The sequence below is a fragment of the Anomaloglossus baeobatrachus genome, chromosome 10 (assembly GCF_048569485.1).
Source record: "Anomaloglossus baeobatrachus isolate aAnoBae1 chromosome 10, aAnoBae1.hap1, whole genome shotgun sequence".
In the NCBI taxonomy this organism is placed as follows: Eukaryota; Metazoa; Chordata; class Amphibia; order Anura; family Aromobatidae; genus Anomaloglossus; species Anomaloglossus baeobatrachus.
In genome coordinates, this window is record NC_134362.1 from 45811927 (window position 1) to 45956105 (window position 144179).

Sequence of the window (144179 nt, forward strand, 5' to 3'; positions counted from 1 at the left end):
TTGTGGCTTCTTAGGAGTTGCAGGAACAATGCCGACCAAATTAAATACTGGGACGTCCACGAGACAAATGGGTACAAATACAGATACAGCTAACTGATCCGGAGTTTTCCAAGCTGTGGAAGTGGGTGACCTTAGCCCAGGAATCTAGTTGTAAAGAGTGAGTGGCCTTGTCTATTGGTGCCTAATCAACACTTGGACAATGGGAAGGACTCTGTATAAAGAATAGCCTGTTACACTGGTGGATACAGTTACACAAGAATTTTGGGATCACTTAGCAAGTGGTGATTCTGGAAGGGATAGGGCCCAGTCTGACAAATGAATCCCATAAGATGGGTGCCCAGTTTGTAACAGAGAGAACCTTTCAATGGCTACAATGGCTTGGATATTGGCCACAACAACGTCGAGTGGTCGAAGACATTTATTGAAAGTGCCCCTAATGTGAGCTGATGAAGCCTGCCAGAAAAGAGAGCACCAACGCAGGTGTTATGGACATCTGAGCCATTGGACATTTTGATTGGTTGAATATCTCATGATTGGCGCATCCAATAATGGTTGAGTACTGCCTAGTGATAATGGTTCATTTGACGAAGTTTGAAGTTGTAATTCCTACCAGGGATTAAATGGCCATGTCAGCGACCTGTGCTATCTGCCGTGACTTCATTTGAGTATACCGATGCCCAAAGACAATTCACTCTGTTGAAGGAGCAGGTTTTCAAGGGAAAGTCATGGAAGAACTTCACTAACTATATGGGATAGAGAAGTCTACAAAAACACCCTATCTCCCTCAGGGAAATTGGGACTGTGAACGTTTCAACACCACGAGGGTCTAATTGACTTTTCTTGCCTGAGATATGATGAGTTTAAAGAGAGGAGGAATGTAAGTAAGTAGAGAATCAGAAAATGCACAAGTAAAATCTGTGTGAGGAAACATCACCATCTGCTGGAAAGAGTATGGACAGAAACAAAGTTAAAGGGAAGTGATTCCCGGGGGAAGAAAGTCAAGAAAGGAGCCCAAGCTAGTGACTATCTGTGCCGTAGCTATAAAATACACAAAACAAAAAACCTGAGGCTTGAGCAGAAGGGGAGTTATCGTTCAGACTTGTACCAAGGTGAACATGCTGAGCAATCTGATCTGGTGGTCCCTGAGGGTGTGAAGTCCCTGAGGGAGGTTGAATGTGTGAGTTAAGAAGATAGTTACTGAAGAGGAGAACCTTGTGATGAGCTGAAGGACAAGTTACCAAAAAAGACAACTGTGTGAGCTGAAAGGAACGAGTGACCAAAGAGGGAGTTACCAATGAGGATGTCCTTATGAGCTCAAAAGACAGGAAAGCCTAGTTGAGGGAAAGTCTACGCTAGACAGCTAAAGGCCAGGAGGTCCCTGTGGTGCAGACTTAAGCTAAGCCCATGAGAGACAAAGGTAATTGGTGCGACTTACGGCTTAACGGGAAACAGCCGATTCCCGTTAGAGCCTGTTACGGTTACCATTGCAGATAATTCTAGGGAAGACAGCAAGGACTGTTAAGGTGACTAGACGGACGTTTATGGGCGACATACAGTGTGTTCATTTGAATATTGTGTTGGAAATTGTAAGGTTCATGATTTTCTTCAAAATTGCATTTTAATAGTTGGAGATTTAGTAACTATTTACATTTTCATCTTGTTCCACTGTGATCACTGGGTCTGCATTCTCTGTGTTGCTGCATCCCTTCACCTGTTTTACACGAGTGATGGAGAATCTTCATCATGTTTACTTTTTGAGAGTCCAGAGGCAAAGCGATCCATCCTCCGAGAACTGGAGCAACCTCGGCATTAATGAATTCCTCCACAGGGGCACAAGAGCAACAAGAGATGAAAGAGAAGAGGAGTATAGGAGAATTCATATTTCTGTCTGATATTTGGAATGATACATGCAAGAAGTATAACGTAAGACTTCCTGCAATGCTCAGATGGTGGCACCTGATATTTATGCTAATAGAGCCAGCCTATCCTTGTAAGTACACGTGTGAGCGGTAGCTCCTCTAAAGCCTCTTCTTAAAGAGGTTTTCTCGTGATTGTTCTTCAGAAATGCAATGCTTGAAACCTCGATGCCCGCTGATTTTTGGGGGACATTATGTTCCTAAAGATCAACAGTTTGGCCTGGAGACATAGTTGTCCGGCTAGTCTGAACTGTGCCCTTTCAGATGCTGCTGGCAAGGGAAGCTTTGCCTCTGCAGCATCGGAGGAGCGTAGGAACACTGAAGCTGGATCCATTGATCCTAGACAATTGTAGAAGGGGCAGCACTTGCATGGCATGCTGACTTGCAGGCGTGTGCTGCAGAAGTGGGCGGTAACCTTAGGCTACATTCTACTTCGTTACTTAGGTTGAAAAACGACCTGGGTCAATCTAGTTCAACCTTCCTCCACCAGTTCTACATTTGGTCACTAAGTCATTTATAACCAGCAATGTTGTGTGTACTGAGGAATTCATCCAGCCCTTTTTTGAAAGCTGTTATAGTATCTGCCATTACTACTGTGGCGCCCCTGAGGCTTCCGTCGCCACAGGTCATTGCACCCCATCCAGCGGTGTGATGCCCCATTCTGGGAGAGGAAGAGAGTGAACTCCGGTCCCCTGGTAAATCCACACTACACCCATTGTTAGGTACATACTGGGACCAGGGAAAGTGGCAGTTACCCCCCCATGCTGCATGCTGGGAGGGGCCGTAAGACCCATCCCTGCTCCTATAGGGTACAGCTTAGCAACTGGGGAGGTGGGAGGAGCCATCTGAGAGCAGACACAGAGAGGAAGGTCAAGTTTAGTTAGTCTACCTCAAGGAGGGAGAGAGTGAGCATGTAGTTGGAGAAGAAGAACGAGAGAAAGGAGGGAGGAGGAAGCCTGCTGGAGGCAGGCAAGGAGGAGAAAAGAAAGAAAGAAAGAAAGAAAGAAGGAAAGAAAGCTCCAAGTCAGACAGGAGCAGAGAAACAGAAGGAGACGCTTCCTGGTGAAGATCCTGGGACCCAGAGGTCCAGGTGACACCACGTAGGAGACAGAAGGAGTCGCAGGGCCACGGGTAGTCTGTATAGCTGTCGGGGCAGTTTAGAGCTATGGTGGCCTGTTCCACAATAACATCAGTGGAGAGATCAAGCTGTGACAGGGGACGGTCCCTAGAGAATGGAGGAGTGCAAAATCATCTCCAAACAGTAAAAACCGAGGCCCAGGGAAGGTTGTAGACTCCCAGGGCCAGAACCCATAGCAGACTTCCAGAAAAGGGGTAATCAGCCGACAGATGACCCCCCAGCCTGGAGGCCGTAGTGGAGGCCAAGCCAGGTCCATCCTAACAAAGGCAAGGCTAAGGAAGACAGCAGAAGAAAGAGACACTAAGGGAAGGGTACCGGCTTTTACTCTCTGAATCACCCAGAAACGGCGGAGGTCCCTGACAGTGGTCCCAGCAGTCCAAGGGTTCCTGCCGGCTTTGATAAGAACTGTGAGTAAAGAACTTGAACTGCACCCTTGGAGTGGTCTCTGTTATTACAGCTGCATAGACATTCACAAGCACCAACTGTGCCCCGGGCATTGCTCCACCTGTGGGGAGCAGTACCACCATTGCTGCTATATCATCACCCCGGAGGCCTCACACAGCAGCGGTGGCTTAATAGCTGCATACCACAGGTGGCGTCACGAACACAAACTTTATTCATCAAGTCACATATTCCACTGACACCCACCAGGGCCACGGAGCCGGGCCCAGCCACCACTGACTACCACCGGACTAGTCCGGCCCGGCACCGGGTGTCCCACAGCCCTGAGGTGGGCGAGTCACTACCTCTTGTGGTAGGGTATTCCACAGTCTGACTGCTCTAACTGTACAGAACCCTTTCCTATTTAGCTGCCGGAATCTCCTTTCTTCCTCTTGCAGGGAATGCCCCCTGGTCCTTAGTATTGTCTTTGGAAGGAATAAGTCATGTGCCAGTCCTTTATATTGACCACACATGTATTTATACATATAAATGAGATCTCCTCTGAGACGTCTTTTTTCTAAGCTAAACATATCTTACTTTTTCAACCTGTCATCATATGGGAGGCCTTCCATTCCTTGTAGTAGTCTATTTGCCTGCCTTTGAACTGACTCTAACTTCTGAATGTCCTTTTTAAAATGTGGAGCCCAAAACTGGATCCCATATTCCAGATGTGGCCTTACAAGTGATTTATAGAGGGGTAACAATACGTTGGGATCACGGGATCTAATCTCTCTTTTTATACACCCTAGAATCTTGTTTGCTTTTGCAGCTGCTGCCTGACATTGAGTGCTGCTGCTCAGCTTATTTGTAATGAGAATACCCAAGTCCTTCTCCTGTTCTGTAGTCCTGAGTTTACTTCCATTTAATGTATACGCAGCTATAGGATTACTCTTTCCTAGGTGCATTACTTTACATTTATCAACATTAAATCTCATTTGCCAAGTATCTGCCCATTCTGACATCTTATCCAGATCTTTTTGTAATATTGTACTATCAAGGTCAGTTTTTAATATCCTACATAGTTTGGTGTCATCAGCAAAGACTGACACCTTACTATCAATCCCATCCACAAGGTCATTAATAAAGAGATTAAAAAGAATTGGTTCTAGCACAGATCCCTGCGGTCCCCACTACTCCCAGTACAGATTCTTGCAGCACCCCACTGCTGACGATAGCCCATTTAGAGAACGTACCATTTATGACTACTCTTTGTTTCCTATCTTTTAGCCAATTCCTTACCCAGTTGCATATAGTTTCCCCCAGTCCTTGCTTCTGGAGCTTTAGTATAAGGCTATTATGTTGTACAGTATCAAATGCCTTTGCAAAGTCCAAATAAATCACATCAGCTGCATTACCAATATCCAGGTTTGCACTTACCCCCTCATAGAACCCCAACAGGTTGGTTATACACGACTTATCGTTCATGAATCCATGCTGTCAGTCAGTTATTATATTATTTTCTGCAATATATTTTTGCATGTCATCCCTTAAAATGCCCTCAAAAACTTTGCATACTACTGATGTCAGGCTTACTGGGCGGTAGTTGCCTGGATCTATCCTCTTACCTTTTTTAAATATCGGTACCACATCAGCAATCCTCCAATCCTGAGGCACCAACTCTGTTACAAGCGAGTCTAAAAAGATGAGATACAGTGGTCTGTCGATTACGGAGCTCAGTTCCCTCAATATTCGTGGATGAATGCCATCTGGTCCTGGGGATTTGTCAATGTTTAATTTACTCAGACGTAGGCGTACTTCATCTTGTGTTAAATTAATTATATTGGGTGGTGAACTTTGATTTTTGACTTGTTGAATGATCCCTGGTACAGTCAGTTCCTTTGTGAACACAGATGAGAAATGCCTATTTAATATCTCAGTCTTTTGTTTGTCCTCTATAACTAACATGTTATTATATTTTAAGAGGCCGATTCTATCCTTTGTTTTCCTTTTGGCATTAATGTATTTATAAAAGATTTTGGGATTTATTTTAATGTCCTTGGCGATTTTTGTTTCAGTAGCTAGTTTTGCTTATTTGATTTTTTTGCATTTCCTATTGATATCTTTATACTTCTGAAATGCTATTTCTGTATTCTCATCCTATAAGATTTTAAACGCCCTTTGTTTTTGTTTTATTATATTTTGTACAGTCTTATTTATCCATAGTAGTTTCTTTTTATTCCTGGATATTTTATTACCAGAGGGTATAAGTTTTTTACAGGACTCTAGCAATATATCCTTAAACTTACCCCATTTATGTTCGGTATCCCCAGTTACCATGACTTTGTCCCAATCTACACATTTAAGCTCTTTCCTTAATTTGTTGAAATCAGCTTTCCTAAAATTCCAGGTTTTATCATTTCGCCTTTGAAATGTTCTATTACGTTGAAGCTTACCATATTATGATCGCTGGTGCCCAAGTGCTCCCGGACCTGTAGATCTGAAATTGTATCCGGTCTATTTGACAGGACCAGATCTAGCAGATTATCTCCCCTTGTCAGTTCATCTACCATCTGAGAGAGGAAATAGTCTTGAATGGTAGATAAGAACTTACAGCTTTTAGCACAACCAGAAGATTGTATGTCTGGATAGTTGAAATCCCCCATAATAAGAACCCGATTATTATTATTATTATTATTAGCTGCCTTTTCAGTTTGTTCCAGCATTTCACCCTCTATTTGTTCAGGTATGTTAGGAGGCTTATAGGAAACTCCAATTAGAATTTTTCCATTATGCCCCTCCCCATGTACATTTACCCATACTGACTCTACATTGTTGCAGTTCCTCCCAATGTCATCATTCAACACTGGTTTTAGGTTAGATTTAATAAATAAACACACCCCATCACCTTTTTTGTCTTGCCTGTCCTTCCTAAATGTACTATAACCCTGTATGTTTGTCACCCAGTCATGGCTTTCTTCCAGCCAGGTTTCCGTAATGCCCACCACATCATAATCCATGGTTACTGATGAGCTTTTGGCGATTTTTTTTTATGTTGCAGAATTTCTGCACCTATTATGTAAATTAGATTACTTGCGTTTTTAATTGCATTTTTGTGTACTTTATTTTAGCATATGTTTTTATCATGTTTTTGATGCTGTGGTTTTTGAGTCTTTTTGCCATGCCAGAGCATACAGACGTTCAGTGTACAGCGCGACACAAGGGGAACAACAGAAATAATATAGAAGGAAGGCTCTGACGATAGGGAAAGGGGATTCCTTTTGCAACTCACCTGAGTTTGTACCTTATGCTCCCTAACATCCCTATTCGGGTTCTTCCCCTGTCACCATTATGTGCCAAGGCCCTCGCTTGCCCTGATCTCGCTCTGGCTAGTGAGAAGGCCGGCAAGAACACTAGTCTTACCAGTGCAATAAGGTTTTTTTGCAAAAAAAAATCTTGCCAAATCAGACAATGTGATTTTCTGGATTTGTTCTATCATTTTCTCTCTATGATGTCAACTACAGGCCTCTCTCATCTTCATAAGTGGGAGAACTTGCACAATTGGTGGCTGACTAAATACTTTTTTTTCCCCACTGTATTTCAAACTGAAAATGAACAGACACACACCAGGCTGTCTCTACAGAGAGTCTCGTTTATTATAACATAGCCCATATTTTATAGGGGGCCTGTCTACAGAAAAGTTACATAGCAATTTCATAATTATTGGCATATTCATTGGTAAAGACAATTATACTAATTTTTTTTTAAAAAATTTCTTAACTGTCACATAGCATATTACATGAATGTAAATTATGTCAAAGTAACACATCCGAATTGATGACATGATTCTTGTGATAAATGCTCTGTCAAAGTATTCTATAATAACAAATTAGTATATATTTAATCATGTTGTCCACGTAATCAGTATAAATGACACAGTAGAGATTTGGATATCCTGGAGACACCAATGGTTATTAAAGGCATTCAAAAAACATTTAAAACAACAATAACCTACAAAAAAAACTACAACCGACCACCATAAATAATACCCAATGATCCACATTTCCCTTCAAATTGTGTTCCCTCCTAAGTGCCATAGAAATCAGTTTGGTTACAAGAGTTTACCACTAGTGATGGGCGAATAGTAAAATATTCGGGTTCGGATTATTGGTACTGAATACTGAGTACTATTCCGGTATTCGTCACAGATAATGAACCTAATGGAAAATCTTCTAGAACAATGCTCGGGTTCACTACTGACTTGAATTAGGTTAGTTATTGGTGACGAATACGGAATAGTATATCCATATTGAGACCTGTGACAGGTTCAGTGCAAGAGTCACATTCTATTGGGAGACTCTTAATATTAAATATTTTATTTTCCTTTGGTGCCTAATGGAGTAATGTTGGTTTTGTTGCCAACAGCTTTTCCAGCAGTCCTTGTCAGGTGCAGCTGCTTAGTTACCACTCTCCTCACCTTTAAGTAGTGGCTTTACCCAGCAATAATTGCTGTTGATAAAACTCATTTTACTCTGGCCATCTTGGTGGAAGGAGCTGCTGGGGTACTGACCTGTGCCTATCCATCTGCTGCTTTGGAGTCTGTCTGCAGCCATGGATTTTGGTGTTAATATCCTTTTGTTGCTCCCTCTGTCTGTCTTTCCTTCCGTGTTTATTAGGGCAGTGGTGGGACTAGTGTCTCTTGCTGTCCTTCTCACTAGCTAGGATGTTTGCAAGGCTAGTGAGGGATTAGGTATACGGCTCAGCGACGGGTTAAAACACCTTATATAGTGATGCTAGGGAGCTCAGGTAACAGCTTGAGGTGAGTTGAGGAGGTGTCCCCTAACTCCTTTCCATAGCTGCAGGGCCCATCATTGTTGAACCAGAAAGAAATGTAATGGTTTCTTACACAATTCCCTTATTTTTATCATATTGTTTATGTGCCTAAGAGTCCCTTACCTGCTTCATCATAGTAGGTCGTCAAGAAAATCCTACTCCATAAATTATTAGGCTAAGCCTGAGTAAATTATGAGATGCGAGTCCTGCTGTGCATCCATTCAGACTTATCTGGTTGGTCAGATCCTCCATCCCTACCTTTCGTTATCTACCATTATCCTACCAGATATATTAAAAGAAAAGTGCTTTCAGGCTCCACATCTCGCCATCCACTACAGCTTTGAGCGTGAGACGACCTTCATTTTATAGACAATCTTCTTGGCTATCTCATACATAAATATGACTTGCAACTATTTAGCATATGATTAGTTATGCAGATTCTGGTCATGTCACTGCATTGTTACTGTTTTGCTCCTAAAAATGTAGATTTTTATTATTTTGTTAGTATTTTGTAAATCCACCTTTAGCTTTCATCTGCCTGAATCCTTCAGATTCAAGCATGTCTCAGATGAAATCTGATCCCAGGTCTCTTCTACATGTTCCCAGTGTTGGTGTATACTGGTCGGCTCACTTGGGGATATCTGCAGCTTTTTCTTCAACTCTTCCCACAAGTGATGGATTGGGTTGGGTCTGGGGTCTGTGGGGACAATCCAGCACCTCTTCTTCATTGTTATTGAGCCATTTCTTTCCCAATCTCGCCACATGCTTCGGGTCGTTGTCCTGCAGGAACACTATGTCGTCCTTTTCATACCCATAGTCCTCAAGTGTACCAAGTAACTCGTCTTGTAGGATCCTCACATATAGCTCCGCATAAAGACCATCATCAATCCTAAACAAGTATCCAATGCCTTTGACTATGAAACACTCCCATATCATCAGGCTTCCTCCACCGAACTTGACAGTTCCTTCAATTTCTTGATCCGTTAGCCCCTTTTTAGACCCATTTGCAGCCATCAGAGCCGTCTATTGACTTTCGTCTCATCACTCCAAATCATCCAATCTTCCACTTTCCATTTTTCTTACTTTTTTGTAAACTCGAGCCAACGCTTCTCATGACGATATTGAAGTTGAGGCTTCTTCACCTTTTTTCGGGCCACCATTGCAGACTTCTGTAACGTGCGTCGCTCAGTGCTTGCATGGACGTCAGTGATCTCACTATTATGGAGCCTCCACTGCCGGGTTTGTCGCTCCAGAACTGATAGACCTTGTGATGAGCCAACGTATTGACTCCGATATTTTGTCTGGACGTCACCTCTTGGCTTTTTAATGGATAGACTGACTTCATGTCATACTCTTCCAGCTGTCATGGCCTCACATGATACAGTTTGGCAATTTTCTTGGCCAAGAGACCCCTATCGATGAGCTGGATGATGTGGTTTTTATTTTCTTGGAAAATCTTCATGGCTGCTCCTCGATTCCAACCAGTGACCTGTCGCTTAGGAATCAACCTAATCACACACTGAGCTATTAGGAAATGTGAGAACAGGTTGTAATTTGTAGTATACAGGAAACCAAGGAGCAAAACAGTAACAATGCAGGGACATGACAAGAATCTGCATAACTAATCATATGCTTAGTAGCTGCAAGTCACATTTATGTATGAGATAACGAAGATGATTGTCTATAAAATAAAGGTAAACCTGTAGTGGATGGTGAGATATGGAGCCTGAAAGTCAAAAGTTCAAAACCATTTGCACGTCAATATATATAATGATTAATTCAATTTAGTAATGATAAAATATACTATTTGCTTCATATGAAGAATATAGTTAATATAGTTCTTATTAGTCCAAAGGTATAATTCTTAAATTCTTTAAACCAGTGGTTTTCCCCAGTAGGTTCAATCTGTCAGATCTGCTGACGTTTCTTTGTTGCTGCGTGAAGATTCATTTTGGGCATAAGTAATGGTCATCACTTGAGGTTTGTGGCATCACCAGGTTTTCATCCTCAATGGCTTCAGTTTTACCTGGAAAACATTTGCAATTAGCCCCAAGAATCTTCTTTATGAGCATAATGAAAAACTTTACCATAATTGCAATAACCATAATCCGAAAACTCCTTGGATAAGAAAGTGAATAATTCCTGCGATGCATCCACCCAATCCATTGCATAAATTCAAAGGATTCAACCATGAAAGCCATGATGGCAGTAGATTACTCACAAAAAGTTTAGCTTTTGCGTGAAATATCAAGATGATACTACAATGTCCTCTAACCTTTTCATGGGAACTTAACGAGACCTTCTCTAATCTTTCGGGTGCACAATGTCCAACTATTCAATGTTTCGGGACTTTTTGCACAACTTGTTCTCTAACAAGGAGCTTAATGGTAACAGCTGTTTGATCCATGAATCGCCCAATAAATTGATGGGTTCAATTAAGGCCGCGTTACACGCTACGATTTATCTGACGATCTCGATAGCGATGTGACACGCCCAGATCGTAGTTACGATTTGTTGACATCGCACATAGGTCGTTTATTAGCGGTCACATGTAACGATCTCACAAGTGACGCAAAATCGTTCAGCGATATATTGTTTGCCCAAGGCGGTCGTGTGGATGTTGTTCGTCGTTTGCAGGGTGTCAAACGTACCAATATGTCTGCTGCGTTCCAAACGACGAACAATATTTTGAAAATTAACGACATGTCAACGATCAACGATTTTCAACCAATTTGCGATCGTTCGGAGTCGCACATAGGTGTCACACGCAACGACGTCGCTAACGATGATGGAAGTGCGTCACAGAAACCGTAACCCCGACGACATATCGTCAGATAAATCGTAGCGTGTAACGCAGCCTTTAGAATTTGTATTGTACTATCCTCCTCATCATACTGTTTACATTTTGACATCATGAGACTGTGATGTAGCAACCGGCAATGTTGTGAATGGCCGGTATGTGTCGCAGAGGCGGAGGTCCTCTGCGATCTGAACCTAGAATGTTTTTCTGGGACTTGTAGTTCCAACAAGGATTGCAGTATATATTCAGGGCTGGGTTCATGGGATGGTCAGAAGTGATAGGCGAGACTGACCATCCACATACCTCCCATACATAGGTGTGTCTAATGGGATTTAATGGAGCTGTCGTTTGTCACATGATCGCTGTGAGTAGGTGGGAGCCATCTTGCTGAAAGCACATGGTCAGGAGATCATGTGCATGCTGAGACAGTAAAGGGCTCTGAGAGTCTAGGGAGCTGTAGAGTCTACTGGGGCTCTGGACTGACAGCAGGTGCCATCGAACGGAGCTGGTCCGATGACCTGGTTAGTGAGACCAGTGAGAGTCTCCCTGGAGGTCAAGCCTAGATGAAGGCAGACGTAGAAACCTACTAAGCAACTGACAGGTAACACCCTGAGAAAAGGGGATGTGGACTGGCTGATGCCAGAGAACGAACTGTATGGACAATCGGCGGTTGACACCAACAGTGAGACATTGTTGTCCTGCGGGAGAGCAGCTGTGGCCCGTTACACTGCGTGGTTTATGAGGATGTGAATAAATCACCTGGATTGTTTGAGTGACAAAGTGCTCGTGTGTGTCTTGATCCCGTTGCCAGATGTGTACCCCAATACATTGGGGGCCCAGGTCATTACAAGACCAAGACGACACCTAACAATTGATCAGCAGTACCGCACCATTGTGAGGCTAAGGCCGGCTTTGCACACTACGACATCGCAGGTGTGATGTCGGTGGGGTCAAATCGAAAGTGATGCACATCCGGCGTCACTTGCGATGTCGTAGTGTGTAAATCCTAGATGATACGATGAACGAGCGCAAAAGCGTCGTTATCGTATCATCGGTGTATTCTCCGACATTTCCATAATGCCGCTGCCGCGACAGGTACGATGTAGTTCCTCGTTCCTGCGGCAACACACATCGCTGTGTGTGAAGCCGCAGGAGCGAGGAACATCTATTTACCTGCCGCCGGCGGCTGTACAGAAGGAAGGAGGTGGGCGGGATGTTTACATCCTGCTCATTTCCGCCCCTCCGCCGCTATTGGCCGCCTGCCGTGTGACGTCGCTATGACGCCGCACGACCCGCCCCCCTTAGGAAGGAGGCGGGTCGCTGGCCAGAGCGACGGTCGCAGGGCAGGTGAGTGCATGTGAAGCTGGCGTAGCGATAATTTTCGCAACGCCAGCTATCACAAGATATCGTACCTGCGACAGGGGCGGGGACTATCGCGTGCGACATCGCAGCATCGGCTTGCGATGTCACAACGTGCAAAGCCCGCCTAAGTGTCACCAGCAGGTTGTACAGAGATACAGAGAGACTAGAAGAGCCACAGAAAGGCAGATAAGTGGCCACTGAGCTTATAGTGTTGCAAAGTGTCACCAGCAGGTTATACAGAGACACAGAGAGACTAGTAGAGCCACAGAAAGGCAGATAAGTGGCCACTGAGCTTAGAGTGTCACAGAGTGTCACCAGCAGGTTATACAGAGATACAGAGAGACTAGAAAAGCCACAGAAAGGCAGAGAAGTGGCCACTGAGCTTAGAGTGTCAAGAGTGTCACCAGCAGGTTATACAGAGAGACTGGAAGAGTCACAGAAAGGCAGAGAAGTGGCCACTGAGCTTAGCGTGTCACAGAGTGTCACCAGCAGGTTATACAGAGATACAGAGAGACTAGAAAAGCCACAGAAAGGCAGAGAAGTGGCCACTGAGCTTAGAGTGTCAAGAGTGTCACCAGCAGGTTATACAGAGAGACTGGAAGAGTCACAGAAAGGCAGAGAAGTGGCCACTGAGCTTAGAGTGTCACCAGCAGGTTGTACAGAGACTGGAAGAGTCACGGAAAGGCAGAAACGTGGACATGTATTTGGCCACATCCCACACTGATGACCCCTGCCTTGTGAACAATTGCCTTCTGACCTGGATGATGAATGCCACATTATTCCAAGCACATTTAAAAGGGAGGTGAGATGGGCATCCAAGTGTCACATCAGATCATTCAAAACAATTTACATCAAATGTAGTCTGCATGTTTGATGACTTGCAAGGGGACCTGACTGCACCACCAGGCACAAGCGTCATCTACGTACCTGACCGCAGAACCAGGCAGAGGCGCATCTACTCTGGATGAGGGACCAGTGGGCCTCAGTGCAGGCCACTTATGGAAGTCAATGCACGGTGTGCAGGAATGATGATTTGGGAGCACACATTTATCTGGATTTTATTTGAGGGGGATGGAGCCATCGCTTTTCCAGAGTCTTAGTTCTACCAGTAATGTGGGAAGTTGCTATCTTTCCAGCGACATATGACAGACCTGAGTGGGGGCTGGTTTTGTGCTGTTTGATAGATGCTCCACTGTACCAACTGTAGAGGAGCGTGGATGCCAGGCAAAACAAGGGAAAATATACACCCGCAGTGGACGGAAATGGAACGGTGTGCAGTATGAACTGACACAGGTATCCAGGAGCCCCAGCCGGTAGCTTCCCTGGTTACCTGGCATCCATGTTCCTCTACAGTTGCTACATACATTGTGGAGCATCTATCAACGCAGGCACTTTGGGGATTTAAACCAGCACGCACGCCGGAAATCCTCCAGCACGCGCGCCGGGGAATCCTCCAGCACGCGCGCCGGGGAATCCTCCAGCACGCGCGCCGGGGAATCCTCCAGCACGCGCGCCGGGGAATCCTCCAGCACGCGCGCCGGGGAATCCTCCAGCACGCACGCCGGGGAATCCTCCAGCACGCGCGTCGGGAATCCTCCAGCACGTGCGTCGGGAATCCTCCAGCACGTACGTCGGGAATCCTCCAGGACGCACGCTGGGAATCCTCCAACACGCACGCTGGGAATCCTTCAGCTACGTGATAAGCTCCAACGGTTTCTCAGGCAAGTATTATTAACCCTTTTCAACCCTTTCTAGTCTCCTTTAACAATTTGCACTGGTTTGCATTAACAACTGTCCCTGCTGTACAGGGAATACCTTTTCTGGTTTCAACAGTACACTTGCTAATTACCACGGAGCGCTGTAGCATATGTCCTTTGATTACTTTTACACCCCTTGATATAATTTCACGCAGATTATATCGTCTACATGCTGCTCCATTTGCTGTTTGTTTACTAGATTGTTGTTTTATTCAGACGTCAAAGGTCATTTATTTGGTTTCTTAAGCGCCGGTGTGCAATTTAGCTTTTTTCTATAGTTAGAAAGTTGCTTAATTTTGCATTTAGGAAGCAAAAACATGAAAAAAAAAACCTTTGTGAGAGGTGTAAAGCGGAAAGTATATTTTATCAAAGTTACCTTCTCCATCGCTGTTAGTGATCTCTCCCAGGCATTCGTGTGGCACATCCGGTATGCATCGTCGGTGGCAATTAAAGCGGCAGTCTGTACAGAACAGATTGGCAAATACATTACTTTTTTGGCTTATACAGTACAGTGCGCTCCTTGATGCAAATATGTAAGACAATTATTTATGACATGTTTTTATGCCTTAACTTCAAAAATTAAGATATTAGATGCGGATGGCAAATTTATAGCAACTACAATATTTGCATAATTTATCATTGCTTTTTATAATTCTTAAAATATCACTTGGCTACTAAACATCCCATAAAAACTTAATGATATCTATATTTTATGCCTTTTAATATTGCATATTTTGTTGATTTTGGTTGCTTTCTATGTATACAATATGTAAATGAACAAAAAAAAATGACTGATAGACCATTATGTTGTAAAAAAAAAAAAAAAAGAAAAAAAACCACAGCACTTCTGGATATGGGAGCTCGAGCAGGATTGTGTCCCGTAATTCAAGAAAACTAGACTGACCACTTCAATAATGTGGATTGGTGATTTTTTTTTTATTACAACAGTCCAGGATGTGAAAACGTTTCAGTCTAAATGTTGGACCTTTTTCAGTTCACAGATTGCTCTGGATAAGAAAGGAGAGCGCTGATGGAAGTCTGGTTATGTCACAAGTGACTGTGGGTGTCACGCAAGACACCCTGGGGATGACAGGATGGGAGACCCTGCACTGGCCCTCAGACTAAATGCACCATGAGCTTTCCCTCAACCCAGAGGTACACTAGATGGTAGTGAGATCTGAGCCACTAGCGTGTCCCTATCTCCTGTCCAGGCCCTGATTTAACTCCCTCCACAGCCATCGCCCACAGACCGGGCCAGGACAGTAGTCACATAAACCCATCGACAAATAACAGACAAGGGGGAAAACAAACTTCACGCACACCAGAAACAAACACCAAGGGGACTACAAAAAAAAATGCAGAGGAGGTAAATAAGGTAAGGAGAAATGAACTAAACAGTGGGGGAACTTCCACATCAAACGACAGCAGCAGCAGAAAACACCAGACCAAGTTCCAGAATGAATTATGAATAACCGACACCCTCTGCTGGGAGCAGAGGGTATATCTACAGGTTGGGAGTGGTTATCAACAGATACACCTAAGTAGAGGTAATGAGTTTGGTGCTGGCAAGGAAAACAGACAGTAACCCCATGTATGCCAAAAGTAAAAAACACATTTAATGTGTATAGTCTCAGATGGTACAAAAGATACTCTGAACCTGAGCCTGTCACTAACCCCCCAATAAGATGACCGTGACAATGGGGACAGCAGGAAACCGAGGCCCCTAAGCTGACTGTCAGACTAGAGGGCCCTGTGCTATCCCTATTCTCACAGATACCCCTAATGGTGGGGATGTCTGAATCTCCTTTCTGGCCCGGCTCCTGACAGGTAAACTCCACAACAACACCAAGCATCAGGCAACTCTATCTCCAGCAAATCTCAGACACCAAAGCACACAGACCAACATAGCAGAAGCTATAGCCAGCATGGGTGAAAGATCTCCTCAAACCTAAATATGAGAAAAGCAGATGATAGACTTCCTTACAACATGTGATTCCAGAAGCCTAAGAAGAAGGCTAGCAGAGATTAACTCTTGCTATCCGGACCATTAATGAGAACACAGCTGGTCGACACCTGAGTCTGTCGTTGTAGCTCAGAAACACCAGAGAAACCATCGGGCGGAGTGTCACAATCTGCAATGTGAACAGCGTCTGATGCCGCCGTAACAGTTGGTTAGTTTTGTGACAGGTTAATGGAAATGCACTAATCTTTGCTGTGGACACTGCAGATGTATATCAGCGCTATCCTTCCATATACAGCGCAATCTGTGAACTGATGAAGGTCCAATGTTTAGACTGAAACGTTTACACATCCTATATTGAAAAAATCTCCAATTCACATTACTGCAGAGCTCAGTCTAATACTCTCAATAGACCTTTTTGACTTGTCAAGATGTGTTATACGATAAAAGTGATGAATCTACAATTTAATGTAATCATTCAAAAATGGAATACAACACGTTTACCTCTACACTGCATGCCCTGTCTGAACAGCCCCTTAAGAAGACGTCGGCAGTGCTGACACATTGTGGGACGGGTGTATGTATGGACTTGGAAAGTGTGGGGAACCTTCACTCTTTTCTTTTCCTGCCAATCCTTCCAGATGGGGCGCCCCTTGAAGGAGGACACACGAGATTTCTTGGGGGCAACCTATAGAAACAATATAAGAGATGATTACATACAGAAAACAAAATAATTATTTTGAGTAAATTTATCATGAGAACAAAACTTGGATGTGCTTATAGAATGGTAGATTTATGTGGCACAATTTTTTGCCTCAATTTTTTCAAGGGAGTTTTGCCACAAAAACTACAGCATTTTCTAGTATCAGCAAAGTGAATGAGAATCCTGAAATCTCTCCTGACATCATTATAATGGTTATGTGTGGTGGTTATTTGATTTTGTACCTTTGACTGCTCATTTGTTTGCACTGGCTTAGTCCTCCCTTTGTGAGACTCCCATACTTTCACACAAACCATGTTTACTCTGTCTTTATATATACACACACACATTTACCTATTTACCCTATGCATCAGACTACCATCTAATATTTAAATGCTATTTATACAATCAATATGTTTAGTTCTCCCTTTGTGAGACTCCCATACTTTCCCACACACCCTGTTTACTTTATATATATATATATATATATATATATATATATATAACATATACATGCACACACGTTTTCCTATTGATACTATGCATCGCACTACCGTCTAATATTTAAATGTTATCTATACAACCAATATGTTTAGTTCTCCCTTTGTGAGACTCCCATACTTTCCCACACACCCTGTTTACTTTGTCTATATATATACAGTACTGACCAAAAGTTTGGACACACCTTCTCATCTCTAGAACAACTGTTAAGAGGAGACTTTGTGCAGCAGGCCTTCATGGTAAAATAGCTGCTAGGAAACCTCTGCTAAGGACGGGCAACAAGCAGAAGAGACTTGTTTGGGCTAAAGAACACAAGGAATGGACATTAGACCAGTGGAAATCTGTGCTTTGGTCTGATGAGTCCAAATTTGAGATCTTTGGATCCAACCACCGTGTCTTTGTAGAAAAGGTGAACGGATGGACTCTACATGGCTGGTTCCCACCGTGAAGCATGGAGGAGGAGGTGTGATGGTGTGGGGGGCTTTGCTGGTGATACTGTTGAGGATTTATTCAAAATTGAAGGCATACAGAACCAGCATGGCTACCACAGCATCTTGCAGCGGCATGCTATTACATCTGGTTTGCGTTTAGTTGGGCCATCATTTATTTTTCAACAGGACAATGACCCCAAACACACCTCCAGGCTGTGTAAGGCCTATTTGACTAAGAAGGAGAGTGATGGGGTGCTATGCCAAATGACCTGGCCTCCACAGTCACCAGACCTGAACCCAATCGAGATGGTTTGGGGTGAGCTGGATCGCAGAGTGAAGGCAAAAGGGCCAACAAGTGCTAAGCATCTCTGGGAACTCCTTCAAGACTGTTGGAAGACCATTTCCGGTGACTACCTCTTAAAGCTCATTAAGAGAATGCCAAGAGTGTGCAAAGCAGTAATTAAAGCATAAGGTGGCTACTTTGAAGAACCTACAATATAAGACATATTTTCAGTTATTTTACACTTTTTTAAGTATTTCATTCCACATGTTTTAATTCATAGCTTTGATGCCTTCAAATGTGAATCTACAATTTTTAGAGTCATGAAAATAAAGAAAACTTTTTGAATGAGGTGTGTCCAAACGTTTTGGTCTGTACTGTATGTATATAGATAATATAGATAATATATATATATATAGTCACACACACACACACACACCCTGTTTACTTTGTCTTTATATATACACATGTTTACCTATTGACCCTATGCTTCACACCACCATCTAATATTTAAATGATATTTATACAACCAATATGATGGTTTGATTCAGACAAGAAGGTTTTTATTTTGTACTCTGTTTTTTTTACAATCTACACATTCTCCTATTTTCTATTTTTAAATGGTTTTAATATGTATATAACCTTTGAATTGATGTGCCAATAAAGGATTTTTACAGTAATCATTCGAAAAGAGTCTCATTATTTCTGTTGGATCTATAGAGATAGATAGACAGAGAGGGAGCAAGAGACATATAATAAAATTGCACACTGTGAAGGTATTGGCCAGCTTTTTCTGATTCAATAAATAAAATTAAAAAATAATGGCGGGGCCCCCCTATTTTTGATAATCGGCAAGGGTAAAGGAGGCAGCTGCGGGCTGATATCATCAGGCTGGGAAGGACCATGATTATTGGGTCCTTCCCAGCCTAAAAATATCAGCCTGCAGCCATCTCAGAAATTACGCCAATTCTGGTGCTTCACCTCGGCTCTTCCTGATTGCCCAGGTTTAGGTAATGGTAGTTGGGGTTGATGTTAGCTGTGTAGTTCAAGCTAGCATCAACACCTGGGCTTAGTAATGGAGGGGTGTTTATCATACACCCACATTACTAACCCAGTAAGTGAAAAGAAAAAAACAAACAAAAAAAATACTTTATTTGAAAAAAAACAAGTATTAGAGTTAGATTCAGGGAGCAGACAGAGCCGTGGTCAGGTAACGGTCTGAGGTTTGAAGCCAGGAGGTAATGACAAGAACAGGGAGCAGGCAGAGACGTGGTCATTTAACTATCCGAGGTCAGAAGCCAGGAGATAACGACAAGACCAGGGAGCGGGCAAAGAGGGGTCAATAAACAGTCCGGGGACAAAACAGCCTAGATCAGAATAGAAGCACAAACAGAAGCCAAGAGCGCAACTGCAGAACCAGAGAGTACGACTGGTGAAGTTCTGGGATAACATGCTCTGTAACAAAACAGAGCAATTACCAAAAAGGTGGAACACCTGAGTAATCAGCACTTCCCAGAACCTGCATGGAATCCTGTGCTGTCAAAGAACCTAGCAGCTAGTGCTTAGAGAAACACAGCAGAGCATCTCCAAATGCAAAATGCTCTGCACAAAGGAAACATGTCACTGCCAGCTCTATAGTTCAGGAAGGCGTGGCAAAGCATCCCCTGTGTGCAAGATGCTCCGCATTCAGGGAGCAGACAGAGACGTGGTCAGGTAACGGTCCGAGGTCAGAAGCCAGGAGGTAACGACAATTACAGGGGGCAGGAAGAGAGGGGTCAAACAGTCTTGGGTCAAGAAGCTCAGATCAGAACACAAGTACAAACAAAAGCCAAGAGCACAACTGCAGAACCAGAGAGTACGACTGGCGAGATTCTGGGAGAGCATGCTCAGTAATGAAACAGAGCAATTACCAGGAACGTGGAACACCTGAGTAGACAAACAGAGATGTGGTCAGGTAACGGTCCGAGTTCAGAAGCCAGGAGGTAACTACAAGAACAGCATGTCAGTGTGTAAGATGCTCTACACAAAGGAATCGTGACATATAGCCTAAGAAAGTTTTCCTTGGTCTTCCAATATGGCTTCCTATATATCCTTACTACTATTTATTATGCATAGAACCATAAAGCAGCCATGACTATGACCCATTAATATGTTAAAATTGAAGCTTGTGGACAGCACATGAGCAATCAACGTATTGGTAATCAGACTAAAATGATCTTAAAGTGTAGGGAAATATAAGGAAACTAGTGATATATAAAGCTTTCCATTACCTGCGGCTCTGAGCTATGTTCTCCGAGGTCCTCCAGGCTGCCTCCAGGCCCGGTTCTTTGTTTGGTGATGGAACTTGCTCCTCTGAATGATCTAAAGGAAAGATGACTTCTCTTTACCCCCCGGCAATTGTTAGGGATCTGGAAAGCGCATCTCTTGTGATAATTTAAACCACAGCCTGAAAAATTAGAAAGGTAAAAAAACAAAAACACAGATAAACCGTCAATCGTAATAATGATATTTATTTTAATAAAACTAATAAAAAATAAATAAAATATAATAAATAATAAAACTATATCATAAAACTAAGAATTCTCATTTCTGTCCATTATCTTGGACAGTTTCACTTTCAGACCGCAAATTTCTGAGAAATCATGGCCCTAATATATTCTCTGACCTCATCTAATCATGATTGCACACACACATTTATATAAAAATAGGAATTAAACTTTGTTTCCTGCTGCAGACAAGAGTTCCTTAGGACCATAAGAGAAAAGAATTTCTATATTTCTATATATGATACATAGAACATGTTTATGTACTTTTAAAGACTAACTAATTTTATATACAGTACAGACCAAAAGTTTGGACACACCTTCTCATTCAAAGAGTTTTCTTTATTTTCATGACTCTAAAAATTGTAGATTCACATTGAAGGCATCGAAACTATGAATGAAAACATGTGGAATTAAATACTTAAAAAAGTGTGAAACAACTGAAAATATGTCTTATATTCTAGGTTCTTCAAAGTAGCCAGCTTTTGCTTTGATTACTGCTTTGCACACTCTTGGCATTCTCTTGATGAGCTTCAAGAGGTAGTCACCGGAAATGGTTTTCCAACAGTCTTGAAGGAGTTCCCAGAGATGCTTAGCACTTGTTGGCCCTTTTGCCTTCACTCTGCGGTCCAGCTCACCCCAAACCATCTCGATTGGGTTCAGGTCTGGTGACTGTGGAGGCCAGGTCATCTGGCGTAGCACCCCATCACTCTCCTTCTTAGTCAAATAGCCCTTACACAGCCTGGAGGTGTGTTTGGGGTCATTGTCCTGTTGAAAAATAAATGATGGCCCAACTAAACGCAAACCGGGTGGAATAGCAAGATGCTGTGGTAGCCATGCTGGTTCTGTATGCCTTCAATTTTGAATAAATGCCCAACAGTGTCACCAGCAAAGCACCCCCCCACACCATCACACCTCCTCCTCCATGCTTCACGGTGGGAACCAGCCATGTAGAGTCCATCCGTTCATCTTTTCTACAAAGACACAGTGGTTGGATCCAAATATCTCAAATTTGGACTCATCAGACCAAAGCACAGATTTCCACTGGTCTAATGTCCATTCCTTGTGTTCTTAAGCCCAAACAAGTCTCTTCTGCTTGTTGCCTGTCCTTAGCAGTGGTTTCCTAGCAGCTATTTTACCCTGAAGGCCTGCTGCACAAAGTCTCCTCTTAATAGTTGTTCTAGAGATGAGAAGGTGTGTCCAAATTTTTGGTCTGTACTGTAATATATTATATATATATTGCCAATGTATGTAAAGCGCTGTGGAATTAATAGCGCTATATAAATGAATAAAATTATTATTAATATATATATATATTTACACACACACCCACTGTATATATTGTATATATCTATCTATCTATCTATATATATATATATATATATATATATACAGTCAGGGCCAGAAATATTTGGACAGTGACACAAGTTTTGTTATTTTAGCTGTTTACAAAAACATGTTCAGAAATACAATTATATATATAATATGGGCTGAAAGTGCACACTCCCAGCTGCAATATGAGAGTTTTCACATCCAAATCGGAGAAAGGGTTTAGGAATCATAGCTCTGTAATGCATAGCCTCCTCTTTTTCAAGGGACCAAAAGTAATTGGACAAGGGACTCTAAGGGCTGCAATTAACTCTGAAGGCGTCTGCCTCGTTAACCTGTAATCAATGAAGTAGTTAAAAGGTCTGGGGTTGATTACAGGTGTGTGGTTTTGCATTTGGAAGCTGTTGCTGTGACCAGACAACATGCGGTCTAAGGAACTCTCAATTGAGGTGAAGCAGAACATCCTGAGGCTGAAAAAAAAGAAAAAATCCATCAGAGAGATAGCAGACATGCTTGGAGTAGCAAAATCAACAGTCGGGTACATTCTGAGAAAAAAGGAATTGACTGGTGAGCTTGGAAACGCAAAAAGGCCTGGGCGTCCACGGATGACAACAGTGGTGGATGATCGCCGCATACTTTCTTTGGTGAAGAAGAACCCGTTCACAACATCAACTGAAGTCCAGAACGCTCTCAGTGAAGTAGGTGTATCTGTCTCTAAGTCAACAGTAAAGAGAAGACTCCATGAAAGTAAATACAAAGGGTTCACATCTAGATGCAAACCATTCATCAATTCCAAAAATAGACAGTCCAGAGTTAAATTTGCTGAAAAACACCTCATGAAGCCAGCTCAGTTCTGGAAAAGTATTCTATGGACAGATGAGACAAAGATCAACCTGTACCAGAATGATGGGAAGAAAAAAGTTTGGAGAAGAAAGGGAACGGCACATGATCCAAGGCACACCAAATCCTCTGTAAAACATGGTGGAGGCAACGTGATGGCATGGGCATGCATGGCTTTCAATGGCACTGGGTCACTTGTGTTTATTGATGACATAACAGCAGACAAGAGTAGCCGGATGAATTCTGAAGTGTACCGGGATATACTTACAGCCCAGATTCAGCCAAATGCCGCAAAGTTGATCGGACGGCGCTTCATAGTACAGATGGACAATGACCCCAAGCATACAGCCAAAGCTACCCAGGAGTTCATGAGTGCAAAAAAGTGGAACATTCTGCAATGGCCAAGTCAATCACCAGATCTTAACCCAATTGAGCATGCATTTCACTTGCTCAAATCCAGACTTAAGACGGAAAGACCCACAAACAAGCAAGACCTGAAGGCTGCGGCTGTAAAGGCCTGGCAAAGCATTAAGAAGGAGGAAACCCAGCGTTTGGTGATGTCCATGGGTTCCAGACTTAAGGCAGTGATTGCCTCCAAAGGATTCACAACAAAATATTGAAAATAAAAATATTTTGTTTGGGTTTGGTTTATTTGTCCAATTACTTTTGACCTCCTAAAATGTGGAGTGTTTGTAAAGAAATGTGTACAATTCCTACAATTTCTATCAGATATTATTGTTCAAACCTTCAAATTAAACGTTACAATCTGCACTTGAATTCTGTTGTAGAGGTTTCATTTCAAATCCAATGTGGTGGCATGCAGAGCCCAACTCGCGAAAATTGTGTCACTGTCCAAATATTTCTGGACCTAACTGTATATATATATATATATATATATATATATATATATATATATATATATATATATATATATAAATATATATATATATTATAGAGGATACAGGCTGCTGGCTGCATATACATAATACTAGCTGTACTATACGGCTTCGTCCAGGTTAATAACTGCTGTTAACTAAATAGAATGTATTAACAAAAATGTATTCTGCACACAAAAAACACAAAACAAAATAGATATAAATGTAATTATTAAAAGGCAAAAACTAAGCTAATTTCACAACATATGTTTCAACACCACAGATATTCCACACAGATTTAACTAAATTGGCTAAGTAATGTGCTCCGTCTGTCTCTTTCCAGATCTGTCTCTTTCCCCGTCTGTCTCTGTCTGTCTCTTTCCAGGTCTGTCTCTTTCCAGGTCTGTCTCTTTCCAGGTCTGCCTTTCTCTGTCTCTTTCTTTGTCTGTCTCTATCTCTCTGTTTCTTTCCCCATCTGTCTCTTTCCCAGTCTGTCTCCACGTCTCTTTGTCTGTGTCTTTTCCTGTCTGTCTCTTTCCCTGTCTGCCTGTTTTTGTCTGTCTCTATTTCTCTGTCTTTTTCCCCGTCTGTCTCTATCAAGGTCTGTGTCTTTCCCCATCTATTTTTGTCTCTCTGGCTGTCTCCTCCTTCCTTGTCTGCCTGTCTCTGTCCCTGTCTGCATGTCTGTCTGTCTCTTTCCCCATCTGTCTCTTTCCAGGTCTGTCTCTTTCCAGGTCTGTCTTTTTCCAGGTCTGTCTCTTTCCAGGTCTGTCTCTTTCCAGGTCTGTCTCTTTCCCAGTCTGTCTCTTTCCCAGTCTGTCTCTTTCCCAGTCTGTCTCTGTCTGTTTCACCGTTTGTCTCTCTTTGCCTGTCTGTCTCTGTCTGTCTCTGTCTGTCTCTCCACCGACATCTTATTACCTCACATATAAGCTTCTTATACTATGAATGTTTTTTGTTCCTATAGCAACCAATCACAGCTCCTACTAATAACTTGTAGTTCCAGGCTCCATTTACTTTAATGGAGGCATGTTTTTTGGAGAGTAATTGTAAAGAGCGGGGTTACATTTTCCTGTCACAACATAGTCTACAACGTTCCCTGGGTCACATGAGGTTTCTGTGCAAAATTTTGTGATTGTAAATGCGACGGTGCGGATACACTTTTCGTTTCACTTTTTCCCCATTATGTAGATAGGGGCAAAATTGATTGGTAAATTGGAACGCGCGGGGTTAAAATTTCGCCTCACAACATAGCCTATGACGCTCTCGGGGTCCAGACGTGTGAGTGTGCAAAATTTTGTGGCTGTACCTGCGACGGTGCAGATGCCAATCCTGAACATACACACATACATACACACATTCAGCTTTATAAATTAGATAGAGGATACAGGCTATTGGCTACGTATACATAATATAGAGAATACAGGCTGTTGGCTGCATATATATATATATATATATATATATATATATATTATAGAGGATACAGTAGGCTGGTGGCTGTGTATATATAATATGGAGTATATCGCCAGCTCAATGCATTTGTATAATATAGAGAATACAGGCTGCTGGCTGTGTATATATTATACAGAGGCTGCTGGCTGCGTATATATAATATTGAGGATACAGGCTTCTGGCTGCGTATATATAATATAGAGCATACAGGGTGCTGGCTGTGTATATATCATATAGAGGATGCAGGCTGTGTATTTGTAATATAGAGGATACATTAGGTTGCAGGCTGCATATATATAATATAGAGTATACAGGTTGCTGGATGCGTATATATAATATATAGAGGATAGAGTCCACTGGATGCGTATATATAATATAGAGGAAACAGGCTGCTAACTGCGTATACATAATATAGAGGATACAGGCTGTTTGATGTGTATATATCATATAGAGGATACAGGCTGTGGATATGTAATATAGAGAATACATTAGGCTGCTGGCTGTGTATATATAATATGGAGGATACCACCAGCTGGATGCATATATATAATAATATAATAAAGAGGATACAGGCTGCTGGCTGTCTGCATATATATGATAATATATATATATATATATATGTGTATGTATGTATGTATGTATGTATATATATAGATTACCTTGGCATTTTAGGCCTTGTTTCACCATGCCAAACAACATTTCCCCACAACAGTCACAAAAGGCTGGAGATTTGTAGGTGTGAGCCAGTAAGATGTGAGGTTGGATCGAGGAATCGATGGCCACAGACTCTGTACAAAAAAAATAAATAAATAATAACAGTTTATAATTTGTTAAAATATTAGGTATTGGACAAAGATAAATTCTTAAACTTCAGCCCATGGTGATTTATTCAATCCTGATGAAGAGCATTGTACAATATACAAATCCTCAATGACCACATCGAACCACCATTACTGCCCCCGTATCAGTCACTTCTTTTTCTAGCAGAGCGCTCTACAACAACAATACAAGTCCTTCAGGGCTCCTGCTTAGTTCTCTGCTCTAGCTTCCCTTCATTCAGGGTTAGAGGTAGCAGCAGGGAAATATTATAAACAAAAGGATTGATCCAGCTAAGTGCTAACGGTGATTTATTTGTGCAAAATCAGACAGTGCATAGAAGACGTTAACGCGTTTCTGGCTTGACGCCCTTAATCATAAGGGTGAAACTTAGTGCAATTTTATTAACAAAACATGACCAATGAAATATATATATATATATATATATATATATATATAACTCATTGTGTCACTTTGTTCTCTAATAAAGGTCAATGATCAGATTTCAGAACTTTTTTTACTCTCCCACCGCAGCTACTGCTGTACAAGAGTAAAGACAGGGCATACTAAGATGTAAGTATGGTACCACTTACACATTCTGTTCTCAGGTTTATAAGGGTGCTCTACTTAATGGTACCTTTTACTGCCTATGTATCATGGCTGGCTGACAATCCTGTGGCAGAGATTGGCAGCATGTGTTGTTATCTGACAGTTCCCTGTTTGTGCAGCAGCAGACTCTAGGACCCTGGGAAACTGTCAGTTTTGTCTCTCAGTTGCCAGCCTCTGACTTCCTTTATAAACCTCACCCTGGGGGTATTTGGGTGCAGTTTATAGTTTGTTCGTAACTGAGCTACGGAGACGTCGTCTTCTGTTGCTCCAGACTCCTGTGGTTGCTGCAGCTCAGATAAGTGTTGTCTTTGCTGTCTACCAGGGATCTGGTGATTGCAGTTGTGTTTCCCCTGTTTTGTTACCTTGTGTCCTCCTTTAGTGATAGTGGTGTTGACAAAGAGCTCATACCCTCCATTCTTACTTAGGGTCCACTTGACAGGGTAAAATAGGGCCCTAGGTATTCCAGCTCAGCAACAGGGAACCTGTATAGGGTCTATGAGGGCAGTGAGGGTGAGATGCAGATTGTAGTCAGGGATCACCACTTCCCACTTTCCCTAGCCATAGGGCATTCCTTTCATCTTCCCTTTGTGTTGTCCTATACAGCCGGTATAGCCTCTCACCCCTGCCGTGACACTATATTGCCAGTTCTGTTTTTTCAGCTGTGTACCATGTGAATACCATTCTTCAGCTTGTGACCCACTTTCAACTGATTTCACTTGACTGTGTGACTCCTTTTCTGACTGCTCCTTTTGGTGCTGCTTACCTCGTCTTCTGACCAATAACTCTGATCTTGGCTTACTTTGCAAAATTTTGAGCTACACTACCGAAATGAAGATCCTTGATCCAATAACAAAAACGTTTCCACTCTGAACCAAGTCTTTTTTAAGTGTAAAGACCATCTTTACAGTCCATATAGAGGCAATAGGAATATAAATAGCCTAAAATCGGCACCAAAAAAATCTGAATAAACACCCACAGAGGTGTTTTTACTTTTTTGATATATCTCCTACGGTACTTATACTTATTAGTCACGACCGTTTTCCCTGTCTCTGATCCTTCCATTCCCTCCCACATTTTAAAATCCTCTGTAGGTGGAGAGGTCCTTCAGTTATTTTTGGCCCCTACTGTAGTCTATTTAAACCCCTATTGCCCCAATGTGCATTGTACAGTAGTTGGTTTTTACACTTGAATAAGACACCAGTCCGGCCTGGAAATGCATTGTGGAATAACCCACCCCCACCTCTTTATTATTGGATCAAGGATCATCATTTCGGTAGCCCAAATCTGTGAATTGTCTTTTCCTCGAGCATCCTCCTGGAGTTCATCCCTCAGCCACGGAGGAGCAGCCACCGTGATTGAGCTCTCTCAGAAGTTGTGCCTACACAACTCGCTAAGATGAGCATATTTCCTGGATCTAATATATCTGTTTATAAAGGTATCCTATGGTCTGGTGCGCTGTGTATCCCGACAATTTTTACCTTTTCTGATTAGCACATTGGACTTTAACCATTAGCCACATTTATTGATTCCAGCTCTCCTGACTAAAACAAACTTTTTTGAAAACCAGTATTTATGGTTCTTAACTGGTGGACAGGAACTGCACAGGTCTGCGATTAAAGATCAACTGAAGAAGTAAACTATCCTAAGACAAGCCGCAATGGCGAAACGTGGGGTGTTGTGGTAGTTGTGGGCAAGGAATTGCTCCCGGATGCCCGACACTCAACTAATGGACAAGAACTGCACAGGGCTTCGATAATAGATCACCTAAAGAAGAAAACTATCCCAGGACCAGGCGCACTAGTGAAACGTGGGGTGTGGTGGTAGTTGTGGGCAAGGAATTGCTCCCGGATGCCTTGGCACTCAACTGGTGGACAGGAACTTAACAAGTTTGCGATCATAGATCAACTGAAGAAGCAAACTATCCCACGGCCAGGCACAGTAGTAAAACGTGGCTCAGGGCTGTAGTCATGGGTCATGGGTCAGGAAATGCTTTCTGGATGCCCCGGTCCTGGCTAGATGTGTGTGTCTTGGTCATAGTAGCCATACACCCCTGTAGGCAGCATGCTGCTCATGGTGGTGGCAGGCCAAGACCGACCTACTATTAATGTGTTCCGACAAGGAGACCACAACAGACTTTTTAACAACAATGTTTTACTGATCGGATCTTCCTTATCAACTTTATACATCGGAAAGCGTACAGACATCTCCTCAAACAGTTTGGTAACAGAGAACCTCTAGATACACCTTCTTCTCTTCCATCTGGATTGTCCCTGATCGCACTGTCAATGCTCGTTTCAACAAGACCCAGTTGAGATCCACAATGCAGTGTGGGACTGTCAATCTAATGTCCTGTAGAGGTCATTTGCCTGATTCTTCTAGCAGAAGGAAGAAACCGCCACTACAGCCAGAACCAAACTCTATGCCCTCAGACGATCAGGGAATTACCCACTGGGAAACTCACTAGTTCTCTCAGCCCGCTAGCCAAAGGAGCTATAAGCTTGTTGGAGGCCAACTGATTGTCTTCCTGGACCCTGTTAGATACAGTCACTCTCGTTTGGAGCATGGTCCTTGGACCTGTTGCAGTCTATTACTCTCGGTGTTATTCACTTCTTCAAAGGGGAAGCTATTTTCCTTGCGGAGAATGACACACCATTCCAGCATGCCAATGGTGGAGAGACTTTAATAGGTGGCACTAGAGTTTATCTATTTCCTCATTTCTCCGAGTCCAGTCTCCTTTCTCCTTCCGGCACAGGCACCCACTGTATGTGGCCTTGATGCCCTTGTCAGACCATAGGACTCTTCTAGTTACACACAGGGCTCTATCTGAAGTATCACAGGAAACAGTCACTTTCCCTATATGCTAACCCCTCCCACTATGGCCTAGTTCCAACAACTGACTATGTCTTACCCTACAGTCTGGCAACCACACATAACATTACTTTACATTATACATTATATTACAGTTTACAAGACATATTGCTTTCACATTGACACAAGACATAGGTCACATTTAAATAACGTGATTGATGTCTTTGAGGGAAAACATGTCAGGGTGTCTATTTATTATTATTATTATATTTATTATTATTTTTATTATGTTTATTTGTTTTATTAATTTTAGAGGCTATTATGGGGTCTCAACACTTTCAAGGGTCTGTTCTCGGGTCTAAAAAATGTTTAGAGGTCTGGGATCTAATTTACTTTATTATATTAATAGGTCATTTTGACAAAAAGAAGTCTCTATGAGACAACCTTCTTAAGGAATTGTTTTGCCCACAACATCACTGGATTTTTAATGCCCTCTTTAATAGCCAAAACCAAGAAGTAGAAGACCTTCCTTTATATTTCCCGTTGCTTTGGCTCAAAATATTTAATTGGAAAATTACACTTTCTAAAAAATGTTGTGCGCACCCCGATGTTATGGTCACAAAATATTATGATACTCACCCGGAAGAATAACTTCAATCAAGTCTCCTTCTCCAATAGATTTGCTGGGTATAAGGCGCTCAAGGCCGCTTTCTGAGTTCACGTTATGGCGGAAGAGTTGTATCTTATCAGAAACGCCCAATAATTCATATTCAGGATACTGAAAACATACAAAACAAAGTATTAATGATGCAGAAGATGTTCTAAATGTATAGAAACGTCAACGCAACACAACGTTGATCCATTGATATCTACATGAAATTACATATAAAGTCTTTGTATAACGAGAACATATCTGGACAATTACTAGAAGAATCTTATCTTAGAAGATTTGCGCTTCCTAGATTCTTTGTCGATTGGTGTTGAAACCCAAGAACCTTTCTATGGTTGTACTCAAATGCATGAGTAAAGTCGATGGATAGAGATGAAGATGAAAATAAGTCAAAAATTTAGGAGATTGTGTGCCATCCGTCATTTTTTTTATTAGTTCTCGTAATTTCTTTTTCCCATGTAATGTGACTACTGAACTAGGGTTTAAAAATATACAGAATAACTTTTGAATACATTCTTCTCGATAACTATTTGTTCTTTTTAGTGTGCAGGGATGTGGAAGAACTGGTGGAACGCGTCAAGACCACTGTGCTCTGCTGCACCCGGACAGGAAGGGGTGTATAAAAATGTGGACAAGCGGTCGCATTCCTCCCTGCAGACACCAATCATGGTGTTTTAATGTGGTGTATTGTGAATGTCTTGCGTAATTATGGAAGCAATGTGTCAGGTAGACTGTCATGTAATGTAGAATATGCAGTCATGTTATATGTGGTTTCCAGACCACAGGGCAAGAGATGATTAATAGTTGGGACTAGCCCATAGTGGGAGGGGTTAGCATGTAGAGAAAGAGACAGTTTGCTATAGAACATCAGATAGGGCCCAGCGTGTGACTAGAGGAGACCTATGGTCTGAAAGGTCAACAAGGTCGCATGTAGTGGATGACCTGTGGCAAACAGGAGAAAGGAGACCAAAGCTGAGATAGCATGATCCAAGATAAGTTATCGATATACAAAGTAATAGCCAGCAGACGTACTATGGTATAGCCAGGAGATCTAATATGGTATAGCCAGGAGATGTAATATGGTATAGCCAGGAGACATATATGACAGTATAGCCAACAGATGTACTACGGGATAGCCAGCAGACATACAACAGAATAGCCAGCAGACAGACAATATCATAGCCAGCAGATGTACTACGGGATAGCCAGCAGTCGTACTACAGTACAACCAGGAAACGTGCTACGGTATAGCCAGCAGACGCACTACGGGATAGCCAGGAGACGTACTATGGGATAGCCAGGAGATGTATTACAGTATATCCAGGAGACATACTTTGGTATAGCCAGGAGACCTACTATGGTATAACGGGCAGACACTACGGGATAGCCAGCAGACATACTATGGGATAGCCAGCAGATGTACTATGGGATAGCTAGCAGACGTACTACGGGATAGCCAGCAGATGTCCTATGGGATAGCTAGCAGACGTATTATGGGATAGCTAGCAGACATCCTATGGGATAGCCAGCAGATGTACTATGGGATAGCTAGCAGACATCCTATGGGATAGCCAGCAGATGTACTATGGGATAGCTAGCAGACATCCTATGGGATAGCCAGCAGATGTACTATGGGATAGCTAGCAGACATACTATGGGATAGCCAGCAGATGTCCTATGGGATAGCTAGCAGACGTATTATGGGATAGCTAGCAGACATCCTATGGGATAGCCAGCAGACGTACTACGGGATAGCCAGCAGATGTACTACGGTATAGCCAGGACACGTACTATGGGATAGCCAGTAGACATACTACGGTATAGCCAGGGGGTGTATTATGGTAAAGCCAGGAGACGTACTATGGTTTAGTCAGCAAACATATTACGGCATAGCCAGCAGATGTACCACAGTATAGCCAGGAGACGTGCTACGGTATAGTCAGGAGAAGTACTACGGTATATATGGGGTACGTCTCCTTTTCAGGACATTCTCTAAATTTTATGGGGTGATAACTAGAGACCACATATATTTGTTGAGGCTAAATATCATCAAAGCTTTAACAATTAAAAAAAAAGGCCCCTACCTTCTTTTCGACAAGCTCCATGGCGAGCCTCTTCACTGTCCCATAATTGGCCTCACTTGTATTTAGATGATAAGCCTCCCGACATAGACCCATCTGGAGCCTGATTCTGGTTTCTTCTTGGGAAATGTCATCCATGGTCATTGTGAAAAGCTACTCAGAATACCGAACCGGCACCAACTCCTACTGATTTATGAGACGTCCTCTGGATATTTCTTTCCTTTTACTCAATTGTTTCACTCTTCTTTCTGTATAATAAAGAAAACGAGCTGGATATTATCAGCAGAATCATGAAAGAATCAGTAATGTGCCATCTTGTAAAGTGGAGAAAATAATATTCCATTCCTGATCAGTGACCGGACTTTAGCCTTGCCAATTCTGTAATAGCCGTAAATATTTTTGGAAAAACTGATAATATAACATTAGCCATAGTATCTATTTGATTCCATACTTTAAGCTAGTTTCTAACATACTCGTATTAAAAATTCCCTACTATTCCCTAACTACACTGTCTAACACCTATACTAATTTTTTTCTATTTCTCATCTGATGACGCTTTGATGACAAAGTGTCATCAGGAGCAGAGGCTGTGGTGGTGATCGCAGCCTCTGTCCCCTCCCTGAAAAGAAACGTCATCATGACGCTGGGGCAGCTCCCTATGCTGTGCACTGCCCGATCTGTCATTGTAGGGAGGTAAATGGGCTGTTGCGTTTCCCCCTGAAGACAACATGCTACCCTCCCTGCTCACCAGTTTGGCCGTGTATAAAAAGAACACTGTTTGGTTTGGTTTCCTTATTGAAAAGGTGAAAATGGTACAGTACCGCACAATGTGCACCAAAATGGACAGTGGAGATATCCGACTCCGAGGTACCGTCACACCCCCCCCCCTTAATTTACTGTAGTGTGCCCAGGTATGGAAGACAAGTCTCTTGCCCATAACTACCGTCTCGGGACACGTTACATTAAATTTGAACTTATGTGTGTGACGGTACCTTGGAGTTGGATATCGCCACTGTCCATTTTGGTGCACATTGTATGGTCCCATTTCGTTTAGACCTGTAAATAAGGAAACCGAATCAACTTTCTTAGACAGTGTCCTTTTTATACACGGCCAAACTGGTGAGCAGGGGGAAGCATGTTATACGTTCTCCATTACATCTAGTACAATACACCGGCTCCTCTCTGAGGGTTACAAATAGCGTTTTGTTCGTGTTAACATAGACAACATGTGATCGGTAACAGAGACAATATGTGATCGGTAACAGAGACAATATGTGATCGGTAACAGAGACAATATGTGATCGGTAACAGAGACAATATGTGATCGGTAACAGAGACAATATGTTATCGGTAACAGAGACAATATGTTATCGGTAACAGAGACAACATGTTATCGGTAACAGAGACAATATGTTATCAGTAACAGAGACAATATGTTATCGGTAACAGAGACAATATGTTATCAGTAACAGAGACAATATATTATCGGTAACAGAGACAATATGTTATCGGTAACAGAGACAATATGTATATGTTATCGGTAACAGAGACAACATGTTATCGGTAACAGAGACAACATGTTATCGGTAACAGAGACGTGTTATCGGTAACAGAGACAATATGTATATGTTATCGGTAACAGAGACAACATGTTATCGGTAACAGAGACAACATGTTATCGGTAACAGAGACAACATGTTATCGGTAACAGAGACAACATGTTATCGGTAACAGAGACAATATGTTATCAGTAACATAGACAATATATTATCGGTAACAGAGACAACATGTTATCGGTAACAGAGACAATATATTATCGGTAACAGAGACAATATATTATCGGTAACAGAGACAATATGTTATCAGTAACAGAGACAATATGTTATCGGTAACAGAGACAATATGTTATCAGTAACAGAGACAATATATTATCGGTAACAGAGACAATATGTTATCGGTAACAGAGACAACATGTGATCGGTAACAGAGACAATATGTGATCGGTAACAGAGACAATATGTGATCGGTAACAGAGACAATATGTGATCGGTAACAGAGACAATATGTTATCGGTAACAGAGACAATATGTTATCGGTAACAGAGACAACATGTTATCGGTAACAGAGACAATATGTTATCAGTAACAGAGACAATATGTTATCGGTAACAGAGACAATATGTTATCAGTAACAGAGACAATATATTATCGGTAACAGAGACAATATGTTATCGGTAACAGAGACAATATGTATATGTTATCGGTAACAGAGACAACATGTTATCGGTAACAGAGACAACATGTTATCGGTAACAGAGACGTGTTATCGGTAACAGAGACAATATGTATATGTTATCGGTAACAGAGACAACATGTTATCGGTAACAGAGACAACATGTTATCGGTAACAGAGACAACATGTTATCGGTATCGGTAACAGAGACAACATGTTATCGGTAACAGAGACAATATGTTATCAGTAACATAGACAATATATTATCGGTAACAGAGACAACATGTTATCGGTAACAGAGACAATATATTATCGGTAACAGAGACAATATATTATCGGTAACAGAGACAATATGTTATCAGTAACAGAGACAATATGTTATCGGTAACAGAGACAATATGTTATCAGTAACAGAGACAATATATTATCGGTAACAGAGACAATATGTTATCGGTAACAGAGACAACATGTGATCGGTAACAGAGACAATATGTGATCGGTAACAGAGACAATATGTTATCGGTAACAGAGACAACAGGTTATCGGTAACAGAGACAATATGTTATCGGTAACAGAGACAACATGTTATCGGTAACAGAGACAATATGTATATGTTATCGGTAACAGAGACAACATGTTATCGGTAACAGAGACAATATGTTACCGGTAACAGAGACAACATGTTATCGGTAACAGAGACAACATGTTATCGGTAACAGAGACAATATGTTATCGGTAACAGAGACGTGTTATCGGTAACAGAGACAATATATTATCGGTAACAGAGACAACATGTTATCGGTAACAGAGACAATATATTATCGGTAACAGAGACAATATGTTATCGGTAACAGAGACAATATATTATCGGTAACAGAGACAACATGTTATCGGTAACAGAGACAATATGTTATCGGTAACAGAGACAATATGTTATCAGTAACAGAGACAATATATTATCGGTAACAGAGACAATATGTTATCGGTAACAGAGACAATATGTATATGTTATCGGTAACAGAGACAACATGTTATCGGTAACAGAGACAACATGTTATCGGTAACAGAGACAACATGTTATCGGTAACAGAGACAATATGTTATCGGTAACAGAGACGTGTCATCGGTAACAGAGACAATATGTATATGTTATCGGTAACAGAGACAACATGTTATCGGTAACAGAGACAATATGTTATCGGTAACAGAGACGTGTCATCGGTAACAGAGACAATATGTATATGTTATCGGTAACAGAGACAATATATTATCGGTAACAGAGACAATATGTTATCGGTAACAGAGACAACATGTGATCGGTAACAGAGACAATATGTGATCGGTAACAGAGACAATATGTTATCGGTAACAGAGACAACATGTTATCGGTAACAGAGACAATATGTTATCGGTAACAGAGACAACATGTTATCGGTAACAGAGACAATATGTTATCGGTAACAGAGACAACATGTTATCGGTAACAGAGACAATATGTTATCGGTAACAGAGACAATATGTTATCGGTAACAGAGACAACATGTTATCGGTAACAGAGACAACATGTTATCGGTAACAGAGACAACATGTTATCGGTAACAGAGACAACATGTTATCGGTAACAGAGACAATATGTTATCAGTAACATAGACAATATATTATCGGTAACAGAGACAACATGTTATCGGTAACAGAGACAATATGTTATCGGTAACAGAGACGTGTCATCGGTAACAGAGACAATATGTATATGTTATCGGTAACAGAGACAACATGTTATCGGTAACAGAGACAATATATTATCGGTAACAGAGACAATATGTTATCGGTAACAGAGACAACATGTGATCGGTAACAGAGACAATATGTGATCGGTAACAGAGACAATATGTTATCGGTAACAGAGACAACAGGTTATCGGTAACAGAGACAATATGTTATCGGTAACAGAGACAACATGTTATCGGTAACAGAGACAATATGTATATGTTATCGGTAACAGAGACAACATGTTATCAGTAAGAGAGACAATATATTATCGGTAACAGAGACAACATGTTATCGGTAACAGAGACAATATGTATATATTATCGGTAACAGAGACAACATGTTATCGGTAACAGAGACAATATGTTATCGGTAACAGAGACAACATGTTATCGGTAACAGAGACAATATGTATATGTTATCGGTAACAGAGACAACATGTTATCGGTAACAGAGACAATATGTTACCGGTAACAGAGACAACATGTTATCGGTAACAGAGACAACATGTTATCGGTAACAGAGACAATATGTTATCGGTAACAGAGACGTGTTATCGGTAACAGAGACAATATATTATCGGTAACAGAGACAACATGTTATCGGTAACAGAGACAATATATTATCGGTAACAGAGACAATATGTTATCGGTAACAGAGACAATATATTATCGGTAACAGAGACAACATGTTATCGGTAACAGAGACAATATGTTATCGGTAACAGAGACAATATGTTATCAGTAACAGAGACAATATATTATCGGTAACAGGACAATATGTTATCGGTAACAGAGACAATATGTATATGTTATCGGTAACAGAGACAACATGTTATCGGTAACAGAGACAACATGTTATCGGTAACAGAGACAACATGTGATCGGTAACAGAGACAATATGTGATCGGTAACAGAGACAATATGTTATCGGTAACAGAGACAACAGGTTATCGGTAACAGAGACAATATGTTATCAGTAACAGAGACAATATATTATCGGTAACAGAGACAACATGTTATCGGTAACAGAGACAATATGTTATCGGTAACAGAGACGTGTTATCGGTAACAGAGACAATATGTATATGTTATCGGTAACAGAGACAACATGTTATCAGTAAGAGAGACAATATATTATCGGTAACAGAGACAACATGTTATCGGTAACAGAGACAATATGTTATCGGTAACAGAGACAACATGTGATCGGTAACAGAGACAATATGTGATCGGTAACAGAGACAATATGTTATCGGTAACAGAGACAACAGGTTATCGGTAACAGAGACAATATGTTATCGGTAACAGAGACAACATGTTATCGGTAACAGAGACAATATGTATATGTTATCGGTAACAGAGACAACATGTTATCGGTAACAGAGACAATATGTTACCGGTAACAGAGACAACATGTTATCGGTAACAGAGACAACATGTTATCGGTAACAGAGACAATATGTTATCGGTAACAGAGACGTGTTATCGGTAACAGAGACAATATATTATCGGTAACAGAGACAACATGTTATCGGTAACAGAGACAATATATTATCGGTAACAGAGACAATATGTTATCGGTAACAGAGACAATATATTATCGGTAACAGAGACAACATGTTATCGGTAACAGAGACAATATGTTATCGGTAACAGAGACAATATGTTATCAGTAACAGAGACAAAATATTATCGGTAACAGAGACAATATGTTATCGGTAACAGAGACAATATGTATATGTTATCGGTAACAGAGACAACATGTTATCGGTAACAGAGACAACATGTTATCGGTAACAGAGACAACATGTTATCGGTAACAGAGACAATATGTTATCGGTAACAGAGACGTGTCATCGGTAACAGAGACAATATGTATATGTTATCGGTAACAGAGACAACATGTTATCGGTAACAGAGACAATATATTATCGGTAACAGAGACAATATGTTATCGGTAACAGAGACAACATGTGATCGGTAACAGAGACAATATGTGATCGGTAACAGAGACAATATGTTATCGGTAACAAAGACAACATGTTATCGGTAACAGAGACAATATGTTATCGGTAACAGAGACAACATGTTATCGGTAACAGAGACAATATGTATATGTTATCGGTAACAGAGACAACATGTTACCGGTAACAGAGACAATATGTTACCGGTAACAGAGACAACATGTTATCGGTAACAGAGACAACATGTTATCGGTAACAGAGACAATATGTTATCAGTAACAGAGACAATATATTATCGGTAACAGAGACAACATGTTATCGGTAACAGAGACAATATGTTATCGGTAACAGAGACGTGTTATCGGTAACAGAGACAATATGTATATGTTATCGGTAACAGAGACAACATGTTATCAGTAAGAGAGACAATATATTATCGGTAACAGAGACAACATGTTATCGGTAACAGAGACAATATGTTATCGGTAACAGAGACAACATGTGATCGGTAACAGAGACAATATGTGATCGGTAACAGAGACAATATGTTATCGGTAACAGAGACAACAGGTTATCGGTAACAGAGACAATATGTTATCGGTAACAGAGACAATATATTATCGGTAACAGAGACAACATGTTATCGGTAACAGAGACAATATGTTATCGGTAACAGAGACAACATGTTATCGGTAACAGAGACAATATGTTATCGGTAACAGAGACAATATGTTATCGGTAACAGAGACAACATGTTATCGGTAACAGAGACAACATGTTATCAGTAACAGAGACAATATATTATCGGTAACAGAGACAACATGTTATCGGTAACAGAGACAACATGTTATCAGTAACAGAGACAATATGTTATCGGTAACAGAGACAATATGTTATCAGTAACATAGACAATATATTATCGGTAACAGAGACAACATGTTATCGGTAACAGAGACAATATGTTATCGGTAACAGAGACGTGTCATCGGTAACAGAGACAATATGTATATGTTATCGGTAACAGAGACAACATGTTATCGGTAACAGAGACAATATATTATCGGTAACAGAGACAATATGTTATCGGTAACAGAGACAACATGTGATCGGTAACAGAGACAATATGTGATTGGTAACAGAGACAATATGTTATCGGTAACAGAGACAACATGTTATCGGTAACAGAGACAATATGTATATGTTATCGGTAACAGAGACAACATGTTATCGATAACAGAGACAATATGTTACCGGTAACAGAGACAACATGTTATCGTTAACAGAGACAACATGTTATCGGTAACAGAGACAATATGTTATCAGTAACAGAGACAATATATTATCGGTAACAGAGACAACATGTTATCGGTAACAGAGACAATATGTTATCGGTAACAGAGACGTGTTATCGGTAACAGAGACAATATGTTATCAGTAAGAGAGACAATATATTATCGGTAACAGAGACAACATGTTATCAGTAAGAGAGACAATATATTATCGGTAACAGAGACAACATGTTATCGGTAACAGAGACAATATGTTATCGGTAACAGAGACAATATGTTATCAGTAACAGAGACAATATATTATCGGTAACAGAGACAACATGTTATCGGTAACAGAGACAATATGTTATCGGTAACAGAGACATGTTATCGGTAACAGAGACAATATGTTATCGGTAACAGAGACAACATGTTATCGGTAACAGAGACAATATGTTATCGGTAACAGAGACAATATGTTATCGGTAACAGAGACAACATGTTATCGGTAACAGAGACAACATGTTATCGGTAACAGAGACAATATGTTATCGGTAACAGAGACAACATGTTATCAGTAACAGAGACAACATGTTATCGGTAACAGAGACAACATGTTATCGGTAACAGAGACAATATGTTATCGGTAACAGAGACAACATGTTATCGGTAACAGAGACAACATGTTATCGGTAACAGAGACAATATGTATATGTTATCGGTAACAGAGACAATATGTTATCGGTAACAGAGACATGTTATCGGTAACAGAGACAATATGTTATCAGTAACAGAGACAATATATTATCGGTAACAGAGACAACATGTTATCGGTAACAGAGACAATATGTTATCAGTAACAGAGACAATATATTATCGGTAACAGAGACAACATGTGATCGGTAACAGAGACAATATGTTATCGGTAACAGAGACAACATGTTATCGGTAACAGAGACAATATGTTATCGGTAACAGAGACAATATGTTATCGGTAACAGAGACATGTTATCGGTAACAGAGACAATATGTTATCAGTAACAGAGACAATATATTATCGGTAACAGAGACAACATGTTATCGGTAACAGAGACAATATGTTATCAGTAACAGAGACAATATATTATCGGTAACAGAGACAACATGTGATCGGTAACAGAGACAATATGTTATCGGTAACAGAGACAACATGTTATCGGTAACAGAGACAATATGTTATCGGTAACAGAGAGAACATGTGATCAGTAACAGAGAGAACATGTGATCGGTAACAGAGACAATAAGTGATCGGTAACAGAGACAATAAGTGATCGGTAACAGAGACAATAAGTGATCGGTAACAGAACATGTTATCGGTGACAGAGACAACTTGTGATCGGTAACAGAGACAACATACGATCGGTAACAGAGACAACATATGATCGGTAACAGATACAACATGTTAACGGTAACTGAGACAACAAACAAGTAAGGTGACAGTTGAATTGCCTGCATCTTCCTAGAACAGGAGGCCACCCGCGTCAACGTGTTACACTGCAAACCCTCTACCTGGACTTTTTGCTGAGATCGATTAGAAGGGTCGATCCTAGAGCCGCGTCCCTCTCCTGTGTTCTCAGATGAGCAGATCCTCTTTCCTTTAGGGTCCCCTACGATGGCTAACACTTGATTCACTTCCCAAAATAAATAAAATGTACTCAGGAGTATTCTTCTAAAAAATAGAATTTTACTTCTTTTCTTTACAGATTTTCTCGTTACTTGCACTACATGGGCACCGCTTCTGGTCCCATAGGGGTTTCCTCCAGACTCCACTAAACAATTCAATTTAACGGCTGACCGCTTTTCTGGCACCTCAGCTTCATAGGACACCGCTAGGCCCCTCAATCTCCCGTCTGACATCATGCCTCATGAACCAATTCAAAAAGTCTCTAAACTCGTCCGTCCCACCTACAGGGATTAGCTTGTGCTTCGGCAGGGCTCATTCAACAGCACTCCTCTAGATTAGGACCTACCCGTCTCAGCTAAGGGCCCACTGACCTTCAGTCTCACAGGTGAATTATTTGGTTATTTGTATCCAAAAAACGGATGCCTCCCAGACCAACCAGACTAAACCCCGCTTCTGGGGACGCAGTTCCACAGTCCTCTAAAAAGCAGGACCCCACGTGTCCGTGATCAAAGGGGTGACCCTTAGGATCTCCATTTAATAGGATAATATGGCCTCTTGTCTCTATCTCATCCTAGGGACTCTCCTACACTCCTTCTGCATCTTGTCCTACGTATAACTATCCTATTCTCCTCCTTTCTCTTAACCCTTTCACTGTTTTACCAGGTGCCAGGACTGCTGTCACAAGCCACATAGCCACCTGGTGGCCATTTACACAATACACCACATATTTAATTGCGTTACATAATATAAACCCTGAACCTAAAGAAAAAATTCTGTATCATGACAAACATATAATAAAATAGTTTTTATTATCACCATATTAAAAAATACAAAATAGTAAAAAGTGGATGGCCAGCAGGTGGCGTCCACACTCCAAAAGGTAAAAATGAATCAACAACAAATTTCATGAGGGTTCCATGTGTTGCCCAGGGTTATGGGGGTACTCTGTCCTGGGCAGTGTATTGCTCAGAAGATGTCACTTGGTGACTGTTGCCCGGTTCCGTGATACTGGTGACGCTTTTTCAAAGGAGGAATATTTACAGGGAAGATTAGAATAAAGTTTATATCGTGACTCCACTTGTGGGTTGCGGCTATTTAGTGGAGCCGCTGCTGCACAGTTTTCACTACTGGGGCGTGTGTTGGTGGTAGCCTGGATGTTAGGCCCTCCGCAAGCAGGGCCAGGCCCCAGAGGATAGGTGATTTAGATGGGTGTAGAAAGAAGGTAGGCCACACATGGGGTTGCAGTGTAACTGGTTCCTTTACTCGCAGTGATATGGAAACTGGTCACCCAAGGAAGACTGGTTTTGACCTCTGGTCCCCTTAGTCCCAGTGCCGGTGTAGTGACCTGGTGACTTCTTTCCCCTGCACCTCTGCTTGGTGGGTCCACGTGGCTTGCAGTATCTGGGGGACCCCTCCTGGTAGTCTCTCAACTGTAGTCCGTATGACGATACAGTGAACCCTGTGAGGTTGGAGTCTCTGGTCCTGTCCCCGGTTCTCCCATTGCTACTGCGTCCCGTACTTCAAGGTCAGTGAGGTCCTTGATGGTTCCCTCACTGTGCAGATTTTATCAGGTCTGCCTGGAGCGTTTTCCTGACCTAGGATTCTGTACTCCATTGGTGCAATGGTTCCGGGAGCACTCCACCGTACTCCACCGGCAACCAAACGCCTGGGACCCCTACTGTCCACTGTCTGCCCCCTCCCACCTGGTCGTCTAGTGGACTGGATGGACTCCACCCCTAGGTGGCCATTCACTGGGTCCTACCCTAGTCTGTCACCAGTCATTGGGGAATTTGGGGAAAAACAGGGATTAACTGGAATGTTTTGGTGTTACCGGCACTGGTCTTCTGGGTCCCTGGGGGTAGGCCCTGTATCCTGGTGGGGATGCAGTACCTGGTAGCTCCCTGATGGCTTCAGGGGCGCTACACATACATTACATGATTTTCTTTCAAAATATATCTCTCTTGCTCCCAGAACCATAAGGTATAAAAACACTGTAAATACGGCAGTCATCAGGGGCACAGAGGAAATGGTTTTAATAACACTTTATAACATCCACCACATAGGTATGCACATAATTATAAAACAGAAAAAAAACAAACAGATGGTAAAGAAATATGTATGTAACAATCCCTATACAACGCTCATAGTCAGGATCAGTAATTTACCTTATTGTGGAGTAAGGCACCCAAGAAAACCCCAACATGCAAGTTTCGGTTATAGAGCTTCTTCCGGGGGTAGCCTTACATCCGCAGTAAGCAGCCATTTATATACACTAGCTCACATTACAGCTGCAGTAAAAGTGGTCAGAATCTGCTCTCCTGTGTGTGATGCCATCTCCCCCTCCCAATCTGAGTGATTGCAAAAGGATAAGGGAAGATGAAGTTTAGGATCACAGTGCGGAGCTATTTTGTTAGTGACTGAAAAGGGATCCTGAACTGTAGATAGTGTCACTGAGGCATAGTGCTCCACTGTATAATGTGACCCACTGTATACTATTCCCCTATATTCCTGTGCCATCTCTGCACAAAGCGCTGCCAGGATGAACTGCCGGAAGCAGAGGTGCGCGGTGAGTACTGGCGCTGCCAGTGGCAATCTGCAGCATGAGCCTGGTATTGTACTATAGATGTCACTGTGCGATCATTGCTCCTCGCCACTGTGCTCACCTTGGACCTCCAATCCTGGCAGTTTTTCCTGTCAGCCGGGTGTCTCGGCAGTTTCTCTTGTCAGTTGCCGAGAGCGAAGGTCCGAGATTAGAGCAGCAGCGGGGAACGATGATCGCAGCACTACATCTATAGTACAATACCTGCCTCATGCTGCAGATCGCCGCTTGCCACTGCCACCGTGCTCAGGGGGAAAGTGGAGCGCAGAGCATACGCTGGGAGCTCTACAGAGATGGCGGCAGTCTCCTCCCAGAGCTGTGATCTGGACACCCGTCGGAATGACTGTTCAAACCAAACAGAAATGCTCGGTGCACCACTGTGTGACCAAATATTTAAGTGCACCATCCTGCCAGCTTGTTTTCCATTTAACTCTGCTCTTCTCTGGCTCCGGAAAGCCAGAGCTGTCAATCAAAGAAGAAGATAAGGATGGCAGTTGAAGGAAAACAAGCAGGTAGGAAGGTGCACTTAAATGTTTGGCATTGCCATGGGTGCACTAAGTGCCTGTGCTTGTTTTGAACAGTCATTCGGTGTGGACAGAGTCCCTTTAATTGATAGGAGTTTCAATAGTAAGATACATTATGATCTAATTATCGTTGGTAATCCCGGGTCCTCCCCTGAACTTTATAAGAATAGGGCCAAGAACTGTAAAGGGTGCTTTACATGCTGCGACATCGCTACCGATATATCGTCAGGGTCACGTCGTTAGTGACGCACATCCGGCGCCGGTAGCGACATCGCAGCATGAGACACCAAGGAGCGACGATCAACGATCGAAAAATCATTCCAAAACGGTGATCGTTGACACGTCGCTCCTTTCCTTAATATCGCTGCTGCCACAGGTATGATGTTGTTCGTCGTCCCTGAGGCAGCACACATCGCTATGTGTGACACCGCAGGAATGACGAACATCTCCTTACCTGCGTCCACCGGCAATGAGGAAGGAAGGAGGTGGGCGGGATGTTACGTCCCGCTCATCTCCGCCCCTCCGCTTCTATTGGCCGGCCGCTTAGTGACGCCGCAGTGACGTCGCTATGACGCCGAACGCCCCTCCCCCTTGAAGGAGGGATTGTTCAGCGGTCATAGCGACGTCGCTGTCAAGGTATGTGCGTTTGATGCTGCCATAGCGATAATGTTCGCTACGGCAGCGACCACCAAATGTCGCACGAGCGACGGGGGCGGGTGCTATCGCTAGCGATGTCGCAGCATGTAAAGCACCCTTAAGGCTACAAGCGCACACTGAGACATCAAAACAGCACCAAAAACTGTACCTTGTCCCAGACAGCCTGGAAATGTAAAAAAAAAACCTGCTTGTAATGATGCTGAGGTTTTTTTGTGTGCTTTGCAATTCAATTTGCCAATTCAATTTTGGCAAATCTGATTTTGCTGCATTTTTTGTGAAAACTTTAGTGATAGGCGAACCGGACACTAAGGGGTACTTTGCACGCTGCGACATCGCTAGCCGATGATAGCGATGCCGAGCGCGATAGTCCCCGCCCCCGTCGCACATGCGATATCTAGTGATAGCTGCCGTACAGAACATTATCGCTATGGCAGCGTCACACGCACATACCTGGTCGGCGACGTCGCTGTGACTGCTGAACAATCCATCCTTCAAGGAGGAGGTGCGTTCGGCGTCACAGCGACGTCACCGCAACGTCACTAATCGGCCGGCCAATAGAAGCGGAGGGGCGGAGATGAGCGGGATGTAAACATCCCGCTCACCTTCTCCCTTCCGTATTGCCGGTGGAGGGCGGGCGCAGGTAAGGAGATGTTTGTCGCTCCTGCGGCTTCACACACAGCGATGTGTGGTGCTGCAGGAATGATAACATCGTACCTGCGGACGCACTGACATTATGAAAATGAACAACATGACACAGATCACCGATTTTTGACTGTTTCACGCTCGTTCATCTTCTCTCCTAGGCTTTACACGTTGCGACGTTGTTACTGGCGCCGGATGTACGTCAGTTTCGATTTGACCCCGACGATATCGCAGTAGCGATGTCGCAACGTGAAAAGTACCCCTAAGTCCAACCCCCGTGGATTCAAAGGCACCTGAGTGCCAGGAGAGAGAGCGCGCTATACTTACCAAGCCTCCTGCATGGCTGTTAACTGCTCCCGCAGCCACTCATTAGGCTCATGCATATTCACTGCATCCCCGCCCACTGGTGTCTGTGATTGGTTGCAGTCAGACAGCAGCCCCAGCCTGTGTGACAGCGTGTCTGACATCAAATGCACCACAAAAAGTGGCAAAAACGCGACAAGAAACGCAGCGTGTGCGTGTAGCCTTAGGGAGTTGGTAGGAGGTTAATAAAAATGCGACTGCCTCAAGTGCTAGGGGGTGCAGCAGCTTAGGGCTTATAAGGGTGGAAAAATCAGCAGTCGATAGTGGTACAGGAGACGGACGGCCTGAAAGTGCAGGTGCAAGAGCGGATTGTACAGCTGGACCCATAGGTTACTGACCATGTCACAGGAGGAAGCCGGAGGGACCATGCAGAAGCGTTCCTCACAGCCGGATGCGCTGTCAAATGAGACCCAAGTCCTGTCCAGCCCCCCTTCCCCGGTTCAGCAGATGTCAGGTGAGAGATCGAGAGGTCAGAAGGCAGCGTAGATCACAGTGCACGTCACATAGGAAGTGCGGCTGAGCCAAGGGCAGGAGATGCATCAACCTTGATAACATAGCAATCTAGAGCATAATTGAGAGCAAAAGGTACAGAGTCCAACAGGTGGGGGGTGTTTGCAAAGCCAAGGTATACAAAACAGCAGGAGGGGTGAGCAAGGCTCAACAGAGGGAATCTAACCCTTTAGCCACCAGTCCCAAGCGAGAAGACGATTTAACAGGCAGGTACAGGCGTTTGTGTACCGCCCCGCACTCGGCTGCCTGCCGAGCCGCTCGGATCCGGGCTCGTTTTGGTGGGTGGCTCGAGCGCCTGCGGACCCGGGGGTCACTTCACTCTGAAGGGAAGCTGGCTCTATGTGTAGGGATTTCGGTGGGGAGGTTCACGGCCGAGGCCGTGGTGTTTAGGGATGTAAGTTTGTGATGCCACCCACGGGTTGTGGTGAGTGTGGACACCACCGCTGCCGTTAACTAGGCTCCCGGGGACGGTGTTGTGCAGCCTGGTGTTGATCCCTCCGTGGGCAGGGGGTGATGGTCCCGGGGCCCGGTGATTGTGAGGTGCGGGCGTGTTGGTGCGGTGCGCAGCCCGAGGGCACTGTTGTACTCACTATGACAAATACACCGGAGTCACTGGTAAACCAAAAGGATGATGGTCGGTGCCCGCAGCCGGCTGCACTTGGTCCCCCACCCGGTTTGGTGGTTCCCGCCTTTCTCCTGCACCTCTTTTTGTAGAACTTGACTGCCTATACTTCAGCAACGGTAGTCCGCTCCCCGGATTTATGTGTGTCGGGGAACCCGTTTGCCCGCAGGCGCTGGCCCGTGGGATCTCTCTGCCTGTGCGGTGGCTTTCTATCCCCCTCGATGGGCTGTTGCCGTCTTTTGGTTCTTGGGACGGGAAAGGACCTAAGGTCCAGACCTCAATCAGTAAATGCGACGTTGTCCAGTGGCTTCTGGACCTCGTTCTGGGTCTGAGTACCCCTCCAGGTGCTCCGGTTTCCAGTTGGTTCCCCGTTTCGGTACCGGCGGGCCACTACCCTGTCCCGATCCCTTACGGTTCCACCAGCCATCTTCCCGGCTCCTGCAGGCGGCAACCACCGTCTGCCTCCTGGTCACAGGGTATCTGGGCTACGACCCAAACCCCTGACAGACGTTTACACTTTGCTACTACTCTCCTCTCCTCCCTAACAGATCTGTTTGTGTTTTTCCCGCCTCAGGCTATCCGAACTCCTCGATGGGCGTGGCCAACCACTTGGCTCCGCCCCCTGGTGTGAACGTTAAGACCTGAGAGGGGTGACTCAGGGTTTTCAGGTTGGCTGCTGTTACCTTATTAGGGGACGGGTGTTTGTGCAAGGGCCTACCTGTGACTATGTGACGCCCTGGGCAAGCCAGGGGTCACAGGTCACAACATCACATGCACCCCACATTCCCGGCAGGTACACCAAGGCTAACCTAAAATCCTTGTTGCCTTCCTCCAGGGGCTGGTGTCCACACCAGGGGGTGGGCCAGGCAGTTGGCTCCGCCCACCGAGGAGTACACAGCCCTGGAGGCGGGAGAACCAGGCAGTTAAGCTAGGGAAGTGAAGGAGTGAAGAGTTCAAGCTAGGGGAGTGAAGTAGAAGAAAGTGGTAGAGGAGGACAGTAAGAGTAGAGAGAGTGCAAAGGAACAGTTAAGAAAGCCTGAAGTTGGTCCGGGTGTGTGCCCCGGACTGAGACAGCAAGGTCAGCAGACGGCGGTGACTGTCTGCAGGGGGACTGCTTGGAGGTTGCTAGAAGGACCGCGGACGGGTGGTGACCCGGCGGTACCGGAGCAGTATACGAAGAACAGTCACAACCAGGGCAGGGGCCTTTCGGATCCCGGCAAGGCTAGGAGTCGCCATAATTTGCCAAATCCGTCAGTGAAGGGGACCTCTGTCTCCTAACAACCAAGTCCCGATTGAAGGCAACAGTCCGACCGTTAAGGGGAGACACCGCCACCGCCAAGGCACCAGTTTCCCAGGGCCAGCGCCTGCGGGCAAGAGAGGGGCTCCTCCGGCTCATGTCCAGGTCGGGGAGCGGGTAACCGGTGGGAACCCATCGCTACCAAAAAGACTTTACATAGGTGCAGGGAAGAGACCGTCACCGCTAACTGCAGGGAACATCAGCACCGTAACCATCCGAGGGACCTGTCCAACGAGCCGTTTGTTTACCGAGAACTGTGTTGTGTTTACTGGCTGAGTGACTACCTCCGTGCCGTGCGGCACAGCGCTGCCCCTGCGCCCCTGCACCTCCACAGGCCCCATAACCGCCTGTCCACCATACCAACCCCATCACTGGGCCCCGGGACCACCAAACCCCCTACCCACGGAGGGGCAAATCAACAACTGGCTGCTCCATACCATCACTCCCGGGCTCCCCAGACAGAGCAGCGGTGGTGTCCACTTAATCACCACAACCGTGGGTGGCGTCACGGACAATAAACTATCCCCACAACCAATCCCCTTTCACTCACGGGCGAGGAGCGCCGCTCGAGTCCCCGGGATCCGGCCCATCGCTCGAGCCACCGAGCAGCAGCAGGCCGCAGCAGCCGCGGCAGCCGGACCCGAGCAGTGGGAGAGCGTGGCGTCCCCTCCTCCGCCCGCGACAACTTGGCGTCACGAACAGGATCTTACCGCTCTGCCATTGGGTAGAGGTGCGCCTTGTGACCGCCAGAGGTATCCGGCCGGAAAATTTCAGAAGTCGCCATCTTTGGCGCGAAAAGTTCCCGCTCGAGCGTCTTCTCGAATAGTAGAGGCGCGAAGGCCAAAACCCAGCCCCGATAGAGGAGGGGCCAGAAAGAGGCTAAGGGGGACGCGAATGGAAAAATGGCGGCGTCCTCGAATTGGAGCGCGGGAATACCCGCTACCGGGGCATCCAAGCTCTGGGGAAAAAGAGGAGGAGTAGCCTTTGAAGACTGCGGCCCGGGTGTGCTCCCCGCCGGGACCGCTGAGTGGCTGGAGCGGGAGTTGGGTCGGTTCTGCTTGAAGGTGAGGGCGCAGAGCCTGCAGCAGTTGATGGACTGGAAGGCAGAGATGCGCAGAATGGTTGCCGTAGTGGGGGCCCGTGAGCAAGGGGCCGCTGCGGCCGTGTCGCGTCGCGATCAGTCCACCCAAACCCCAGAACCGGCCCTGATTGAGTGGGAGACGGACAGCAGCGCCGCGGCCGGGGGTCTGGAGAGAATGCCGCTGATGGAGGAAAAGGTCCCAAGTATGTTGCTTCCGCCGCCGTTCCTAACGGCTGTCAGTGGTTCGGGGTTGAATTGCCGATGGAAGGAGAACCCCATGTACCGTTCGGTCCCTGAGTGGGCCGACCCCCTGCGGTGGTAGCCGCCTCAAGGTCAGCGGAGGCCCGCTGCAGTTGTCCCCGTTGGGACCAGAAGTGTGTGTGTTTGTTTAAAAGTTGAAAATGATGATAAGTGAAATGGAACCGAAAAGTCACCTGATTGTCTACCGTGATTGAAACCGGCCGTTGCCGGCACCGTTGTCCCCGTGGGGACCGCTTGAAAAATTGTTTGCATAGAGAACTTTCTATGGACAAGCCCGTGAACTTGCAGGGCAACCACAGACGCTAGTGGCTTGTAAATAAGTTGTGTTACCGTTTCCGCAATTGCCGCCTCCGGAGAGGCAGGTTGGAGGGAGGGCCCACAGCAGAGCAGGCTGGGGCCCAGCCACCACAGGAACCGGTGGCTACCCTCTGGAGGGGAAGGACAGATCCCGCTCGGGTAACTGGTTCAGGACTGGGGTCAAGGGGTGCTGCCTGGGTTTTAGGGGCAGCATCAGGGCCAGGTTACTTGGGTGGGAGAGAGCGGAGACCGTAACCGTTAACCGTTTAAAACCGTAACGTTTAAGAAATGTGCCTCCCGATGTGGGATGATGTTTTTCTACTTGTATATATGTTACCATTTTTCTTATCTTTGCAGATAAACAAAAGGAAAATAAAACCGGTGTTGGACGGGCAGCCCGAGGACGGTCTGCGTTTTGCTAAGGGGGAATGTGACGCCCTGGGCAAGCCAGGGGTCACAGGTCACAACATCACATGCACCCCACATTCCCGGCAGGTACACCAAGGCTAACCTAAAATCCTTGTTGCCTTCCTCCAGGGGCTGGTGTCCACAGCAGGGGGTGGGCCAGGCGGTTGGCTCCGCCCACCGAGGAGTACACAGCCCTGGAGGCGTGAGAACCAGGCAGTTAAGCTAGGGAAGTGAAAGAGTGAAGAGTTCAAGCTAGGGGAGTGAAGTAGAAGGAAGTGGTAGAGGAGGACAGTAAGAGTAGAGAGAGTGCAAAGGAACAGTTAAGAAAGCCTGAAGTTGGTCCGGGTGTGTGCCCCGGACTGAGACAGCAAGGTCAGCAGACGGCGGTGACTGTCTGCAGGGGGACTGCTTGGAGGTTGCTGGAAGGACCGCGGACGGGTGGTGACCCGGCGGTACCGGAGCAGTATATGAAGAACAGTCAGCACCAGGGCAGGGGCCTTTCGGATCCCGGCAAGGCTAGGAGTTGCCATAATTTGCCAAATCCGTCAGTGAAGGGGACCTCTGTCTCCTAACAACCAAGTCCCGATTGAAGGCAACAGTCCGACCGTTAAGGGGAGACACCGCCACTGCCAAGGCACCAGTTTCCCAGGGCCAGCGCCTGCGGGCAAGAGAGGGGCTCCTCCGGCTCATGTCCAGGTCGGGGAGCGGGTAACCGGTGGGAACCCATCGCTACCAAAAAGACTTTACATAGGTGCAGGGAAGAGACCGTCACCGCTAACTGCAGGGAACATCAGCACCGTAACCGTCCGAGGGACCTGTCCAACCAGCCGTTTGTTTACCGGGAACTGTGTCGTGTTTACAGGCTGAGTGAGTACCTACGTGCCGTGCGGCACAGCGCTGCCCCTGCGCCCCTGCACCTCCACAGGCCCCATACCCGCCTGTCCACCATACCAACCCCATCACTGGGCCCCGGGACCACCAAACCCCCTACCCACGGAGGGGCAAATCAACAACTGGCTGCTCCATACCATCACTCCCGGGCTCCCCAGACAGAGCAGCGGTGGTGTCCACTTAATCACCACAACCGTGGGTGGCGTCACGGACAATAAACTATCCCCACAACCAATCCCCTTTCACTCACGGGCGAGGAGCGCCGCTCGAGTCCCCGGCATCCGGCCCATCGCTCGAGCCACCGAGCAGCAGCAGGCCGCAGCAGCCGCGGCAGCCGGACCCGAGCAGTGGGAGAGCATGGCGTCCCCTCCTCCGCCCGCGACAACTACCTGGCTAGTCCAGGGCGTCACATTTGCAAGAATTCATTGCAGCTGACCTCAAAGGCATATCTCTGGATAATGCAGCAGGGACTATTTTGGAAAGCAATTTTACTGCCCAAAACATGGAATATGGCTCATCACCGTCAGTAAATAGAGCTCTGTCCACATTGGGAGAATATTATAGGAAAAGCAGAGATTTTAGAAGGCAACATAAGTAAAGTCACACTCAAGACTAAGGAGTTTTCTGTTATAGGTGTCGGCAGTGAAAACAGAAAAAAGGCTCGGAGAGGGAGTGGCGGACGAGGTCGTTACAAGTCCAGCAAAGGTTGTTGAGTTGGGAGAAGGTCATCGCCGGCAGATAGCAGATCATCATCCGAATCTGTCAACTTCGTTCTCCTTGCCAGAAAGGATGGTATATAGGAAGCACACAGTCACCCATCATCACGCTAGAGATTGTTCCGCTGCACATACCTCAAGAAGTTCTGCATAGGCGGCAAGTTGAGCTACTGTGTAGAGAATTGAGCAAGAAGTACAACTGACAGAGCCAGCCGGTGCAACCTCAATCATGAACATCAATGGGGAGTTGTCTCAATAGTGTGACCGTGCTGTGGGCATGTTTCACACCATTGCACAAACATGATAGAAACATGGATTTGTTTCAGTACTTAAAACCTAGTTATTGGGTTTAGAGCACAAACTTGGGAGCAGTCACCCACTTTTAATACCTGGTGGGGAAATCTCTCCTTCCCCCTTTGCAAGGTCTACTTTTGGGGGGGGTGTCAATTTTTTGTGGAGTACCTGAGTGTCGCAAAAAGGGGGAAAATTAGTTACTGTGAATATATAGACATATCATCCTTAGTTTCCGCGGACCAGGTGACTATCGACATGGAGAGTTTGGAGAGTTCTTTTGAGAGAAGTCATAGGAAGCCAAAAATAGCAATGACTTTCGAGAACTGGCTACAGGCGTTTGTAATGTTAGTTCATGAAATATGTCACTTACAATCTTGAAAAGTACCGGAGTTAATGATCTATAGAGATACTATTTTTAGAGCGCATAAACTTTATGGTGGTACAGCTTAGTGGAGATATGCAGAAGACAACGCTTAGAGCTTTGTCCTGGTGTGGGTTGGGCCACGAAGGCTACAGATGTGTGAATAAAGCTAATTTTAGCTCAAAGGCTTACACAACATTCTTATCTTGGGAGTGCCGCCTTAACCGGTGGTCTCCAAGCCCAGCGGGACATGTTTGTTATATAGTGAAGGGCACTTCCGGTTCTATGCCACATGCAGAGTTCTGGCATGAGTATTCGGTCTGTGAGGGAAAGGTGGATTCCACTTTATACTGCTTTCACAGGCAGAAACAAAACCCCAGACTGGGTGCTTTCCAGTACAACAGAGAACGCCAATGGGAAAAGAGGTACTTCTCTATTGGCTAGAGCGGTACTCCAAGAGTGAGGAAGCAAAGGCTCTTCATGAGGGTTGTTTTTCGAAAAGTTCTATGATACCTTTTAAATTTTCGCGCACTTCAATTTTTGTTCAAACAGAAAATCAGTCCGCAACCATACAGATTTGGTTAGGGATTAATTGACAATATTTTGGTGGATTTTGCGGTCAATTCATAGACGTCATCGTCTCCACTGGTTTTGACTTTTTTAGGTCAACTAGTATCGAGATGCCTTCAGCACGATATTTGGTTTAAGGCCAAACATGTCCCAGGCACACAAAATTTAGTGCTCTGTCCTGTTCACAGATACAAGCCTTCAGGGAGCTTCATCAGTCTCCAGAATTAACGAGTTGGATATACCCTAATTTCTTGTGGACCATAATAGAAAAGAACCTGTCAACTTAGTATGGAAGTTAGTCTTGGCAGAATCATGGCATGAACATACCAGGCATGGGAATGATTGGTATGCGGAAAAGTATTCATCAATGTTATTGGTAACGTTTGATTATTTAGCAGCGTTAAGAAGCGCCGGTACATCTGAAAGTAAATTGTCTAAATACTTAGCTGGGGTAACGTTTTTCTTTAAATTACATGATAGGTAAGAGGTGACGAAGGCTTTTACAGTGAAACAGGTTGTGAAGAGTTGGCGGAAGCAAGCGGTGGTGTGAGGTAAATCCGGAGATATGACGATAAATCATGATATTCAAGTATGTCAGGAAGCCCTCTCCTGGTGTCACCCCCCCTTTCCTTCACACAACTGGTTTAGCAACAAATCCCATGGCCATCTCCTGTGATATGGAGATGAGGTGGTGTGGGAACAATGGACACAGGATGACTCCCTGCCGTCACCCTGTAACAAGAGTTGTATCTCATTAGCAAGGCTATGGAAATAGCCAGACAGAACGACTCCAGTAAAAAATGGTTCATATCTCGCAAGCCATATTTCCGATAAATATGGCAACCATAAAAATGGTGTCTCCGCATGCGGACGATGCCGGCACACCCTTTTTATGGGAGCAGGACATTGGGAAATGCCCCAGGCGTGATATCAGCCAATGGGGAACTGGCAGACAGGTCATGAGTCCCCTCGTTCTGTAGCTAAATTCATAACTGTCACAATGAGAGCATTGGCGTCCGCCTACGACGCTCCCAGGCAAAGTTATGGCCTATATTCCATGTTGTGGATTGTCCATAACTCAAGCCAGGGGTGGAGCAGTGCTCCCTCTGAGGTCACTAAGGTAGGAGGGGACCTGGATTTGCCCAGGTTGATAACCCTACTTCGGCCATTTTCCAGGGTTCTTTTCGCTGGGGGCACGTGTAGGAAACATCTGTGGGAAGGATCCTAGAAACCTGGGTACAGCGCCCCCCTGTGGCCAGACGCAACAAGGTAACTGCTGGAACTGTGTATGCCTGTTTGTAACCCATGCTTTGACTGTAACTGTACTCTGACATATGTATATTCTGTAGATTCCCTATTGTATATATTGTAGTTTCTAGTGTGCTTTAGGCTGATTAAATTATATAATTAATCTTGGGCTGTTCTGTTATCTCGATCTTGAATCCCACGTCTGTGTGTTCGGCTAATAGTTACCGTAAATCGGTTGGTGGCAGCGAATTGTGCCAAGGATTATTGTGGGGAGGCCAGTGAGATTCGGGGAGATTTTATATATTCCGCCCGCGGAGGTCGGGGGAATATATACCTTACTCTCACCGGGGACCCTTCAATAATCGGCATAAGTAGTATAGCGGCCTCCTTGCTTATGGTCGGGCAATTCCATAATTGGCCTGACTATAAGAGGGGCGCTAGAGAGCGCGTCACGTGCTCTGTCTGTCGGTCGGGAGGTATAAAGGAGGGGTGACCCCCACTTGTTACCACCGATTGTGACGTACTGGTAGCCAGCGCGGGGGGATTTCTGAGTGACCCCCCCGGTGGTTTGTGACATATTGGTGGCATAGCGGTGGGATCGAGATAATAGTGTGTGTGAGTGTGAGACCCATACTCCCAGACACTAAAGACTGCCTGCAGCAGCTGTGGCTGCTGGGGTCTTCAGACTAGCTCAACACTAGAGTGTCAGAGTGCAGATACTGTAAGGTGTGTGGAGGCATCAGGTGTCAGTTCTGTGTCAGTGACCAAAAGTCTGCAAGAATGGCTGATGGCACCAGGAGCAGAGCTATGCAACTGGCCAATGCTAAGGCAGGAGCCGAAGAGAGGGAGGACGGTGCTGTGGACAGCAATGAGGAGGTTGCCCACGAGTCCTCCAGGAGCTCGACGCCAGAAAACCGTTCTGCCGAGGACATTGCGCAACCTGGCACTGCTGGACAAGATGAGGAGGAGCTCACCCAAGGTTCCTCAACGAGCCAGATGCCAGCCCTCCGCTCTGAAAGGGACAGTGAATCGCCTAGCTCTGCAGCGTGCCGCAGATCACCACGTGCCATTCCACCGAGCCTGGGAGGCTCGGATAGCCTTCTTCAAATGGCTATGGCCCTTCTCCAGGCTGGAGACCAGAAGGGCTACAAGGAACTCCTGGCAGAGCGCAGGGCAGAGCGGCAGGCAGCGCGTGACGCTGAGGCTGCGGAGCGGCACGCAGAGCGTGAGGCTGCGGAGCGAGAGCGGCAGGCAGCGCGTGAAGAGCGAGAGCGACAGGCAGACCGTGACTACCAGCTGCAGCTAGCTCAGCTCCGGCCCTCATCAGCCACATGTGACCTTCGAGACACCAAACTTCCAAAGGTCCGTGTTGAGGACTTCCCAGTGCTGGAGAAGGATGGAGACTTGGACTCTTTCTTGACTGCTTTTGAACGGACTTGCTTGCAGCACCATCTGGACAAGGACCAGTGGGCCAAATACCTGACCCCCCGTTTAAGGGGTAAGGCCCTGGATATCCTTGGGGACTTGCCTGCTGAGGCAGATCAGGGCTACGACACCATCAAGCGGGCCCTGATCCAACAGTACAACCTCACTCCAGAGTCCTACCGCAAGAAGTTCCGGAGCCTACAGAAGGGACCAAAGGACTCCTGGGCTGACCACCGGCGGGCACTTGCCCGAGCTGCCGACCACTGGACCCAAGGCCTGCAGCTTTCCACCGGACCGGAGATCCTGGACTTGTTCATCACGGAGCAACTCTTGTGGAACTGCCCGGAGGATCTCCGCCAGTTCATCCGAGACCAGAAGCCAAAGGGGTCCACGGCTACAGCTGCCCTTGCCGATGACTACACCAACAACCGGGCCCCTGAGGCCAGGAGAGCGGCCACCAGCAGCACCTGGAGAGGGGGTAAGATGAATTCGGCGACTGCCCCACCTGCCCCTAGACTGCAGGGGGTGTCCCCCTCAACTCCCCTCTCCAGGCCCGTGGCGGAACCAAGACGGTGCCACCAGTGCAACCTACCTGGACACTTCAAGGCCATGTGCCCTCAGCGTCCCAAGGCCCCGGCTCCGTCCCCGTCCCAAGGGCCGCCCAAGGTGTATTGTGTGGGTGGGGGTGGTGGTAGGTCCCTGGACAGCTTCCAACCTGTCACCGTCGGCCGGTCTGTGACCATAGGACTGCGAGACAGCGCCTCGGAGGTGACTCTGGTGCGGCCTGAGATGGTGTCCCCCCAAGACTTGATCCCTGGAAAAACCCTCGCTGTCTCCGGGATTGGAGGCACTGACCCGGCGCTGCCTGTTGCTGACATTTATGTGGACTGGGGCGCAGGGCGGGGGGTGAGGGAGGTGGGGGTAACTGATCGGATCCCTGCAAACGTGCTACTTGGGACAGATTTGGGGCAGATAACCTCCCAGTTTGGGCCCCCCCCAAGGGCTGAACCTTCAGCCAGTACTGACATGACTCCTGACAATGTTAATGTGTTATCTATGAATGATGTAAGGGAGGAGGGAGTGAACTCTGATATTTCTGCTTGCACAGACACCATAGACACACACGCAGCTGCAGCTGTGACAGGAGGGGAGGGGGTCAGAGAAAGGTGTGACAATGCCTCTACAAGTAACCAGCCTGTGAGCTGGGATCTGTTGCCCTCTGCAGGGATAAGCAGAGAGCAGGGTGCTGCAGGGGGAGGACCAGTGTGTGGGGTGGGGGCTACCACAGCAAATGTGGGGTCCCCAGAGATTTCACAGCGGGGTTCTGTTGCTGCAGGAGGGCAACAGGCAGGTGAGATTGGGGCCGGTCCAGGAGCGGAAGTGCTCCCAGGTAAGATCTCGGTGCATGGTTCCCCCACAACCGGGGTGTCAGGAAGCCAGGTAGGTCTGCCTGAACCGGCGACTTGGTCAGGAACGGAGGAGGAGCAGGCACGACCCACGGTCGCAGCGGCTGTGGCCGCTGTCACCCGCAGTGGGAGTGCTGGAAGCCAAGGGGCCTCCCGGAGGTCCGATAGCTCTTCCCCTTCTGACCAAGTGGCAGCCGAGTCAGGTGGAGGCCAGGACACAGGTCCCGGGGTACTGACTGAAGATGTGACAGTCTCGTCGATTCTGGCCACATCTAGTCAGGGGTTTCAGGCAGCGTTAGAAGCTGACGACAGCCTGAAAGCTCTTAAGGAGCAGGCGGCACAGCCTCCCTCGGACTCGGACCCGGAGCGAGTGGTCTGGGACCAAGGACGGCTGTACCGGGCCACGGTCCAGCAGGGTTCACCGGAGGCGTGGCCCAGGGACCGACAGTTGGTGGTACCCTATCCGTTCCGGACGGAGTTGTTGCGGATCGCACATGAGATTCCGATGGCCGGACACCTAGGGATCGCTAAGACCAAGGCCAGGTTAAACCAGCATTTCTACTGGCCAAAAATGGGGGCCGATGTGGCTGCCTACTGCCGTTCGTGTGAAACCTGTCAGAGAGTGGGGAAGGCGGGGCCACGCCCCAAAGCCCCACTGGTATCTCTGCCAATCATCGATGAGCCTTTCAGGAGGGTGGCTGTGGATCTGGTCGGCCCGCTGGCCATCCCCAGCAGCTCCGGGAAACGCTTCATACTGACGGTAGTGGACTATGCCACCCGGTACCCAGAAGCAGTGGCCTTGTCGTCCATTCGGGCTGACAAGGTGGCCACCGCATTGCTGGAGATTTTCTCCCGAGTGGGTTTTCCCCAGGAAATGCTCACTGACCGGGGGACCCAATTCATGTCCCAGCTGATGGAGGCCCTCTGTAAGCAAGTCCAGGTGCGACATCTGGTGGCCAGCCCGTACCATCCACAGACTAATGGCCTGTGCGAGCGGTTCAATGGCACCTTAAAGCAGATGCTTAAGATGTTGGTCGACTCCCATGGGCGTGACTGGGAGCGGTATCTCCCACACCTGTTATTTGCTTACCGGGAGGTTCCACAGGCCTCAACAGGATTCTCACCGTTTGAGCTCCTGTACGGGCGACGTGTGCGGGGCCCCCTGGCTCTGGTGAAAGAGGCTTGGGAAGGGGATTTGGCCACCCCTGGAGTGTCGGTTATCGAGTATGTCATGCGCTTCCGGGACAAAATGCAGGCCTTGACGCAACTGGTACACGACAATATGGCTCAAGCCCAGGCCGATCAGAAGCGTTGGTACGACCAGAACGCTTGTGAGAGGACCTACCAAGTGGGTCAAAAGGTGTGGGTACTGGTCCCCGTACCACAGGACAAGCTTCAGGCAGCCTGGGAAGGCCCATACCTCGTGTACCAGCAGCTCAACCCTGTAACGTACCTGGTCACCCTGGACCCTGCCCGTGGAAGGCGGAAGCCCTTCCATGTGAACATGATGAAGGCACATCATGAGCGGGAGGCATGTGCGCTCCCCGTGTGCAACCTGCCCGAGGAGGGAGAAGCGGAAACCCTCTTGGATATGCTAGCCCAGGTTAGGGCAGGCGGATCCATTGAGGATGTGGAGGTTGGCCACCAGCTCTTGGAAGACCAACGGTCCCAGCTGTGGGCCACCCTCCTCCCCTTCCGGGGGTTGTTTACCAACCAGCCCGGAAGGACTGACTTGGCTGTCCATCACGTGGACACTGGGGATCATCCCCCGATCCGGCGTTCAGCATATCGGGTCTCCCTGGAGGTGCAGCAACACATGCGCCAGGAGATTGACGAGATGCTGAAGCTGGGGGTGATCCAGGCATCCAACAGCGCTTGGGCCTCGCCTGTAGTCCTCGTCCCTAAGAAGGACCGAACCACTCGGTTCTGCGTGGACTACAGGGGGCTCAATGCGGTCACGGTCGCCGATGCGTACCCAATGCCACGCATCGATGACCTGCTCGATCAGTTGGCCGGGGCTCAGTACCTGACCATCATGGATCTGAGCCGGGGATATTGGCAGATCCCCCTGACTCGCAAGGCCAGGGAACGCTCTGCCTTTATTACCCCATTTGGACTGTACGAGTCCACGATGATGCCATTCGGGATGAGGAATGCCCCTGCCACTTTCCAGCGGATGGTCAACACCCTGCTCAAGGGACTTGAAGGGTACGCGGCCGCGTACCTGGATGACATTGCCGTCTTCAGTCCCACCTGGGAGGACCACCTAGAGCATCTAGCACAGGTGCTCAGGCGGATCCACCGGACAGGTTTGACCATCAAGCCGGGAAAGTGTCAGCTGGCCATGAGCGAGGTCCAGTACCTCGGTCACCGGGTAGGTGGGAGAACACTGAAGCCCGAGCCTGAGAAAGTGGAAGCCATCGCATCCTGGCCCACCCCCAGGACCAAGAAGCAGGTGATGTCCTTCTTGGGGACCGCTGGGTACTATAGGAGGTTTGTTCCATGCTATAGTAGCCTGGCAAAGCCCTTGACGGACCTCACCAAGAAGAAGCTGCCCTCTGCAGTCGATTGGACAATGGACTGCGAGACAGCCTTCCGGGCCCTAAAGGACGCCCTGTCCAGCCCGCCCGTGCTACAGGCAGCCGACTTCACGCGGCCGTTTGTAGTACAGACCGACGCCAGTGACTTCGGCCTCGGTGCGGTGCTCAGCCAGGTGGACTCTGCGAGCCAAGAGCACCCAGTCTTGTACCTGAGCAGGAAGCTGTTACCAAGGGAAGTTGCCTATTCCACGATGGAGAAGGAGTGCCTGGCCATAGTGTGGACCCTGCAGCGTCTGCAACCCTATCTATACGGGCGCCACTTCATCGTGGAGACGGACCACAATCCCCTCAGCTGGTTGCACACCGTCTCTGGGACGAATGGGCGATTGTTGCGATGGAGCCTTGCGCTCCAGCAATACAACTTCACCATTCGCCACAAAAGGGGCCGTGACCACGGTAACGCAGACGGGCTGTCCCGACAAGGAGAGGTCGCGGACGGGCGCACGGGGGAACACCGGAGTGTGCTGCCCCCTAGCGCCCTCAAAAGGGGGGAGGTGTGAGGTAAATCCGGAGATATGACGATAAATCATGATATTCAAGTATGTCAGGAAGCCCTCTCCTGGTGTCACCCCCCCTTTCCTTCACACAACTGGTTTAGCAACAAATCCCATGGCCATCTCCTGTGATATGGAGATGAGGTGGTGTGGGAACAATGGACACAGGATGACTCCCTGCCGTCACCCTGTAACAAGAGTTGTATCTCATTAGCAAGGCTATGGAAATAGCCAGACAGAACGACTCCAGTAAAAAATGGTTCATATCTCGCAAGCCATATTTCCGATAAATATGGCAACCATAAAAATGGTGTCTCCGCATGCGGACGATGCCGGCACACCCTTTTTATGGGAGCAGGACATTGGGAAATGCCCCAGGCGTGATATCAGCCAATGGGGAACTGGCAGACAGGTCATGAGTCCCCTCGTTCTGTAGCTAAATTCATAACTGTCACAATGAGAGCATTGGCGTCCGCCTACGACGCTCCCAGGCAAAGTTATGGCCTATATTCCATGTTGTGGATTGTCCATAACTCAAGCCAGGGGTGGAGCAGTGCTCCCTCTGAGGTCACTAAGGTAGGAGGGGACCTGGATTTGCCCAGGTTGATAACCCTACTTCGGCCATTTTCCAGGGTTCTTTTCGCTGGGGGCACGTGTAGGAAACATCTGTGGGAAGGATCCTAGAAACCTGGGTACAGCGCCCCCCTGTGGCCAGACGCAACAAGGTAACTGCTGGAACTGTGTATGCCTGTTTGTAACCCATGCTTTGACTGTAACTGTACTCTGACATATGTATATTCTGTAGATTCCCTATTGTATATATTGTAGTTTCTAGTGTGCTTTAGGCTGATTAAATTATATAATTAATCTTGGGCTGTTCTGTTATCTCGATCTTGAATCCCACGTCTGTGTGTTCGGCTAATAGTTACCGTAAATCGGTTGGTGGCAGCGAATTGTGCCAAGGATTATTGTGGGGAGGCCAGTGAGATTCGGGGAGATTTTATATATTCCGCCCGCGGAGGTCGGGGGAATATATACCTTACTCTCACCGGGGACCCTTCAATAATCGGCATAAGTAGTATAGCGGCCTCCTTGCTTATGGTCGGGCAATTCCATAATTGGCCTGACTATAAGAGGGGCGCTAGAGAGCGCGTCACGTGCTCTGTCTGTCGGTCGGGAGGTATAAAGGAGGGGTGACCCCCACTTGTTACCACCGATTGTGACGTACTGGTAGCCAGCGCGGGGGGATTTCTGAGTGACCCCCCCGGTGGTTTGTGACAGGTGGCTTTTGACAAGCGTCTTTATACATCCTTCCAACTATTGAGTAAGGTAATGCGTATCCTGTTAGTGCATAGGAGTTTCGAACAAGTTGCTTTATTTAGAGAAGATTTCTCCCTAGATCTTTTTTGTAGCTTTAAGGGTTGGAGATTTGGTTCCGCCCACAAAAAATGTGGCTATGGGTCTGTGGTTTAAAGGGAATTTGTCATCAGAAATTTTGCACTAAACCTAAAAGATTCTCCCTCTGCAGCTCCTGGGCTGCATTCTAGGAATGTTCCTGTTGTTTATGTGCCCCCTTTCTGACCAAAATAAAGACTTTGTAAAGGGGTACCTTTTTGTATTCAGATCTTGGTAATGGTACACGGGGGCGGGCTCTCTGGTGTCCGTTAGTCTGCCTCCCTGTCGCTTTAGGCCGTCCCCCATTGCGCAATTTCAAAGAGGTGACATGAGGTAAGCTGGCCAGCGCTTGAGCAGAACGGTGGAGGCGGCGGTGGAGGCGGCGATAAAAGCGCGAGCACGAGATTATGGGCGGGTACTTGCTGATGAAAATCACAGCGCCGCTCATAATCTCGCGCATGCGCAACACGTCACCAGCGGTCACACTGCACATTACAGTCCCGCGAGAGTGGCACGGCGCATGTGCGAGATTATGGCCGCCCATAATCTCGCGCATGCGCAACACGTCACCAGCAGTCACACTGCACATTGCAGTCCCGCGAGAGTGGCACGGCGCATACACGAGATTATGGCCGCCCATAATCTCGTGCATGCGCCGTGCCACTCTCGCGGGACTGTGCAATGTGCACAGTGTGACCGCTGGTGACATGTTGCACATGCGCGAGATTATGGGCGGCGCTGTGACTTTCATCAGCAAGTACCCGCCCATAATCTCATGCTCGCGCTTTCACCGCTGCCTCCACCGTTCTGCGCAAGCGCTGGCCAGCTTACCTCACGTCACCTCTTTGAAATTGCGCGATGCGGGACGGCCTAAAGTGACAGGGAGGCAGACTAACGGACACCAGAGAGCCCGCCCCCGTGTACCATTATTAAGATCTGAATACAAAAAAGTACCACTTTACAAAGTCTTTATGTTGGTCAGAAAGGGGGCACATAAACAACAGGAACATTGCTAGAATGCAGCCCAGGAACTGCAGAGAGGGAATCTTTTAGGTTTAGTGCAAAATTTCTGATGACAGGTTCCCTTTAAGGATGTGGTCCGTTCTGAGAGTAGTTGAAAGATTTGTGTCAGGAGGTCAAAGACTAGACTCTTCAGGCGAGGTATATGGTTGTCGGTTGACAAATTACAATCTGCGTTCTGTCCGGTAAAGTTGGTGAAGGAATATATGAGTTTGAGAAGTTTTGGTAAAGTTTTTCTGTTGCATAAGGACAATTCACCATTAACATGCTATCAATTTCCAGTGGTCTTCAAGGCAGGTATTAAAGAGTAGGGTTTCTTCTGATCTCGGGATGCATTAGTTTCGAATTGGTGCAGCTATTACGGCATGTGGGATGTCAGCGACGGAGGTCAAAGTTCTGGACAGGTGAAAATATGAGTGCTATTGTCACAATGACTTTATGATAGCGGGTAAACGGTGCTCTTAAGCTAGGCGACCCTACGCTATCCCTAATCTCAGGGAGACTCCTGATGGTAGAGAGGCCAGAGTCTCCTCCCTGGTCCTGAAACTGACCAGTCCCAATATGATTCCTACTCCCCCCAAGGAAAGATAGGACAGGAATGTGTGTATGGACACCACAGATAAAGACAGATAAGGGAAAAACCAAAACTCTGTCACACAGCACGCACACACAAAAGTAAAGACAATAAGAGATTCAGGAGGAAAAACAAAAGCAGGACGGAGTACAAAACAACAGGGGTAACTCCACAATCACACCAAGCAATAAGCACAACTAAAGCACAAGTTTTCTTCAGAGAGTCTGGAACGCCACAACTCACAGATCAACATAGAATAAGCTATAGCTGGCATGGGTAGAAGGATTCTACCAACATAAATAAAGGTCCAGTCACACTAAGCAACTTACCAGCGATCCCAACAACGATAGGGATCGCTGGTAAGTTGCTAGGAGGTTGCTGGTGAGATGTCACACTGCGACGCTCCAGCGATCCCACCAGCAACCTGACCTGGCAGGGATCGCTGGAGCGTCGCTACACAAGTTGCTGGTGAGCTCACCAGCAACCAGTGACCAGCCCCCAGCGCCGCGTGGAAGATGCTGTGCTTGGTAACTAAGGTAAATATCGGGTAACCAACCCGATATTTACCTTGGTTACCAGTGCACGCAGCTACACGTGCAGAGAGCAGGCAGCAGCGCACACTGAGCGCTGGCTCCCTGCTCTCCTAGTTACAGCACACATCGGGTTAATTACCTGATGTGTGCTGCAGCTAAATGTGCACAGAGCAGGGAGCAGCGCACAATGCTTAACGCTGGCTCCCTGCTCTCCTAGCTACAGCACACATCGGGTTAATTAACCCGATGTGTCCTGCAGCTACATGTGCACAGAGCAGGAGCCGGCGCTGACAGTGAGAGCGGCGGAGGCTGGTAACAAAGGTAAATATCGGGTAACCAAGGACAGGGCAGCACATTACAGGACACTACAGGATAGGACACTACAGGGCAGCACATTACAGGACACTACAGGGCAGCACATTACAGGACACTACAGTACAGGACACTACAGGGCAGCACAATACAGGACACTACAGGACAGATCACTACAGGGCAGCACATTACAGGACACTACAGGACAGGACACTACAGGGCAGCACATTACAGGGCACTACAGGGCAGCACACTACAGGGCAGCACATTACAGGGCACTACAGGGCAGGACACTACAGGGCAGCACATTACAGGACACTACAGGACAGGACACTACAGGGCAGCACATTACAGGACACTACAGGACAGGACACTACAGGGCAGCACATTACAGGGCACTACAGGGCAGCACACTACAGGGCACTACAGGGCAGCACACTACAGGGCAGCACATTACAGGGCACTACAGGGCAGCACACTACAGGGCACTACAGGGCAGCACATTACAGGACAGGACACTACAGGGCAGCACATTACAGGACACTACAGGGCAGCACATTACAGGACACTACAGGACAGGACACTACAGGGCAGCACATTACAGGGCACTACAGGGCAGGACACTACAGGGCAGCACATTACAGGACACTACAGGGCAGGGCACTACAGGGCAGCGCACTACACTACAGCATTGCAAATAACAGCCCCACATCGGGCTCTGCACCCCACACCACATCGGGCTCTGCACCCCACACCACATCAGGCTCTGCACCGCATACACACACATCGGGCTGTGCACCGCATACACAAACATACATACACACACACACATCGGGCTGTGCACCACACACACACACACACACACACACACACACCACCCCATAGGGAGTACATACTCACCCGTCATCGGTCCCCGCCGCTCCTGCACGTTCGCGCGCTGTCTGTGCTCTAGACATATCAGCACAGTGGTGACGTCACCGCTGTGCTGAAGAGAGCTCAGACAGCGTGCAAGATGAGAAGCAGCGCTGCGCTGCTTCTCATCAGCACTTTCAAATGTACCGGCATCGGTGATCTGTGATGCCGGTATATTTGAATGTGTGATCCTGAGCAGGGGGGCCGGTGCTGGAGCTGACACCATGGCAGCCGCCGCCAGGCCCCGCCGCCAGGTCACGGACCCCCACAGCAGTGCAGGGGGAGGTGCGGGGGAATGTGTGGGAGGGTGCAGGGAAGGGGGCGGGGCTCATCGCACTGTACAGCCCAGCAGGGAGGCGACATGCTGTTTCCACATTTGCATGTCAACATGGCCCTGCCCATGTAGACGTGCAATGACCGGAAGCAGCAAAATCGCGGCAGGAGCGGTCACATGACCACTCTGAGCCGGGGGAGAGGGGCTGACAGCAGGGCAGGTAAGTGGTCTCTATCTACTTACCTGCCCCAATGTAGCCCAATAGGGAAATAATAAAAAAAAGTAAATTAAGCCGGATAACCCCTTTAACTCTTGCTAGCCTGCCCTATGAATCAGCACACAGCATGTTGACGCCTAAGTCTGCCTGTGTTGATCATAGACCCCAGATAAACCGGGCAAAGTGTCAGAATCTAATCTCAACAGAGTCCAATGCCGCCATGACAGTTGGTGAAGTTTGTGCAAAACTCCATATGACAGCAAAAAGGGTTATAGCCATCCTGATCTGGTTGTTTGACATTTCCCTTTCAAATCTTTTGTTTTTCGATCTCTAAATTTTCATAGTTTTACATTTATGACTGTTTTTTTCAGGTTACACACATACCGTACATGTTTTTTTCTTTCAAGGCTTAATCAGTCCAGAAAGGTTTTTGTTATAGGATATACATATTTCCCAGGCAGAGAGTAGAGCCAGCATTCATCCTGGTGCATTTGGCTATGCCTAATGTTTAGTTTATTTTGGAGGGGTCTACGAGGTGACAGGTTTTACCAACCGTCGAGGAATGTAGCAGACAACTCACAGGTAACGTACTTATAATACACATGGGTGGTAACGACTTATGTAAGGTAAAGGTTGCAAATTTTGGGGGCCTTAATGAAACAAGAACTTTCTAGGTTTAATGAGCTCTTTGATAAGGTCACCATGGTCAGAGATAGTGCCCAGAAAGATTTGTTGGGGCGCCCTAAGTATTTCAGGCATTGAAAGGGCAAGAAGATTGTTCAGGCCATGGGTGGAATAGTTGTACGGAATGGGGAAATAGAAGACAATAACACCAAATTTACTGCTTAGCAATGGGGTTTGTTTGAATGAAATCGGAATGGATGTTTTCCTCTCGGGTTTCCATGATGGATTGGAAAAAGCCTTGATGTTGTCAGGTGAGGTTTGGTCAGAATCCTAGGCAGGCTCGCATTGTCTTCCTCCATGGCCGAATATGTAATATGCAAGGGCTGATGTACAGCACCGGTTGGACTTTAGGTTTCGGACTACGAGAACGGGATATAGTAAAGAAGAAATGGCCATGGACTAAGATGGCTTATGTCATTTACAAGTTGGCTAATTAAAATTGTTGCCAACCCATTTAACCCCTTAAGGACCGTGGGCCACACTGGTACATCCTAAGCGGTCATAGAGTAATCACCAATGGGTGATCGGCGCACGTCAGCTGATTTGAACAGCTAAAATGTGTGCCTCGCAGGCACAAGTAGATCCACGATCCACTGAAGCCTGTTAACCCCTTAAATTATGATGTCTATGTGACATGGAGATTTAAATCCCCGCCGCTGTAAATCTTGAGTTACCCGGCCCCATTGGCAGCGCAGTGACATGATAACTGTGAGCCGATGGTTGCCATGGTAGCACAGGATCATATAACGACTCCTGTAGCTCACATGACTCACTTCCTGTTTCACCCAGCCAAGTGCTGCCAGTGACAAGAGGTGAGTATTTCTGGTGATCTCAGCTGTGCAGCTCCGATCAACAGAAATGAACGAGAGATCAGACTGCTGATCACTATAGTCCTCTAGGGGGACTAGTGAAATAAGTAAAAAAAAGTTTAAAAAAAAAAAATAAAAAACCTAAAAGTTCAAATCACCCCCCATTCGCCCCATTGAAAATTAAAGGGTTAAAAAAATAAAAAATATACACATATTTGGTATCGCCATGTTCAGAAATGCCCGGTTTATCAAAATATAAAAGCAATTAGTCTGATTTGTAAACGGCGTAGCGGCAACAACATTTCAAATGCCAAAATTACGTTTTTTGTCGCCACAAATTTTGCGCAAAATATAATAATAGCAGATAAAAATGATGAAAATCGTAGCATCTGCGCAAAAATTATACCATTAAAAACAACAGCTAGAGATGTAAAAAATAAGCCGTCACTGAGCCATAGATCCCGAAAAATGAGAACGCTACGGGTTGCGGAAAATTACACAAAAAGTGTGTCACTTTTTTGGACATACTTCTGATTTTTTTTAACACCTTAGATAAAAGTAAACCTATACATGTTTGGTGTCTACGAACTCATACCGACCTGAGGCATCACGCCGACACATCGGTTTTACCATACAGTGAACAAGATGAATACGATATCTCAAAAATAGTTAAGCAATTGCACTTGTTTTTGCAATTTTTCCACAGCAGGAATTTTGTTGCTATTTTCCAGTACACTATACAGGAAAAAATTATGGTTTAATTTAAAAGTACAACTCGTCCCGCAAAAAACAAGCCCTCATATGGCAAGATTGGCAAAAAAATAAAAAAAAGTTACAGCTCTCGAAAGAAGGGGAGCAAAAAAACCCCCGTAAAATTGGCCGGGGGTGAAGGGGTTATGCCACATTGGTGTTGTCGGTGTTTTTTCTATCTCGTGGTTAACGGTGGTGGTTTTCAATGCAGCTCGGGATATTTTAAGGTGCTGGTGTCTTACACTTATTGAGAATTGGCTTTTTTACACTGTTTTTATCGCTTCGTTACCAGTTGTGGTCAAGTCACACTACTGGAATTTCATGATGCGAATGTTGTGCATCACGAGGCACGCAAAAATGTTCCTGTTTATATAGACGTAAATAAAAGTGAATACAAAGTTGTGCAACAACGGAGAGATTGTTTTGGCTTTTTCTTACTTTTACTTCCTTTAACTACAACAGAACGCAGAGTTTCCTGATGGTTTTCTGTACGCGGCGCTGGGATGTTTTCACCTTAAACTGAGCCATAATGTCCGGATCCAGATCCACATTCAGCGCTGGGTGGGTGGAAGGGCCATAGCTAGTAAAAAGGGGTATGGTTATCTAAAACGAAATTCTCAATAGTCTCCAACAAAACCATTTCAAGCAGTCGTCCCCCCAAATAAGGTGTAATATAACAAAGTGTTTCAGGCTTAAAGCAGAGGTGTATAGACAGATGAAGCCAAATACTAGAAAATATAAACCAACTAGCTGTAGTACCCGGCGTTGCCCGGGATAGTAACTGTCTCTCTGTCTCTCTCCCAGTCTCTGTCTGTGTGTCGCAGTCTCTCTGTGTCTTTCTTTGTCTGTATGTGTCTATGTCTCTGTCTGTTTCTATCTCTCTGTCTGTATTTGTATCAGTCTATCTGTCTCCATCTCTGTGTCTGTCTGTCTTTCTATATCTGTGTCTGTCTCTATATGTGTGTCTGTCTCTTTCCCTGTCTGTCTCTTTCCAGGTCTGTCTCGTTCCCCGTCTGTCTCTTTCTCCGTCTGTCTCTTGCCCCGTCTGTCTCTTTCCTTGTCTGTCTCTTTCCCCGGTCTGTCTCGTTGCCTGGTCTTTCTCTTTGCCCGCTCTGTCTCTTTGCCCCTCTTTCTCTTTGCCCCTCTGTCTCTTTCCAGGTCTGTCTCTTTCTGTCTCTCTTTATCCGTCTCCCCACCGACATCATATTACCTCACACATAAGCTTCTTATACTAACAGTTTATTTTGTTCCTATAGCAACCACTGACAGTTGCTATTAATAGCCTGTACCTCCCACCTCCATTCAGTTTAATGGAGGAAGGATTTTGGAGAGTAACTGTAAAGCGCGGGGTTAAATTTTCCCGTCAAAACATAGTCTATGATGTTCCCTGAGTCACTGGAGGTGGCCGCAACTCATAAGGGAAAAACCTGGTGACAGGTTCCCTTTAAACAGAAAGCTAGTTGCTAAATTATACAATCAAAGTTCAGATTCTAAAGTTCATGGCATAAAGAATAATATTTACCAGTATAAGGTGGGTTGTTCCACTTTCCCAATGCACGTTTCTGCACTATGCCTTCTTCTGGGGGGCTCTACACTGCTCTTCTCCTTTCCATACTGGGCCTCTTCTTTCCACTGTGTCTTCCTATAGTACTCAGTCTCTATACTGTGCCCCCTCATCACACTCCCCCCTAGTCGGCATACTGTCCAATCCTTGCTGTGGTTTCAGACTGTCCCACTATGCTGCACACTTTCCATACCGCCGCACAACACCCTCACACTACCAAGGCTCTATTCTGTGCCCCTACACATTTTTCTCATCCCATATTGTCTCCATACTACTTCCGCACCCATCTCCCCCTCTCTCCACATTCTGTGTCTGCACTCATCCTGCCCCCTTGCTCCATGTGCTGTGTCCTCAAATTCTCCCCTTCCCTCCAAATACTGTTTTCTCAAATTTCTCCCCCCCAGTTGCTCTGTATATTGTGTCCGCATATACTCTCCCAACTTGCTACCCATACTGTGTATGTATATATTCTCCTCACCCTCCCCTGATTACGCTGCTGACCTAATCACACTAATGACCTAATCACACTGCTGACCTAATCACACTGCTGACCTAATCACACTGCTGACCTAATCACGCTGCTGACCTAATCACACTGCTGACCTAATCACACTGCTGACCTAATCATGCTGCTGACCTAATCACGCTGCAGACCTAATCATGCTGCTGAACTAATCAGGTTGCTGACCTAATTACACTAATGACCTAATCCCACTGCTGTCCTAATCACACTGCTGACCTAATCACACTGCTGACCTAATCACGCTGCTGACCTAATCACACTGCTGACCTAATCACACTGCTGACCTAATCACACTGCTGACCTAATCACGCTGCTGACCTAATCACGCTGCTGACCTAATCAAGTTGCTGACCTAATTACACTAATGACCTAATCACACTGCTGACCTAATCACACTGCAGAAGTCACACTGACCTGAAAGATGCGAGTACAATTTATCAGTTGAAGCTGTCCCGCAGCAATGTCTCTGAGCTGGCTATCAATTGACAGCTGATAAGGAGCATAGCTGACTCCCACTACGGTGGAGTGGGGGCAGCATAATGCAGCTAGAGAGGAGACAACGTGGGCTGGCACGTCATGCGGTCCACCAGCTCCCCCTGCCGGTCGTTGCCAATGTTGCTCCGTAACCCCAGTCTAAGTGTAAAAATAGTATAAAGATATAGCAACATCTGAAAAACAGCATTGATGTCTCAATATAGCAAAATGTAATAATGACTAAACAAAAATATAATAAAAATGATCAAACCGTGTCATTTGGATAAAAAAAAAAGACCAAAACCTACTGTTCATAAAAGGAGTTTCCCCACATATCAAACTGTACAATTGTACAGCAAAATCCTGATAATCTCTATGTTTTATCTATAATTCCAACTCTAAAGACAGTGCCGCCATCAGAGCATTACTGCCAATACTGGTGTATGGGGGCCAGGAAAGCAGAGACAAATAGAGGGGCCAGGACTGGGTGAGACGCTGCACAGCTGAGCCACTGACAAATGGTGTGGCACGGGGTAATTACTTTATTTTGCTTTATTAAAGGGGTATGCCCAGCTCCAAGATCCTATATGTAGTAGGTGTAAATATAAGCAATGTGCGCGCGGATCCACAATCTGCAACATAAAATGCACTGTACGCATACCTCCTTAAAGTGTGATTGGAGAGGACGTGGTGCAGAAATGGAGTGGCGGTGGGACTGGGGAAGGTTTGAGGGGTGCACACATTGCTGGGGGGGTCTCAAGGGCACCTCAAAATTTTTACCAGTATGTGGTCCTGATATTCCTGGTGGCAGCCCTGTCTAAAGACGACGAATATAAGAACAGGCATGGAAAATGGAAACATCAAATATATCAAAGCAAAGATAAATACAGAATTTAATTAATTCATTAATTAAATTAATTAAATTAATTAAAAAAAAAGAAAACGAAAGGGCAATGATAAATAATCGTTGGTGAAGCAAATAAATAATCACTGAGAGGATGACAACACGAAATCGCAACATGAAAGGGACTGGAAGAGCGGAAGGTAAAGGAGAAAAGTCCGAAAGATTGCGAAAAGTGAAGAAACACAAAAGTAATAGTATAAAGAACAAAGTAACAAAAAGAAAGTTTCCTTACCAGCGCTCAGAGGATCTTCTGCTGCCGGTGACAGCTCTCTGGGCAGCCTGCGCCTGCACAGCTTCCTCCTCGAATATCTGCTATTTGTACATTCTGTAAACAACCTGGCAGACAGGATATTGTGCAGCTGCTCTGTCCTTTTCACCCCTCCCTACTGGAAGTCCTTAACCCCTTCACGACACGGCCAACTTCCGTTTTTGCTTTTTTTGTTTTTTTCCTCCACTTCTTCCCAGACTCATAACGTATGAGGGCTTGTTATTTGCAGGACGAGTTTTGTACTTTTGGTTTTGGTACCGGTGTTAGCCATTTGAAAAATGATTGATTGCTCTCAGTGAGAGAAACAAAATTAAAATTTTGTAGTTGTGATACCTTTTAATGGCTAACTAAAATAAAATATGATGACGTAATGAAGCAAGCTTTCGAGACATCTCAGGTCTCTTCCTCAGGCATGGTATGACAAAATATCTGAAGAAACACAAATATATACACAATACAGGGCAGAGCGACACATAGTAAAAGGACATTTAAATAAACAAACACTGAGCTTAGAAAGTGAATCCTTAATTAGCTTTGATTAGTGGTGTGAAAGGTTTATTGTCCCAATATCCATGTAGGATAAGAGGCATGGTGCCCTAGCAGTCTCTGGAGTAGACTCCTCAGATTCTGTAGTGGGTCATAAATCCTCCTGACAGGTTGAGTCCTGTGTCCACAGAGTTAAACATTGTGATGAATTTGTTTTCCCAGACCCTGCGATGGCTCTGTGATCTGAAGTTGCCTTTTAATATGACAACTTTCATGTGGTTTATGTTGTGTCCTGAAGTACAGAAATGTTTGGCCATAGGTAAATGAGTTTTTTTGTCTGTAATTGTGTAGCGGTGAGATCTTATTCTTGCTCTAAGGCGGGCTTTACACGCTGCGACATTGCTAGCAATTGCTAGCGATGTCCAGCGCGATAGCACCCGCCCCCGTCGTACATGCGATATCTGGTGATTGCTGCCGTAGCGAACATTATCGCTAAGGCAGCGTCACACACACATACCTGGTCGGCGATGTCGCTGTGACCGCCGAATAATCCCTCCTTCAAGGGGGAGGTGCGTTCGGCGTCACAGCAACATCACCGCGACGCCGGCCAACAGAAGCGGAGGGGCGGATAACATCCCGCCCACCTCCTTCCTTACGCATTGACGGTGGACGTAGGTAAGGAGATGTTTGTTGTTCCTGCGGTTTCACACACAGCGATGTGTGGTGCTGCAGGAACGACAAACAACATTGTATCTGCAGCTGGAGCGACATTATGGAAATGAACGACGTGACACAGATCACCGATTTTTTACGCTTTTAGGCTCGTTCATCGTCGCACCTAGGACTTACACATTGCGATGTCGCTACCGGCGCCGGATGTGCGTCACTAACGACGTGACCTCGACGATATAGCGGTAGCGATGTCGCAACGTGTAAAGCCCCCCTTAAGCGGGCTTTACACGCTACGACATCGCTAATGCGGAGTCGTTGGGGTCACGGAATTCGTGACGCACATCCGGCCGCATTAGCGATGCCGTTGCGTGTGACACCGATAAGCGATTTTGCATCGTTGCAAAAACATGCAAAATCGCTAATCGGCGACACGGGGGTCCATTCTCAAATCTCGTTACTGCAGCAGTAACGAGGTTGTTCCTCGTTCCTGCGGCAGCACACATCGCTGCGTGTGACGCCGCAGGAACGAGGAAGCTCCCCTTACCTGCCTCCCGGCTGCTATGCGGAAGGAAGGAGGTGGGCGGGATGTTACGTCCCGCTCATCTCCGCCCCTCTGCTGCTATTGGGCGGTGGTTCAGTGACATTTCAGTGACGTCGCTGTGACGCCGTACGGACCGCCCCCTTAGAAAGGAGGCGGTTCGCCGGTCACAGCGACGTCGCCGGACAGGTAAGTATGTGTGACGGGTCTGGGCGATGTTGTGCGGCACGGGCAGCGATATGCCCGTGTCGCGCAACAGATGGGGGCGGGTACCCACGCTAGCGATATCGGGACCGATATCTCAGTGTGTAAAGTAGCCTTTAGTCTCTGTCCTGTTTCTCCAACATAGAGACCCCGAATAGGACAGATGTGAAGCCCCACAGGTGCTGTGTCGGTGTCGGTGCGTTACCTTCAGGGACTCCACGTAGCTGGTGCTGGTCACAGGTAGGGAATCTTCAGTTTTGATCGTGACGCCACTCTCAGATTTGCGGTCAGAGGGGACCGCCACTGCAGATTAGGAGGCACCTGGGGCTGATGGTGGGTGCAGTCGGGTGTAGTAGCCTCCTGAGAGTGAGGCAAGCCCCAGGGCCCTTTGTAAAGCTGTAGTACCACAAGTCGCAGAATGACCACACACAGGCAGAGTGTCTTTCAGGGTTTTTACTCACTTCAGGTGGCAGGGTGAGTAACCCGGGCGTAGCTGGGATGAACCAGGTGGGAACCAGGTATCCTTCCGGCTGACTGTATGAGGGTGACTACAAACTCGCCTTCCTTAGCCCTTGGTGGTTTGGGGTGACCCCGACTTTGAGTCCCTATGGGGGTCACCCAGGGAAGATGCTCCAAGCCTCTCTCCCCTTCTTGTTTTGCCGTGTGCTTGTTCCCCGGGCCAGGCCACTCCAGCCTCTTGCCTCCTGTGACCTATGGGCCCTACTTGCGGTTACGTGGCTGCGGCTTTTGTAGTGTTGTGGTGTGGGCTTTAAGAGCCCCACACCGGCAGGTTTAGCAGGGAAAGGTGAATCTATCCTCGCTTCGGGATCTGCCGCCCGGTTGGGCCTGGTGCTCTCTAGAAGTCTCCTTACTTCCCACTCCGTGCACTCTCTAGCTGAAGCTGGCTTTCAGGCAGCACTCCTAGTTGACCGTTCTCCCCCGTCTGTAGTCACTGCGCGGGCGCTGTTAGACAGCATCAGCCCCACAGGTCTGCTCCTCACTGAGCCCTATGGAGTTCTGCTCTAACCGACTCACTGCTCCTCCTCTCCTGTTCTTGCCTACGCCACCTAGCAACCAGATTCTCTTACCACACCCCTTGAGAGGAGATGGAGGCTTTTAACCCCCTGCCACTATTCCAGTGGAGGTATAGGCTTTGCCCCCTCCTGGGATCCCCAGGGGTCCTCTCATGGGTACATGTGTGAGACCTGATCACTATGCGCCTGTGTTCCACACCCCTGTCAGCCTTCTGGATTACCTGTATTGTACTGTCCCCAGCATGGGTGCAGTACTCAGTGGTGCCTGACCAGGTCAGGGGCGCCACACATATAGTGTACAGGATTAAAGGGAACCTGTCAGCAGAAATTTTGCACTAAGGTTGACAACGCACTTTGCGTTTCCATCTGCGTTTCTGCTGCTTTTTAGGTGCGTTTTGTGAAGCACCTTTTTCATGCCAAAAGGCATGCGTTTTGATTTTCCAGCAAAGTCAATGGTAAATGTTGATTTTCAGACCGCACTTTGCGTTTCTAAACGCTGCGTTTAATTTGCATATTTTGTGGCAAAAACTATGCGTTCAAAGAAGCAGCATGTCAGTTGTTTTTGCCATTTTGGGTGCGTTTTGCTAACATTGAAGTCAATGAGATATGGCAAAAAACCAAGATTCCTGCAATTTACCTGCTTTTCCAGTGCAGAAAACATGCGTTTTGGACATCAAAATAATGATTTCATATGTCCCTTTACACACACACAATCCGACAATTAAAATTAAGAAAAATATGCTTTTAATGCTATTTTACCGATATTACCGCTATAATTTTATGAAATATCTATATTTTCTTTATTTTTCACATTAATATAGATCTGATCCTTTTTTTTCTCTTTTTTCATTCTGTTTGACAGTTTAAACTTTATTTAGCAGTGTCTTGATGTTCAAAACGCATCTGTCAAAACGCAGGTAAAAAAGCATACAAAAAGCGCTGAAAACGCATCTAAAACGCGGTAAATACGCATGCGTTTTCAGCGCTAAATTTCTGGAAAAGGCAACTTTGGTCAAATCAATTAAACCCAAAACGTGCGTTTTAAACTGAAAGTAGGTGAACGCAAAGTGCGGTCACAGCCTAAACCTAAAATATTCCCCTTCTGCAGCTCTTGGGCTGCATTCTAGCAAGGTTCCTGTTGCTATTGTGCCCCCTTTTAGACCAAAATAAATACTTTATAAAGTGGTACCTTTTTGTATGCAAATCTTGTTAATCATACATGGGGGCAGGCTGTCTGGTGTCCGTTATTCTGTCTCCTGCTGCTTTACGCCGTCCCGCATCGCTCAATTTCATACCTAAGGACGCCGCCCAGTGCGCCCAAGGTCTCGTGCATGCGCCGTGCCACTCTAGCGGGACTGAGCACTGTGCACAGTGTGACCGCTGGTGACGTGTTTCGCAGGCGTGAGAGTATGGGCGGCGCTGTGATTTTCATCAGCAAGTACCCGCCCATAATCTCGTGCCCGCGCTTTCCCCTCTGCCTCCACCGTTCTGCGCAAGCGCTGGCCAGATGACCCCACGTCAGCTCTTTCCCATCTTGCCCTGGAGCAGGAAATAGATGGGCTTAACGGAGCAGCATAACGGTGGGGGCAGAGTGAAAAGCGCGGGCACGAGATTATGGGCGGGTACTTGCTGATGAAATCACAGTGCCACCTATAATCTCACGCCTGCGCAACACATCACCAGAGGTCATACACATTCTGATCTGGCAATAAATCCTAAGTCTTATGAAAAGGCTTGTTTAAAAAGCCACTTATGATGTTTAGGATTGCTACTTCCAATAGGTGGCGCTAGAGTTTGTCTCCTTGCTCACCATAGGGAACATGTAAGTACTAAAATGTTTTTTTTATACATTCATATTACACTCTATTATAACACAGGGATGGGTAGGAAGGGGTTACTAGGCCACGCATCACCCTTAAAAAGTCTTCAGTGCAAGCAGTCGGCTTGTATTAATCTGGAGAAACTTTTTTGTTGTTGCAGTTCCTCTCTCTGAGTTTTCTGGAGATAAGGTATTTGTTAACTTTCCTCTGTATGTATTTCCCTGTGTCTTCTTTAGAGCTTAGTGGGGTTGACTAAACGCTCATCCCATCCGTTCCCTACCTAGGGCCTATTTTAGGGTCAATCAGGGTCAGGTATCCTGCTCATCAAATAAGTGGTAAACCTATCTAGGGTGGTGAGGGAAGCCAGGGCCCAGCGGTAGGTTTGGTCAGGGGTCACCATCTCCCCTTTCCTTGGACACAGGGTTTCCCCTCTCTTTCGCCGTTTGCTTGGTACTTCCCTAGCATGACACCAGCTCTGCTTCAACATTTATTTCTGTGGCGCCCTGGACTAGCCAGGTCATCACAGGTAACATACATACACCCCCACCCCCACTAGACAGTAACATTAGCCAAACATAAAATCCTTGTTGCCTCCCTCCAGGGTCTGATGTCCACACCAGGTGGGGCGGAGCCAAGCGGTTGGCCCCCACCCACCGAGGAGTTCACAGGCCTGGAGGCGGGAAAAAGAAACAGTTTAGTTGAGGAGGTTGAAGTGAGAGGCGTAAAGTGGAGAGTGTCTGGGTTTGTGGCCCAGGCACTGACAACAAGGTTGGCAGACGGTGGTGGCCGTCTGCAGGAGTGGTGAATCAACGCGGAACCGTAGGACCGGGGTCGGGCGTCGGCCCGCCGGTACTGACCGGGGAGCGAAGTGAAGCCAGCACACACAGGCAGGGCCATCGGACCCCGACTAGGCTTGGAGTCGCCGTCAACAGTCAAATCCGAGTGTGACAGGAACCCCAGGGGTTTCCTAACAGCTAAAGACCCATTAGAAGGCAACCGTCCGCACCGTGAGGGTATACAGCTACCGCCTAAGGCTAGAGACCCAAGGACCAGCGCCTGCGGGCAAACGGGCTCCTCCGGCATCCATACACCGGGGAGCAGACTACCGTTGGGGATCCATCGTAGTCAAATAGTACACAAAGGTGCAGGGAAAGACAGCCGCCATCACCTGTCCGAGGAGAGACACTGCAGCCGGCTGCGGGACCCGTCCATCCAGCCGTTTGGTTTACCGAGGACTTTGTGCATCTCTTACTGAGTGAGTACACCTGTGCCATACGGCACCGCGCCGCGCTGTCCCTGCAACCCTGCACCTCACCAACCCTGCCTCCCCATCACACCACCGGGCCCCGGGACCACCGACCCCTACCCACAGAGGGGAAAAACAACATCCCAGATGCTCCCTACCATCTCTCCCGGGATCCCCGTCACCAGCAGCGGTGGTGTCCATCTTCACCACAACCCGTGGGTAGCGTCACGGACTAAATCCCCCAAAACCAACCACCCTTTTCACTCACGGGCGAGGAGCGCCGCTCGAGTCCCCGGATCCAGCCCACCGCTCGAGCCACTGAGCAGCAGCCGCAGCAGCGCCGTACCCGAGCGTTAGCGAGCGCAGCGGCGGCGTCCTCCCCGCCCGCGACATATCCAATCCAGCTCTGCTTCACCAGTATTTGCTGACCTAATTCCGCTTCACCAGTCACCACCGATCCAGCTCCACTTCACTAATCACTGCCAATCCAGCTCTACTTCACCAATTTCCACTGATCCAGCTCCGCTTCACCAGTTACCGCCAATCCAGCTCCGCTTCACCAATTACCACTGATCCAGCTCCGCTTCACCAGTTACCGCCAATTCAACTCCGCTTCACCAATTACCACCGATCCAGCTCCGCTTCACTAATCACTGCCGATCCAGCTCCACTTCACCAGTCACCGCCGATCCAGCTCCACTTCACCAGTCACCGCCGATCCAGCTCCACTACACCAGTCACCGCCGATCCAGCTCCACTTCACCAGTCACCGCCGATCCAGCTCCACTTCACCAGTCATTACTGTTTCAGCTCTACCATATCACCTTGGCATCTACTCTACAGCTCTGTCCTCCGTTCTACCTCACCAGAGCCTCCTGTCCACGCTGCTCTAGAACTGCTCTTCCAGACCTGGGGCTTCAAGGATTCGCCATCCCAGGACAGACATAACAGGTATAATACATTATGTATGAAAAGGAATCTCTACGAGGGTTTTGGGTACTGGAAAATTGAGGTTTTTTTATTGTATGTTTCTACGTTAAAAAAAAAATAATAATTAAACAATTCATTTTTCTTTTAAAAAAAAGAAGGTTTATTAGGAAAATCTGATAATTTCATGAGCAAAATAAAATGTGTACCGTGGAATGAACCAAAAAATGCTAATATAACAATAAGATGTGACGCATGGTTAGCAGTTTAATAAGATTTTTATGGCTGGCGGGATCTTTTTGTTGGGGACATCACATCAATGAGGCGTCCGGCTGGGTGACCACTACGGCACTGGTGATGGCCGATTGCGTTTGTTCACACTTTTCGGAGATAACTGTTACGGCGAATTTTGGAGGCGTTTTGTTTATAAAGTAATGACGCTTTTCCATCTATTGAACTTAAAAGACAAAGTCATGGACACAAAGAGAATACGTTACATTTAAATAATATATAACCATATTTGCGCACTTCTAGGCACCAAATATTGGGTGGAGGCAGAATACAAGACCCCAGCACCCAGAGCTCAATATACCCAGTTAATAACCTCATGCAACTCAATGCCACACAGTGGCACAACCTCGCGGGTTATAATGCTTTAGACCAGGCAGGGTGGGGTATGTAGCCAGACAATCAGGAGGCCCCCAATTAGGATAAGAGCATAGTCCTATTCAGGTAAGTCCCTATTTTTCCAGAAGTCTTCCAGACTTTTTAGCACAATAGGCTACGATGCATAAAATTACATTTTTTTTTATTATTATTATTATTTATTATTATAGCGCCATTTATTCCATGGCGCTTTACATGTGAAAAGGTGTACACATAAGAGGAACAAGTACACTAACACTAATCATAAACAATACAAGGCACAGACTGGCACAGGAGGAGAGAGGACCCTGCCCACGAGGGCTCACAGTCTACAGGGGATGAGTGAGGATACAGTAGGTGAGGGTGGAGCTGGTCGTGTGGCACTATAGCAGACTGAGGTTTACGGCAGGTTGTAGGATTGTCGGAAGAGGTGGGACTTCAGGTTCCTTTTGAAGCTTTCCAAGGTAGGAGAGAGTCTGACGTGTTGTGGCAGAGCATTCCAGAGTATGGGGGAGGTACGGGAGAAATCTTGAATGCGACTGTGGGAAAGAAGATGCAAGGGGAGTAGAGAAGGAGATCTCTGAGGATCGAAGGTTATGTATGTGTGACGCTCTGGGCAAGCCAGGGGTCACAGGTCATTGCACCACCACACCCTACATCCCAGTCAGGAACACCAAAGCTAAACTAAAATCCTTGTTGCCTTCCTCCAGAGGCTGATGTTCACACCAGGGGGTGGGCCAGGCGGTTGGCTCCACCCACCGAGGAGTTTACAGCCCTGGAGGCGGGAAGTACCAGGCAGATTAGCTCAGGGAGAGCTTGAGTAAACAGCTAAGATGAGTTAAGGAAGTGAAAGTAGAAGTGAAGTGGAAGTGGTAAAGGAGGAAAGCAAGAGTGGTGACAGGAAAGAAAGAGAGTGGAAAGCCTGAAGTGGGTCCAGCTGTGTGCAGGACCGGGTCAGCAAGGTCAGCAACGACTGTGACTGTCCAGAGGGGTGATTGTTCGGGAGTTCCTGGAAGGACCGCGGACGGGTAGTGACCCGGCGGTCTGGAGCAGCGTGCAAAGGACAGTCAGCACCAGGGCAGGGGCCTCTCGGACCCCGGCAAGGCTAGGAGTCGCCATAATTTGCCGAATCCGTCAGTGAAGGGGACGTCGATCCCCCAACAACCAAGTCCCGATTGAAGGCAACAGTCCAACCATTAAGGAGGAACACCGCCACCGCCAAGGCACCAGTTCCTCAGGGCCAGCGTCTGCGGGCAAAGTAGAGCTCCTCCGGTCCAGCTTGAAGCCGGGGAGCGGGTTACCGGTGGGGACCCATCGCTACCAACTTAGAAACATCAGGTGCAGGTCAGAGGGACATCACCGTCACCTACTGGGAGAGCAAGTGCAGCCGTCCGTGGGAACCGTCTTTCCAGCCGTGTGGTTTACCGTAAAACTGTGTCAACGTCTCAGGCTGAGTGAGTACCTCAGTGCCGCAAGGCACAGCGCTGCCCCCGCGTCCCTGCGCCCACCAGGCCCTGCACCTCCCTCACCATCACCGGGCCCCGGGATCACCAACCCCTACCCACGGAGGGGCAACACAATACCTGGCTGCTCCGCATCACCACTCCCGGGATCCCCATATAGAGCAGTGGTGGTGAAATCACCACAACCGTGGGTGGCGTCACGGACAATAAACAATCCCCACACCCAACAACCCCCCTTTCACTCACGGGCGAGGAGTGCCGCTCGAGAACCCCCGGGATCCGGCCCACAGCTCGAGCCACCACTGAGCAGCAACCGCCGGACCCGAGCAGAAGGGGTGAGCGTAGTGTGCTGACACCCTCCTCCCCGCCCGCGACAACTTGGCGTCACGAACAGGATCTTACCGCTCTGCCGATTGGTAGAGGTGCGCCTTGTTACCGCCGGAGGTATCCGGCTGGAAAATTTCAGAAGCCGCCATCTTTGGCGCGAAAAGTTCCCGCTCGAGCGTCTTCTCGAGTAGCAGAGGCGCGAAGGCCAAAACCCCGCCCCGAGAGAGGAGGGGCCGGAAAGAGCTAAGGGGGACGCGATGGCGGCTGGCTGCATGTGAGCGCAGCTATAAAAGCAGGGATGCCAGGACTCTGCAGACATACCGTTCCTGGAAGAAGAAGTCACCATGTCGATGCCGTCCCGCGACATCGTAGCCCCCGCGCCTGGAACCGCGGCGTGGGTGGAAATCCGGACCGCGCAGCTCTACCAGCGGCTGCAGGTCAGGATGCAGCTCCTCATGGAGGAGTGGGAGACCGACATGGCGGACGTTATAGCCACCGTGCGGAGACGCGAGGAGGAAGCGGAGAAAGGGAGGGTGAGTGACCCACGCCCCGATGCCCTGGAAGGGCCGGTCATCGCGGCTGCGGGACCCGGTCCAAGCCCTCTCCCCCCGCTGCCTCCCTCGCCACCCGTCCCGGAGGCCGTGACCCCGCCATTAGGCCTGCTACCACCGCAACAGGTAGCAATACCCAGCGTCCCCGCCCAGGCAGACCGACCTGTAGCCGGAGCCCGTAGTAGACCGGAGGTGTTGCCGTGGAAGGTCCCGAAGGCGGAACCGGAGGCATCCCCTGAAAAATCCCCCGAGCCGGAGCCGATGACCCGCTCCGAGCCGAAGGCCCAGCAGTGGAAGGCCCCTATGCCCATCCCCCACACCTCGGCTGAGGTAGCGCCGGGTTGTTGCTGTAAGGCAGCGCCCAAGGCCAAGACACCGCGGGACACGCCGCCCAGATTCCTGACAGTGGGCAACGTCCAGAATGTCCCGCGGGGCCCGACCCGTGCGCCGGAGCTCGCAGCAGCGCCGTATTGGGATAAGGGAGCCGGGACCGTTGGGCCTGGAGATCGCTGAACGGGAGAGAAAGAAGGCCGAGCTGGTGGCCCGAGCTATTAAAGAAAAAGAAAACCTCCGGCAAGCGACATTCCGTGTCCGGGGACCGCTGTACGAGGGGCAGGTGAGGCGGTTTGATGTCCGCCGGGGCTACGGGTTCATCTACGAGCCGGGCCTGGAGGCCGAAGTGTTTGAAGCCCGGCGGGATGTGAATGCCCACCTGCCTGAGGAGCATCCCGGCCGCAACCTAATGCCGGGAGACATTGTTCAGTACACCCGACACTGCGGAGAGAGGGGGTGGTTTGCCCTGGATGTGAAACTGCGGGGCAGCCAGGAGAGCAGAGTGAGTCCTGCACCCCCTCCCTCGGATGGAGCTGAAGGCCTGGAGTAGGGCAGCGGAGCACCGTTGTCCAGTCCCCGTTGGGACCACCACTGAGTTGTTGTGTTTTTGTTTGAAAGTTTTGAAAAATGATGAAAATGATTACCGTGTACTTCACCTGATTGTCTGCTTGATTTGCAACCAGCCGGAGCCGGCACCGTTGTCCCAGTGGGGACCGTTTAAAAGTTTTTGCATGAGGAACTACTCATGGACAAGCCCGTGAACTTGCAGGGCAACCACAAACATTAGTGGCTTGTAAATAAGTTGTTTACCGTTACCGTTTTCCGCAATGCCGCCTCCGGAGAGGCAGGTTGGAGGGAGGGCCCTCAGCAGAGCAGGCTGGGGCCCAGCCACCAAAGGAACCGGTGGCTACCCTCTGGAGGGAAAGGACAGATCCCGCTCGGGTACCGTGTGCTGGACTGTGGGTCAAAGGGTGCTGCCTGGGCTTTAGGGGCAGCATCAGGGCCAGGTTGCTTGGGTGGGAGAGAGCGGAAACCGTAACCGTAAACCGTTTGAAACGTTTAAGTAAAAGTGCCTCCCGTTATGGGAAGATTTATTAAAAATGTATATATGTTACTGTTTTACCATGTTATACCTTTTTATGCCTTTGCAGAAAAATAAAACCGGTGTTGGACGGGCAGCCCGCGGACGGTCTGCATTTTGCTAAGGGGGAATGTGACGCCCTGGGCAAGCCAGGGGTCACAGGTCATTGCACCACCACACCCTACATCCCAGTCAGGAACACCAAAGCTAAACTAAAATCCTTGTTGCCTTCCTCCAGAGGCTGATGTTCACATCAGGGGGTGGGCCAGGCGGTTGGCTCCGCCCACCGAGGAGTTCACAGCCCTGGAGGCGGGAAGTACCAGGCAGATTAGCTCAGGGAGAGCTTGAGTAAACAGCTAAGATGAGTTAAGGAAGTGAAAGTAGAAGTGAAGTGGAAGTGGTAAAGGAGGAAAGCAAGAGTGGTGACAGGAAAGAAAGTGAGTGGAAAGCCTGAAGTGGGTCCAGCTGTGTGCAGGACCGGGTCAGCAAGGTCAGCAACGACGGTGACTGTCCAGAGGGGTGATTGTTCGGGAGTTCCTGGAAGGACCGCGGACGGGTAGTGACCCGGCGGTCTGGAGCAGCGTGCAAAGGACAGTCAGCACCAGGGCAGGGGCCTCTCGGACCCCGGCAAGGCTAGGAGTCGCCATAATTTGCCGAATCCGTCAGTGAAGGGGACGTCGATCCCCCAACAACCAAGTCCCGATTGAAGGCAACAGTCCAACCATTAAGGAGGAACACCGCCACCGCCAAGGCACCAGTTCCTCTGGGCCAGCGTCTGCGGGCAAAGTAGAGCTCCTCCGGTCCAGCTTGAAGCCGGGGAGCGGGTTACCGGTGGGGACCCATCGCTACCAACTTAGAAACATCAGGTGCAGGTCAGAGGGACATCACCGTCACCTACTGGGAGAGCAAGTGCAGCCGTCCGTGGGAACCGTCTTTCCAGCCGTGTGGTTTACCGTAAAACTGTGTCAACGTCTCAGGCTGAGTGAGTACCACAGTGCCGCAAGGCACAGCGCTGCCCCCGCGTCCCTGCGCCCACCAGGCCCTGCACTTCCCTGACCATCACCGGGCCCCGGGATCACCAACCCCTACCCACGGAGGGGCAACACAACACCTGGCTGCTCCGCATCACCACTCCCGGGATCCCCATATAGAGCAGCGGTGGTGAAATCACCACAACCGTGGGTGGCGTCACGGACAATAAACAATCCCCACACCCAACAACCCCCCTTTCACTCACGGGCGAGGAGTGCCGCTCGAGAACCCCCGGGATCCGGCCCACAGCTCGAGCCACCACTGAGCAGCAACCGCCAGACCCGAGCAGAAGGGGTGAGCGTAGTGTGCTGACACCCTCCTCCCCGCCCGCGACATATGGGTAAGTACCGGGAGACTAGGTCACAGATATACGGAGGAGACAGGTTGTGGGTGGCTTTGTAGGTCATGGTTAGGGTTTTGAACTGGAGTCTTTTGGCACTGGGAAGCCAGTGAAGGGATTGGCAGAGAGGAGAGGTTGGGGAGAAAGGTGGATTAGCCGGGCAGCATAGTTTAGAATAGATTGTAGGGGTGCGACACTGTTAGAAGGGAGGACACAGAGCAGAAGATTACAACAGTCAAGACGGGAGATAATAAGGGCATGCACTGGGGTTTTTGCAGCTTCTTGGGAAAAGAATGTATGAATCCGGGAAATATTTTTGAGTTGGAAGTGGCACGAGGAGAATAGAGGTTGGATGTGTGGCTTGAATGAGAGAGCAGAGTCTAGAGTTACTCCCAGGCAGGGAGCACCTGGGACTAATGAAAGTGAGCAGCCAATGGCTTTGATGGATAGGTCAGTTGGGGGGGTTGAGTGAAGAGGAGCAAAGATAATTCTGTTTTGTCCATGTTCAGTTTCAGAAATCGAGCAGAGAAAAAGGATGAAACAGCAGACAGTCAGGTCCAATGAGGTAGAGCTGCGTATCATCAGCATAGAGGTGATGCTGAAAGCCATGGGACTCTATGAGCTGTTTCAGGCTGAAGGTGTAGATGGAGAACAGCAGTGGTCCAACAACTGAACCTTGGGGGACATTGACAGATAGAGGGAAAGATGAAGAAGTGATATGAAAGTGTGAAACGCTGAAAGTTTGGTCGGTTAGGTATGAGGAGATCCAAGATAGTGCCAAGTCTGTGATGCCAAGAGATGAGAGAATCTGTAGTAGAAGGGAAGTAGAAGTTAATGGCCTACTGTGTTGAAGGCGGAGGACAGAGTAGTGTCACTTGCTTTTGGTGGTTAGTAGGTCATTGGTGACTTTAGTTAGGGCAGTTTCAGTGGAATGATGTGGTCGGAAGCCAGATTGTAGCCGGTCAAAGAGGGAGCAGGAAGAGAGAAATGAGGACAGTTCAAGATGGACATGCTGTTCCTGTAGTTTTGAGGCATAGGTGAGAAGTGATATGAGGCGATAGTTCGACACAAAGGAAGAGTCGAGGGAGGGATTTTTGAGGATGAAGGCGTGTTTAAAGCATGAAGGGAATACACCAGTTGCTAGTGATAGGTTGTAGAGATGGGTTAGAGTTGGGATGAAGACTCTGGTGAGATTGTGGATGAGGTAGAATGGGAGTGGGTCAAGTGCATAGGTGGTGAGATGTGATCTTGAGAGTAGAGAGGAAAGATGATCTTCTGTCATGGTGGACAAATTGTATTTGGTGGAAGAGGGTTGGATAGTTATGAGGAGGGTTTGTGGGGATTGTGGACCAAAGCTTGCTCTGATGTTGTCAATTTTCTACTTAAAGAAAGAGGCAAAGTCTTCAGCTGAGATGAGAGGAGACACTGGGTGACAGACGAGAGAGTTGAAAGTGTTGAATAGCTGTTTAGGGTTGTGAGATAGAAAAGATATGAGAGGAAAGATGATCTTCTGTCATGGTGGACAAATTGTATTTGGTGGAAGAGGGTTGGATAGTTATGAGGAGGGTCTGTGGGGATTGTGGGCCAAAGCTTGCTCTGATGTTGTCAATCTTCTGCTTGAAGAAAGAGGCAAAGTCTTCAGCTGAGATGAGAGGAGACACCGGGTGACAGACGAGAGAGTTGAAAGTGTTGAATAGCTGTTTAGGGTTGTGAGATAGAAAAGATATGAGGGATGATAAATAGGTTTGTTTTGCAGCAGTGAGTGCAGACTTGAAAGTGGCGAGGGATTGTTTGTATGTGATGAAGTGCTCCGTAGAATGAGACCTCTTCCATCTGCGCTCAGCAATCCTGGAAGCCCGTCTCAGTTCTTATAGGTAACTTGGCATTCAGAGTGCAGCAAAGTGCAGAAAAATAAAAACAAGTAGTGCTTTCATATCTGGAAATCTGGGTGTCTTGCAGGTCTCTAAATCTTTTTTGAGGCACCCCGTTGGCTCTATAATGAGCGTAAATAGGTATTTAAATATAATGGTGAGCTTGGGGGAAAAAAAGAGAACATAAGAAGAAACATTACATGGTAAAAGCTTAAAGCGGATCTGTCACCAGATGTTACAATACAAACTGCATACGTTATTAAATAGTTTTTAGACTTGATGAGGCTAGTGTAGTTACTTTGAAAATCCTTCTCACAATCTGTATATAATCCTTTCTGAACGTTTTCCAGTCTGATATGAAAGTGAACATGTTATAAGTCCAGCTCTAGGATTATAGAACTATTTTGACATAGATTTCAGTCTTAAAAAAAAGCCCAGTGGGCAGGAGATTTCTATAAATCCCATCCACTTTGCTGGAACTGTGAAGGTTGCTTTACACACAACAATATCGCTAGCGATCTCGTTAGCGATGTGACACACCCAGATCGTTGTTACGATTTGCCGAGATCGCTCATAGGTCGTTTTGTAGCGGTCACACGTACACATCTCACAAACGACGCTACATCGTTCAGCGATATATTGTTTGACCAAGGTGGTCGTGTGGATGTTGTTCGTCGTTGGCAGGGTGTCAAACGTAGCAATATGTCTGCTGCGTTCCAAACGACGAACAATATTTTGAAACTGAACGACGTGTCAACGATCAACGATTTTCACCCTATTTGCGATCGTTCGGAGTTGCACGTAGGTGTCACACGCAACGACGTCGCTAACGATGATGGAAGTGCATCACGAAAACTGTGACCCCAACGACATATCGTCAGATAAATCGTAGCGTATAAAGCGGCCTTTAGACGCTGCGGTTGTTGTACAACCAAAATGTGAGGCATAAAGAAATAGCCAATTACACCAAGGACAACATCTGCAAGGAGTTTGTATGTATGTTCTCCCCTTATTTCCGTGTTTTCCTCCGGGTTCTCCAGTTTCATCAACACTACAAAGACAAACAGAATTTAGATTGAGCGTTCCAACGTCATGAATGTATCACAGTCTGATATGATCTTACGGCGTTCTGGCATCAGAAGGTCACAGTGCATTGTGGATCGCATATCTGCTTTAATGCATGCTGGCTATTTACTTGATTGGAGCATATTTCATTCCATCCGATACTGAAGAGGTTAAAGGTCCATTTCTATCCTGCAGTGATGTAACAGATAGTAGTAATCTCAGCTGCAGCCACTGCCTTCTGCTATAAATATCCACTCCTCACACCTCCCTATACCGGCTATAGCTTATACCTATGCTGACCATGTTGGAGGCGCTCATTGCTGCGTAGCTGTGGTGTCGTTTCTTTTGCCGCTGCAAAGTTTCATACAGGAGAAACCTTAGAGCGCTTTTTCTTATGTCTTTCCCCACCCATTTGTCGTACCAACTTCATATTGGCTTATTGTAGTAGTGAGACTAGTGTCTCGCTGGCAATCACTTGGCAGGGTGAGTTTAGGGTCAGGAAGGGCCTAGGCACGTGATCGGACACTCATCATAGAAGCTTAACTTTATAGTCTGAAAAATACAGCATATGCTCTGTTTAGCATGAGGATGGAATGTCACATGTTGGGGGGTAAAGTCTAAAGTTTGCTATGGGCCTGGCACTTTTTGTTATATCCCCTCCATTTTATATATTCCTGTCTTGCCCTTTGTAAATGCTTCTGCTATTTAATAATGATGCACCAGGGAGAGATTTTCCAGGTATTAAGAGGGTAAATATTAAAGCTGAGAAGTTTAATGAAAACATTAATAAATTAAATCATGTAAATGTTTAAAGTGGAATTCAGGCGTGGAATTGGAGTCATGCCTGGTGTGGCTCCGACCTAGGATTACCGAATCTCCTGAGGTGTCCAGCACAATGCAGCTTGTGTAATTTGCAAAATCAGGATATACGTCATATTATCTTGTCATACGAAGAGCGAAAGAGATATTTGTAGATATTTTTTTTGCATTCTATTTAATAATTTGATGGCATGTCACTAGGTCAGGGTTCAACTTCTGGGACCCGCATTGACCCTGAAAGACACTTAGGCCCTGGTTCAGTAAGACTGGCATTTTGTACTCCTGTCATGATGTAGAGTGCGCAGAAATAAGATGCTCTAAGTTCATTAAAGAGGTCCTGTCACTAGTTCAAAAGTGTTCTGTTTGGGCTCTTATTTTATTCCCACTTCTCCCCTGAAAAATACACTTTTATTATTTTTTTAATCCGCCAGACAGTTCCAGAGATATGGGCCTTTTTAGTTAGTAATTTTTAAGGGGGCGTGGCTCACAGGATAGTAATGCGGAGCAGTCTAAAGACCCGCCCCCGAGGATCCTGTGAGCACATACAGTAACATATCTCTGGAACGGTATGGTCAATTTAAAAAAAAAAATATTCAGAACAGTGGGAAAAAAGTAAGGCCACTTTGTCCTGGTGACAGGTTCTCTTTAAACCTTAAGGTGTTTAGATTTGGCATAAGAACTGATTGTTTCTGGATTTCAGCCTGTAAACAGCACCCGACTTTATTAAGACTCTCTAACATGTCTTGTATATTGTACATAGTAAGTACAAATATGTGCTTCAGGTTGTCAAACGGTGTTTGGCTCTAAACTTGCCGAGTGTCATGGCAGCATCACCCGCTGCCTTCCACTGCTGCCACCACTGACCTCTGGGACCCGGACCCTGCTCCTTCTGGCATATTGGCACTTCCCCCTCTCCTTCACCTATCTCCTATGCCTCCTAGGGTACTGCAAAGTGACCACGAGAACTAATGCCTCCTCTAAGATGCGTCTTTTTTGACGTCCAGTTCGTCTTTTTCCCCCAACTCTATGATACGCAAAACCTTGACAAAGGCCAAGTCTGGCCGATACGTTGGCTTTGCTTAAATTCTGATGATGTGTTGTTTTTTCCTTTTGCAGATATTCTATGAATAAAACACATTTTTGTATTACTGCAGTCTCTTGTTCCATTGAGTACTAGGGATTTATCTAAATGGCAGCATCAGACACTGTTCAGACTACAGACTCTGACACGGCTCACTATGCTTTCTCTGGTGCATCTGAGCTGTACAGGCAGGCTCGGGCGTCAACCAGCAGTGTGCTCATTAGTGATCGGACTGGCAAGAGTTAATTTCTGCTAGCCTGTTGGATTACATGTTGTGGGAAACCTATCACAATTCAATTACTATCCACCTTTTTAAGATGGAGGAATTTGTCCTCCCAAGTCGACTATAGCTTTTTGTTAAACCGATCCATGTGCTGTTGTGTTGCAGTTGCTGGTTATTTGTTTGGTGTGCTGTGGAACTTCTCCTGTCATCTGGTTAATCCCTCCTTGCTCTTACTTTTCCTCATCATTTCTTGTCTGATTACTCTGTGTGAGCGTGCTGTGTGATAGAGTTTTGATTTCCACTGTCTGTCTATCACTGTTTGTGTTAACATGCTCCTCTCCAATCCCCCCTCCTGGGGTAGGGAGGGAGGGGGTACTAGATCAGGGCTGGTCAGGAGCAGGAGCAGGCTGGTGGCTCAGACATTGTCACCATCAGAGGTAACTCAGATAATGGATAGCCAGGGCCCCCCTAGTCTGAGGGCCAGTCTAGGAGCACTGGTCCCCGCTCTCCCCCTGACACAGATGTTGAAAATTTCATGGCAGCTCAGGGCTTATGCTCAGCAACAAGAAATGGTTAGGTAGAATCTATCAGTGATCTCTGGTTCTTGTCTACAAATCCTTCAACTATAGTGGGATCAGGTGGCAATCAGAGGCTTAGGGGGGTGCTGAAGGCAGCAGTTATAGTCCCTGATACTGAAGAGTACTTAGAAGACCCCTTGCCACTTAGGAAGACAGCAGTATTATATATGGAAATTGGCAAGAGTCTGCATCTTAGACTGGACCCTACAAGCTAAAATTTACACCATATTCACCAATCAAGTATCTAGGTGATACTTGTCATATTGTTGTAAAATTTACCAATGGGTCCCCCGGTTATTATCATACCAGGGGTTTTATTTCCCCCATTCTCCACTGGTCACAAGATTACGGCCAGGAGAAGTTGAGTGGAGAGTGGAGCATCTGTAAGCACCTGTGCTCTGCTGCGGTGTTCTAAAGGGGGCTTTACACGCAGCAATATCGCTAGCAATATCGCTGGTGAAAGCACCCGCCCCCATCGTTTGTGCGTCACGCGCAAATCGCTGCCCGTGGCGCACAAAATCGTTAGGAGCCGTCACACGGACTTACCTGCCTAGCGACGTCGCTGTTGCCGGCAAACTGACTCCTTTCTAAGGGGGCGGTTCGTGCGGCGTCACAGCGGCATCACTAAGCGGCCGCCCAATAGAAGCGGAGGGGCGGAGATGAGCGGCCGTAACATCCCGCCCACCTCCTTCCTTCCTCATTGCCGGCGGCCACAGGTAAGCTGTAGTTCGTCATTCCCGAGGTATCACACGTACCGATGAGTGCTGCCTCGGGAACGACGAACAACCTCCGTCCTGCAACAATCAATGATTTTTTTTAAAATGAACAACGTGTCAACGATCAACGATAAGGTGAGTATTTTTGATCATTAACGGCCATTCGTTGGCATCACACGCAACGACGTCGCTAACGATGCCGGATGTGCGTCACGGAATCCGTGACCCCGGAGATATATAATTGGATACGTCGTTGCGGCCCTTGAGGCCCTGAGAGCTCCGGAGTACAATGCAGGCCTGGCATTACTGGAGATTCCTCCGGTAGCCAGTCCGACCACACCGTCAGTTCAAAGTGGCTGAATGAGGCGACAGCGCACGTGTCGACAGAAAGGGCTCTGCATGCCATAGGTTCCCCATCACTAGTCTAGGAGCTTCTATTGGGATCGGAGAAGGCTGCCGCATTCCATAAGCTAAGCATTAGATACAGGTACTAAGGAAGTCTGGCTAGCCAGGTCAGTGAATGCTGACGCAGGTGCCATGACTCTGTGCCAGCCACTGAGATGTAGGACCGTATGCCAGGTCCCTACACTTTCAATAGTTTCTCTTCTGTTAAATATTCCTTATCATTAGAAACGGTTCACAGCAAAGAGACATGCATTTTACATGTTTTGAGATATTTATCCATATATTGGTGGGAGGCGCCCCCTAAATCCGGGCCTGGCAGCAGTCTACCATGACATTTTAGAGCATTTCATGCTTCCCTGTGCCGACAAGCTTTTTGGAGATGGAAATTTCATTTTCCAGCAGGACTTGGCACCTGTCCACACTGCCAAAAGTACCAGTACCTGGTTTACTAACCACAGTATCACTGTGCTTGATTGGCCAGCAAACACCTGACCTAAACCCCATAGAGCATCTACGGGATATTGTCAAGAGGAAAATGAGAAACACCAGACCCAACAATGCAGACGAGCTGAAGGCTGCTATCAAAGGAACCTGGGCTTCCATAACACCTCAGCAGTGCCACAGGCTGATCGCCTCCATGCCACGCCGCATTGATGCAGTAATTCATGCAAAAGGAGCCATTTACAATCTTGCCCTAACCATGGCCTGAAGTGATGTAGTTATACTAAAAGTGTGTGTGTACAACGGCTTGTGACCTCCTCCTTACCAGTGAATGGGATACCACACCTCTGGTTTAGGTGCAGTACCTCTGTGGCGACCGGACCCTCAGGGGCGCCACAGATGCATAAAGCTGAAATACCACAACATTTTTTGCACAAAAATATTGCGAGTTTTGGCATCTTCAATAGTCGTCCATGTGCTTCAACTGTCACCACTGATCCAGCTACTCATAACCAGTATTTACCAATCCAAATCAACTTCATGGGTCATTGGTGATCCAGCTTCTCTTCGCTAGTTGTTGGCGATCCAGCTCCGCTTCACCAGTCATCTGCGAGCCAGCTCCGCTTTACCAGTTAACTGTGAGCCAGCTCTGCTTCAATATTTATCTCCAATCTAGCTCTGCTTCACCAGTACTCACTGACCCAACTCCACTTCACCAGTCACTATCGATCCAGCTCTGCTGCACCAGTCACCGCCGATCCAGCCCTGCTTCACCATTCACTGCTGATCAAGCTTTGCTTCACCAGTCTTCACTGATCCAGCTCAATTTCATTAGTCACTGCTGATTCAGCTCCACTTCACCAGTCACAACCAATCCAGCTCCACTTCACCAGTCACCACCAATCCAGCTCCACTTCACCAGTCACCACCAATCCAGCTCCACTTCACCAGTCACCGTCAATCCAGCTTTGCTTCACCAGTCACTGCCAATCCAGCTTTGCTTCACTAGTCACCACCTATCCAGCTCTGCTTCACCATTCACCGCCGATCCAGCTTTGCTTCGCCAGTCACCACCTATCCAGCTCTGCTTCACCAGTCCCCGCCAACCAGCTCTGCTTCACCAGTCACCGCCAATCCAGCTCTGCTTCACCAGTCACTGCCGATCCAGCTCTGCTTCACCAGTCACCGCCAATCCAGCTCTGCTTCACCAGTCACTGCCGATCCAGCTATGCTTCACCAGTTACCACCTATCCAGCTCTGCTTCACCAGTCACTGCCGATCCAACTTTGCTTCACCAGTCACTGCCGTTCAGCTCTGCTTCACCAGTCGCCGTCCAGCTCTGCTTCACCAGTCACCGCCAATCCAGCTCTGCTTCACCAGTCACTGCCAATCCAGCTCTGCTTCACCAGTCACTGCCGATCCAGCTCTGCTTCTCCAGTCACTGCCGATCCAGCTCTGCTTCACCAGTCACCACCTATCCAGCTCTGCTTCACCAGTCACTGCCGATCCAACTTTGCTTCACCAGTCACTGCCGTCCAGCTCTGCTTCACCAGTCACCGCCAATCCAGCTCTGCTTCACAAGTCACCGCCAATCCAGCTCTGCTTCACCAGTCACTGCCAATCCAGCTCTGCTTCACCAGTCACCGCCAATCCAGCTCTGCTTCACCAGTCACCGCCAATCCAGCTCTGCTTCACCAGTCACTGCCAATCCAGCTCTGCTTCACCAGTCACTGCCAATCCAGCTCTGCTTCACCAGTCACTGCCAATCCAGCTCTGCTTCACCAGTCACTGCCAATCCAGCTCTGCTTCACCAGTCACCGCCAATCCAGCTCTGCTTCATCAGTCACTGCAAATCCAGCTCCGCTTCACCAGTCATTACTGTTTCAGCTCTACCATATCACCTTGGCATCTACTGTACAGCTCCGTCCTCTGTTATGCCTCACCAGTGCCTCCTGTCCATGCTGCTCCTAGGACTGCTCTTCCGAATCTGGGACTTGAAGGATTCCTCTCCCCAGGACAGACATAACAGGTATAATACATTGTGTACGAAAAGGAATCTGTTCTTGTATGAGGGTTTGGGGTGCTGGAAAATTTGGATTTGTTTATTGTATGTTTCTACATTAAGAAAAATTTAATTAGACATCATTTATTCATTTTTTTAAAAAAAGAGGGTTTATTAGGAAAATCGGATAATTTCCTGAGCAACATAAAATGTGTACCATGGAATGAACCTAAAAATGATGATATAACAATAAGGTGCATCTGTGATTATTGCATTACGCATGGTTAGCAGTTTAAATACATTTTTCTGGCTGGCGGGATCTTTTTGCCGGGAAGATCACACAATGAGGCGTCCGGCTGGGTGACCGCTACGTGACTGGTGATGGCCGATCACATTTGTTCACACGTTTTGCCGAAAATTGTTACCGTGGTTTTCTGAGGCTTTTGCTTTAAAAAGTAATGACACTTTTCCACCTGTTGAACATAAAAGATACAGTCATAGTCACAAAGAATCTAGAATATATTTCCATTTAAATTATATATAACCATATTTGCGCACTTCTAGGCACCAAATATTGGGTGGAAGCAGAATACAAGACCCCAGTACCCAAAACTCTGCAGACCCCAGGCAATAACCTCCTGGGTTATAATGCTTTAGACCAGGCAGGGTGTGGTATGTAGCCGGACAATCAGGAGGCCCCCAGTTAGGATAAAGCGGGCTTTACACGTTGCGACATCGGTAACGATATATCGTCGGGTCATGTCGTTAGTGACACACATCCGGCGCCGGTAGCGACATCGCAGCGTGTAAACACTAGGAGCGACGATCACCGATCGCAAAAACGTGAAAAATCGTTGATCGGTGACACAACGCTCCATTCCATAATGTCGTTGCTGCTGCCGGTACGATGTTGTTTGTTGTTCCTGCAGCACCACACTTCGCTGTGTGTGAAGCCGCAGGAACGACAAACATCTCCTACCTGCGTCCCGCCGGCAATGCGGAAGGAAGGAGGTGGGCAGAATGTTACGTCCCGCTCATCTCCGCCCCTCCGCTTCTATTGGCCGGCCGCATAGTGACGTCGCAGTGACGCCGAACGCATCTCCCCCTTGAAGGAGGGATTGTTCGGCAGTCACCGCAAAATCGCCGACCAGGTATGTGCGTGTAAAGCTGCCGTAGGGATAATGTTCGCTAAGGCAGCTATCACCGCATATCGCATGAGCAGCGTGTAAAGTTCCCCTAAGAGCATCGCCTCCTATTCGGGGAAGTCCCTATTTCTCCAGGAGTCTCCCAGACTTTTTGGCACAATAGGCTACGATGCATAAAATTACATTTACAGGTCTCTTGGCCTTCAGAGTGCAGCAAAGTGTACCGAAAAAGAAAAACAAGTAATACCGGCTCATCTTCAAAACTGGGTGTCTTGCAGGTCTCTAAATCTTCTTCTTTGAGGCACCCTGTTGGCACTATAATGAATGTAAATAGGTAATCAATTCCATTGGTGACCTTGGAAAAAAAAGAGAACATAAGATGAGACATTAATTGGTAAAAGCTTATAGCGGATCTGTCACCAGATTATTCAATACAAACTGCATACATTATTAAAGGGAACTTGTCACCACTTTTTTGGCGTATAAGCTGCGGCCACCACCACCGGGCTCTTATATAGAGCATTCTAACATACTATATATAAGAGCCCGGGCCGGGAGTATAACATAAAAAACACTTTATAATACTTACCTAACGGTCGCGCGGTTGGCCATATGGGTGTCTCCGTTGTCCAGTTCCCGACGCCGCATCTTTTGGCCATCTTTGTTCTCCTTCTTCTCTAGCCGCGGTGCATGACGGGTCCGACATCATACACACTCTCCGACATTCAGGCCCTGAGCAGGGCAGATTAAAGTATTGTAGTGCGCATGTGCGGGATCGGCGAGTGTGTATCATGTAGACGCGTCATGCACACAGGCTTCAGAAAGAGGACAAAGATGGCCGAAAGGGGCGGCGCCGACACCGGACAATGGAGATGCCCATAAGGCCCACCGCACGACCGTTAGGTGAGTATTATAAAGTGTTTTTTATGTTATACTCCCAGCCATGGCTCTTATATACATCATGTTAGAATACTGTATATAAGAGCCCGGTGGTGGTGGCTGCAGCTTATAAGCCAAAAAAGTGGAGACAGGTTCCCTTTAAATAGCTTTTAGACTTGATGAGGCTGGTGTAATTACTTTGAATATCCTTGTCACAATCTCTATGTAATCCTTTCACAAAGTTTTCCTGTTGGATATAAAAGTGAACATGTTATAAGTCCAGCTCTAGGATTATAGAACCATTTTGACATGGGCTTCAGTTTACGCTGCGTTAAAAAAGTGGGCAGGAGATTTCTATAAATCCCATCCACTTTGATGGAACTAATAGACGATGCATTTGTTGTGCAAAAAAAATGTGCAGCCTACAGAAATCACCAATTCCACCAAGCACAACATGTGTAAGGAGTTTGTATGTTCTCCCTGTGTTCCGTGTTTTCCTCCTGTTTCTCCAGTTTCATCCACACTCTAAAGACAAAGAGAATTTAGACTTTTAGCCCAAATGTCACGAATGTGTCACGGTCTGATATGATCTTGGGGCGTTCTGGCATCCGAAGGTCACAGTGCATTGTGGATCGCAGATCTGCTTTAATGCACACTTACCATTTACTCTGGTACATCCGGTACTGAAGAGGCTAAGGCTATGGGCGCACGTGTGCGCTCTGCACCGCACACAAAAGGTCCGCTTCAGAGCGCAGCTGAAAAGCTGCGTTCTGAAGCGCCTGGTGCCTGCAGAATTCGTGCGCTCTGCATGCTGCCTCTCCCTAAAGACAGCATGCAAAGCACACGGAAGAAGTGACATGTCACTTCTTAGAGCCCAGCGATTCGGGCAGCAGCCGAATCGCTGCGTTCTAATACGCCACGTGCGCACGTCTCATGCACAATCTTCATAGACTGTGCAGGGGACACAGGATGCATGCAGTTATGCTGCGGTGCAGATCGCAGCGTAACTGCATGCAATACGCACACGTGCGCACATAGCCTAAAGGTTAATTTCTATTCTGCAGTGAACAGGTAGTTGTAACCTCAGCTGCAGCCACTCCCTTCTGCTATAATTATTTGCTCCTCACTCTTCCCTATGCTGGCTATAGCTCATACCTATGCTGACCATGTTGGAGGAGCTTGTCGCTGCAAAACTCTGCACTCGTTTGAATTTCAGCTGTGAAGTTCTTTGCTGGAGAAATTGGGTAGCCTGAAGGGAATAGGGCTGCCAACTTGGAGGGTTTATTAGGGAGGGTCAGGAGTGTCAGGAGCAGTCAGTTAAGTGGTGACTCTCGTGAGGAGAGGTCACAAGTCAGTCGGAGGAGGTCAGGAGCTGGGCTCCTTGGTTACTAGGTGGCAGGTGGAGCTGGAACCCCAGGCGCAGGGGATCGTGTCAAGGGGCACGGAACTGCCGAAGAGTGCAGCCGGCGACCTTGTGCCATCTCCGGGCAGGGGCCAGGGCACGACGGGATACATGGACCCTAAGCCGGGAAGTAGCTTCAAGCGTCCTGGTAATTCACCTGACGAGGACGAAGTCTTCAAGAATCGTTCTCCACCCGCTCCAAAATCGGGGTACTAGCGCAACGAGGGGGATAGGACTTTCCCAATACATATGTCGCGGGCGGAGGAGGGGACGCCGCGCTCTCCCACTGCTCGGGTCCGGCTGCCGCTGCTGCCGCGGCCTGCTGCTGCTCGGTGGCTCGAGCGATGGGCCGGATCCCGGGGACTCTAGCGGCGCTCCTCGCCCGTGAGTGAAAGGGGTTTGGCTGTGGGATTGTTTATTGTCCGTGACGCCACCCACGGTTGTGGTGATTAGGTGGACACCACCGCTGCTCTGGCTGGGGATCCCGGGAGTGGTGGTATGGAGCAGCCAGTTGTTGATTTGCCCCTCCGTGGGTAGGGGATCGGTGGTCCCGGGGCCCTGTGATGGGGGTTGGGATGGTGGACAGGCGGGTATGGGGCCTGTGGAGGTGCAGGGGCGCAGGGGCAGCGCTGTGCCGTACGGCACGGAGGTACTCACTCAGCCAGTAAAAACGACACAGTTCTCGGTAAACAAACAGCTGGTTGGACGGGTCCCTCGGACGGTTACGGTGCCAATTTACCCTGCAGTTGACGGTGACGGTCTCTTCCTTGCACCTATGTGTTGTTTGGTAGCGATGGGTTCCCACCGGTAACCCGCTCCCCAGCTTGGATATGAGCCGGAGGAGCTCCACACTTGCCCGCAGGCGCTGGCCCTGGGAAACTGGTGCCTTGGCGGTGGTGGTGTCTCCCCTTAACGGTTGGACTGTTGACTTCAAACGGGACTTGGTTGTTGGGAGACAGTCGTCCCCTTCACTGACGGATTTGGCAAATTATGGCGACTCCTAGCCTTGCCGGGATCCGAAAGGCCCCTGCCCTGGTGCTGACTAATCTTCGTATACCGCTCCGGTACCGCCGGGTCACCACCCGTCCACGGTCCTTTCGGCAACCTCCAATCAGTCTCGCCTGCAGACGGTCACCGCCGTCTGCCAACCTTGCTGTCTCAGTCCGGGGCACACACCCGGACTAACTTCAGGCTTCTTTCTGTCAATTTCTCTGTCAGTTTCCACTCTCCTCTTACTCTCCCTGTTTACTCCTTCACCTCCTAAACTGATCTGCCTGGTTTTCCCGCCTCCAGAGCTGTGAACTCCTCGGTGGGCGGAGCCAACCGCCTGGCCCACCCCCTGGTGTGGACACCAGCTCCTGGAGGAAGGCAACAAAGATTTCTGTTTTGACTTTGTGTGTACCTGCAGGGAATGTGGGGTGCGTGTGGTGTTGTGACCTGTGACCCCTGGCTTGCCCAGGGCGTCACACATAGTCCAGAAAATCCCAAGCGTGAACCCTGAGAGCAAGCTCACTCCGTTAGCCATACGGGTGAGCGGGACACGACTAGTTCTATACTACAGAGGCCAACCAGTAAAGAAGGTGTCAAGGGAAAGGTCACAGGCTAACAAGCAACACCCTCAGGCACGGGATCCAGGCGTGCTCCCTGCCTGCTGCAGCAGTGCTCAGAATTTTGGTTTACAAGTTGTTGGTATCAGCGTTATTGGACTGAGTGAGTACACAGTGACCCTTTCCTCCCCAACGGTATCCCCTTACTACCATCACCGAGCCCCGGGGCATTCCCCCTACCCATGGAGGGGTTAAAAACCTGGCTGCTATCCAATCGCCACCAGGCGCCCCCAACAGCAGCAGTGGTTCTCCACCTTACCACACACCCTGGGTGGCGTCACGAACTCTAAACACAAAACCCCCTGTAAATACCCCCTTTTATTTCGAGTAGCCGCATGACCCCTCCTGGGTCCGGAGACCCTTCGAGCCACTGCGGATCCGGATCCGAGCAGTCTTGGCTTCTGATGCTGGGGCGGTACACCTTGAAACTTCTGGCGTCACGAACAAGATACGAGCAGGACCAACTTACCTGGCTGACGGGCGCCTTAAAGCCGAAAACCGCGAGTCAAAATTCCTCTTCCTGCCAATTCCACCATTTTCCGCCATCTTTTCGCGCCAAAACGCTGTGTTCCCTGTGAAAGCGCGCAAAGCCTAAGCCCCGCCCTTCGTCTTACATGTAAGTGCTGAGTGAAAATCAAGGGGGCGTGCCGGAATGTAACTACAGCGGAAGAGAAGCAGGGACGCCAGGACTCTGCCATAACGTTCCTGGACGACGCAGAGGCAAGATGGCGAAGCAGAGCTGGTCACCGGAACGTGCTGTTCCTGGGACCGCGACTTGGATAAAGGAAGAGACGGAACAACTGTGCAGGAGAATGCGGATGCAGTTTCTGTTCATACTAAACCACTGAAGGGAAGAGATGAGGAGCCTGGCGATGGCGGTGCGAGCCCGTGAGATGGTAGTTCCACGAGAAGAGAGGGAAAGCGGTTACCCAGTCCCTGTCGATTACCCTAATCCAGCCACTGCGGCTGAGGGATCCGGACCGCCCCCGCTCGCGGCGAGTATTCCACCGTCCCCTCCCCCGTCCTCGGCGGACGCTGAGCTGCCCACACCAATCCCGGCAGCGGAACCTGCAGTTCTTGTCTATGAGTCTCCAGCAACAGAAGCCCCGGTCTCGACTATCATCCCAGTCATGACAGCGGTCATCCGGACCCCGGCCAGACCAGACCCGGCCGCCTCACCGGGCCCGTCCTCAAAGGCGGAGCAGCCGGACCCTGCAACCCCGGCTGCGGAGCAGTCGGTTTTTCAGTCTACAACTACGGAAGTGGAGCCTAAAGATTCACCGATACCGCTACCGCGCGGCATCCCGACGGCTGTTGGGGCCGCAAGAGTCCACCTAAAGCCAGAGCCAGTTAGGGAGCTGAGGCCGGACGCTGACGCCCCCTGCTGGGAACGACACCAGCGACAACTGACACCGGCAGTGACAACTTCAGACCAACGGCAGCGGGAGATTGTTGCCCGTACAAAGAGGGAGAAGGAGAATCTAAGAAAAGCCACGTTTCGCGTCCGAGGGCCACAGAGAAGGGGCCTCGTGCAGCGCTTCGACCTTAAGATGGGGTGGGGTTTCCTCTGGGAAGCAAGTCTCCCCGATGAAGTCTTTGTAGCTCAAAGGGATATCGAGCAGCATCTCTCAAGTGATCACCCGGGCCGAAATCTGGAGCCAGGCGAGGTAGTCACCTATACCCGGCACTGGAGCGAGCGGGGCTGGTACGCCCTCGATGTGAAAAGGCTCGCTGTGGTAAATGAGCAAGTTGTGCCAGCTGCCGCAATCAATTACCAGCCTCCCAGTGAGCGGCACTAGTATTCAAAATGTTATAATGCCAGTAGTTTTACAATGCCATAGAACTGTTAGGTATTGGTGTTTTCGGTTGTTATTTTCCACAGTTTGTTGTTTTTCATGTAGAAATGTTAGCAAATTAATGAGTAACCAATTGCAAATGAACGAAGAAGTTACCTGATTAACAACCAGATTCCTTTACAGAGTGTACACCCGGTACATGGACTCCGTTACGTTTTATAGATATAAGTAAATATGGACATGGTCATAGGACTGGCGTCACCAACATGAACTTGTGTATTGTATATAGTAGCACCTCCTGTGCCAACCAGAGTCGTCTAATACCCCACCCGGGACCTTAACCTGGTCACGGACCCGCGGATAGGTTTCCAGGGGGTCAGGTTTGTTTGGGTGGCGGGTTATTGGGATCCAGGACATTGGGACTGGATAGTCACAGGAAGGGGCTGCAACGGAGCAGGTTGAGCCTCCGTTACAACTAAAACCGGTAGCGTCCCATCGTTGGGTGATGAACTCTTTAAAGTTTAAATAACGTTTAAGAAAAGTGCCTCCCTTGCGTGGGATGAAAAAGTGCAAATAAAAAAAAGTTAACCTTGTTTTCTATCTTTCCTACAGTTTGAAAAAAATAAAAAAAATAAACCTCTGGTGTCCTGTAGCTCGGGGAGGATCTACGTTTAACCAAGGGGGAATGTGACGCCCTGGCCTATCAGGTCGTCACAGGATATAGTGCAATCTTCCCTTCTGAATGATATCCATCTCCTCCTTGGTTACAGGTCCCTGGCCTTTGGTGTTGCTAAGAGCAAGCTATTTGAAATCCTAGAAACACTCTGCACCACACCCACCAGACACACCATTGGGTAGCCTGAAGGGAATAGGGCCGCCCACTTGGGGGTTGGTTAGGGAGAGTCAGGAGTGTCAGGAGCAGTCAGTTGAGTGGTGACTCTCATGAGGAGAGGTCTAAGTCAGTCGGAGGAGGTCAGTAGCTGGGCTCCTTGGTTACTAGGTGGCAGACGTTGGTCTGGGCCTGGTAGGAGCTGGAACCCCGATCGCAGGGGATCGTGTCAAGGGGCACGGAACTGCCAAGGAGGTCAGCCAGCGGCCTTGTGCCATCTCCGGGCAGGGGCCAGAGCATGACGGGGTACATGGACCCTAGGCCAGGAAGTAGCTTCAAGCGTCCTGGTAATTCACCCGACGAGGACAAAGTCTTCAAGAATCGTTCTCCACCCACTCCAAAATCGGTGTACTAGTGCAACGAGGGAGAAAGGACTTTCCCAATACATAGTCCAGAAAATCCCAAGTGTGAACCCTGAGAGCAAGCTCACTCCATTAGCCATACGGGTCAGCGGGACCCGACTAGTTCTATACTACACAGGCCAACCAGTAAAGAAGGTGTCAAGGGAAAGGTCACAGGCTAACAAGCAACACCATCGGGCACGGGATCCAGGCGTGCTCCCTCCCTGCTGCAGCGGTGCTCAGAATTTTGGTTTACAAGTTGTCAGTGTCAGCGTTATTGGACTGAGTCAGTACACAGTGACCCTTTCCCATCCAATGGTATCCCCTTACTACCATGACCAAGCCCCAGGGCATTCCCCCTACCCACGGAGGGGTTAAACAATTGGCTGCCATCCCATCGCCACCGGGCGCTCCCAACAGCAGCGGTGGTACTACACCTTACCACACACCGTAGGGGGCATCACGAACTCTAAACACAAAACCCCCTGTAAATACCCCCTTTTATTTCGAGTGGCCGCACGACCCCTCCTGGGTCCAGAGACCCCAAGAGCCACCGTGGATTTGGATCCGAGCAGTTTTGGCTGCTGACGCTGGGGCGGTACACCTCGAAACTTCTGGCGTCACGAACAGGATACGAGCAGGACCCACTTACCTGGGTGACGTGCGCCTTAAAGCCGAAAACCACGAGTCAAAATTCCTCTTCCCGACAATTCCGCCATTTTCCACCATCTTTTCGCGCCAAAACGCTGTCTTCCCCGTAAAAGCGTGCAAAGCCTAAGCCCCGCCCTTCGTCTTGCATGTGAGGCCAGAACCGGAAGTTCCCAGAGGGCCACAGTGCGCGAAAGAGTGCTGAGTGAAAACCGAGGGGGTGTGCCGGAATGTAACTGCAGCGAAAGAGAAGCAGGGACGCCAGGACTCTGCCATAACGTTCCTGGACGACGCAGAGGCAAGATGGCGGAGTGGAGCTGGTCACCGGAACGTGCTGTTACCGGGACCGTGACTTGGATAAAGGAAGAGACGGAACAACTTTTATTTCGAGTGGCCGCACGACCCCTCCCGGATCCGGAGACCCCTCGAGCCACCGTGGATCCGGATCCGAGTCAGTCTTGGCTGCTGACGCTGGGGCGGTACACCAGTATAGTCCGAAAAATACAGCATATGCCCTGTTCAGCATGAGGATGGGATGTCACATATTGGGGGATTAATTCTAAAGTTTGCTATGAGGCCATGCCTCTTTTAGTTACACCCCTTCCATTTTATATATTCCAGTCTTGCCCTTTGTAAATGTTTCTGCTATTTAATAATGATGCACCAGGGAGAGATTTTCAAGGTATTAAGAGGGTAAATATTAAAGCTGAGAAGTTTAATGAAAACATTAATAAATGAAACTGTGTAAATGTTTAAAGTGGAATTCAGGCGTGGAATTGGAGTCATGCCTGGTGTGGCTCCGACCTAGGATTACCGAATCTCTGTGGTGTCCAACACAATGCAGCTTATGTAATTTGCAAAATCAGGTTTTACGTCATATTATCTTGTGACACGAAGAGCGAAAGAGACATTTGTAGATATTTATTTTGCATTCTATCTAATAATTTGATGGCATGTCACTAGGTCAGGGTTCAACCTCTGGCACCCGCATTAATCCTAAAAGACACTTAGGCTCTGGTTCATTAAGCCTGGCATTTTGTACTCATGTCCTGATGTAAAGTGCGCGGAAATAAGATACTCTAATTTCGTTAAAGAGGTCCTGTCACTAGGTCAAAAGTGTTCTGTTTAGGCCCTTATTCTATTCCCACTTTTCCTCTGAATAATACACTTTTTATTTTTTTAAATCCGCCATATGGTTACAGAGATATGGACCTTTTTTGTTTGTCTAAAGACCCGCCCCTGAGGATCTTGTGAGCACATACAGTACCATATCTCTGGAAGGGTATGGTGGATTTAAAAATAAATAAATAAAAAAATAATAATATATTCAGGACACACTAAGGCCACTCTGACCTAATGACAGGTTCTCTTTAAATCTTAAGATGTTTAGATTGGGCATAATACCTGGTTTGTCTGGATATCAGCCTGTAAGCAGCACCAGACTTTATTAGGACTCTCTGACAGGTCTTGTATATTGTACATGGCAGGTAAAGAGATGTGCTTCAAATATGGCAAATATTACAGGAGCTCAGGAACAAGAAATGGTTAAAGGGAACCTGTCACCACTTTTTTGGCGTATAAGCTGCGGCCACCACCACGGGCTCTTATATACAGTATTCTAACATGCTGTATATAAGAGCCCAGGCCGCTGTCAGAACATAAAAAACACTTTATAATACTTACCTAACGGTCGCGCGGTTGCCCTTATGGGCGTCTCCATTGTCCGGTGTCGGCGCCGCCTCTTTCGGCCATCTTCGTCCTCTTTATGAAGCCTGGGTGCATGACGCGTCTACGTCATACATACTTGCCGGTCCTGCACAGGCACACTACGATACTTTGATCTGCCCTGCTCAGGACCTGATTGCAGGCGCGTGTGTATGACGTTGAACGCGTCATGCACCGCGGCTAGAGAAGGACAACAAAGATGGCCAAAAGAGGTGTGGCCGGCACTGGACAACGGAGACGCACATATGGCCAACCCCGCGACCGTTAGGTAAGTATTATAAAGTGTTTTTTTATGTTCTCACAGCGGCCTGGGCTCTTATATACAGCATGTTAGAATACTGTATATAAGAGCCCGGTGGTGGTGGCCGCAGCTTATAGGCCAAAAAAAGTGGTGACAGGTTGCCTTTAAGTGGAATCTGTCAGTGATCTATGGTACTTGTGTGCAAATCCATCAACTATAGTGGGAGCAGGTGGCAATCAGAAACTTAGGGAGGCGCTAAAGGCAGCTGTTATATCCAGGCCCTGATACCGAAGGGTACTCAGAAGACCCCTTGCAACTTAAGAAGTGGAAAATCAGCTTCAAATCTGGTACCTGGAAATGTACCCAAAGGCAGAGCTAGGATACAGTATGTGTTGGAGGCGTTACATTGAACTGACAGTAGATGGCGCTGTCCCATCAGTACATAGTTAATGTTATACAGTATATCTCTGTTCTCTATGATATCCACTTTAACTTCTCCAGTGTGAGTTCCTATTCTATCCTGATAAGGTATATAAAGTGAACTTGGAACACCTCCAACTCCAAAATAAGTTTTCCAATTTTGACAACCATGGAAGAGAAGACCAGTTTTTGAGATTCTACACTGCAACACAACAAAAGTACCCCCAGTGGATCTACGATCTACCTCCAGAGAAACGTGCAAAAGCCAAGTCCACGTTTAGACAAACATCTAAGCCATATCGAGCAGACGGAGGGATTATTTACTATGGGAAAAACGAAGTTCTCACTAGAAGCCGACTGGCAAATATCCTGAAGGCCTATCATGACAACCCAATTTCTGGTGGCAATTTTGGCAGCTATAAAACAGCCAACATTTCTGACCGTTATTACTGGAAGGGAATGAAGAACAATGTTCACCAACATGTCAAAGCCTATCAAAAATGTTATATCACAAGTACCAAAATAGCAAGGAAGCTCCACCATTCAACAGTATTCCAGTGCCTGGAACAGTATGGAGCTTAGTCGGGATTGATATGATCGATCCTCTTCAGGAAACATCAAACAGCAACAAATATATAGTTGCTGCCACTGATCATTTCTCCAAGTAGACTAAAGCAACAGCTTGTAGTGCCCGGTCCCAGCCTGGTATCACCACGCGTCGCCGATCCCAGACCTTGGCAGGGGCAACCTCCATCTCACCTGCTAGGTCCAAGCGCAATATTCCCGCACACCACCGCCCCCAGGCTCCGGCAGGGGCGTCCTCCCTCTCTCCTGCACGGCGGCCCCTGCCACTCCTCTTTTGCCCTGGGATCTGCCGCGGCCTCCTACTGCTTCCAAGCCGCACTGCTTCTGTGACTGCCAGTAGAGTGTGCGTGGCCATGCCCCCTTCCTTAAAGGGCCAGCGTCCTATAACCAGGAAGCTGTTCCTGAGGTCACCTGTTACCTAAAAGTTATTTAAGTCCGCCTCCCCTGACTGGAAGCACCTGAGCAACGTTGCCTATAGTGCTTTGCTAGTTCTCAGGTCCCTGTACGTTACTGTGTCTAGTTCTAGTACTAGTCTCTTGTGTGTAACCTCTGTCTTGTCCTAGAGCCTGCTCTCTACCACCACTTCCGTGCTGACACGTCAGAGCCACTACCTCGGTGCTGACATGTCCGAACTACTATCTCTATGCTACCATGTCAGAACCACTACCTCCATGCTGCCACGTCAGAGCCATCTCCTCCATGCTGCCAAGTCTGAGTGACCATCACCATGCTGCCACAACCAAGCACACCTGCAGCGGATTTTAAGAGACTAATCCTGTCTGTAAGATTCTATCTCCTCAGGTCCATGGCTGCCGTGTATTTATGCCTTCTGTTAGTGTGCCATATAATCCCTGTATAGGGGGTTCGCTGCTGGTTTCTCCCTCAGGGGAGTACAGTGCTCGGCCCAGTGGGTCTGGCCCCCAGACGCTTGCCACCCCTCGGCGATCGTAACACAGCTGTTCTAGACTAGAATGCCATGTCAGTAGCAAATTTTTTATACGCCATTATTTGCCGCCTTGGCTATATGGACACTCTAGCGACCAGTGAAAACAGTTTGTGAACGCGATCATCGACAACCTGCTGGATCACTTTCAAACAGATCACCTCATTTCATCTGCCTACCACACACATTCAAATAGCCCGCGGGAACGTGACAATTGAACACTCAAAGAATCTCTTAGTAAGCTTGTCAATGACCAAGGAAATAACTGGGACCAGTTTATCCCTGGTGTTTCGTTTGCCTATCACACATCAGTGCATGCCTCAACCAAGTGCACTCCATTTGAGGTCATGTATGAGCTTCCTAATGACCTCAATCCATTAGAAAATGACACTGTGGACCTCATGTCCCTTTCACATGACGCCAACCCTGATGTGCTAAATACACTCACAATCATTCTTCAAAAGCTCCACTCAACTGTAAGTACCAACATCCACTCTGCTCAAAAACACCAAGAGTGTGCCTTTGATCACCAACACAACAGCAACAAAGAAATCACTGCTGGCACCATTCTTTTTATCAAGAATCAACGCCATATTCATCGCATGGGTTCAAAGATGGAACCACGCTGAGTTGGACTTTACTGTATTTTTCGGACTATAAGACGCACCGGACTATAAGACGCACCCTGGTTTTAGAGGAGGAAAATAGGAAAATAAAATTTTAAGCAAAATATGTGGTCATGACACACTGTTATGGGGCGAGGATCTGCTGCTGACACTTATGGGGGTAATGTCCCCAAATTCTCTACTAAGGTGCCGCATCCTGGTAATGATCCTGCTGCCTTGTATATACAGTATATGTCCCTCATCCTGCTACGGTATATACCGTCATCCTGCCATATGGCCGCATCCTGCTATATACTGGCATATGGCCGCATCCTGCTATATAACCCATCATGGCATATGGCCCCATCCTGCTATATACCCCCATCCTGCTCATATACCTCCATCCTGCTCATAATATACCCCATCCTGCTCATATACCCCCATCCTGCTCGTAATATACCCCCATCCTGTTCATAATATACCCCCATCCTGCTCATAATATGCCCCCATCCTGCTCATAATATACCCCCATCCTGGTCATATACTCCCATCCTGCTCATATGACCCCATCCTGCTCATATGACCCCATCCTGCTCATATGCCCCCATCCTGCTCATATGACCCCATCCTGCTCATATGACCCCATCCTGCTCATATGACCCCATCCTGCTGATATGCCCCCATCCTGCTGATATGCCCCCATCCTGTTCATATGACCCCATCCTGCTCCTATGACCCCATCCTGCTCCTATGACTCCATCCTGCTCGATATGCCCCCATCCTGCTGATATGCCCCCATCCTGCTGATATGCCCCCATCCTGCTGATATGCCCCCATCCTGCTCATAACATACCCCCATCCTGGTGTATGGCCGCATCCTGTGGCACATAAAAAAAATAAACGTTCATACTCACCTTAAATCACCTCACCTCACTCCCTGCAGCACCGCTCCTCTTACCGTCTATGTCAGCGGCAGCGCCGCTGAGTGGAGCCGTCCCCATTCCCCTGCAGCATTGCAATTATCTCCTGTCTGTGCCGGCAGCTGCGTGTGGACACGTGCGCACAGCGATGACGTCATCGCTGTGTGCGCCGCTAGTCTCCACCCAGCCGCCGGCACAGACACAGGAGATGATCACGATGCAGCAGGGTAACGGGGACGGCTCCACTCAGCGGTGCTGCCGCTGACACAGACGGGAGGACGAGCGATGCTGCAGGGGAACGGTGAGTACTGTACACTGATTCACTGCTCCCCGCACTGATGATGATGCGCGGGGAGCAGTGAATACAGCCGCACATGATCACTCCAGGCCGTAGTTGCCAGGGGTGATCATGCAGGCCGGCTGTTTATCCCCCGCCCATCATCCCGCCCACCTGTCAGCACCGGCTTCAGCGCTGAGGGATGATGGGCGGGGGATGGGCATGCATATTAAATGAGCGGTTCCACGTGGTCACGGCAGGCTGCTACAGCCTGCTCGTGCCCCCGATGACCCGCTCCACCGCAGCACCCACATTCCCTGCAGCCACCATCAGACCATGAGACGCACCCCCCACTTTCCCCCAACATTTGAGGGGAAAAATTGCGTCTTATGGTCCGAAAAATACGGTATTTTTTGTGTAATCCTTGACCAAGGGTCGAGTAAAACTGAAGAACAACAAGACTGGCAAGATACCGAGCAACACCTACCAGACAGCAACCTTAAGATTTACCAGGATGAGGAGACTTCTGTACTACCCCAGTCCCTTGATGACTGTCCCAGTGACTCTGCCACACAGAAACAAAAGCAAACCAAGACTTTCAACAATACGATTGGCAAGATACTGAGCAACACCTACCACACCAGCAACCTTAAGATTTATCAGGATGAAGACTTTTCTACCACCTCAGTTCCCTGATGACTGTCATAGTAACTCTGACACACAGAAACACAAGAAAACCAAGACTTTCAACCAAACTACCAAGTTCATGGAAGTATCTTACCACCATTTTTGGCCTTACGCTTAGTAGGGTTGGGCACTATGGATGCACAAGAGACCTTGGACAACCACGGCGTACATAGAAAACCAGAGGTGATGGGAACTGCTACTTTCAGGCCATCAGCTATATCCTGACAGGAACAGAGGACAACCACTCCCTTCTCAGAGATAAAGTCATCCACCACATGAGAACTGACTTGTCCAAAAAACTACGGAGCTACCGTACTTTAATCAAAATGTGAATGAACATGTGAACACCTCTGGCATCTCTCGTGATGAAGTCTGGGCAACTGATGCAGAAATTATGGCCACAGCAAATCTGTTGAGTTGCGACATCGTCATCCACACAAGAGTTGGTGACTCCATGGACTGGTTCACATATCCTGTAAGCTTCAATTTGCAGTCAACAACAGAATATGCCATTTATCTTGAAAATAAGCATGATCATTTTAATGCTGTTATCAGTGTTTGGGTATGTGCGCACTAGGCGTTTTTTTCACGCTGCGTTTTTATGTGCGTTTTTGTCTCAAAAAACGCACCCGCAGCTAAAAAAACGCGACAAAAACGCATGCATTTTTGCCGCGATTTGGTGCGTTTTTTGCTGCGTTTTTGCTCACTGCGTTTTTAATCAGTGCACAATGCCATTAAAGCTTGTTGATGAAAAAAAAAAAGGTCTGATGTCATTTCCTTCTTCAAAATGTTCATTGTATGCAGGAGAGCAGACAGCTGCAGAACTAGTGTATGCAGGAGAGCAGACAGCAGCTACAGAACTACAAGGCTCAGCATGCTCCATTCACTAGTGTATGCAGGAGAGCAGACAGCAGCTGCAGAACTACAAGGCTCAGCATCCTCCATCCAGGACTGAATGCAGTTTTTTGCCCAAAAAGAAAAAAAAATGACATGGGCTTCGCCATATTTTTGTATGCTAGCCGGGTACAGCAGGCAGGTACGGGCTGCCCCCAACCCCCAGCTGCCTTTTTGTACCCGGCTGGGAAGCAAAAATATAGAGAAGCCCTTTTTTTTTAATTATTTCATGAATTTCATGAAATAATAAAAAAAAAAAAAATGACGTGAGCTTCGCCTAATTTTTGAGTCCAGCCGGGTACAACTAGGCAGCTGGGGATTGGAATCCACAGTGCAGGGTGCCCAAGCTTTCTGGGCACCCCCACTGTGAATTGCAGTCCCGCAGCCACCCCAGAAAATGGCGCTTTCATAGAAGCGCCATCTTCTGGCGCTGTATCCAACTCTTCCAGCTGCCCTGATGCCGGGTGGCTAGCTGGGTAATAATGGAGTTAGGGCTAGCTGTATATTATCAGCTAGCCCTAAGCCCGAAATTCATGGTGTCACGCCAATACTAGACATGGCCACCATGAATTTCTAGTAATGATAAAAAAAAACAAAAACACAACACACAGAAAAATATTTTTATTAGAAATAAAACACAACACAATTAGTGACTCCATCTTTATTGAAATAAAGAACCCCCCTCCGCAGTAATCCTGGGTTAGGGTCCCGCGCCGTCCAATCCGGATCCAATATCATCTGATCGGTTTGCTGGAAGGCAAAGCGATCAGATGATGTGTCAGGTTAAACTACGTGAATAACATGACACATCAGCTGATTGTATAAAAGCCGATTATACAATCAGCTGATGCATCAGTAGAAAAAATAAATAAATACATACTCACTTATGTGCTGATTACCGGCAGCTCCTGCAGCGATCGGATGAGAGTCTGATCCTGTCCGATCGCTGCAGGAGCTGCCGGTAATCAGCTGATGAAGTCCCCTGACGGCAGGATCAGCTGATAGCCGGCCGGGCGCGAAAAAGCCGGCGACCCGGAGAATTACGATCAGCTGATGCGTCAGATGACTGCATCAGGTGATCCACCGCCAGGTCCTGCAAGCAAGGTCCTGCCCCGGGGAGACTGCACACAGGCAGAGCGGCGGTACCGGGAGGAGATGGGAGCGGGCATGGCACCGGGACCCTGCAGACAGGTGAGTATATATGACATTTTTTTATTTTTCTACTGTTCACTTTGGTTTTCGCCGCTGCCTCCACCTCCCGCCCAGACATGGCGCCGCACAGAGCTGACATGCACAGGACGGGAGGTGGAGGCAGCGGTGACGGTACCGGGAGGATTCATGCTTCTGTGTTTACCAACAGAAGGAATCCTCTTCCTGTACACGTCACTGTAGTACCCACCCCTTGCGTTTATAGCTGCGTTTTTAGTCATAGAAACGCAGCTATATGCGTTTTTCATTGCGTTGTTGAACATCTCATTGAACTCAATGGGTGAAAAACGCAGTGAAAAACGCAGAAATAATTGACATGCTGCATTTTTGTGGTCACCACAAAAACGCAGCTACAAAGAAACGCTGTGTGCGGACAGCACTTCTGAAAACCCATAGACATTGCTGGGGAAGCAATGTCACTGCGTTTTCAGCACAAAAACGCGGTAAAAAACGCCGCTAAAAATGCGGCAAAAACGCCTAGTGCGCACAAGGCCTTTGAATGTTTTTTTTGTAGTGTCCTGTCACCAGGCATGTGTACGATCGGCCGAAAGTGCTCTCTGGAGCCAATAATCGCCCCATGTAAAGGGACCTTTACAATATACTTTTTATAACATTATGAATTTTATGATATTATGAACAGTTAAGTTTTTCTGTTTGAAGTAATAAATTGTGTGTTTAGAGTTTTAAGATTTACTGTATTTTTTTGTTTTATAAGACACACCCCAAATTTAGAGGAGGAAAATAGGAAAAAAATGTTTAATGCTAAAATGGGGTCCATCTTATAATCCTAGCGCGTCTTATAATAGCTTACTAGGGAGGAGTGGCTCAGGGGGGGTGTCACAGGAGGCAAGGTTGGCAATGCTGCAGGCTCGTAGGAGGTGGTGTCGCGGCTCAGGATGGTCAATGGACAGAGGGTTGGCGGTGCTGCGGGATCGGAGGAGGGGGTGTCGTGTCAGTGATACTGCGGGCTTGGGGGTATTGCGGCGGTGGCGGGCGGCATTGGTCTGCCGGCGCTTGACGCGATGGACTTCAAGAAAATGGTCGCAGAGGCGGCTCATGTGCAGACTGGCCTCCACGGCCATTTTCTTGAAGTCCATCGCGTCAAACGCCGACAGTTCAATGGAGCCCGCAGCTTGCAGCGCACCGGAAGATCAATGGTGCCCACCGCCGCGATACCCTCGGGGCCCGCAGTTATCGTCGACCCTCCATCCTATTACCCTCCTGAGCCACTCCACTGTAGTGACACCCCCTCATCTGAGCCTTCAGTATCGTCAAACCTACCTCCTGTGTCCCTGCTCCACCACCGCTGCCACGGTAAGGTATATCCGGATTTTAAGACACACCGTCATTTCCCCCCGGTTTTGAGGGTAAAAAAGTGAATCTTAAAATCCGGAAAATATGGTAAGTCTCACGTTTCAGACAAAGCTGAACTCACAATAAAATGTTGAAAAATTAAGTAATTATTGAGTATATCACTCTATGGTACTCATAAGCATGAAATCAGCTGTATGATATAGCATATTCATATATGTCATAGCATGTTTATATAGATACAGTAGAACCTAATATATAGTGTGTGTATGTTCATCCTTATATACTGTAGCACTAGAGAAAAATCTGATCTACAGCAGCAAAAACACACCAATATTATGGCCTAGAAGGTTATAGTCTACTTTACACCCGGAGGGGTATATTCTGACCTGGAGGAGTATAATCTGGCCTAGGCCAATTTATACATCGGTTAATAGATTGGCCTAGGTCACCTTATAGTCTGGGTAGGGGGTTTATCTGGCCTGTTACACTTTGGCCATTGGAAAGCCTCCTATCTCCTGACATCATCTGTAAGGGGGGTGTTAGTAGGCCCCCTACAGGTTAAACTGTTGGCCGATCTCTACGATATAGGAGCAATCAGCTAACTTTGGTCTCATGCTAAAACGGATTGCTGTTGCTCCATACAACATCTAGTTGCATTTTTGCAGCATTTGTATAATTAGGGGAAAATTAAACCGGTGATCTAACAATTATTTCCTCTCCAGTGGATCAGTGAAAATTTGTTTAGCCTGGATTACTCCTTTGATGTTTTGAACATCAGATGGTAATCTCTTCTTTTCCTATGAGAGGATGTTTATGTTTATTGTTCCGTATGGAGCAAGTGAGATCATTAAAAATGTTACGTAGCTGTAGTGTGTGATTAGCGTGTTGTGAATGATTGTTATCTTCCTCGTCTCCATGGGGGACAACCATGACCCGTGTTACATTAGTTCTAGGGATGATCGAATACCTCAAATATTCGGCTTCGCGAATATTTGCCAAAGAGCTCGCCGCTATTCGACTATTCGTGAATATTCGATGCGCAATGTAAGTCTATGGCAAACCCGAATAACAACTATTCGGAACAATTCGGGCTTCCTAAAGACTTACATTGCACATCGAATATTCGCATAGCGGTGACCTATTCGTCGGATATTCGCTAAGTCGAATATTTGAGGTATTCAATCATCCCTAATCAGTTCTCATCCAACACAATCCCAATTGAAGATTCTTCTATGTTTTAGTTTTTCAGTTTTGTAATAGTTAAAATGTAATATAAAAGCTATAAAAAGTGTAAAAGTTTCCAAACTCTTTCTGTCCCGGATAGTTTATTTACCTGCATCCACGCCTCCTCCACGCTAGTGATCTTGCTCCAGTACAGACTGAAACTTTTCTTATTGTGGAAGTTCTGGAGAAGCTTCAGAATGTTAATTACTTTTGGGGAGTCCAGAGGCAAAGCGATCCGTCCTCCGAGAACAGGAGCAACCTCGGATTTAATCAATTCCTCCTCAGGGGCGCAAGAGCAAAATGAGAGGAAAGAGAAGAGGAGTATAAGAGAATTCATATTTCTGTCTGATATTTGGGATGATACATGCAAGAAGTACAACGTAAGACTTCCTGCAATGCTCAGATGGTGGCACCTTATATTTATGCTAATAGAACCAGCCTATCCCTGTAAGTACACGTGTGAGCAGCCAAGGCGTGTATCCTTATTAATGGCAAATATTAGGACTTGTCAACAAGGGATGGTGTAGTTAGTTTACAGATGTACAGTAAGCTCCTCTAAAGCCTCTTCTTAAAGGTTTTTTTTCATATTTGTTCTTCAGAAGCGCATTGCTCCCAGCCTTGACGGCTCCTTACTTGCTGGGGCACATTGGGGAAACTGTCAGGTGCAATATGCACCCAAAACCACGAGCAGTTCTAGATGCATATTGCTAATCCCTGCCTAACCGTCTCTGTATCAAGTAGCATTGATAAATAGATCTTTAGAAAAAGTATTTCTAAAGATCCCATATGATATGTTAATGAGACCAGGGACTAGTCACAAGGGCGTTACATCCCTTGGCTAGTCGGCCACCTTAGCATGTAAGCATGCCCCAGTCGGCGTACTAACATGCTAATGAGTGCACAGCATCAGAGGATGGTCACGCTCATCCCTCTGCTGCCATCGCATCCTATGCTAGACTTTATCTCAGTGCGCATGATCCCAGACTTCCGGTCATGTGCACTACACGAGTGTACTTGTCGCGGGCGGAGGGGGTGCGCTCGCCACGCTCGGGTCCGGGGCTTCTGCTGCTGCTGCTCGGTGGCTCGAGCGGTGGGCCAGACCCGGGGACTCGAGAAGCGCTCCTCACCCGTGAGTGAAAAGGGATGGTTTGTTTGGGGAGAGAGTTCGTGACGCCACCCACGGGACGTGGTGATGATGGCACCACCGCTGCTGGTGACGGGGATCCCGGGAGAGATGGTAGGGAGCAGCTAGGATGTTGTCCCCTTCGTGGGTAGGGGTTGGTGATCCCGGGGCCCGATGGTGTAATGGGGAGGCTGGATGGCTGGGGTGCAGGGGCAGCGCGGCGCCGGATGGCACTGGTGTACTCACTCAGACAGTCAATGACAGAGTCTCTGGTAAACCAAAAGGCCGGATGGATGGGTCCTGCAGCCGGCTGCAGTGTTGTTGTGCTCTCCCCGGACGGCTGATGGTGGCTGTCTTTCCCTGCACCTGTTAGAATGTTCTGACTCCTGTGGTTGCCCACCGGTAGTCCGCTCCCCGGCGTATAGGTGCCGTAGGAGCCCGTTTTGCCTGCAGGCGCTGGCCCTTGGATCTCTAGCCTGTGGCGGTGGCTGTATAGCCTCTCGGTGTGGACTGTTGCCTTCTGTCGGGTCTTGGTTGTTGGGAAACCCCTGGGGTTCCTGTCACACTCGGATTTGACTATTGTCGGCAGCTCCAAGCCTGGTCGGGGTCCGATGGCCCTGCCTGTGTGCTTAGCTTCACTCCACTCCCCGGTTCGGTACCGGCGGGCCAACGCCCGACCCCGGTCCTACGGCTTTGCAACGTTCCGCTAACTCCTGCAGACGGCCACCACTGTCTGCCAACCTTGCTGTCAGTGCCTGGGCTCCTACCCAGGCACACGCAGACGTTTTACTCCTCTCACTTTCACCTCCTAAACTCATCTCTCTGTTTTTCCCGCCTCCAGGCCTGTGAACTCCTCGGTGGGTGGGGCCAACCGCCTGGCTCCGCCCCACCTGGTGTGGACATCAGACCCTGGAGGGAGGCAACAAGGGTTTTTGTCTGATTGATGTGACTATCCAGGGGAGGGGGTGTGTGTGTTGTTATGTCTGTGACTACCTGGCTAGTCCAGGGCATCACATTCCCCCTTGGTGAAATGCAGACCGTCCGCGGGCTGCCCGTCCATCACCGGTTTTATTTTTCTGAAAAAGATAAATAACAAAGAACAGTATGCATTTTCAAATCTTCCCTTACGGGAGGCATGGCACTTTAACGTTGCAAACATGTGTAAAAACACTTTTAATAATAACGGACGGGTTCATGTACTTCCGCTTCCCCACCCAAGCAACCTAAACCTTGATGCTGCCCCTAAGAAATGGGTAGCACCCCTCTTCCCCAGTCCGGAAGCAGGAACTCGGTTCCAGGTCACCCAAGCGGGAACGAGTACGGTGTCTCGCACCCGGCTGTCACTTCAGGGGACCCCACGTCCAGGGGGTTCCCTGACCCCCGGAGGATGGCCACCGGTCCTGGTGGTAGCCGGACTCCAGCCTACTCTGCTGCGGGTCCTTTCTCCAATCTGCCTCTCCGGCGGCAACGGAAAACAGCACACAACTTATTTACAAAGTCACAAGTTTGTGGTTGGCCTGCAAGTTCTCGGCCTTGTTCATGAGTAGTCTCTCATGTGGGCTGTTTTAAAGTAAACAGACTGATGGTCCCAACGGGGACAACACTTTCCTTCCACGGACGGTATAATCAACTTGTTGATAATCAGGTTACAAACTCAGATGATTGGTGTTCATTCATTCAATTGAAACAAGGTGCTGAGGGTTCCAACGGGGACAACTGTAGTGCAACGGTGGACCGCTGCCATTATTTGAGGTCGCCGTCATCGTACACTTCCTCCGGATCCACCTTGGGACTGTACAGCGCAGGAGGCGACCGGGGCTGCTCGGTATCACTGCGGCCCACCCTTCTCTGAACGTCCAGGGCGAACCAGCCTCTCTCACCCAAGTGGCATGTGTAGGTGTCTAACTCACCCGCACGTAGGTCATGTCCCAGGGGGAGCTGGCTGTGCACATCTCACCGGGAGAAAAAAGCCTCGACCTCCAAGCTTGGCTCATATATAAACCCCCATCCACGCCGGGGGCAGAACTGCTGGACTTGGCCTTCGAAGGTCGGGCCCCGTGCTTCGGGAGGGGCTTTTCGGAGAGCGTCCTTTGCCTTGATAGTGCGTGCCAACGTAGCAGCCTTTTCCTTCTCTGGGGCCTCTATCTCCTGGCCCATCGGGTTCGGCTGCCGCTCCCAACATGGCGGCTCCTTTAGCGCGGGGGTCGAGCCCAGCAGGCACCCCCCGATGCGGGCCACGACCGGCACCATCTGGGTTGGGGAGCACCGCTGTGTCGCGGCTGCTTTGCTGCCCTGCAGCGGCAACCCTCCGCAGCCTCAGCCGAAGCCTGGAGCTTGGGGGCGGTCAGTGTCACCTTTCGGGCCTGAGGCGGGCCATCGTCCACTTCTGTGCTGGCCGGGTGGACTGCCGGGGTTTCTAAAGCTGTGGCCGCCTCCGAGTCGGATGGCTCACTTCGGGGAGCAGGCACCTTCCAAGGGAGCAGGGTCGGTGCTGGCCGGGCAAGCTGTTGTTCGCGGGCAGCGCCTGGATGATGTCATCTGTTGCCGGGTTCGGGAGCAACGTGCCGACCGGCGGGGTGGCGACGACCAATGCGGGCAGCGGGGGACGCAGCAGGCTGAGCGAGGGCAGACCGGGCCCCTCAGCCGCAACGACCGGTCCCTCTGGGACACAGGGGCGTGGGTCACTCACCCGCTCCTCCAACTCTGCTTCCGCCTCATGGGCCCGCACGGCCACCACCACTTCCACCATTCCAGCCTCCCATTCTTGTACAAGGAGCTGGAGTCGGGTCTGCAGCCTGTGGCTTAACTGCGCCTCCCGGGATTCCACCCACGCCGCTGTTCCGGGCGTGGACATCCTGCTTGCTCGGCCTCCAGGAACGGGAAGTTTTCAGGATCCTGGCGTCCCTGCTTCTTATGCCTTCGGTTACATGAGGCAGGCTCTCACCCGCCCCCCTTGGTTCTTTCTAGCACTTCCCTCTTCAGGGGGCAGGGCTTCACTTTCGCACCTTCCCTGCTCGGGGAAGACGCTCGAGCGCGAAATCTTCGCGCCAAAGATGGCGGGACTTCAAATTTTTCGGCCGGACGCCGCCGGCGGGGACTGCAAGGCGCACTTCTACCAGTAGGTAGATTGGTTCTATCCTGTTCGTGACGCCAAGTTGTTGCGGGCGGAGGGGGCGCGCTCGCCACGCTCGGGTCTAGGGCTTCTGCTGCTGCTGCTCAGTGGCTCGAGTGGTGGGCCGGACCCGGGGACTCGAGCAGCGCTCCTCACCCGTGAGTGAAAAGGGACGGTTTGTTTGGGGAGAGACTTCGTGACGCCACCCACGGGACGTGGTGATGATGGCACCACCGCTGCTGGTGACGGGGATCCCGGGAGAGATGGTAGGGAGCAGCTAGGATGTTGTCCCCTCCGTGGGTAGAGGTTGGTGATCCCGGGGCCCGATGGTGTAACGGGGAGGCTGGATGGCTGGGGTGCAGGGGCAGCGCGGCGCGGTGCCGGATGGCACTGGTGTACTCACTCAGACAGTCAATGACAGAGTCTCTGGTAAACCAAACGACCGGATGGACGGGTCCCGCAGCCGGCTGCAGTGTTGTTGTGCTCTCCCCGGACGGCTGATGGTGGCTGTCTTTCCCTACACCTGTTAGAATGTTCTGACTCCTGTGGTTTCCCACCGGTAGTCCGCTCCCCGGCGTATAGGTGCCGTAGGAGCCCGTTTTGCCCGCAGGCGCTGGCCCTTGGATCTCACCGCCTTGGCGGTGGCTGTATATCCTCTCGGTGTGGACTGTTGCCTTCTGTCGGGTCTTGGTTGTTGGGAAACCCCTGGGGTTCCTGTCACACTCGGATTTGACTATTGTCGGCAGCTCCAAGCCTGGTCGGGGTCCGATGGCCCTGCCTGTGTGCTTAGCTTCACTCCGCTCCCCGGTTCAGTACCGGTGGGCCAACGCCCGACGGCTTTGCAGCGTTCCGCTAACTCCTGCAGACGGCCACCACTGTCTGCCAACCTTGCTGTCAGTGCCTGGGCTCCCAGGCACACGCAGACGTTTTACTCCTCTCACTTTCACCTCCTAAGCTCATCTCTGTTTTTCCCGCCTCTAGGCCTGTGAACTCCTCGGTGGGTGGGGCCAACCACCTGGCTCCGCCCCACCTGGTGTGGACATCAGACCCTGGAGGGAGGCAACAAGGGTTTTTGTCTGACCGGTTTGAACTATCCAGGGGAGGGTGTGTGTGTGCTGTTATGTCTGTGACTACCTGGCTAGTCCAGGGCGTCACATACTACACGATGTGTACTCCCGGCTTCCTAATGTGCATGACCAAAAGTCCAGGATCATGTGCACTGAGCCGAAATCTAGGGGTCAGACGCAATGGCAGCAGAGAGGTGAGAGCGACCATACCTCTGACCCTGCGCATTCATTAGCATGGGACGTACTAACATGCTACGGGGACCAACTAGCCAAGGGAACTAACGCCCTTGTGACTAGACCCTGCGCTCATTAGCATATCATATGGGATCTTTAGAAATACTTTTCTAAAGATCTCTTTATCTATGCTAGTGTATACAGGGACAATTGGGCAGGGATTAGCAATATACACCCAGAACTGCTCGTGGTTCAGGGTGCATACAGGACCTGACAGGTTCACTTTAAAGATTGACAGTTTGGCCTGGAGGTACAGTTGTCCGGCTAGTCCAAACTCTGCCCTTTTAGATGCTGCTGGCAAGGGAAGTGTCTTACCCCAGGGCTCTGGGGTACTCGGTCCCGGGCAGTGTACTTATTGGGACAGTTCACTGGGTGGCCGTTGCCCGGTTCCGTGACCATGGGGGTCGCTTTAAAAAGGGATTATTTACAGGGGAAATATAATAAAAGTATTTGTCGTGACGCCATCTGTGGGGTGCAGTCAGGTAGAGGCAGCCGCTGCAGGGTTCTTCTCACCGTGGGTCGATGTTGATTGCAGCCAAGATGGAGTCACTCTCCACAGGCGGAGTGGGTGCCCCGGGAGAGTGGCTAGCTAGCTGGAAGTGGGCCGTGGGCGCCAGAGCGCGGGACGGCGTCGCCGGTAAATAATGGAAGTGAGGCAAGAGCTCCAGTTCAGGTGTTTTACTCACTGGTTAGGAGATTGCCCGAGAGTGTCCCGGTTCACTGATGGTAAGTCTCTGGTTATCCGGTGTACATTACAGGTGGTTACCGGTGTCAGTGTAAATGTCCAGTTTGTCCTCGCTGTCCAGCGACTGGCAGAAGGAACCTGGGCTGAGCTCCTGCTCACAAGCCCCAGGCTCCACAGCAGAAAGATGAGCTGTGTCTCACCAGCACCCTCCTGCACCCAGTCTGGTCTCTGGGGAAGTCCCTCCAGAAAGCTCACTATATGTCACGTATCTCCTCTTATACCCCATGTGGCACCCGCCCCCCAGTGGTTGCCCTGGTGACCGGGAAGTCCATACTGGATGGCTAACTCTCCGTGCCCACCCCAGTCCACTCCCCCCTGTGGGGAAGGCACCTAACTGCATGTGTAATGTGTCTGGTGTGAGCACCGGCAGACCACCCGTCACTTACCCCAGATAGATACTGCTCCTTAACTCCATTGCAGTACCCTCTAGCGACCAGAGCCTCAGGGGCGCTACAGAAGCTTTGCCTCTGCAGCATCGGAGGAGCGCAGGAACACTGAAGCTGGATGGATCCAGTGAAAAGAGCAGCGCCTGCATGCTGTGTAGCAAACAACTTGCAAGCTCGTGCTGCAGAAGTGGCCTTAGGTTACGATCCCACGATGAGCTTTTGATGTTGCAGAATTTATACAATATGGAAGGCTATGTGAGGGCCATTATTATATTTGGAGAACTATATACAAGGGGGGACAAAGATACAATCAGGGGATGGGAAAGTTTTGTGCTTAGAGAAAAAGGCTCTTTCCCTCAGCACCCAGCTTCCCCATGCTCTGCTATACATCTTCTCTCAGCACCCAGCTTTCCCATGCTCTGCTATACATCTTCTCTCAGCACCCAGCTTCCCCATGCTCTGCTATACATCTTCTCTCAGCACCCAGCTTCCCCATGCTCTGCTATACATCTTCTCTCAGCACCCAGCTTTCCCATGCTCTGCTATACATCTTCTCTCAGCACCCAGCTTCCCCATGCTCTGCTATACATCTTCTCTCAGCACCCAGCTTTCCCATGCTCTGCTATACATCTTTCCCTTAGCAACCAGTTTTCTCATATCAGAGCATGAGAAAGCAGTATGCTGAGAGAAGATGTATAGCAGAGCATGGGGAAGCTGGGTGCTGAGAGAAGATGTATAGCAGAGCATGGGGAAGCAGTGTGCTGAGAGAAGATGTATAGCAGAGCATGGGGAAGCTGGGTGCTGAGAGAAGAGGTATAGCAGAGCATGGGGAAGCTGGGTGCTGAGAGAAGATATATAGCAGAGCATGGGGAAGCTGGGTGCTGAGAGAAGAGGTATAGCAGAGCATGGGAAAGCTGGGTGCTGAGAGAAGATGTATAGCAGAGCATGGGGAAGCTGGGTGCTGAGAGAAGATGTATAGCAGAGCATGGGAAAGCTGGGTGCTGAGAGAAGATGTATAGCAGAGCATGGGAAAGTTGGGTGCTGAGAGATGTATAGCAGAGCATGGGGAAGCTGGGTGCTGAGAGAAGATGTATAGCAGAGCATGGGGAAGCTGGGTGTTGAGAGAAGATGTATAGCAGAGCATGGGGAAGCTGGGTGCTGAGAGAAGATGTATAGCAGAGCATGGGGAAGCTGGGTGCTGAGAGAAGATGTATAGCAGAGCATGGGAAAGCTGGGTGCTGAGAGAAGATGTATAGCAGAGCATGGGGAAGCTGGGTGCTGAGAGAAGATGTATAGCAGAGCATGAGAAAGCTGGGTGCTGAGAGAAGATGTATAGCAGAGCATGGGAAAGCTGGGTGCTGAGAGAAGATGTATAGCAGAGCATGGGAAAGCTGGGTGCTGAGAGAAGATGTATAGCAGAGCATGGGAAAGCTGGGTGCTGAGAGAAGATGTATAGCAGAGCATGGGGAAGCTGGGTGCTGAGAGAAGATGTATAGCAGAGCATGGGGAAGCTGGGTGCTGAGAGAAGATGTATAGCAGACCATGGGAAAGCTGGGTGCTGAGAGAAGATGTATAGCAGAGCATAGGAAAGCTGGGTGCTGAGAGAAGATGTATAGCAGAGCATGGGGAAGCTGGGTGCTGAGAGAAAGAGGGATTTCAGATTATGGAATACCTAGGTGCTGAGAGAAATAGCCAAGTGTCAGCGTCCTTATCTCATACTCAAGTGTCGGTGTACATGAAGGGGGGGAGGCCCAGGTCCAAACTTTGCACTGGGGCCCGTCAAACTCTAGGTACGCCATTAGCTATAACTTTTTTGTTTTGTAGTCAGTATAGCCATATGAGGGTTTGTTGTTCGCGGGACGATTTGTACATTTGAATGACACCATTCAATCTGCCCCATATTGTACTGGTAAACGGGGAAAAATCCTAAGTGTGGTGAAATTGCAAAAAAAGTGCAATTGCAGAATTGTTTTGGTTTTTAATCATCAGATTAATTGATTTTAGATTTTGATAGATCGGACATTTCTGATCGCGGTGATACCAAATATGTGTATTTTTAAATAATTGTTTTATTTTCAATGGGGCAAAAGATTTGAACTTTTAGGTTTTTTTTAATTTTTAATATTTTTTAAAACTTTTTATTTGACATTTTTTAATGATTTTACTAGTTACCCTAGGGGTCTTTATCACTGCACAGTCTGATCGTGTGTGCATTTCTGCTGATCAGAGCAATGCTTCAGCAACATCTGGCCCTGCGCTGCCATGCCAACCCATTGGCGCCCCGTGATCGTGTCACAGGGCCGAGGATGGGAACGGGAAACAGCGTAATCCCTGCTGGAGCACATTAGATCTCACTGTCAGACTTTGACAGTGCACTCTAAGGGGTTAACAGGTGGAGGTGGATCCACCTGTGTCAGTTAGTTGCACATGTCTGCTGATCAGATCCAGGGATGTCCAGGGATGCCCGTGGTAAAGGGAGTGAAGCGACGTAGGATATATATAAATATGTCCTAGGTTGTGAAGTGTTTAAAGGGAATCTGTTACCAGGTTTTTGCTCCCTCATCTGAGAGCAGCATAATGTAGAGGCAGAGACCCTGATTCCAGCGATGTGTCACTTACTGCGCTGTTTGCTGTAATTTTGATAAAAATCACTGTTTTTTCTGCTGCAGATCTAGCAGTTATACAGAGCTCATGAATATGCTGGACTACTTGCAGCACGCCAAGTAGTCCTGTAATGATAATCTGCTGCTGATTAATCAGTGATTTTATCAAAACCACACTAAACAACCCAGTAAGTGACACATCGCTGGAAACAGGATCTCTGCCCCTACATTATGCTGCTCTCAGATTAGGGGGCACAGATTCCCTTTAATAGTGAATCCCCACCCACTGACAGTAACTGACAAGTCTCTGCTCATACGTGTAGGCAAAGACTTGTCAGTTCAGGGCAGCAGATGCAGAGAAGCCACCGGGGACTAACTGTGCAACTAGTATACTGCCTGGCTCGATTCCCAGCGGCTATTAGAAGTCTATATGTGGCTGAGGTCATATAGCCAAGGTCTGATATATGCCGGATTGGGCAGCATGGCGGAGCTGACAGATGACAGATTCCCACCATCTATCTTAAAATTCCTTCATTCTTGAGAATCCTTTAAAGGGGATCTGACAGCAGAACTTCACACCCTTCATTACTGTATGCATACTGTATTATATATACTGTGTATATATACAGTATATATATATATACATATATATACACACACACACGCACACACACACACACACACACACACACACGCACACACACGCGCGCACACACACGCACACACACACACACACACACACACACACACACACACACACACAGTAGCTCTTTGATAGATCGGTTCAGCAATATCTTTACACTAACCAGTAATAAGTCCTCCTGAGGCCATTCATGTGTGGGGGCTTCTCATCTATGGAAGGGGCTCACTCAGAATTTTGCCTAAGAACACTGCCAGGAATAAAGAATGGTCCCTAAACCTCCTCCAGGAGCAGCTTCTCCCAATGATCCAGGAGCAATTTGGTGATGACCAATGCACGGTGGAGACCATGTCACAAGGCAAAAGTGATAATAACAAAGTGACTTACAAAGCACTGAAATTTTGGGTCCATGCCAGAAAACTCTCCAGATCTCATCCCATTGAGAACCTGTGCTCAGTCCTCAAAAAATGGAAAGACAAAGAAAAACACAAAAAGTGTGATAAACTCCAAGCACTGAGTAGGTAAACATGGGCCATCCTTCAGGATTTGGCTGATATCCGGCTGCCAGGGCGAAAGGTCTGGAGAGACAAGGGTCGGAACTGTAAATATTTATATAAACTTCATGTATTTGTCAATAAAAGTTTAAAAACTTATGAAATGTTGATAATTGTCCTGCAGAAAGGCCGTGTGCACACATTGATTTATTGTGTGCTTCTTTTCTGGCCCAAATAAAAAGCATCTTTTGACAAGAAAAAAGCTCCTGAAAAAACAACCGTTTTTGTTCATGCTTTTTTTTTATGTGTTTGTGTTTTTTTACAGGTAAAATATGTCTTTGTACCTTGTTAGCCAGTAGAGATAACAAAAAGGGTATCAACCACTGAGGACTCTCAGTTCTTTTAAACATTTTTTTGTGTTTTTAATGCATTTTTTCATGCTTTTTTGTGTTTGTGTTTTTTATGCATTTTTTTATATTTTTTTATGCATTTTTTCATGTTTGTGCTTTTTATGCATTTTTTCATGCTTTTTATGTTTGCTTTTTTATGCATTTTTTTATGCTTATTTACATGTGTTTTAGTATGCATTTTTTCATGCTTATTTTTCATGTGTGTGTTTTTTATGCATTTTTTCATGCTTTTTTGTGTTTATTTTTTTGCATTTTTTCATGTTTGTGTGTTTTTATGCATTTTTTTCATGCTTTTTTTGTGTTTGTTTTTTTATGCATTTTTTCCATGCTTATTTTCTTTTTTTTATGCAGTTTATTCATGCTTATTTTTCATCTGTGTGGGGGGTTTTTTTATGCATTTTTTAATGCTTTGTTCATGTTTGTGTTTTCTATGCTTTTTTATGCTTTTTTTCATATGTTTGTGTTTTTTATGTGTTTTTTTTCATGCTTTTTTTTGTTCCTATGACTGATTGTTTGAGCACATAAATTGCTTTATTGTGTGCTTCTTTTCTGGCCAAAAAAAAGTATCTTTTGACAAGAAAAAAGCTCCTGAAAAAACAACCGTTTTTGTTCATGCTTTTTTTTATGTTTGTGTTTTTTTACAGGTAAAATATGTCTTTGTACCATGTTAGCCAGTAGAGATAACAAAAAGGGTATCAACCACTGAGGACTCTCAGTTCTTTTAAACAATTTTTTGTGTTTTTTAATGCATTTTTTCATGCTTATTTCATGTTTGTTTTTTTATGCATTTTTCATGCTTTTTTTGTTTGTTTTTTATGCATTTTTTTATATTTGTTTTTTTATGCATTTTTTCATGTTTGTGCTTTTTATGCATTTTTTCATGCTTTTTTATGTTTGTTTTTTATGCATTTTTTCATGTTTGTGCTGTATGCATTTTTTCATGCTTTTTTATGTTTGTTTTCTTATGCATTTTTTCATGCTTATTTACATGTGTTTTATTATGCATTTTTTCATGCTTATTTTTCATGTGTGTTTTTTATGCATTTTTTTCATGCTTTTTTGTGTTTGTGTTTTTTATGCATTTTTTCATGTTTGTGTGTTTTTATGCATTTTTTCATGCTTTTTTCTGTGTTTGGCTTTTTATGCATTTTTTTCATTCTTATTTTCTTTTTTTATGCATTTTTTCATGCTTATTTTTCATGCGTGTGTTTTTTATGCATTTTTTATGCTTTGTTCATGTTTGTGTTTTCTATGCTTTTTTATGTTTGTGCTGTTTATGTGTTTTTTCATGCTTTTTTTTGTTCTTATGACTGCTTGTTTGAGCACATAAAGTTGCATGTAAAAAAAAAAAAAAAAGGTTTTTTTTTTCTCATGTCATTTCCTTGTTCATCCGACCAAAATATGTAAAACACCGAATCAGCAAAACTGTGAACAAAAACATTTGTGTCAGTCTAAAAACATTTGGCCACGAGTGTGCACACCGCTCTGCTGCCCACGTCACATACGTAACTCTGCAGTACACACACAGCTCTGCTGCATACAACCAACTCCTCCCAAACTGGGGACTGATCACATGATCATGACGTCATGAAAGGTCCTTCTGACGGTTGGGACCAGGAGCTGCTGTTGGGAGGACTCAGGTCGGTCTCCTGTGAATGACGGACACCTGACATCTGGACGTGTGAGGTGTGTGCAGGTATCTGCTCCTCTGTCCTCCCCATGTCCGGTCATGCAGGGACGGGTACAATACTGGCAGTCCCTGTATAGTGTGGTGGGCACATGGCGGTGTGGGACTCTGCCCTAGTTTCCTTACCCGGTTTCTACCCTGGTCTCCTGCCCTGTTCTGTGCCCCGGTCTCCTGCCCTGTTCTGTGCCCTGGTCTCCTGTCCCGTTCTGTTCTGGGCCCCGGTCTCCTGCCCCGTTCTGTTCTGTGCCCCGGTCTCCTGCCCCGTTCTGTTCTGTGCCCCGGTCTCCTGCCCCGTTCTGTTCTGTGCCCCGGTCTCCTACCCCGTTCTGTTCTGTGCCCCGGTCTCCTGCCCCGTTCTGTTCTGTGCCCCGGTCTCCTGCCCCGTTCTGTTCTGTGCCCCGGTCTCCTGCCCCGTTCTGTTCTCGTGCCCCGGTCTCCTGCCCCGTTCTGTTCTCGTGCCCCGGTCTCCTGCCCCGTTCTGTTCTCGTGCCCCGGTCTCCTGCCCCGTTCTGTTCTCGTGCCCCGGTCTCCTGCCCCGTTCTGTTCTCGTGCCCCGGTCTCCTGCCCCGTTCTGTTCTCGTGCCCCGGTCTCCTGCCCCGTTCTGTTCTCGTGCCCCGGTCTCCTGCCCCGTTCTGTTCTCGTGCCCCGGTCTCCTGCCCCGTTCTGTTCTCGTGCCCCGGTCTCCTGCCCCGTTCTGTTCTCGTGCCCCGGTCTCCTGCCCCGTTCTGTTCTCGTGCCCCGGTCTCCTGCCCCGTTCTGTTCTCGTGCCCCGGTCTCCTGCCCCGTTCTGTTCTCGTGCCCCGGTCTCCTGCCCCGTTCTGTTCTCGTGCCCCGGTCTCCTGCCCCGTTCTGTTCTCGTGCCCCGGTCTCCTGCCCCGTTCTGTTCTCGTGCCCCGGTCTCCTGCCCCGTTCTGTTCTCGTGCCCCGGTCTCCTGCCCCGTTCTGTTCTCGTGCCCCGGTCTCCTGCCCCGTTCTGTTCTCGTGCCCCGGTCTCCTGCCCCGTTCTGTTCTCGTGCCCCGGTCTCCTGCCCCGTTCTGTTCTCGTGCCCCGGTCTCCTGCCCCGTTCTGTTCTCGTGCCCCGGTCTCCTGCCCCGTTCTGTTCTCGTGCCCCGGTCTCCTGCCCCGTTCTGTTCTCGTGCCCCGGTCTCCTGCCCCGTTCTGTTCTCGTGCCCCGGTCTCCTGCCCCGTTCTGTTCTCGTGCCCCGGTCTCCTGCCCCGTTCTGTTCTCGTGCCCCGGTCTCCTGCCCCGTTCTGTTCTCGTGCCCCGGTCTCCTGCCCCGTTCTGTTCTCGTGCCCCGGTCTCCTGCCCCGTTCTGTTCTCGTGCCCCGGATTCTGCCCTCATGTAACACTAGGAGGGATTTATAATTTCTGTAACAAACTCTGATCTCTTGCTATTAAAGAAGCTGCATTTTTGCAGAGTTTTATTGTGTGCCCTTTGTCTACAGTACATGTTTAAATAAAGTTAGTGTCATTGACCAAAAAAAACGCAGCTGTTTTTTTTTGTTTTTTTTCTCTCATTGCTTTCAATGGTAAAAAAGCTGCAAAAATGCTGAAACAATTGACACTCTGCTTCTTGCAAAAATGCAGCAGTTTTCCAGGTAAAAAAAAAAAAATGAGGTGTGTGTCTGTGTAGGTAGGAGATTCCAGAAATCTCAAAGGTTTTGCTGGCTACTGTAAAAAGTGGCTTTTTATTAGCATAATAGCAATGAAAAAATGCAACTGTAAATAAAAAAAAGTGCATAAAAAAGCCCCGTGTGAACATGACACACGAATGTATAGAATTTCTAGACATTTCATGCCCACGTGTTTTGTTTTTTTTTTGTTTTTTTTTACATTGTGTAAATTGACATGTGGTGCAACCTGCAATTACATATGATAAATATGCGTCTTATTTGTGGATTTTCCAGATGGATTAAAATAAGAGGAGGAAAATCCACAGATAAAAATCACATTTGCAAGAAACACAGTAAAAATGCATATAATCTGCACATGACTGGAGTCATAAAGTTTTATTAAAGCCAAATACCAAGAAGTATCAAAAATAAAGCAGCTTTATATAAAACATGGCATAGCAAAAAGAGCCAAAACGCGATAAATACATAATGAAAAAATAAAGTGTGCAAATTCATACATCACTCTACTTTATATAAAAATGGGTGCCGCATTGGCCATGACAACTAGTAAGGTTGCTGCTTTCATTTTTTTTCACCCCTGTCTGCTAACCGCCCAAGCCAAATGCCCATATTCTAAGCTCCTTCCCCCGGGCCTTTTCCTTCCCCCGGGCCTCTTCCTTCCCCCGGGCCTCTTCCTTCCCCCGGGCCTCTTCCTTCCCCCGGGCCTCTTCCTTCCCCCGGGCCTTTTCCTTCCCCCGGGCCTTTTCCTTCCCCCGGGCCTTTTCCTTCCCCCGGGCCTTTTCCTTCCCCCGGGCCTTTTCCTTCCCCCGGGCCTTTTCCTTCCCCCGGGCCTTTTCCTTCCCCCGGGCCTTTTCCTTCCCCCGGGCCTTTTCCTTCCCCCGGGCCTCTTCCTTCCCCCGGGCCTCTTCCTTCCCCCGGGCCTCTTCCTTCCCCCGGGCCTCTTCCTTCCCCCGGGCCTCTTCCTTCCCCCGGGCCTCTTCCTTCTCCCGGGCCTTCTCCTTCTCCCGGGCCTTCTCCTTCTCCCGGGCCTTCTCCTCTGCTTTTGACACCATCGACCACTCCATTGTCTTACAAGCAGTGTCAGACTGGGGTGGCAGGGGCCCACCAGTAACATTGACTGTGGGGCCCACTGATCATCTACAGCCAAATATTACATACTCAAATATACCTATGCTTCTATATAATAATATACGTGGTATTTTGTAAAATTAATGATGAGATGCTTCTTTTATCTCTACATAGTAAAATAAGTGTTTATGTGCTAATTAATGATTATGTTGGGGCAGGGTAAGTGATGTACTACTGCAAAGGGGCCCACCAGAGGATTCTCCGGTTCTCCTCTGGGCCAGTCCAAGCCTCCTTACAAGCTCTCTCATCCCTTGGCATTACTGACCTAGTCTTCTCCTGGATCTCCTCATACCTCACCAACTGCACATTTAGCATCTCCCATTTCCACAGTACCTCCTCATCCAACCATCTCTCTGTCGGTGACCCTCAAGGCTCTGTCCTTGGACTCCTACTCTCCTCCATCTATACCTTTTTGTCCTGAAGCACCCTATATAATAACACAGTACCACCTACAGGCTGATAACAATCGATCTACCTCTCTGGCCCAGACATCAACTCTCTGTTGTATAGTTTCCTGGAATGTCTATTTCCTTTATTTAATTTATTCATCCTTTTGTCAAGTGTGGCTGTTGTCCGAATCTTAAAAGGAACCTATCAGGTCCAATATGCACCCAGAACCACGAGCAGTTCTGGGTGCATATCTCTAATCCCTGCCTAACTGTCCCTGAAGCATAGATAAAGAGATCTTTAGAAAAAGCATTTCTAAAGATCCTTTATGATATGCTAATGAGTGCAGGGACTAGTTGCAAGGGCATTACTTCCCTTGGCTAGTCGGCCCCCTTAGCATGTAAGCACACCCCTGTGGGTGTGCTAACATGCTAATGAATACGCAGCGTCAGAAGCATGGTCTGTCTCACCTCTGCTGCCACCGCTGGTTTTCAGCTCAGTGCGCATGATTAGAACGTCCCCGGATTTCCGGTCATGCGCACTACACCAGTTTGAAGCCGGGACGCGTACACCCAGCTTCATAGTGCGCATGACTGGAAGTTCGGGACTTCTGATCATGCGGACTGAGACGAAAACCAGCGGTGGCAGCAGCGGTGAGAGTAAACATGGCTCTGATGCTGCACATTCATTAACATGTTAGCACACCCACAGGGGTGTGCTTACATGCTAAGGGGGCCGACTAGCCAAGGGAAGTAATGCCCTTGCGACTAGTCCATGCACTCATTAACATATGATAAAAGATCTTTTCAAATACTGTACCTTTTTCTAGAGATCTCTTTATCTATGCTACTAGATACAGGGACGGTTAGGCAGGGATTAGCAACATGCACCCAGAATTGCTCGTGGTTCTGGGCGCATATTGCACCTGACAGGTTCCCTTTAAAAGTATATAAAATACTATAGGAATTTGGCTCTGCTGGCCGCTTTGAGCGGACATCATTAGTGGTGAGCGAGCACTGCTATGCTCAGGTGTTAGCTACTCGTTAAGAGCATTTGGATACTTGGATGGGCTCGACTCGAGCACCCGACTATAATGGAAGTCAGTAGGGAAGTGAAGCATTTTTCAGGAAGAGTTTCCAAAAAAATGCTCAAGTTCCTCATTGATTTCTATTATACTCGGGTGCTTGAGTTGCGCCCATCCGAGCATCGATCTGCTCGACATGAGTATCGAGCACCCGAGCATGGCAGTGTCCACTCATCACTAGTCATCATGTGACCAGAAGTATGTTGTGAGGTTTTTTTTTTTTCATTTTCGCAGTCACATGCAACTGGTTTCTCATTTCTCATTCCCTTCTATTGAGTTTTTAATGTTCTGTTGAGTGAAGCCTTCAAAACATTTCTCGCCTTTGAATGATCTCCCACCTAGACTAATGCATCCTATTCTGTAACCCACCAACTAGCACTTTTGTACCTCTTCAGTTCATTCTCAACTCTGCCCCCCAATTTATCCACATTTCCCCAATGCCGATCCCTTTAAAAGTTCCAGAAAGTTTAGTCTAAAATACTATCAGGCTAGGGCTACATGGACGACATGTTACCCGCGAGATGTTGCAGCATCAAAGTAATGATTTCCTGCGACAGTATAACAAATGCTTCTAAACATGCTGGATTTTGCATTATACTCATCAATGACATTTCCATCCCGGTTTCTGTCTTATTCAGGTATTTCACCATGCAGAGCCGCCGCTGGGACCCTGCGCAGGTCTTACCTGTGATCATCACCTGCGTTCTTGTATCCTCAGTGACATTGGAAATGTTCTACCTAATCCTCACCACCCCGGGGAGCGCACAGTTACCCCTTCTGCTTGGGACATTGTACCTCTTATTTAATTTGGTGGGGAATATGGTGAAGTTTGTCAAGAGTAATTCCACTATTAAAGGAGTCTTCCTGGAGCGTGGGAGCCTGGGTCAGGGCTGGGTGTGAGTATATCCAGTATATATATTGTACTAGCTGTAGTACCCGGGCGTTGACCGGGATAGTAACTGTCTCTCTCCCAGTCTCTGTCTGTTTTGTCTCTGTCTGTTTGTCTCTGTGTCTGTCTCTGACTGTGTGTCTGTCTCTGACTGACTGTGTGTCTGTCTCTGACTACTGTATGTCTGTCTGTCTCTGTGTGTCTGTCTCTGTGTGTCTGTCTCTGTGTGTCTGTCTCTGTGTGTCTGTCTCTGTCTGTCTGTCTCTGTCTGTCTGTCTCTGTCTGTCTGTCTCTGTCTGTCTGTCTCTGTGTGTCTGTCTCTGTGTGTCTGTCTCTGTGTGTCTGTCTCTGTGTGTCTGTCTCTGTGAGTTTCTCTGTCTGTCTCTCTTCATGTGTGTCTCTGTCTCTATCCATGTGTGTCTGTCTGTATCAATCTCTCTGTCTGTGTCTCTCTCTCTGTGTCTGTCTCTCTCTGTTTTTGTCTCTCTCTCTTTATCTCTTTCCCCGTCTGTGTCTCTTTCCCCGTCTGTGTCTCTTTCCCCGTCTGTGTCTCTTTCCCCGATTGCGTGTCTCTGTCTGCCTCTATATCTTTGACTGTCTCTCTCTCTCTCTATCCGTCTCCTCACCGACATCTTATTATTACCTGACGCATAAGCTTTTTATACTAACAGTTTTTTTTGTTTCTATGTCAACCAATCACAGCTCCTATTAATAACCTGTAGATTGCAGCTCCATTCACTTTAATAGAGGCAGTTTTTTTGGAGAGTAACTGTAAAGCGTGGGAATAAATTTTCCCGTCAAAGCATAGTCTATGACATTCCCTGAGTCACATGGGGTGTCTGTGCAAAATTTCGTGATTGTACATGCGACGGTGCGGATACACACACACACACACACACACACACACACACACACACACACACACACACACACACACACACACACACACACACACACAGCTTTATATATTAGATTGTGTTTTACTAGATCTATCTTTAGATATACGATATGGTCGCTGGGGGGAATTAATGTCTAATCATAGATGTCTCGGAAATGTCATATTCATCTTTTTTTTTTTTTCTTTTTTTTTATGCCTATATTCTATTAACCCTTACTATCCTTCCTTCCTTGTCAAAATATCAAATATTTATATATTTTTTTTGTATTCTTATATATTGTGATATTCCATCTACACACATCTTCTGACCTGCCATAGATATTTCTAAATCTGTGATCTTGAACATGTTATGTCTTGCACCATCATCATATCGTACGGATACTGACTTTCTACTTAGAGGTCAATAGATGCTGAAAACTTTCATGTTTTTATACAGAATCATCTGCGCTGTGTCGTAAATGTTTTTGAAAAATTGCCGTCAGGAAAGTCTAATTTTGAAGCAAAAAATGTTTTGGGGTCTATAGGGCAGCTGTAACTGTTGGACGCTGCAGAGGGAATTTTTTTACTTGGTATAGCGTAACACGTTTAGAGAACCTCGCCAATCGCTCAAACCGAAGCGCAAATGCACTTCTCTTATTCTCATGTGCAAATAGAACTGTTTACAGCTCAACAGTAAATCTATGGGTCCTTGAGAATACAGTGGGTGGTGGGGGTAGTCTTAAAAACTTTCTACTAAACAGGGGCCAAACTTTGTGGTCTCATTGCTCCTTTTCCCCCCTCTTTTCCAAATGATCTTTGCACACACTCATTAGCTGCTTCAATACAAAATATATGGCTGTGTTCTGACTATTGTGGCTAATGTACATGTGTTGTTTCCTAAAGAAACAGGAAGTTATTCTGGAAAAACCCCAGTGGCCAGTGTGAAAATTGAAAAATATATTATATGAAAGTACTTTTAACACATAACGTGATTTAATCAATAGATTATTTTCCGATGATAGTGTCTCTTTAAGACCTACATGTGCAATGTAAGTAAGGAAATAAGCTAAAGGGAACCTGTCACCAGTTTTTTACCTTATGAGTTGCGGCCACCACCAGTAAACTCTTTATATACAGCATTCCAGAAAACTGTGTATGTATATATGAATACTGTATATAGTGTGTGTGTGCGTATGTATATATATGTGTGTATATGTATATATATGTGTGTATATGTATATATATGTGTGTGTGTGTGTGTGTGTGTGTGTGTGTGTGTGTGTGTGTGTGTGTGTGTGTGTGTGTGTGTGTATATATATATATATATATATATATATATATATATATATATATATATATATATATATATATATATATATATATATATTATAAATAAATAATTATATATGAGAGCAGGCTGCTCTATATCTCTGGATAACATAAAAATCACCTTTATCATACTCACCTAAACAGCGGTCCGGTCCGATGGGTGTCACTACTCCCGGTCCGGCTTCTCCTCCATCTTGTGTAATCACCGTCCTCCTCCTCAGCGCCATGTGGATGATGCATCCGGCGTCATTCTTAGAGAGGCCTTCGTTGTGCTACTGCACATGTGCACTTTGATCTGCTCAGCTGAGGGCATATCAAAATATTCTAGTGCGCATGCGCTCTTTGATCTTTCCCTGCACATGCGCATTACAGTACTTTGCTCTGCTCTCAGCAGGACAGATCAAAATGCGCAGGAGCACAATGGAGGCCTCTCTGTGCATGACGCAGGACGCCTCATGCACACAGGGCTGGGCAGAAGGACGGCGATCCCACAAGATGGAGGAGGCGCCGGACCGAGAGAAATGATACTGATCGGACTGGACCAGACCGCCCCCCTAGGTGAGTAGTATAAGTGTTTTTTAGGTTATACAGAGTGGCTCGGGATCTTATATACAGTATTCTAGAATTCTGTATATAAGGGCTCGCTGGGGGTGGCCGCAGCTTCTAAGGGAAAAAGCTGGTGACAGGTTCCCTTTTAAGAAATGGTGTAAGAAGTGAGAAACTACAATAGTAATTGAGGGTCAGGTGATCTCCGTAAAAATCACACATTTTATGTTTTTATTGACATCGGTCGTTTTCCAGCGCGGGCTCGCTTGTGACTACTTCTTTTGTTTTTGTAGGTATTGCTACACCTGCCAAACCCACGTTCCCCCTCGATGCCAACACTGCCATAGCTGTAACGTGTGCGTCCTGCGACGTGACCACCATTGCACCCTACTTGGAACGTGTGTCGGTTTCTCTAACTATCGCTACTTCTTTTGTGCCTTACTGAATGGGCTGCTGGCGCTGCTTCTTGCCACCATCCTCAATGCTGAAATTTTCATAGATTTGCTTCATCAAGGCTTCAGCCTATACAGCCTCTTCTTGCTTCTTCTGCCATGGATGATGTTCATTACAGGTAAAGGTTTATGATCTGCTCCGTTAACACTCAAAAAAAAGGGTCTATAATATCAAAATGACTGTTCAAACCAAGCACAGGTGCTCAATGCATCCTTGACGTGGCCAAAAATTTGATCCTGGAGGTCAAAACCACTATAAGAAATCTCCACCTCATATAGCTGCACTAATAAAATGTAATGGGACATTATATATTATCCATAATTCTTAAAACCCCACCAATTTCCAAAATTAATCAGCCGGAGAGTTACTGTATATGTTCCTCACCTATGATATTCTGTCCTCCACAGGTCAAGTCTCCGGCTCGGCTTTCATCTTTGCCTTCGTTGCCGATACCTGCGTGGTCGGCCTTCTCTTTTCTCTTGCTTTTTTCATTCTGCATTGTTTTATCCTTTGTCGTGGATCAACAACCAGAGAGTGGTTCAGTGGGAACGATAGAGATTATGACCACGGGTGGAAGAAAAACGCCAGAACCTTTCTCGGAGAAAGGTGGTATCTTGTCTGGCTGTCTCCATGGATCCAATCACAGTTGACTGGAGATGGAATTAACTTTGAGCCTAGAGATCCTTCATCAGCTGGATCATTCAAAAATGTGAATCAGTAACCAAACTGAAGTGGACCGAGGCTCGTTTACCTACTTGTAAGTAGTTTCTTCACTTTTTTCTACCACACTTTTTCCTTCCACTCAACTCTCTATTAATATTCTTGGATACAGCACTCTGTGAAAAGCCAGCTTCTTTATCAATGACTGTTCCCACCTTCTTAGGAATTCTGTTATACAACCAATAAATTAGAATATCATCAAAAAGTTAATTTATTTCAGTAATTTAATACAAAAAGGGAAACACATATATTATATAGAGTCATTACACACAGAGGGATCTATTTCAAGTGTTTATTTCCGTTAATGTTGATGATTATGGCTTACAGCCAATGAAAACCCAAGTCATTATCTCAGAAAATTAGAGTAATTACCATAAAACACATGCAAAGGCTTCCTAATTGTTCAAAATGGTCCTTTAGTTTGGTTCAGTAGGCTACACAATCATGAGGCATTAGATATATTCTATCCATATGCAATTAATCAGAGGTAATAGAAATTACACCCATCTCTGATAAAGAAAACCCCAAATCAAGATAAATAAACTGGAGGACAAGGAGTAAATGCTACAAATTTATTATTTATGTAAATATAGCAACGTGAAAAGTGCAAGTGCTTATGACAAAATAATTATTTTTTCATAAGCACTTTGCACTTTTCATGTTGATATATGTACATAAATAATACATTTGTAGCATTTACTCCTTGTCCTCCAGTTTATTTACAATCATGGGGAAGATTGCTGACTTGATAGATGTCCAGAAGGAAGTCACTGACATACTCCACAAGGAGGGTAAGCCACAAAATGTCATTGCTAAAGAAGCTGGCTGTTCACAGAGTGCTGTATCCAAGCATATTAATGGAAAGTTGAGTGGAGGGAAAAAGTGTGGTAGAAAAAGGTGCACAATATTCTAATTTATGGAGATGCACCTGTATATTCCGAGCGACCCTTACCTGACATGGGTGATGCAAAATTATTTCATCTGGTTATTTCAACCAATGGTTACAGCAGAAACTTCACAGTAGAACCCGTACGATACATTAAAGTGGTTGTCCATTACTCAGACCACCCCTTCTCAATCCATATGTTTTGGTGCCAGTGCTGTTCCAGCGGTGTTGGCACTATCTCCCATGGGATTGTGTCTTGTGATTCCGGCGGCTAGTCAGTGAACACATTGAATAGAGCTGCTCTGCACCCTGGTTCAGTTTATGGATCTCATTTCAGAACTGATAACAGCTGATCAGTGGGGATGCCGGGTGTCTGATATAGAGGACCTATCCTAAGGATAGGGCATCAATGTTAAAGTGGTGGAAAACAACATCGTAGCTAGGAGAGAATGTGCTGTGTCTTAAAGGGGTTTTTGTTCAAAGGGGTTGTCCACTATTAGGACAACCCCTTGGACTTTCACCAATTTGATATTGCTGACCTACCCTAAAAAAAACAGGGCATCAATATCAAAGTGGTGGAAAATCCCTTTTTAAAGGGGTTGTCCACTACTAGGACAACCCATTTTGATTCCATATGCTTCCCCCAGGTAAAATAATAAAGCCTATACTCGCATACCAGCGCTTTTCCAGTGGTGCCGCGGCTCACGTGGGATTGTGAGATCATGTTACCCCACGTCCAATCAGTGACTGCTTCCTTCTCCCCGCCTTCAGACCAAACAAGGTAATCAACAGGAAGTGAGTTCTGCCGCTCACTTCCTGTTGATTGCTCGTTTGGTTCGAAGGTGGGGAGAAGAAAGCCGGCGCTGATTCGATGCGGTGCTCGTGTGACCTCACAATCTCCACGTAGACCACAACACCGCTTTAACAACTCCGGTACAGGTGGAGAGTATAGGCTTTATTATTTTAGCCGGGGGAAACGTGGAATCACAAGGGGTTGTCCTAGTAGCGTAAAACCCCTTTAAAAGGGATTTTCCACCACCTGGGTATTGATGCTCTGTCTTTATGTGTAGGTCAGCAATATCAAATTGTTGAGAGTCCAACACTCTGCGCCCCCAAAACGATCAGCTGTCATCAACTTTGGCAGCAGCCGGACATAAAACATCTATAGCTGGTAAGGACAGATCATCGGTATCATCTAATTGTTAAAAAAAAAACAACCTTTAATAATAGAAATATTCTTAATAATAGGACTTTATGGTAAAACGTGACAATGATTGCATCAAAAGCATATATGTTTATCTGTTTTAGGTACGACCCCTTAATTTTTTGTCAGAGGGAAGACGTGGAATAAAGTGATGAGCTCGAATAAATCCATTCCAAAAGCGTATTGCGAGGTTGTATATGTACATTGATAATGAAGGGAGAATGTAGAAGATAAATCCTTCCTCTAGCGCCGTTGTCTCTACTCATTTCCAAAGAGGAACAATAGCGGCACATTGGGATAACCCTGTCACCCCTGGAAATATTGGCGCTGGACAAGATTTTTATTTTAATTTTTTTTTTTCATATTTGTAGGTATTTGTACAGGGATTAATTTTGCAAATATGTTGATGCCATCTCTTACGTGACAATATATGTTTTACAGAACAAATTGAGCTTTTCACCTGTACCTTTTGTGCATAAATACATTGTGCAAATTGTCATTCCCCTTTGTATAAGGATTAACTACCTAAAGTAGGATTCCTTCTTACCCTACCGCTCGTGGACTTAAAAAACAACTTTGATGACTTTGCTTTATAGTCTACCATCAAAAAGAAGATCCGCAAAGCGTTTATATGTTCCCCCTGTGTTCACGTGGGTTTCCTTCGATTGCTTACCAAACTCCAAAGACAAATTGAAGGGGAATACCATATTTTTCAGATTATAGGATGCGTCTTATAAGCCGAAGGTAGTTTACCGAGGATTGCTGTTAAGGGGTTACAGGAGGCAGGGGCAATGCTGCAGGCTGTGCTGTGTTGGGTGTGGTGCGCTGTGGGCTGTGCTGCGCTGCGGGTGGTGAGGCAGCAGCTGCCATCCTGAATGTCAGCGGTGCGGGCTTTAAATAATGGCGCCCAGAGTCGGCTCAAGGTCTTATCTGCGCACACGCCACCTTTTGGCCCATTGATTTCCTAGCAGCGGACTTAAGAAAATGGCGCCTAGAGGTGGCGCGTGTGCAGATGACATCTTTGCTTGTGATTGAGCAGATGGCTCAATCTGCGCATGCGCCGAATCAGAGCGCCATTTCTTTGAAGCCCGCACCGCCGACTGTTCCTAGATGTTCCTCATGCGTCAGTGTTGCAGTCCGCAGCAAGCATCTGGGACACCCGCTTGAACTGGCGGCCGCATCGCGCTACTCCTGCACCGCCCCTGACTCCTCCGACTCCACTCCACCACCACCTTCACCTTCCCCTCCGGTAAGACATCACTGGATTATAAGACAGTCCCCATATGTTTTTTTTCTCTAAATTAAAATATAATATATATGAAATATAATACTGGAGGGCACTAAAGTAAAACCAGGCTGTCATCTTGTTTCTTTAAATGCTGTGACCCATAGATGGCTTTAAAAGTACGTGATAAAAATTCCAAAAAATTGAGGCTCTGTAAATGTCTTATCGCCATATTTTATGAACAATAGAACACAAATCAGAAGGTGAACATTGGATATTTTTCCATTTCATTTGGAAATTGATGCCAGCGACACGTCTCAAGAAGTTTGTCCTGGGCCGTGCCCACCATTGTGTCGCAACCCCTCTACTTTTTCCAACAATCGCCAAACCTCTAAGAAGTGAGGAAGACCATTTTTGGAGTTCTGCAAAAGGAACGTTGTCACATTGTGTAAGGATTCTCGCTGCTCCACAGTTTGGGGTCATTGCTGAATTTTTTTGTTTCGGAATTTGTCAACTGTTTTCATCTTTTCTGAAAGTTCTGGACGTCATTCAGTCGAGTTTTCACCCAAAGTCTTGCTGTTGTGATGGATGCAGTATGTGGTTTAGCATTGTCTTGCTGAAACATACAAGGTCTTTAATGAAACAGACATTGTCTGGATGGAGCAGATAATCTAAGGGGTACTTTGCACGTTGCGACATCGCTAGCATTTGCTAGCGATGTCCAGCGCGCTAGTACCCGCCCCCGTCGCACATGCGATATGTGGTGATTGCTGCCGTAGTGAACATAATCGCTACAGCAGCGTCACACGCACATACCTGGCCGGCGACGTCTCTGTGACCGCCGAACAATCCCTCCTTCAAGGGGGAGGTGCGTTCGGCGTCACAGCGGCGTCACCGCGACGTCACTAAGCGGCCTGCCAATAGAAGCGGAGGAGCACAGATAAGCGGGACGAACATCCCGTCCACCTCCTTCCTTCCGCATTGACGGTGGACGCAGGTAAGGAGATGTTTGTCGTTCCTGCGGCGTCACACACAGCGATGTGTGACGCTGCAGGAGCGACAAACAACATCGTACCTCCTCATGTAGCGACATTATGGAAATGAGCGATGTTACACAGATCAGCAATTTTTAACGCTTCTGTGCTCATTCATCGTCGCACCTAGGATTTACACGTTGCGATGTCGCTACTGGCGCCGGATGTGCGTCACTAACGACGTGCCCCTGTGGTCACAGACAATGATTTCTGGACATATACCTGATCACATGCAGTGATTTGCTTGTATTTAATGCAGTTCTGCCTGAGGACCTGTAGATCATGACCAAACCATACAGACCGTCGGCCATCTCCCTGAGAACCCATAGATAAAGACCATCCAATACAGACCGTTGGCCATATCCCTGGGGACCCATAGATAAAGACCATCCAATACAGACTATGGGTCCCCAGGGACATGGCCAACGGTCTGTATCGGATGGTCTTTATCTATGGGTCCTCAGGGACACAGCTGATAGTCTGTTTTGGATGGTCATAGTCTGTATTGGATGGTCATTATCTATGACCATCCAAAACAGACTATCAGCTGTGTACCTGAGGACCCATAGATAAAGACCATCCGATACAGACCGTCGGCAGTATTACTGAGGACCCATAGGTAATGACCATCCAATACAGACCGTTGGGCGTGTCCCTGAGGACCAATAGATAATGACCATCCAATACAGACCCTGAGGACCCATAGATAATGACCATCCAATACTGACCCTGAGGACCCATAGATAATGACCATCCAATACTGACCGTCGGTTGTGTCCCTGAGGACCCATAGATAATGACCATCCAATACTGACCGTCGGTCGTGTCCCTGAGGACCCATAGCTAATGACCATCCAATACTGACCATTAGCTGTGTCCCTTGTGCACATAGATTTTTCCAGAATCTCTGAATCTTCTGATGATATCATGAATCATATATGGTAGGATATTCAAAGTCTTCTGAACATTACATTTTACGTTGAACATTTTTCTGAAATTGTTCCATCATTTTTATACGCAGTTGTTTACAGATTAGTCAACCTCTAACCATCTTTGCTTCTGAGAGACTCTGCCTCTCTAACAAGCTGTTTTTATACCCAATTATGTGACTTAGTGGCAAATTTACCCTCCAGGTGTATTCTCATTTGGACCATTTACTATTCCAGCCTTTTGACAACAATGTCCCGGCTTGATTAAGATGTGTTGCTGCCATCAATGTCTAAATTAGATTATTTTTTCAAATGAAATGGAAAAATATCGAAGGTTCACATTCTGATCTGTGTTCATCGATCATTGAATTCTTGTTTTATTTTACATTTGACATACCCTAAAGGTCGGGAGGCTAGGTCAGAGATCTAGGGAGGAGACAGGTTGTGGATGGCTTTCTAGGTCATGGTTAGGGTTTTGAATTGGAGTCGTTGGGCGATGGGAAGCCAGTGAAGGGATTGGCAGAGAGGAGAGGTCGGGGAGTAGCGGGGGGACAGGTGGATTAGCCGGGCAGCATAGTTTAGAATAGATTGTAGGGGTGCGAGACTGTTAGAAGGGAGGCCACAGAGCAGGAGGTTGCAATAGTCCAGGCGGGAATGTACACATCTGGGAAATATTTTTGAGTTGGAGGCGGCAGGAGGTGAAGAGGTCTTGGATGTGTGGCTTGAAAGAGATCAGAGTCTAGGATTACTCCCAGGCAGCGAGCACGTATTTGTATCATAAGTATACAGTCATAGAAGGTGAATTGTGATCATCTAGAGCTATAAAAAATTCAGACGGACCCGTAGAAGCTCACTGAGAGGGCGCGAAATGGCCGTTGTCCGGCATGTTTGTGTGTTTTTCCTCCCCCCGATGTCCTGATCCGTAACCTGTTTTTTCAATAAAGGAATTTTGTACAGCTTTACCAGTGAGTGCCTTTCCATCTTCCTATTTATCTTCTAGAGCTGTATAGTCATCATGAGTTAGTGTGATAGACGTTTTGGCCTTTTTCTATGGAGAACATTAGTGGAACAGTCCATGCAGTTTCATCACACTATAAGTTCTGAGAAACATAAGAAAATCATGATTTTCCAGACATAAAAACAAACAACAATACTAGCTGAATTATAAGGGCGTACTAATTAAAAGTAAATGATCGGAGTGCTTATATTTATGTGACCATTTTCCAATGTGACCCGATTGTATTTACCAATGACCACAATGGACACTGAAGTAATGTATACAAGAGCCTTTCTCAATAGTAGAACAAGTATTGTCTTATACCTTGATGCTTTAAGAAATCCCATGCTCATACGTTTCTATAAAGCTTGAATTAAAAGCAATCCACGTGTACATATTTTTTATTGGCTCAGATCAAAACCTAATCTGCGGCCATGATACATTTGGGTCCTGCGCCCTGGACCTCTTCTAGTCTTTTATCCAAGCTACAGGAGCTTCTTTCTCTTTCCCGTCTCCGTAAGGAAAGTCAAGTGACCACTTATTGTATGTACTCAGAGGTTCGTGCCCCTCTTTTGTGTTTTCAGGTGCAGAATCCCAGCGTTTTCGGAGGCTTTTATGCACCAAATTCTTCAAAAAAAAGTGCACACGAATCATGAATTTGGGGCAAAATCAAACACTCTTTATTGTTTGTATTTGACTAGTTCTTGCAACTTTTGTACTGTATATTTTATGCATATTTACAAACCCTTATAATGAATGTTTGTTTTTTGTTGCATTTGGATCATGCATGGTTTCTGCCATTCTTGCAGTCCTAGGGAGAAGCCTATGAGAAAAAAAGCACATTTAATGCTGGGTGTCCTATCGAAGCGATGCTTCTCACTTGTGTATTTTATGTGTTTGGATGGGAAAAAAAATGTGAAAAAGCTGCATATAGGATTTCAGTCTCTAGGCTGTTATGTCTTGTACAGGGTATGAGGTGGTGCACGAGTTCTGTTTCTGTTTTTTTGGAGCTCTTTTGATCTGTGTTGTGTTTTTGTTCCCCTCAGACCCTTCTTTTACTGTACAGAACATATGTACCCAGCTCCATGAGCTACTTTTCATAAATAATTGTGCATAATGTGTGCGCTACATCTATTGGGTCCTTACTAGTGATGAGTGGGCACTACCATGTTCGGGTGCTCAGTTCTCGTAACTAGTGATGAGCGGGCACTACCATGTTCGGGTGCTCAGTTCTCGTAACTAGTGATGAGCGGGCACTACCATGCTCGGGTGCTCAGTACTTGTAACTAGTGATGAGCGGGCACTACCATGTTCGGGTGCTCAGTTCTCGTAACTAGTGATGAGCGGGCACTACCATGCTCAGGTGCTCAGTTCTCGTAACTAGTGATGAGCGGGCACTACCATGCTCGGGTGCTCAGTTCTCGTAACTAGTGATGAGTGGGCACTACCATGCTCGGGTGCTCAGTTCTCGTAACTAGTGATGAGCGAGCACTATCCATGCTCGGGTGCTCAGTTCTCGTAACTAGTGATGAGCGGGCACTACCATGCTCGGGTGCTCAGTTCTCGTAACTAGTGATGAGCGGGCACTACCATGCTCGGGTGCTCGGTACTCGTAACTAGTGATGAGCGGGCACTACCATGCTCGGGTGCTCAGTACTCGTAACTAGTGATGAGTGAGCACTACCATGCTCAGGTGCTCAGTACTCGTAACTAGTGATGAGCGGGCACTACCATGCTCAGGTGCTCAGTACTCGTAACTAGTGATGAGTGAGCACTACCATGCTCAGGTGCTCAGTACTCGTAACTAGTGATGAGCGAACACTACCATGCTCAGGTGCTCAGTTCTCGTAACTAGTGATGAGCGAGCACTATCCATGCTCGGGTGCTCAGTTCTCGTAACTAGTGATGAGTGAGCACTACCATGCTCAGGTGCTCAGTACTCGTAACTAGTGATGAGCGGGCACTACCATGCTCAGGTGCTCAGTACTCGTAACTAGTGATGAGTGAGCACTACCATGCTCAGGTGCTCAGTACTCGTAACTAGTGATGAGCGGGCACTACCATGCTCAGGTGCTCAGTACTCATAACTAGTGATGAGCGGGCACTACCATGCTCAGGTGCTCAGTACTCGTAACTAGTGATGAGCGAGCACTACCATGCTCGGGTGCTCAGTACTGGTAACTAGTGATGAGCGGGCACTACCTTGCTCGGGTGCTCAGTACTCGTAAATAGTGATGAGCGGACACTACCATGCTCGGGTGCTCAGTACTCGTAAATAGTGATGAGCGGGCACTACCTTGCTCGGGTGCTCAGTACTCGTAACTAGTGATGAGCGGGCACTACCATGTTCGGGTGCTCAGTACTAGTAACTAGTGATGAGCGGGCACTACCATGTTCGGGTGCTCAGTACTCGTAACTAGTGATGAGCGGGCACTACCTTGCTCGGGTGCTCAGTACTCGTAACTAGTGATGAGCGGGCACTACCATGTTCAGGTGCTCAGTACTAGTAACTAGTGATGAGTGGGCACTACCATGTTCGGGTGTAATGGAAATCAATAGAGAACTTGAGTATTTTTGTGGTAAACCAAGTCCCCCATTGACTTCCAATATACTCACTACTCAAATCTCGCCCATTTGAGGAATCAACTACTCATTACGAATACCGAGCATGGTAGTGCCCGCTCATCATTACGAGTAGCGAGCATGGTAGTGCTCACTCATCATTAGTCCTTGGTGTAAGATAGAAAAAACACAGAATAAGCCGCAACTAAGTTCTAATTTGTGGCAGATAACGCCTTCAGTTGCTTGGAAATGGTGACAAGTGGTTTGGAGATCATCGCCTAGTGGAGAAAAAATGAGAGTATCTAAAAATGCATTGGTTTGCCTAGAAACTGCAGCAAAATGTGGTTTTATGAGAATTATGGGTTTGTTTTTGGGTTTTTTTTGCTATGCCTTTTTTTGTTTTTCTTTTCCTGTATTTTATCCATTCACTCCTTTTCACCCTTGTGGCAAAGAAAAAACCCACAAAGCCTGTGGATGCCCTTAATGTTATAATGCCTTGTAAAATGATAAATATGTTCTGATTTGTGCACTGCTTTTTTATTATAAATTGTGCTTCTCTGTTTTCGTTTTGTTCCCAACTTGCACTGATAATTTTTAATAAACTATTTTCCATTTATAATGAATGTATAATTGTTGCATTATTATGTACTAGCTGTACTCCCGGCTTCGCCCGGGTTAATAACTGCTGT

General features: G+C 47.2%; 3 protein-coding genes across 6 annotated transcripts; 1 reads left to right on the forward strand and 2 right to left on the reverse strand.

Annotated features, from left to right (window-relative positions):
• Nucleotides 1-8944: 8944 nt before the first annotated feature.
• LOC142255063 (serine/threonine-protein kinase D3-like) lies at nucleotides 8945-71532 on the reverse strand. Of its 3 annotated transcripts, XM_075326504.1 has the most exons (9): nucleotides 71416-71532; nucleotides 68232-68298; nucleotides 32080-32324; nucleotides 29965-30103; nucleotides 25752-25880; nucleotides 20327-20502; nucleotides 16649-16832; nucleotides 14561-14644; nucleotides 8945-10291 (listed from the first exon to the last, which is right to left on the reverse strand). In XM_075326504.1, the coding sequence occupies exons 3-9, from the start codon at nucleotides 32218-32220 to the stop codon at nucleotides 10212-10214; spliced, it is 933 nt and encodes a 310-aa protein (XP_075182619.1). In that variant the 5' UTR covers nucleotides 32221-32324; nucleotides 68232-68298; nucleotides 71416-71532; the 3' UTR covers nucleotides 8945-10211. The 3 variants fall into 3 exon arrangements, with proteins under 3 accessions (XP_075182619.1, XP_075182617.1, XP_075182618.1); XM_075326502.1 differs by lacking the exon at nucleotides 68232-68298; XM_075326503.1 differs by lacking the exon at nucleotides 71416-71532 and having other exon boundaries at nucleotides 68157-68244.
• A 21962-nt stretch (nucleotides 71533-93494) lies between these two features.
• CST6 (cystatin E/M) lies at nucleotides 93495-113507 on the reverse strand. Its single transcript, XM_075325706.1, has 3 exons — nucleotides 113212-113507; nucleotides 94744-94851; nucleotides 93495-93824 (listed from the first exon to the last, which is right to left on the reverse strand). Exons 1-3 carry the CDS (start codon nucleotides 113437-113439, stop codon nucleotides 93741-93743), a joined length of 420 nt encoding a protein of 139 aa, XP_075181821.1. The 5' UTR covers nucleotides 113440-113507; the 3' UTR covers nucleotides 93495-93740.
• An 11987-nt stretch (nucleotides 113508-125494) lies between these two features.
• On the forward strand, nucleotides 125495-139369 carry ZDHHC24 (zDHHC palmitoyltransferase 24). 2 transcript variants are annotated; one of them, XM_075326509.1, is made up of 5 exons: nucleotides 125495-125612; nucleotides 130478-130735; nucleotides 133774-134051; nucleotides 134341-134690; nucleotides 136848-139369. In XM_075326509.1, exons 2-4 carry the CDS (start codon nucleotides 130488-130490, stop codon nucleotides 134652-134654), a joined length of 840 nt encoding a protein of 279 aa, XP_075182624.1. In that variant the 5' UTR covers nucleotides 125495-125612; nucleotides 130478-130487; the 3' UTR covers nucleotides 134655-134690; nucleotides 136848-139369. The 2 variants fall into 2 exon arrangements, with proteins under 2 accessions (XP_075182624.1, XP_075182623.1); XM_075326508.1 differs by having other exon boundaries at nucleotides 125495-125602.
• The last annotated feature ends 4810 nt before the right edge of the window (nucleotides 139370-144179 follow it).

What these genes read in the sequence shown, in the direction of transcription:
- LOC142255063 (XM_075326502.1), bottom strand. Translation starts at nt 32,220, where the DNA reads ATGACCATGGATGACATTTCCCAAGAAGAAACCAGAATCAGGCTCCAG. An exon ending in AACATAGCTCAGAGCCGCAG is followed by an intron (nt 16,833 to 20,326) that starts GTAATGGAAAGC and finishes TTGTTTCTATAG; the next exon opens with GTTGCCCCCAAGAAATCTCG. An exon ending in CACTAACAGCGATGGAGAAG is followed by an intron (nt 10,292 to 14,560) that starts GTAACTTTGATA and finishes AATGTTTTCCAG; the next exon opens with GTAAAACTGAAGCCATTGAG.
- CST6 (XM_075325706.1), bottom strand. Translation starts at nt 113,439, where the DNA reads ATGAATTCTCTTATACTCCTCTTCTCTTTCCTCTCATTTTGCTCTTGC. An exon ending in TGGAGGAGGCGTGGATGCAG is followed by an intron (nt 94,852 to 113,211) that starts GTAAATAAACTA and finishes TTTTTTTCCAAG; the next exon opens with GTCACCAATGGAATTGATTA. An exon ending in CCAGTTTTGAAGATGAGCCG is followed by an intron (nt 93,825 to 94,743) that starts GTATTACTTGTT and finishes TATGTTCAACAG; the next exon opens with GTGGAAAAGTGTCATTACTT.
- ZDHHC24 (XM_075326509.1), top strand. Translation starts at nt 130,488, where the DNA reads ATGCAGAGCCGCCGCTGGGACCCTGCGCAGGTCTTACCTGTGATCATC. An exon ending in AGCCTGGGTCAGGGCTGGGT is followed by an intron (nt 130,736 to 133,773) that starts GTGAGTATATCC and finishes TTGTTTTTGTAG; the next exon opens with GTATTGCTACACCTGCCAAA. An exon ending in ATGGATGATGTTCATTACAG is followed by an intron (nt 134,052 to 134,340) that starts GTAAAGGTTTAT and finishes TGTCCTCCACAG; the next exon opens with GTCAAGTCTCCGGCTCGGCT.